Below are 144,179 nucleotides of genomic sequence, written 5' to 3'. Positions count from 1 at the left end.
GTGCTCACCTGTAGCGGAAGAGTCAATATAATTGAAGTAGGAGATGTAATGTTGATCTGCACAAGGCCCATGTCAGAACAGCAAATAACAGACCAGCGAGCGCAGTATGGAAGCAACTCGGCTACGAATACATGCCAAAGCCAATACAGCAGTTGTATATGGCCAGTGCTTGCTCTGAATACTTAATGAAACTCCAGAGAAGGACTTTGGTTGTCATCCTGGCTCAGAATTCTTTATGAACCACTCAAGTTTAAATTTCCCAGGAATCTTTGATTTTTCTACTGAAGTCATCTCAAAGAATGAAACTAAAGAGGCACGGAAGTTGGCTCAGTTGGTAAAATATTCAATACATAAGGAGAAAGACTTGAGCTAAAAGTCCAGAATCTACACTGAAAGGTGACTATACTTTCGGCTCTGGAAAGGAAGGGATGGGCAGGTGACTGGAACTTGAATTCCAACAGTCTAACTGAATCAGTGAGCCATAAGCCAATGAGAGCAATGAGAGACCCTGTCTCAAAAAACAATGTGGAGAGCAACTGAGGGAAACACTCAAGGTTTATCTCTGGCCTCCACATGCATGTATACACACACAAATTAAAATAACATAAAAATAATACAGGGCATGGGCTACCAATTTTCTGATTGTTAGATAGTTTTAGCTAGAATAGAAACTTCTCGAAATCTATCTACATTTTGTATATTATTACAAATTGCTTCCTGTGGGCATATATATCCCTCTCCGACCACTCTACATAGAATGATATCTCATATCCAAATAATCGTGTTTATGGGTTTGCTTAACTGATCTGAGAGTAATGCAGGCACAGAGCAAATTAACTTCTGCCCATGTAAGGACTGACTTGGAGCCCTGAATGTACCCAACCCCATGAGGATTCCTGCAGAGTCTATGATAGAAGACCTGCTGGAGAGATGGTCACCACTCAGCTCATTCCTGTGATGCGCACATGCCTTGGGAGGAAAGTCCAGAGTCGGTTTCAAATGCCCAGATTGGGGAACAAAATCACAAATGAAGTAGACAAAATCCTCGAATTCATTAGGAACACTAAAACATCAATGCCAACTTAATTAGGACGTTTTTGCATTCATCATTTTCTCATCTTGCTTTCTGAAGAGTGTACACATTTAGAGTAAGAAAGGAGAAATAGCTGAATGTGTTGTTAGCAGTTTCCTGGCTTCCTTAAAAGTCACTTTGTTATTGTAGCCTAGCAAATGACATTAATATAAGTATCATATGAACAAATAAGAGAAAGAAAAAGTGAATGAATGAATGAATGAATGAATGAATGAACAGATACATGGCAAAGAGGCATGGGGAGATCACATCTGTTCCACATGTGCTTTCCTGTGTTCTTGTCACTCCCACGGTGTTATTTATTTATCTTCCCCTTAGTTTGTTTTATTTTTAATATCTAATTACTCAAATCCAATTGTTCAAGTCAGGCTTAGTTCACTGTCCCTAATTTATAACTTATAATTCAATATCAGAAGCATGTGTTAATATCTGCATTCTGTTTTGTTGTCTGTGCCCCTGACCCTATCTCCTTAGCCTCAATTCTCCCATCGGACTATTGATTTATCCAACATGCATGCAGAAATATGGACTACACAGGCTACTCATTCCAGAAATGACAAATGAAAGCAGGGACTAAATACCAGTGAGCTCATTGCGAGAGGCTATGGCATGATAAAGCATGGGGCAATGAGAAAACAGCCTCCTTACCCATAATCCCCCTGGGATGTGTCAGATATTCATCTTCAAACCATCCAGTTCAAGTCAGCATCGGAATCATTCACCTGTTTCTTTAGTCTTCTATGTTCACCCATCCATAAGGGTGGCACTAGCAATAACCCTCATCAGGTCAGGACCCAGGAATCCTTCAATTTCCTCCAGCTTTTACCCCAAGAGAATGACGACTGCATGTCATCTTGGAGGTGTTTCTTCCCTTGCTGCTGATGGCAGTGGGAACTTAGGAAATTCATGATCTTGTCATCTGTGGTTGCTGCATATCTGTAATCTAAGCACTTAGGAAGCAGAGGTTATAGGGTCCCAAACTGAAAGCCAAATTGGGCAACATAGTGAGATGCTGTAGAAAAAAATGGGTCTGGGGGTTGGGGAGAGGAGGGAAGGAAGGAGAAAGAGGAGAAGAAGAGAGCCATGGCCTCTTTAAGCTTTGCTTTCCCTGAATGTAGAATAGGATCACTGGGGTTGACAGTGGTAAGATGGAGTTGTGGAGTGGCAAGGAAATGTTCCTTCACAGCTAGAAGGACACTCCAGCCCTCCAGGGGTACAACAAGGAAACTGTTAGTGGTGGACCCTGAAGACTGAAGTGCTCTGGAGAATTCAGGACCTACCTTCAGATGCAAACCTCAACTTTAATGCTTATAAGCAAAAGTGGGGGCTTCTGAAAAGGGTCACAACCAAACAGGAGCAAAGAGCATCAGCTGGGCACAGCCTCAACTTTTCTCCAGCCAGGTGCAGGTGAGAATGGAAATCCGGCCAGAACAGGTTTGTTTCGTTTTGTAATACATACTCTTATTTTTAATGATAAAAGATCAAGTAAGAGAGTGCCCTGAGACAATAGAGGCAATATATCAAAGCAAATGGGGACACACTGTCAACCCAACCCCTGCTCTAGCAGTAACATTTGGGGACCACCACCCTATCCCTCATAACTACTATTTCTTTACCTTTTGTCAGAGATGGTGCAAACAGTGTACAATATTCACCAAATCTATATGAGTTGCTCATTACATTGATTTCACAACTGCAGGCCCACATAGGTGCTCTCTGGGACATTTAATAGATGCCAGAGAATCTGGTGCTTAGTGGATTCGAAGCCAGGATACAGTAAATGCTTTCTTTCTGTTTTCATTGAAACAGAGACTTTCTATACGACACTCTCTGGCCTTGAATTTGTGGCAATCCTCTCACCTCCACCTACAGAATCCTGGGATTAAATGCATTTTAAACTCAGAATAGTTTCCATTTATGATATTTTTATTGGGATAGAAACCCATCAGAAGTTGAGTATTATCCATACTAACTTCACAAGACTCTTTAAAGGATGAAGTAGCTAATTCACTCTTGAATTGGATAAAATGATTTCTAACTAGCAGAGATTTGGGAAAAGCTCCTTGGTATTTTATGATTTTTTTTTTCTTTTTATGCTCTCTAAACAGAGATCCCATTAAAATGGGGACTAATGAGTGCTCTGGCTTATCAGAGAGAGGGAAGGCAAGAGGGAGGGAGGGAAGGGGAGGGAGGGGGAAAGGAGGGAGGGAAGAATGAAATGAGAGAGAAAGGAGGAGAGAGGAGATAACAGGGAGAATATCAATATCCAAGCAAATGGACCAATAGAACCACCACCCCCAATAAAAACAACCAGAGTTCCTGTCATACACACAATCACAGCTGCTTTCATGGCATTGGGGGTTTTGAAATAGAGTTTCATTCTATAGCTCAGGTTGACCTTGAACTCATGATCCTCCTGCATCAGCCTCAGGAGAGCTGGGATTGAAGGTCTATGCCACCACACCCAGCTCTTGGCTGCTCTCAGCTATACTTCAGCTCCCTCATCCACCTAAAACACGGTGCTTGCCGGGCGGTGGTGGCGCACGCCTTTAATCCCAGCACTTGGGAGGCAGAGGCAGGCGAATCTCTGTGAGTTTGAGGCCAGCCTGGGCTACCAAGTGAGTTCCAGGAAAGGCGGTGCAAAGCTACACAGAGAAACCCTGTCTCGAAAAACCAAAAAAAAAAAAAACACGGTGCTTGAGTGGTTGCTCACTGACCAACCCATCACCATGAGTTACCTGTACACCTACCACTGCCTAGAAGTCTCCAAACATTTGACTTCAGCCTAGCCCAGGAGGTGGCATGCAGAGGTGTGCATGGTCACAGAAGTCACAGAACTGCACCAGTGTGTCAGAGAACTTCCCAAGATGCCAAAAGGGAGCAGCCTCCTTCCCTGGGGACGACTAGCATGGCAACGTGCACTTCAAGAGTTAAAATAGAAGCTTTGCTATTGTAAACTACACAGGCCACAGTGAAGGACTGTGCTGTGACTTTTCATAAATTACTTTTCATGATTCGTTCTTATAAAAGAGGCATTCCTGCTGTTAGTATTGATGAATTTCAAGCTTTCCTCCCAACTGTTTTATTAACCTCCATTTACCTAAAGGGAAAGCCAGTGACATTTCATCTCCGTTTTAATTCTTCATTCCATTATCCTATCCTTCCTCCTTATTTCTCTCCATAATAATAAATATCACATAGACATAAAGGGTTATCAAGTAGTAAAATAAATCCATTGATGTGTTTGTATGAGATCCACATATCTGCACATAAACCTACACAGACAAATATTTAGATGACTTATACAGCTCTATGTTTAAATTCTGCTTCCTTGAGTCAACAGATAAACATTTATAGAGATAAAAAAATTAATATTAATCCTATTATTATTACAGTAGCACAAGGCAGTGCAAGAGCCAGGAAGGGATTACAAGGGACCTCCCTGCTTATCTTCCTAATCATTTCTCCAGAACATCCCCTTTGGAGCAAAGATAATGTCCAACCTTTCCTTGGGAGCCATGGATTTCTCTGGATACATTTATTTTGGAGTTATTCTGGAAGCAAAAGCTTCAGAGACACATGTCTATCTGGTTGCTATTAGTGTTTTGGAAACTCCAAATGAAATGCTTCAGGCTAGCAACTAGAGGTGTTGATCAAACAATAGTTTCCCAGCCAACATCCAAACTGGGTGTACCCGGATGACTTTGCACTTAAGCAGTGGCATTTGGACTATGTGGATAAAGCTCAACTAATTACAGTGTTGACCACAGTAAAACCATGGAGGATCCTGGCTTACTATGCAGAGAAACAGATAGAGAAATGCTTATGTTGAGTGTATGGCTTTTCTGAGACAGCCATTCCAAATGCTATTATCAACTTCATATTCCAAAAAACTCTAGACCAATACACTAAATCATTAGGGTTCGTGGTAGCCTGGTAGTCTGCCTCACAGCTTCTCTCACACTACTTTATACAAACTAAGAGCATATTCTAGGCATGAAGATGTAGGGGAAACATCCAGATATGAATTGTTGAAATAATTACAAGAAGATTTCACTGCACACATACAAGGTCTGTTGACATGGAGGAATATCTGCCCATCAGCCTGAGTAAACTATTACATAACAGCTAAGCTATAATAAAATCCTGATTCCAAATCAAATAAGTCTCCCAGACTTCTAAAATGAGTCACCAACAGCTCTATAAACATACAAAATACTTGACAAGGAAGTCTCTGATAATTTTTTAGTAATTATGTCTGCAAATTGTTCCTTGCTGACATCACCATCAGAAATGGTTTCCCATAAGCTTTCCTTCCCTGTTCACATCTGCTCATTAATCAGTGATGCTTTGAATACTTCTATCACTATTAGGTAATTTACAAAGTCCGTGTGATTATCCAGGACTCTCCTTAGTGGAGTATTTAATTAGTGGAATCAGTGTGATCAAAGCTAGGATAGTCATGGACTCATGTTCCTTGTGGTCCTTGTTTAATGCACACTCACAGAATTGTCATACCTTAATCCTAAAAACACATTTCACACACACACACACACACACACACACACACACACACACACACACGATGACACTTTGCAAACATCTTAAAATAAATGCAATGAAGAGAGATGGGGGCAGGGATGAAGGGTCACTGAGTTGACATATTTTGTGTTTAAAGACATTCCCAAGCACTGGCATCATCTTTCTTTGTGTTGGACGGGAGATTTCAAGTTCTGCTGACATGTGATCCATAAACCAGCTCTGAGCCAAGCACAAGTGTCAGCTGCTGGGTCCTGCACTCGGTGCTGTCTGGTGATGAGTGCAGGAGATGGAGAAGAGCTGTGAAGAACAGGTCTGCTGATCCAGAAGAAAGAAGGGCCCGACACACCAGGGCCCTCCAGTTCATCCCAGGAAAGTGTTGCCCAACTGGAAAATTTCGGCAAAGGCCTAGGGAAGTGGTTACAAGGGGACTACTTGGCTTAAGCGATGCCATTATAATGGATATGACCCAGAATTAACCAAGCCTTTGATCTCTCTGGGACTGTACTTATTTAGTGATAAACGCTGGCTCCCTGGAACCCTGAGAAAGTACAATATTTAAAGTCATTCAGAATGTGTCTAAATGGAATCTGGATTTCTCCCGGAATGACCTGTGTAGCTGGCATGCCAGAAGTTTTGCCACTGGAATGCCACTGGAATGAAGGTGGCTGAATAAGCAGAGGATAAGCACAGGACTTCCTATTGAAAATAAAAATCTCTGTCGTCACAGGGCTGAAGTCTTCGGCCGAATACTTAGAATAAACATACAGTGAAGAGAAGGTGCATTTCCACGGGAAAAGGAAGCTCTGGAGATATAGTCTGATTTAATGTGGAAGAAAAGCTTTGTACAGTTGAGCATCCAGCCGAGCAATGGGCTGACTCACAAAGCTGTACTATGCAGCAAGAAGCAGCCAAGCAGAGGCTGCACTGAGTGATTCACTTCACTCGTGCATGTATTTATGAGACTGTATTGTGGAGTACCTGCTAAGCAGGGAATACAGAGGATGCAAAGATGAATAGTATTTAGCCCCTTGTATCCAGGAGTTCATAAAACAGTGGATAAGGCACACCCCAAAGTGAAAATTCAAAACATAATGCAATGATCACATCACCCAGCTGTGGACAGACATCAGGCCTACCCTCGAAGGGAGCTGGAGAAATGGCTTCTCCCCCGGGGGTACCCAGTTTCCTTTCTGAGCTTCTGAAGGAACGGATTCAGGGATTCAGGGATTCAGTCAATGGGTCAGAACAGGGATTCAGTCAACGGGTCACTTCTGACCCGTTGACTGAATCCCTGGAAAAGAAGACAAGGTCTGCCCCTTTAACTTAAGAACAAGCAACCAGAAAAAGAGGTAGAGAACAAAAGAATGAGTGATTCTGTTAAAGAAAGTGAACCAGTAAGAGAGCAGAAGATAAAAGTGAAACCAAGTGACCCTCAGAAATGACACTTTCTGTAGAAGAAGGGGCGTGTTTTCTCTCTGCCTCCCCAGAAAGTAACTATTTTGGCATCATACTGATCACAAGAGGCTCTGCCCAGAAGCCTTCTGAAAATTATATTGGCAGCAAATCTCTCTCTCTCTCTCTCTCTCTCTCTCTCTCTCTCTCTCTCTCTCTCTCTCTCTCTCTCTCTCTCTCTCTGTGTGTGTGTGTCTCTCTGTGTCTCTCTCTCTCTCTCTGTCTCTCTCTCTCTTTCACACACACACACACACACACACACACACACACACACGTGCACACTTGCATGCTCAGGATTCTATTTCCATAAAGCTAATTTTTTAAACTAAAAGTTAAGCTATTTAATCTTTTCCAGAAGCTTTGTGGAGCAACTTCAGCTGCACTGCACAGAGTCCACACTGACAGACAAGATTAACATTGAAAGAGGAGGAAGGTAGGCCTACTCTTCGTACCCAAGGCCCCTTTGGGATGAGGAAGTCGGGTGATGAGAACCAGGAACCACTGTCAATTATTCTGAGGAACTATGAAGAGTATGCAAGGTGACAGAAACTTGAGAAGAAAAAATGTGGCTCTGAACCAGGTCCACTTTGGGCTCACTGAATTAAGCAAGAAATGTTAAACTTGCTTCCTGTTCTGACAGCTGAGAACTTGGTTGGATATGACAACTGACAAGGTGAGTCATGATGTCCTGCGGAGTAGGCGAGGAAATGTGATCTGCAGTGACCCCTTGGTTGGTGACTGAACTGTTGGAATGACTGTGACCTACATGGGATGACTCTGGAGGACCCAGAACCTTGAAGGAGGACTGTCCCAGCAAGCCGGGACATTAGATTGTCTCACATTAGATTGCCACATTGTTCCCAGAATGAAATGGAATATTGGTGCTATGCTAATTTCATGCACAGATAACAGCAAGCTTGTAGAGAGAATTCTATTCCAAGAGGGATTTTGTCCCTTAAGACATGGCCCAAGTAGCTGGGGGAAACACCATTGCTCAAAATAAGGCTATTCTGGAGCTAATTTTTAAAATACAGTCAAAAGTAAAGCATAGAGAAATATTTCAAGAAAAGAATTCTTTTAAAAAAATGAAAATATGAGGTAGGCTATGAGGGAAGGGGAAGAAGATTGAGGAAGGGCATCGAAGGTGAAGGCTAAGGATGACATTGGGGGAATGGATATGTTCTAATCATGATATTGCTATGTGGAAGCGTCACAGCAAAACACCTTAGTTTTGTATAATCGATATGTCTGGATAATCGTTTCTAAACTTTTACCAATAAAAGAATGCCCAATGGCCATTAAAACAGAGGCCCACAACTGGTCAGTATGCAGAGAATAAAAGACTGTCGAATCCATCATTCTAAACGTTACAGCCCTACTCACACTCCTTCCTCCCAAAGAAGGCAAATGTAGCAGCTTTTTCCTGGAACCTCTTTATGCCCATGCTGCTGCAGGAAGGAGACATCTACTCCAGGGGAAAGTCTTCCCCTGTCCATTCATCCTTTTTAGAATACCCTCATAGTACTGCTCTGAGGCATGTCTGTTAGTTGAATCCAGATCCAATGGAGCTGACAGCCAAGACCATCACAGAGGTTGGATAAAAGCACAGGAGCATAAACTGCAACTTTAGTGCAATACAAGGAAGCACTTCTGCTATCTATAACTGTCTAAACATGCTGTCTCTCTGGCAGGTCAGAGGATCTTGGGACGAACCCTATTTTTAAACCTATATAAAACTATGCTGGTCAGTCCAAGAGCCACTAACCATGTGTGGTAAACAAGTCCATGAAGTGTGGATGGCCGATCTCAAATTTCAACTCTCTCTTCTTTCTCTTTTCAGTTTTCATGTGTCTGTATATGTGGTGTGCACATGTGTGTGCATGTGTATAGGCACGTGTATTGTGTGAGTGTACACATATGTCCGTGCCTGTGCCTGTGGAGGCCCATGACTGATGTTAGGAATCCTCTTCCACCTTATTCAGTGAGGCAGTGTCTCTTGCCCAGACACAGAGCTCGACAGTGTGGCTAGTCTCCCGAGCCGGCTTGCTCTGGGGTTCCTTGTGGGACTAGAAGTACAGGTAGGGATGTCCCACTCTCCTGGCGTTTATGTGGGTTCCGGGAGTGGGAGCTCTCACCCTTGCATTTATGCAGCAAAAGCTTTAACTACTGAACCCTCTCCTCAACCCTTGTTTTACTTTCTTAATGTGGCCACTAGAAGTTTTGGCTGCATTTCCGGCTGACATTCTCTCTCTGGTGGTCAGCAGCATCATAGTCACAGAGGCTGACAATCACTGGCAGTCTGCAGCTGCTTAGCTGTGGGCTGAGGCCTGGGCTTCACCTCCTCAGACTCCAGCTTTCCTACTGTAGCTGAAAGAATTGCCAGGCTGAACTCCAAAATAATGTCTTCATTGTTAGATGCAAATGCCGGTTTAGGGACTACACCGCTGTTGTTTTAAGAGGTCTGCCGAGGTTAAGACCATTTATGGAAGGAGCTAAATGGCAGTGATTCATTTCACAAGTGTTCCTGGCATTTTCCGACAGTACCATCGTGTTGATCAACACTGACTAGCATGGAATCTTTGCTTTGGTTTGGGACTTTGGTTTTGTTTGCCTGTTTTGTTTTGTTTTTTGAGCCCAGGCTGGCCTCATACTTAAAATGTAGCTGAAGATAACTTTGAACTCATGATCTTCTGCCTCCTCCTCTAGAGTTCTGGGATTATAGGCATATGTTACCCCGCATAGCTTAGTATAGAATCTTAAATTAACTGATCATTTTCCTCTACTGTAATAACTATGCTCAAGAATATTTCAAATGAGGGGGCTAGCTCTTCAGCACCATTATCCCAGAAAAGAATGTCCTAATTCTTACTTCTTACAGCATTATAGATATAGATATATGCAGATAGATATGTATGGATACAGAGAGAGTGTGTGTTTAGAATTTAAATAAGAAAAAACAACGTTAATGTTTCAAACAAGAGCAAACCAACTCAACTCTGTATGTTGAGGAAAACCAAAGGGGTAAACACAATCTATGTTCATAAAAATCTCAGCAATGACAGATCAAATTATCTCCTTAACCGTATGACCACCTTTACCTGTGAAGTGTGGTCTTTGTAGGAAAGGAAAACTATTGGGCAACAGGTGTATGCAGCCTGCATGCTCGGGCTGCCATGTGGTGCATTATTTTCAGAGAGGAATGGCTTCGCAGCCAAGCCCTACAGATGACAAGCAAGTTGTCACTGCAGATTACAACCCTCTCTTCCTCCCTCCAGAAGTCGTGTGCCCTTCAAGGAGGGTATACGCTGGTAGCAGAGTTGGCCGTCTTTAGTCTTATGATATGATAGCTGCTGGCTAAGCCACCCCACAACCTTTCCTGACTCCAGTCCTGACCTCTCCCCTGTCCCTTACTATCTAGAAACTTTACATCACCACAAGAGTTCAGTCATCTCTTGGGGAAACAGAGTGCTTAGGGAGTGAAGGTGGCAATTACAGTTGACAATAATGAGTGGGCTGGAAATGAACTGCTGTGCAGTGATGTCGGTGACTCAGGATCTAGGAATTCTAATGAAATTCCAGGGTCCCAACATTCTACAGAGACCATCTATGTCCTTACTGATGCTACTGTTTCGACAGCTTGTGACTTGTTAGAACGCTGGTGATGGGCTTGTAAGAGTCAAAGGATACAAGTAATTAAGGCTAGTCAGGAAGGATGATGTAAGGGCATCTCCATTTCAGACAGAGAAGAACATAGCAAGGCTCTGCCTCGTGGATCATGGATAAAAATAGCTGCCATCTGCTGGTGCCAGGTACTTTTCATGATTCTCTCAGTGAGTGCTCACAGCCAATTTTATGAGACTGTGCTACATTATTCTGGCTTCATGCATGAGGAATCCAAGGCCACATGTGGTTTCACCACTTGTCAAAGGTTGGTGTTGCTGAGGATAGAACTCAGTCCCACCTTGATCTGATTCCAAAGCCTCATCTCTTTACTAGTGTGTGGTGCTGATTTCAAGGACACTGCTTCTCCCAGGAAGAGCTGCTACTGTCTCAGGTGAGGTTTGCTTAGACCTCATGAAACTGTTCAATTGTTGTGGCCTCCGCGGGGAAAGTGAGTGTTTCCCATAGAGCATAGGTGGGAGGAGGTGGGGGGCTGGGAGGGGCCAGTGGCCAGGACAAGGCTCCATGTGCTGCTAGAGCACAAAGTGGCCCTGGTGATAAAGGACCCTCACTTTAAAGAATTCTGTAGGTGTCACAGCTGTGTGCCCACACAGTATAGCATCTAAGGAAAAAGCCACCTAAAATCAGACCTGAGTATTATTAGCCATACAAATTCAGTAACAGCCCACTCTCTAATTCCTGCCAGAAATAGGTAAAGCCTCTTACTTCTGACTAAGACTTGGACTATTAGTCACCATGTCACCCCAGTGGAGCATGGTATGAGGTGACATCCCTTATGAACTTGCTGTCTTTGTTTTCCAATCTCAATTCAGTCACAAATCCAGGCTCATTTAGAGGGCAAGAGAAGAACTGAATACATGCCCCCAGTTACTAAATCTTAGCATCTCATCCCAATGGTGTTGGATGGCAAATAACAAAAACCAAGAAAGACCTTATGGTAGCAATTCTGTCTCAGAAATAATCAGGGAATGTGCTGGAAAAGTGAACTGATCTCAGCTTGCCTATGAAGGGAGAAGAAGGTAAAGACTGATCCATCTCAGAAGGAGGTGAGGAAAGGAGTGTGGTGTGACTAGAGAAGCCAAAGAAAAGCAAGAGCTGAGCTGAGGGAACATCAGAGCATTGGCCGTCGGCTCCAGGCCACCCTCACAGACATCACACACAGACACCAACCTCAGTGGGGATGGACGGGAAAGGGACCAAAGAAGAGACTCACTGTTGGGTTGCTACAAAATCTGAACAAGAATTGGCCATCCAAAAAAGTGACATTCTATGTCCATGAGAGGACAGATTGTTACCTTAGAAAATGACTGTAGACTGTTAAAAAGCCAAAGGGCACAGGCCATTCTGTGAAATGCATAGTTATATATGGTTATAGGCACTCTTATGGGAAAATACAGAGAGAAGGGGGCAGGAGGCAAGGAGGGAAGGTGGGAGCAGGCTGACGACTGGATGAAAAGAAAGCATGCTCTGTAATTTTGAAGAGTCTGTGCTGGTTATAACCTTCACTCCCTAGTTTATTGGCAACTGCCAAATAATTAAAGTTCTAATAAACATAAAACTGCTCTGCATGGCTAAATTATCCAGTGGTTGAAGAAAAGATGGGACAGTGCTGTGATAGTCAATCTGGATTTTCCACCAGGCCTTATAGACATTCATCAAGAGAGTAGGGACGGCACACGTCTGGGTGTGTCTATGGGGGCGTTTCCAGAGAAAACTGACAGGTGGCTCAGAGAACTGAGAGGATGAGACCTCCTTCGAGAGGAGTTTCGTCCAATAAGCTAGTGGCCCAGATAGATGACTTGAGCAAGTAGAAAAGGGAGACAAGGCCTAGCTTAACAGCGGCTTCCCCAGTGGGTGTGGTCTTATCCTGCTGATTCAGGTGGATGTCAGACTCCGGGGTTTTCAGCCTTTGAGCAGACTTGGAGCAGTGGGCTGCAAGAGCCTTTGTGGCCTTCATCTTCAGGCGACACCATTGGCTTCTCAATCTGTGTTTACAAAGCTTCTCCTTCTGAGTTCCCTAGCTGATTCGCCAGCTCCTCAGCCCACAGAGGACCATTGTGAAGCCACCGAGTACTCCAGGCTATTGAGTTCCTCTTGTAGTCATATAGATCCCTTTCCTTGAGTAGTCCCAATACAAGAATGGACTGTCACTCTCCTCAAATCCATCACCATCAGTCCAACAATGAATCACAGAGCCTGGTAGAGAACCATTTTCATAAGAATAGGCCACTCATCTCAAAGGTAGGATTGCTTAGTGAGATTGTGCAAATACCAATTTCTACTGAGTTAAACTCTGCGCCTGCCCTTGCCAATAGGGAGGCGTAATCTAACAAAGCAGACAGGTGTTAATAAGGAAGAAAATAATTCCACCCTTAAGATCGTGTAAAGGTAATGGCTTTATTACAAGAGCATTAATCAACACTCTTATTATTGTTTATTAATAGTGGCAGTGTGGAACCCAGGTCCACAGTGGCCGAGGTCAGCCTTAAAGGGGTGACTCACCCACAGGACTGATCTACATAAATAACATGTGCTAAGATTACCATCTGGTAGAACAATCTACATCACAAGACTCCACGTTTCCTGTTACCCAGGGTAAGTACATTTCAAGCATCAGGGAAAACTTTATCGAGTTTCTCCAAGTCCCTTCACTTGGAGACTAAAGTAGTTTACACAGGGAAGGGGCGAAGGAAAATTAGGAGGCGTGGGTCCCTCTCATCTCCCCAGATGTTCTCTTCACATGAGAAGAGAAAAGCCATCGTGGCTATCACACCTATTATTTGCACCATCAAATTTGCCTAATTGTGCTGGGCAGCAGTGGCGCACGCCTTTACTCCCAGCACTTGGGAGGCAGAGCCAGGCGGATCTCTGTGAGTTCAAGGCCAGCCTGGTCTACAGAGCAAGATCCAGGACAGGCACCAAAAACTACACAGAGAAACCCTGTTTTGTTTTTGTTTTGTTTTGTTTTGTTTTGTTGTTGTTGTTTTGGATTTTTTGTTGTTTTGTTTTTGCCTAATTGCTCTTTAACAAAGCTCTTTGGGCAAGAAAATAGGAACTTGAGATAACCTTAAAAATGAATGTATCCATTTGAAAGACTTTCTCCCGTCCCTGCTTCCTTCTGTCCCTCTCTTTCTCTTCTTTTCTTTTCCTTTTTCATATCTTCTGTGTCATGTGTGTCATGAAGTCTATACAAGGGATGCCCTGAGCATTACTCTCTGTTTTGGACAGCCACTAAGGACATGACATCTGAGTTAGTTCTAACATGAGACTGTTAGTTTCAGATGTTTGCCCCTGTCCTAAGTAGAACCTGCCCTAAATCCTATCACAGGCAGAAAAGGGGCCTGCTACTCCCACATCTGCCTGCAGGAGACAGCCTGGTGCACCATCTCAAATCTCAACTCTTTCTGTGTGTGGTGGGTTCCAGGTCCACCCATCATCAAGTCCTCCAAAGGGTTTTTCAGAGAACTGTATAAGCCAGCATTTCTACTCTTGGTCCAGAGTCCTCTTCCCACCCACCCCCCGCCCTGCCCCGCCCCCCCACCCCCTGCCCCGCCCCGCCCCCGCCCTGCCCCCCTGCCCCGCCCACCCTCCCCCCTGCCCCCCCACCCCGCCCTGCCCCGCCCCCTTTCTTTCTTTTAGTTTTTCAAGACAGAGTTTCTCTGTGTAGCCCTGGCTGCTGTCCTGGAACTAACTCACTTTGCAGATCAGGCTGGCCTCAAACTCACAAAGGTCCACCTGCCTCTTCCTCCTGAGTGCTGGGATTAAAGGCATGCACCACTACTGCCCAGCTCAGAGTCCTTTCTGATGTTTAATTTTCTTCAGATTTCTACAAATTTAGAATTTGGTAATTCAGATTTTTAAAAATTATTTTGGACTAGAAAATTCATTTTATAATTCATCCAAGTAACAGATATCACCAACCATTTCTTTCTATTTATAAGAGAGCATTGTATTGTACAAATTTAAAGTGTGAACCAAAATATAGTTATATTTTACCCTAACTGGGAAGAGCAAACTACCTACAGTAACTTTGCTAATTAACAATGACTACACTCTCTGTTAGAAAGGCAAATCTCTTAAAACAACACCAAGCTGGGACCCAGGGTTTGTCTGTGAAAAGTCAGGTGTGTTAAGCAAAGAGGCAAAGGGAAGAATATGACAAGGGAGTTTATATGTAAGAGGAAGGAGAAGACGGGTATGCTTAGGGGAGAGTTGCCTAGAATTCATAAGGATATGAGCTGGATCCTTAGCATCATCTTCCCTTAAAAGAAGCTAAAAAAAAAAAAAATGGTAAGGAAGAGGAATAAAAGAAAGAGGAAGAGGAGGAAGAGAAGGAGGCAGCAACCCAGGCTTAGACATGCTTGCTATGACCCATTTAAAGCTGAAGACATATAGCATCTTAGTAAGTTAGGGCTCAAATGGAGAAAACCACAAAGTATGGTATGTATTTGACATTATATGATTACAGGAGCTAGGTAATCTGTTGTTGCAACTGAGGCCAAGCCTGAGCTCAGAATGGCAGGCTGTCACCTTGGTGATATTGTGTTCCCCAAGATATTGTGCACTCTAATAAACTTATCTGGGGTCAGAGAACAGAACAGCCACTAGATATAGAGGCCAGAAAATGGTGGCACACACGCCTTTAATCCTAGCATTCCAGAGGCAGAGATTCACCTGGATCTCTGTGAGCTCAAGGCCACACTGGAAACAGCCAGGCATGGTAACAAGAGCCTTTAATCCCAGGAAGTGATGGCAGGAAGCAGAAAGGTATTTAAGGCGTGAGGATGAGGAACTAGAGCCCGGTTAAGCTTTTAGGCTGTTAGCAGCAGTTCAGCTGAGATCCATTTGGATGAGGACTCAGAAGCTTCCAGTCTGAGGAAACAAAATCAGCTGAGGAATTGGCAAGGTGAGGAAGCTGTGGCTTGTTCTGCTTCTCTGATCTTCCAGCATTCACCCCAATGCCTGGCTCCAGCTTTGTTTTTATTAATAAGGACTTCTAAGATTTGTGCTGCAGTCACCTCCAATGTAACATGTACTCTTCAAAGGGGGGGGGGGCACTACACTTTACCAAAGAGGTGCATTTAAATCTGTTCAGATGGTATTGTCGACTTCACTTGAATGAAATTATTATCATGCTCACTTCCATGGAAACTGAGACCTCTGGACCAACAAAGTAGAGGCAGGAAGGAGATTCCAGTAGCTTATTATTAGATTTGATATAAGAGAAGCTAATTGCATATGTATTTCTTTTTTTGTGTGTATGTGTGTGTGTGTGTGTGTGTATGTGTGTGTGTGTGTGTGTGTGCATGCATATGCTTGCATGTGCATATGCCTACGTATGCTTCTGTGGAGGCCAGAGATTGATGTTTAGGGTCTTTCTATGCTCTCCGCCTTCTTTTTCTGAGACACGTTCTCTCCCAGAGCCTGGAGCTCATCATTTAGCTAGAATGGCAGGCCAGAGAGCCCCAGGAATCCTCCTGACTCTGCCTCCTAGTGCATCAGCCCCCACCATACTTAATTTTCTGTACAATGGCTTGCTTTGTAACAAGTGGAGAGACTCTAGCATTCTGTAAGTCCAGAGATGGCAGTATTAGCAGCAGCAGGACAGGAAGTTAGGGGAGATCTGCAGCTAGAATTGATGTCCATTCCAATGATTGCAAGGTGTTGATGCCAACCCTGAGAATGGAGCGAACTGGCTCTAGTATAATCAGCCTGTCACCAAGTGACTATTTAATAGTACACGGGCAGTGGAGCCATAATGGGGGCTGGAGGTTGCTCAGTATTGTTGGCAGGCTGAGCCCTTAGAGTAGATAAACTCAAACGAGCCTTGATGAGTGGAAATCATAAATGAGCTTGATTACATTAATCTCCACTCACACCATCCCTACAGGCACTGATGGTATCACCCAACAATCTTGATCATTCACACCATCCCTACAGGCACTGATGGTATCACCCAACAATCTTGATCTCGAGAATAAGGCAGGTTTGATGAAAGAACCATGACCCATGCACTCCTGAGAAAATGACAATGGAGGGGATACCTGATATACACTTCTGAAGATAATAACCTGTGGCTGGTAGAAAGCTCTCCCAAATTGCATATAATTTACATTGTGTGTAATTTAAGTAAATAGGTACTTCTCAATTTTTTTTTCTGTTCATGGTGCATTCATATTGTAAAAACAAAGCTCATTCTCTTGTTGGTTCTTTGTTTTCTCAGAATTTAGAAAAAAATGTGAAATAAATGATGGTAGCTACTCAAAACTATATCACATTTATTCCACCATCAGCCTGGAGAGATTCTGCATCATGTTTTGAACAGTGTTATAAGCCATAGGTATACCTCATCTTAGCTGCTCCTTGATTTAGACAGACTTGATTCCTAAGTTTATAAAGAGAGAGACCGTGAAAGAAGCAAGCATTTCTTCCATAAACTGTAAGAAAATGAGCTACACCGCAGGAAACAGTGGAGTATAGCCTCACCCAAGCATTGTTGAGATGGGACTGTCACCATCTCACCCACTGTGGACTGAAGAAGGACTCCTCCTAAGGAGCCCTCCCTCCAGTACTGGATTGACAGATCCAGTGTTTTTTTTTTTTTTTTTTTTTTTTTTGTTTTTTTTTTTTTTTTTTTTTTGGTTTTTCGAGACAGGGTTTCTCTGTATAGCTTTGTGCCTTTCCTGGGACTCACTTGGTAGTCCAGGCTGGCCTCGAACTCACAGAGATCCGCCTGGCTCTGCCTCCCGAGTGCTGGGATTAAAGGCGTGCGCCACCACCGCCCGGCCGACAGATCCAGTTTTTAAAAGTAGAATCAGGTCCCTTTAGTGTAGAACTTCTCTTTCTCCCCTATTCCCTCTGTGTGTGTGTGTGTGTGTGTGTGTGTGTGTGTGTGTGTGTGTGTCTGCCTGCACGTGCATGTGCATGTGCACATGGGTATGTACATGCATGGAGCACAGAGGTAAACATCAAGTGTCTTCCTCAGTCAGTCTCCACCTTATTCTTTGAGACAGGGTCTCTCATTGAATATGGAGCTCACTAATTCTGCTAGAACCAGAACCTGGCTGGCCTGCGAAACCCCCAGACCCTCTGTGTTTGCCTCCCCAGCACTGAGATCACATATAAGTGCCATTTGGCTTTCCACATGGGTGCTAGAGACCCAAACTCAGGTCTTCTTGCTTGTGCAGCAGCTCTGAGAACCTTCTGCTGTGGGATGTATGGCAAATGTGTTGCTTATTAATCAATAAAACACTGATTGGCCGTTGGCTAGGCAGGAAGTATAGGCGGGGCAAGGAGAAGAATAAAGCTGGGAAGTGGAAGGCTGAGTCAGAGAGACACTGCCAGCCACCATGATGAGAAACAGCTTGTGAAGATGCCGGTAAGCCACGAGCTATGTGGCAAGGTATAGATTAATGGAAATGGATTAATTTAAGCTATAAGAACAGTTAGCAAGAAGCCCGCCATGGCCATACAGTTTGAAACCAATATAAGTCTCTGTGTTTACTTGGTCGGGTCTGAGTGGCTGTGGGACTGGCAGGTGATAGAGATTTGTTCTGACTGTGGGCCAGGCAGGAAAACTTTAGCTACAAATGGCGTCTAACGTGGTGCAAGAGTTTCCACCTAAAAACTGAGAAAAAAGATTCTAAAACGGAGCTAAAAACAGCTTCCTAATTGTCTCTCTCAAATGAGCGGCAGCTGCTGGTTTCAGCTACTGGTGGGTTCCTGGCGTGTGTGCTCAACCTGCAGTATGGCGGGAATCAGGCCTCTGCAAATGGCACATTAAGCTGTGTGGTGGATTTAGCCTTTGCTAGTACAAAATTAAAAAAGAGGTTTTTGGGCTACACGCTGCTTGGATAAAAACATAGACCCACGATAGCACCCAGAGCTGATGGTAAAGTACCATGGCCATGTGGGGAAGCTGAAGTGGGTGGAGCCAGCAGCCACAGCTGCTGCAGTTTAAAGCAATAAATTCACAATAAGACAGATTCAGATGTAATAGTTTACAATGTATGTAAAAATGTACGTAGGCTTGAAAGAGAGAAAAAGGAATATATACAGTTATATAAAGAAATAAACAGTTTTTAAAAATAAAGTCTTTAAAGAGACAGTAAAGGTAGTATAAAAAAAAAGCCACGTAAAAAATGGATATTACACAGAGAATCTGGATTGTGTTGTCTTTGGGATTTTTAACTGCAGAAAAACATTTGATTGTAAAAGCTGTTCAGTTATGCCAAAATGTATATTTTAAAGATACCTTGACTTCAAAATTTGGATGTAAGGATATGTTACTTTGGAAAGGAGACTCTGTTTTTGTTCCCACAGAAAGCCAAGGGCTATGGATTTGTTCCAGATTAAGATACATCAGGTTTGACCAGCCAAGACCCCCTGAAGGTCTCCAATGACACCATGGCCCAGATGATCCAACATCCAGAATGGTTTGAAGGCATCTGGCTCAGATGATACAGCCTCATGGACTATTCCATAATTCTAAAATTTTCTTTGTTTCCCCATAAGATACAGCGCCCCCTTCCAGCAGGAAGTAGTAAGAGAAGCTACGCCCAAATTCCCAAATGATATGTAATTTTACTTTGTTAAGGTTAAAACATTCCTTTTTGGGAAAAAAAAAAAGGGGGGGGGGAAGTGCTGTGGGATGTATGGCAAATGTGTTGCTTATTAATCAATAAAACACTGATTGGCCGTTGGCTAGGCAGGAAATATAGGCGGGGCAAGGAGGAGAATAAAGCTGGGAAGTGGAAAGCTGAGTCAGACACTGCCAGCCGCCATGATGAGAAACAGCTTGTGAAGATGCCGGTAAGCCACGAGCTATGTGGCAAGGTATAGATTAATGGAAATGGATTAATTTAAGCTATAAGAACAGTTAGCAAGAAGCCCGCCATGGCCATACAGTTTGAAACCAATATAAGTCTCTGTGTTTACTTGGTCGGGTCTGAGTGGCTGTGGGACTGGCAGGTGATAGAGATTTGTTCTGACTGTGGGCCAGGCAGGAAAACTTTAGCTACAACCTTCTTTGCAGTCTTTCAGGTGACTTTCCGTCTCTGTATTCTCAATGGCGACTGTGGCCTACAAATCCTTACCATTATTGCCTGAACCTCTAAAATCTTCTAGTTTTTCCTGTAGTAAATGTACAACTTAGACTCAACAAAATGATGAACAAAAATGAAAAAAATGCAGCCACTTTCATGGCAAAAGTAAAAGGAGGTGACGGTGACAATGCGGGGCTGTCATTAACACCAACTGCAAAGACAATCCCAGCATCACAGTTCAGGGGAAGGTTAGTTTGGCCTTGGGCTCTATTTCAAACCTCAAGAGTCCATCTAACACAGCCAGCACGACTCCCTGGAGACACCTACCACCATGGTTCTGGGAAGCCAGCCTGCATGTCACATTTCCCTACCGCTGACTACAAAGTGGAGAGTTCCACTGTTCAATGAAGAATCGATGGCGTATGTTGTAAGTGGAGAGATGACGGCAGGGGTAAGGGAGGTGAGGAATGATGCAACAAGGGGGAGGCTCATTTCACAAGTAACTAGGCTGCTGTGGCCCATGATCAGACTCGAAATTCTGTGGTCCACACTGTAGAGGATGCTTACAGTAGTCACAGGTCCACATGCAAAACCCTCCATTCCTGTGGCAAACTCAGTTTGAAAGAGAAGCTCTGTGCAATTAAGGCTTGTTGGGATTTTTATTTTCTTTTCACATATGGCAATATTTATCTTCAAAGTTCTCCTCTCTGGCTCCCAGGCTCCTTTGTGAAGCAGCTGGTCTTGGGTGGCCTCATTGTGACATGACTTGTGTGATTCGGTAGCTTATTTGTCCAGTGGTTGGGTGGAATTTATAAACTGCATATGATTGTTCTAGACTGTTTTCTTTTTTCATAAGAAGCCACGCTTTCTTTCTCCAGTGTCCATGACTGGGATTGGAATTAGGTGGAGCACTCGGGATATTTCTATTCCCACTTCCTCTGTTCGGCAATGACATTAAACAAAACAAATTCTTGCAATAAACAGAGATGGCAACAGGGTCTGGACAAGTGGGGTGGGAACGGAAGACATGATTGGCCTTCAGTCTACACAGGAGAGCGTGCTAACGAATGCTCAGATCTGACTACTGCAAGCCGCAAGCATCTTCTAATTAGTCCTGGGTGTTCACTGAAAAAAAAAAAAACCTGGAATAAAATATGGAGTCTCTTAAAAAAGGTCTCTTTGGCTAATTTTGGTCTGTCCCTGAACAGACATTAGTAAATGGTCTCAGTTAGTTGTGACACTTTCCTTTAATGATGAAATGTCTACAGTGCTGCCAGACCTATTAAAGAACAAAACAAAGCAGTTTATATCTCATTTTTCTTTTATTAAGAAGATGTTCCTTGTGTGTTTTGTTGGCATTGCCGTTGTTGTTGTTTTCCAATAATGAGATTTCTGAAGTGTGAATGGAGCTTTCAAAGTGCTTCAGAAGAAGGGAAAAAAAGAGAGTCCTGATAAACCCAGAATCTTGGGTGGGGCTTGCATTTTAGAACGTTAAGCAGTGTGGGTGCTGGAGAGAGGGCTTAGCAGTTAAGAGCAAGTACTGCTCTTACAGAAGGCTTGAGTTTAGACCCCACACATGTGCCACCTGTAACTCCTGTGCCAGGAAATCTGGCACCCTCTTCTGGCCTGTGTATGTGAACAAGTGCACCAACAGATACACACAGGAAGCAGGAGAGAAAGGCTGGGGGAGAAATAGGAATATGATAAGGAGTCAACACATTAGCTCTTTCCAAGCAGTTTCCATTTTAGTATTATGTAAATCAGTCAACTTGGCTAAACTTCATTCCCAGGGAAATTTTAAGCAACCACCTATGGTCCCAACAACAACAATAATAACTAAATGTTTTGATACTGCTCCAAATTTTGGCCTAAGCTTCTACAGTATTCACACAAGTCCCAATCAGTCACAGGCTCCACACTGCCACCAAGGCTCCAGACTAGTCTTCTAGTCCTTGTTCCAACCCGTTTCTTCCTTGGGCCCCAGCAAACACAGTCCCCAGGGCTTGTGGACTGGCCATCAAGGGCCACCTCCTGCATCCCCAGTTCTCTTAGCAGGACCTACTCTTCTTGTGGTGTTTTCTAGTTCCTAATATTCATGGAGACCTCCACTGAAGAGAACCACATGTCCCTAAAGGCTCATATGAGCCAATCCATCAGGGATTTGTATCTCCTTTGATTGTAAAGCTTTTGTCCCAAGAAGGGGAGGGTGGTTGTATTGTCATTTCTTAGCTTCTTCAGCACTCATCAGGCTGATCCCATCTCACACAGCCCAAAGCTTCACAAGCCAGGGCTCCCTCTGCTTATCTGAAAGTCTACCAGAGCTCCAACAGCTCTGGGGCTGCATATTCTCTGATTACCTGAGTCTCCAGCACCAGCCCATTGTTAAGACCTCCATCAGTGTGCTGGATCCTAGACCTTCCCTTTCTCTGCATTGAAGGTGGAACCTGAAGAGCATCTGCGGTCATTTCTAGGTCAGTCCCTTCCTCATCTCTACCTGACTCCTCCCATAGGATGCAGGTTTTGGAGTCCCAGGAGGAGCTTTGTATTACTGGTTTAATCTGGGCCTTCTTCCTCTATCAGGTCCCTGGCAATAAAAAAAGAGCAGGTCAACACCTCCATTTCTCCATATCTTTTATTCCATTTTCCCTGCTAAGTTGGAGGCCAATACGGAAAATGCCAGCCACAAGCCCCCCTCTTGCTGTAGTTCCCCATTTATACCTGGTCTTCCCCAGGATCTTCTGTCTCCTGTGGCAGTGGGCAAGCTGCTTCTGCAGGTGCTTGTGATAGCTCCTTCCTTCCTTCCTGATGTGCTACACTTCCTGTAGAGACAGACCACCACATCACAACACCCTCTGTGAACACCACCCTCGTGTGATTTTATCTTAGGTGTTCCTCTCGTTCCCCACACCCGGGAAACAACACCATTGTTCTTCCTGCACTCATCTCCACTTTCATTATATCCTGCAGACTATAGGTGTGCAAGTGTTGCCAAAATCACCTCCCTGAAGGAGTCGTAAAAAAACATTGACCCCCTCATTCTAAGGTCTCAACAACAAATCGATTCCACCAAAGTTCAGTCTGGGGGAATCAGTGAATTTATTAGGCTTCCTTACAGAGCACAGGAAAGGGGTGACTTAATGGAGTTGTGGGCCCTTTCCCCAAAAAGGCCACACTGAAAAGTCTTTACCTAGCGGGGATGATGGCTTTTTCTCATAGCTGCATAAATGGAGGCTCCCTTCCCCCAACCCCTTGCTGGCCTACATACTGCAGCCTCTCCCAGAGGCCATGTGCAATTAACAGAGAGGTGCATACAACCAGAAACATGGAGAGGCTGGATACTCAACTGAGGGCTGTGGCCCTCCCTGCCAGCGTGAGGTTGACATGCTAGTCCATGCAAACGGTCACCAGGTCCAGCTGGGACAACCTTTTGCTAGTGGACACAGCTGAACTCTGAAAGACGGTGGTGGTTTGGCTCGGAGAGAACAGCCCTTTTGCAGCAATCGCAAACCAAAGTTTGGCACTCAGAATTCGAAGTTGGGCAAGTGGAGCTTATCAATAACCCCACATGTGGTCTGAATCTTGAGGTGACACAGAGTAAGTTCATGGGAATTTGAGGGTGTAACCCAAAACATTGTCCAATGCCCTGAATCTCACCGCTCTGTCCAAGCCACTGCTCTCCAAGCACTGTTGGAACGGTTTCCATCTGCCCAGCTGAGCAGCTGAGTCATTCATGTGAATGTTGTCCATTGGCATAGAACTCAAACACGTAGATGGGAAATGTCTTCAGGATCATGTCATCTGAGTCACGACAGGATGCAATGACATTCCCAACCTCTCGCAGGGAACAACACTCCAGAGACACCTTTATTTTCCAGATCAGGCCATTTCAGTCCTTTAAGACTGAGCCTTAGTTGTAGTTCTGACATTCCTTTTTCTCTGTGCTACAAGATTTGCTTTAGAAAGATCTGGATTATTGTCAATAAACATCAAAGGAAAGACATGCTGTTCACTTCCAGCATTTGCCTATTAGATTTCTGTCTTTTAGAGAAGTCTTTTTACCTTCACTTCTCTCTAAGTCTATCAGGAAAGCTTGGCCATTACCCTAGTGCATCATCATCAAACTTGGGTGAACGATTAATCATTGACTGGAACGCACTGAGTGAGGACGGGCTAAGCACATAGCACTAGGTTGGCCACAATTAAAGACATAAAAAGGAAAGGCAAATATTGAAGGCTCAGATCCAGCTAAGGGAATGAGACACACACACAAATCCAAAAGAGCAATCCCCTACAGTGTGTGCTTTAATGACAAATACATTGAGGAGCTAACGAGAGGGTAAAGGGAATAAGTCATGGAAAGTTTAATAGAAGCAGTGACATTCAGAAGAAAACCCATGTTTTCTCCACCTTGGCAAAGGTAGAATTTCTCTTCTAGGCATTATGGATGGGATTGTCAGTCTGATCTCGAGAAGAGGCTTTCCCTGAGCATTGTGAGATGTCTAGTAGCACCCCACCACCAAGTTAGGAAGTCAAAAATCATCCTATATAGAACAACTGGGGAAAGATGATGTCACCTGGGTGAATTTTTCAGCTCAGCCTTAGAGCTGAATCCTCTGTGCTCAAGAGAGAAGCCAGACAGCCAAGGGTTGAGAGTGTTGAGCACACAATGGAAGCGATGAGCAGATAACAGTGAGGAGTTTTTTGTTTGTTTGTTTTGGTTTTGGTTTTGGTTTTGGTGTGTGTGTGTGTGTGTGTGTGTGTGTGTGTGTGTGTGTGTGTGTGTATGGGGGGATCTAAGAGAAGAGGTAGACCTGGGGCCAGATGTAACACAACACATAATTATATCTAGTTTTTGCTCTTGGGCTGATATCTTGAACGTGATTAAAGTGCTCCTGTCTTGAGAGTGGAGGGTTTACAAAAGTAGATTCTTTGAAATTCTTCCAAAGAAAGGGAGCAGATGGCTGCATAGAAGTGATTATCACAGGAGACATGTAAATATCTTTGAAGACATCCAAGGTCCTATAGGAGTGAATGTAATTACAGGCATGGAATCTGAGTTCCTTTGCTGTGGTAGGTTTTGCCTATGAACTGGAAAGCTAACGAGAGTGCCAGGAATATATTGCTAGATGATATATTTCAAAAGAGCAATGTTTTCACAATTCATCATAAAATCTCTTCCCAGAGGGCTTTTTTCCCAGCATGGCTTCATGTGGGTAAAATCCCAATCAGTGCCACACATAGCCTCTGGTTTCCCCTAAGTGCCTAGTGAAGCAGGTCAGCTTAGAGGGAGGAACTGTCATCTACAAACACTTTGTCACTCTGCTTATGACTCTGGAGGCAGGGACACAAAAAGGCACTGGCAAAGGCCAATGCGACAGCACCTCCTCTGTATCCAGGAAGGGACAACTTCAGCAGGCTCCTTGTCTCCCAGATTCGTTATGGAATGGTTCTGAGAGGCCATGGGCAGCTCAGTGAGTCACTCAGAAATACATCCTTTAGAAACAAAGAGAGGCAAAGAACCCTACTTGACCTCCGCAAGCTGTTCAGATGTAGGCCGCTTCCTGGTTTTGCTTGTTTTCAAGTCTCCAGGCAGACAGGTACTGAGAGGAAATATGAAGTGTCCGTCAAGGTCATCCATTTAGGAGGGCTTTCCAGGAGCTGAGAGAGGGGCAGTGGGCTGTCTCCAAAGCCTGGCCAGGCTTGTTGAATTTGTTTCCTGCAGTGCCGCAGAGCAGAAACAGTGCTGATTCAGAAAGTTAGAAGCCAGAAAGCCTGCAGAAAAGAGGAGAAAGGGGTTCTGACTGTGTTGGGTGGCTAGCAGGACATGACTCTGGCCTTCTATCTTTGCTTGTACAGGAAAAAAATATCAGAATCTTTCCAAGTTAAAAAAAAAAAGTAAATAAAATCAGAGTTTTAAAGCAGCTTTTAAAAAAGAGTATTCCTTTTCTTGTGATTTTCAGAGTGTTCTGTTAGGCTCCAATTTGAAATGGCACAAGAAAAAATCGTCTGAAGAGATTTCTCCTTTACTCTGTTGTGGGACAAGACCATTCTGATGGAGTCTGTGAAGCTATTGATCAATGTTAAGGATTTTGGTGCATGATATCTTTGAAGTTATTGATCAATATTAAGGATGATTTTTTTACTTTTCTTTCAAAGGCATTTGCTTTAAAAAAAAAAAAAGTGAAGCACTTCATCATGGCCTACACTTGACTCGGTCCAGGACTATTCTTAGATTGATATATAAGGAATTCACTCACCACTCCCTTCAGGATTAAGGAGCATTGACCTTTGGAACATGGTCTTTATATGCATGTCAGAGTATTTTTAAGAATGGGAAAACCCAGGATACAGATAAACAACAACCAGTTCCAAAGGAGAGTTATTTTTAGACCTGAGATTCCAAAGTATATAAAACCACAGACACCCGAATGGTTCTCACTCTAGTCACATGCTTTCCAGTCTCCTCTGTACCCTCTCCACCCTTTCAGCATGTGCTCACACTCATTGGGACACACACACACACACACACACACACACACACACACACTCACAATCTTTGGATCCTTTTTGAGATGCAGTTTAACTATGTAGCCCAGGATAGCCTGAAACTCACTGAGATGTTTTTGGTGTGTGTTGGAGAAGAGTGGTGATAACACACAAACTTATTCTTATGGAGGCTTGGATTTTGTGTAGGGTTCCCCAGGAGCTGTCTACTTTGATTGTTGAGACAGTCTCTCACTAAATCCGGAGTTCCTGATTAGACCAGGCTGGCTGGCCAGTGAGCCCCAGGGATCCTCCTGTGCTCACCTCCTCAGAGCTGGCATGACAAACACAAGCCAGTATTAGAAAAAAAAAAGGATGATCACAGTGGTAGGCAATAAACACACCACACAGCAAACATAACTCAGCAAGGCAATTCTTTATGTAAAAAGGCTGCACCAGAACCCAAACCAGGCCAGCAACACCCTGGGACCAAGACAGCTCCCATCTTTGACATCGTGCAACTTCATCTCATTGCATTGGTGAGAGGCTGACTTCACAATCCAATGTGATTTGCTAATCAGAGAAAAGAGAAGTATGAACAAGTACATGTGCGTGTGTGTGTGTGTGTGTGTGTGTGTTCAAGAAATATGAGTCCTTGCCAGGCCAACTACCTTTGATAAACAACTACAGCACAAAACCAGAAGTGTTTCTCACCCACTATGCCCAACTTGGAGCTGGGGATGAATCCAGGTTCTAGCATTTACATGTTAAGCACTGGTTACTTCTCCAGCCTGGATCCTCTTGCCTCAGCCTCCCAAGTGCTAGGATTACAGGCATGCACTAACACACCTGACTAATACCTAGTTTTGATAATAACTCAACCTACAATGAAGAGTAAAATGGTACATTTTCTTCTGATGAAAGAAAGCCCAGTCTTTACGAGGCTTTCCCACGAGCCCTCGGCAAACCTGTTGGGGTGGTTGCAAGCTCTCCTATACACACTCAAATCTGGCTCTTTCTCCTAGCAAGTCTTGCGCTCTCAAGGATATAATGGGAAAATTTGGCAAATGCTATCCCTTCCGCTGCCATTATGGATGTCCAGTCTCTGAAAATGTGTCAGATAGTCCATTGAGAAGATCAAAGATTCCTTACATGATATTGCATATGAAATCTATAATGGAAAAGAAAGTTTCCCTCACTTGAACTGACCCAGAGCACTCCACAGAGGCGTCCTCCTGCATTCTCACACCCTGAGTCCATCTAAGCATGGAGTACTGTCTAACAGGTCTCCCATGCTGCACTAAGATAGGACATCTGCTGCCCCTAAAGAGCTAATGGGCTCTAAAGATAGCATGGACTCTCAGCCCACTCTAGAGAGAACAGTGGGTAGATGGCTCTGGCTCTTGGAAGAAACCAGTTTCTCTAGATGCTTTTATCCAAGTCATCTGAGCATAGTTATGTTCCAGAAACTGCATCCTATTCATAAAAAAAAAAGCCTAGTCAATTAATAAAAATATCCAGTATTTCTTTCAAAATAATCCAGTGGAAAGAAACAGAATGTAAGTAGAGATATAGGCCAGTCATAGCTGGGTGGAGCAGGGAGAGGCTTCTGTACTGCTCTTATTACTTTGGTGTATGTTTGAAATTTTCCATAATAATAATACATTTCAAAACTCTTCATGGAGCTATTCATTATTTTCAGTACTAATTTTCGAGTATTCTCTTTCAAAGGGAACATTTTCTTTCTTTTTAAGATACTGCCTTTCTGTATGTTTATTTTAAGTTAGCAGACAAAGTAATGGATTTCATTATGGCATTTTTATGCATAAATGTCATTATACTTCGTCCTAATCCATCCCCTCCCCAACTGCTTTCCTTCAGCTCCCCCATATGTACTTTCTGCTGCCATGTCTCACATATTCCATGACTCTCTCTTTTAAAAATACGTTTTCTACACCAGACATGGTGGTGTACACCTGTAATTCTGCAGGCTCCATACTGAGGGGGTGGATGGAGGAAGCTGGAGTCTGAACTGGTCAGAGCTACACTGAGATACCCTGACTACAATAGCAATAAACAAATGTACGTGTTCCTAGTTTAATTCACACTGTGAGGACATTCTTACTGCAGTAACCACCAAGTTTGGGGAAACTGAAGGACAGCATAAACAATAAGACCCCCAGAGACCCAAATGTTAGCTTTACCAATTACCATCAGATTTTAGAGAACATCACTTAATGCCCCCTAGATTCAGCCATTCGCTATGTAACCAGGGATAGCAATGCCCACTGTATCATACAGCTTTTTAAGGAATCCAGACTGGCAACAAAGGACCTCAATACAGTAGGCGCCTAACAATAACCCTAGGCTTGTTTTTCATAAAAGCACCCACAGCATACAAAAAGTGAGTTCCAGGACACCCAGATTTACACAGAGAAACCCTGTGTCAAAAAAACAAAACAAGCAAACAAACAAAAAAGCTCAATTACATAAAGCACATCATATCCTATATCTCTTCCTACCAAAAAATAAAATAAAAAGTGACTAGATCTTCACTTAGACACGTATTCATCCTATATATACTGAGCACCATTTGTATGCATTTAATGGTGCTGGGTGCAATACAGACAAACATGTGATCATGGCTATAGGATTCTGTAGCCTAGTGGTAGACAGATAAATTGTGTGGCTGCTTGGCGAAGAGTTAAAATAAGGACACATGTCTAGAAGTCCTGGTGTTCTGGGAGGAAGCTGTGAGTTCAGCTGGGAAGGGGGTCAGTGAGTGGCTAGTCAAGCACCCAACTAGGGCATCCCACTGACAAGCGAGCCAGCCCTTCTCCATAGCCTCCCAGGGCTCTCAACCGGTCTTCTGCCTCCTTTGGCCATATCCTAGGTAACCAATGGAAAGCCACCAAAACATGTCATTCACAGTGGAAGAAAACCAGAATAGCTTCTGGCTTGCCCATTCGCTTCAAGACAGTGCATCTGAACCACTAATAAACAGAGAGAAAGCTGTGGTGAGATACAGAGCAGACTGGAGAGAGAGTCCAGCTGAGGGGCCGGGAGGCAGAGGGGTAGGGGAGCCCTGGCAAGCCCCCCTGGACATCAGGAGACTGTCTCTTGCAGTTTCTGCCTTCAGTCAGGGGACAAAGAAGGCTTGGAAAGGGACAGTGAGAACTAGCTGGCAGGAAAGCCAGGGTGCCCAGAAAGAGGCAAGGCTCCAACTCACCGGCCCCTCCTATTTTCTATTGGCACTATAAATACCATTCTAAAATGTTACGGTAACTTAAGGAGTCTCTTTTAGGAAGCATTTGGTAGTGAGTCACCAGATAGCTATGTGTGCACCCTGCTGTGACTCCGCAGAGCTCTGCCCCTGGCTCTCAGGGCTGTCTGTGTCAGAACCCCTACTCCAGTGACAAGGAAGAACTTTTACCTTTTTGCACAAAAGGTCACCTTTGCTGCTGTGGCTTCACAGACCGCTCTTCCTTCTGTCTTGCTCTAGGGACTTCTAGGAGAGGAAGAGGAGAGTTATAAACCTGGATGCCATGAATGGGATCCACTTCTAGGAAGAGAAGGCTGAAACTAAAAGCAGTGACTGAATTGTTTCCGGAGCAAGACTGTGCTGGCTGGTTTTGTGTGTCAACTTGATGCAAGCTAGAGTCATCAGAGAGGAAGGAGCCTCAGCTGAGGAAATGCCTCCAAGAGATCAGTTGTAAGGCATTTTCTCTTTTAGTGATCAATGAAGTAGGGCCCAGCCCATTGTGGGCAGAGCTATCCCTGGGCTGGTGGTCCTGGGTTTTATAAGAAAGCAGACGGAGCAAGCAACGGGAGCAAGCCTCCCTCCATGGCCTCTGCATCAGCGCCTGCTTTCAGGATCCTGCCCTGTTTGAGTTCCTGTCCTGACTTCCTTCAATGATGAACAGCAATGCTGAAGTGTAAGCCAAATAAACCCTTTCCTCCTCAACTTGCTGTTTGGTCATAGTGTTTTGTCGCAGCAATAGAAACCCTAAGACAAAGACCCCTTTCGGATCACAAAAAGGGAACTGGGCCTGGGCCTCAGTGCAAGGAAACTAGGAACCGCATCTTATTCCCAAATACACTAGGTGCACTTACATCTGGTATCATGCCTATAGCTGTGGCCAAGCCACCACGTTGGCCACATGACAAGTAAGTTCTACACATTCTCCCCTGGGAGACCTCCCTTAAGAAAGTCCTCGGGCCAGTAGCTGCCGGTAATCAAGGGTCTATACTGAAGATAAGTGCTAGCACCTGGATAAGAGAGGAAGGACCCTTGGGTTATATTTAATCCAGCCACGCCCTGTGCATTGTTTATTGGTCTTAGGTTGCTATCTTTTGAATAAAATGAACTATTGTATACTAGCAATGCATCTACTGCATGGACATTACATAGAAACGGTAATACATAATAAGTATGGCTGCTACTTCCCACAGACATGGAGGTGTAGCCTGTCACGTGTGGTATGTTTTTGTGCCAACAAACAGTACATAAAGACACATATTCAAGGGATCACTGCCTGCTTCTTTGTGTGTACTTAACTTCTCCTAAGACCTGTGTGACTTAAGCCAATTGACTCGTGGTTTTTCTTCATTTTGTTTAAGACAGAGTCTCTCTATGTAGATAGGACTAACCTGGAACATTCTATGTGATTCACACTGACCTTAAATTTACAGGGTTCTTCCTACCTCAGTGTCTTAGTTTGCTTCCTAGTTGTTGTGATAAACGCCATGACCCAAAACAACTTGGGAGGGGAGGACTCATTTCATCTTTCACTTCTGAGTCACAGTTCATCACTGAGGGAAGTCAGAGCAAGGAGCTCAAGGCAGGAACCTGGAGGCAGGAACTGAAACAAAAGCCCCAGAAGAGTGCTGCTAACTGGCTTGCTCCCTTTGGTTTGCTCAGCTTGCTTTTTTATACAACCCAGGACCATCTGCCCTGTGGTGGCACCACCCACAGTGGGCTTGGCCCGCTCATATCCATCATTAATAAAGAAAATGCTCCACACACTTGCCTGTGGACCAATATGATGGAAGCAATGATTGAATCATGGTTCCCTCTACTCAGACGACCCCAGTTTGTGTCAGGTTGTCAAAAACTACAACTAGCATAATCAGCTCAGAAACTTTACATTTCTCACCAATATTTCTATTTAACAGTTTCTCTTTGTTAGTAGTAGCAATGGAGTGCTGGCTGATCCGTTAGCCACCAGCCACATGTGGGACAGGCCACAAGCACATGTGAGTCTCAGTGTGTAGAGCACACAGCAGATCTTAAAGACAGGACTCTGAAAATGAATATAAGATTTCTCAACAATCAAGATTTATATTTATATATATATAATATATATATATAATATATATATATTCTATTTTAAAGTGATAATTGTTTTGATAGGCCATATCTAAAATTCTTTTTATTCATTTCACTGTACTTTTTTTTAAAGGCATCCTATAGAATTTGAGGGCGGAATCTGTGGAGCTCATGCATCTGTTGAAGCAGCTTAGCCAAAGCCAGGATCCAGGCAGCAGCATCTTCTGGTTTAGGGGCCAGAACCTTTCTGGCTACATCCCTAGAAAAGGGAAATCAAGGTCCCTGCACTGTCTTTCTGTGTAGGCTGCTGTTTACTGAGACTCTTTCCCATGGTGTCCAGGAACTGTGCTGCTTAGTAGACATCTGTATATAGTCCAGGCTGTGGTTTGGTTTTGGTTTTTCTTTTCTTGTTTTCTAGCTGGAAAAATCAAACTCAATATTACTCTTCTATATACAGAGATTGTCTTACATCTCACGACCCAAGAATCGCTAACTTTGTATCGGTGTTTGTGTGTATGCACATGAATGAGTGTACACGTTTGTATGTACCAGAGGGGCACATACATGTAGAGTCCAGAGGTTAGCTGTCTTCCCCAATCACTCTCTACATTATTATTATCATTGTTGTTTGGATTTTGTTTTCTTTTATATTTTGTGGGTTTTGTTTGATTTTCTTTGCTTTTTTGTTTTTGAGACAAGTTCTCTCACTGAGCCTGAGTGGTATTGATCCAAGTATGTGCAAGCCTTAGGGATCCTCCTATCTAGAACAGGTCCACAATGCTTCACTTAGATTTTTTTCTTCACATGAGTGCCAGGGATCTGAACCCAGATCCTCACACTTGTGCAACTGAGTGCTTTCCTGAGTGAGCCATCTGTTCAGCCCAGAGTTGTGCATTTTCATAACTGTATTACTCCCTAAAAGATGAGTCTGGGGAAGAAGAGGCATAGTCAAACTGTGAGACAGGCACATAAAAGGGATTATGAATAAGTCAAACCAAAGCCTGACTTTTTAATAAGAATCATCTAATTTGGAAATTGTGATTATTCATGTGAGGGACTGAGTTTTGTACTGCATTCCTTGACAACAGTTTTATTTTCCTTTCATTGGTTTATTACCTGTGCCTTCCCTACTCAGGAAGGCTGATTTGCAGTGAAATAGAGTAACAGAACAGGCCTTGAGTGATAGCAGAGGAGGAAGGAGAAGAAAATTCTGCTTGCTCATGGAGACTCAGGACATGCTCAGGGCAGACTTTAAAATTCAGCCCTGAAGAAGCCAAGATAATCTATGGGCCACATTCCCCTAGTCTCATTAAAGAAAGCCTCCTATTACAACAGGAAAAATGTACTTTATTTAGCAGTTGGCTGTAAGAGGAATTATTGCATGTTTTTTTGTATATGAGAGCACAGAGAACATACAGAGGTTATATATTTTACATTTTATCTGTGACACAGATGCTCTTCTCATAAACATTCCTCATCTCTTTCTTATGCTGTCCAAACAAAATATTATTTGCTTTTAAATTTTAATAATATCTTTAAAAGTTAACAAACTTAAGATCTTCCTGTCTCAATCTCCCAAGTTCTAGGATTACAGGTGTGTGCCATCTTTCCCGGCCATGATGTGAGTTTTTAACTGATTCTCTCTTTGGAAAGGGTCCCCACACTCTGCAGATGCAGCTTCAATGGGCCATGACCGTACTGCCCCACTACCATCAATCACGATGCAACCCATAGCACCTAGAAACTACCACCTCCCAGGCTTGTGGGGTGGGGGCTAGGCAAAGGGAACAGCTAAGACAGTAGAGGGTCCCAGCAAGACAAGTCACCGCAAACCTCTAGCCATGCCTCCCGGTGGATTCCTTTCTTTGGTAAAGTTTTCCTTTGTGGGTTTCTTTGAGCGCTTGACCCATAGCCCATGGAATGTGTCAGCTTTAATTGCCTGTGTGGATTGGCACAAGTCATGCCTCAAAATTGGAATGTTGTCACATATAACATAGTCTTTCAGATGGATAAATGTGGAAAATGTTTTACCCATGCATTCCTTAGAAGCAATTGTGCTCTGCCATGGGAAGGAGGACCTGGACCAAACCTAATGAGTATATTCCCAAGGTACCCAGGTTTCATTGGCTTTTGGGATGCTGCTGCCTTACCCTATTCCTAGAAAACCAGGTGCCCCTCCCCCAACCCTGTGGACATCAGACAATGGCAATTGCCTGCTGGAGTATTCTGACACTGTGGTAGCCAAGGCAGCTTTTCAAGAGAAGGGGGTAATTGAGAGTTGCAAGGACAGATGAGGGGTCTGAGGGCCTGGGATCCCTTCGTGTGAGGTTCTTCATTGAAGACCAACTTACATAAGTGCCGCCTTAGGACCAAGTAATAGCTGCTAAGAAGGTCCTTTTGTAACAGGGTGCAGAATACATGACTCGCCACTAAGAATGGTGCTGTGAGGCTAGCATCTAAGGAGAAGAAAAGACGCTGGTGTGGGTTGAGCACCTTCTCTGTGCCAGGCGTTGCGAACTTAATCTCGAGTCTAGTAGTCAAGCCCTCACTCTGTGTTCATCTAACGTCTGTTTTCTTTGGGATCGACTGTGGCCCTCTTGATAAATACAGGGCAGTTCGGATGGATCGATTCTTTGCTCCCTTACTCTATCGCTACCCTCACTGGACAGCTAGACACCAGCCAGACACTGATAGAAGGATGTGTTTGGACCAAACAGCAAAGTAGAGCAAAGATCATTTCATATGCCGTAAATCCAGAAAACATTCTTCTTTCTACAGAAACAATCCTCGTTCAAGGAACACAGTCAAACACCAACATGCTGTTACAAAAAAAACAAAAACAAAAACAAAAATCAATCAAAATATTATTTGGGGACCAGAAGCTAATAAATGTATCTGTTTAATTTTGGAGGTAAAATTAGTTTAAGTTGTTTTTACCATGAGATAGAGTTAACTAATCATAAAACCAGAACTTTCCATCAGCTGGGGAGGGGCAATTAATAACTGCCCCCAGGGAAGGAAGGTCTCTCTTCAAGAGAAGCCAGCATGAAAATTCCCATAGAAAATGAAGGCCCACAGGAAATGTCTAGTTGAGATGATGAATCACAGACGGCCCGGCACGTCAAACTTCCATTCCAATCTCTTTCAGGCGCCATCATGTGAAGAAATTGTTTTCATCCTAGGGCACATCTTTTTGGGAAAATAACAGTCTGTGAGCTTCTAAACATCTTGTGATTGATAGTTGACATTTTCCCAAGACATTGGGCCAGGCTCCCACCATGCAATGGGATGGAGGCAAAGGATGTCCTTCATGGATCAGCAACCTTGCAGTTGGAGAGCTAGACAGACATACAAGGATTTCCTACTTAAAACATGAAGCCAATGAGCCAGACCAATGATCCATTGCAAAGAACACTTATAAGTAAAGATGTATGGACTAAGGGGTATACTGTGTGACACACTGGGCCACACTACAGCTTCCATGCTAAGATGTTTGTTTTTATTGGCTATACTTTTAATTTTTTTTTTGCTTTAGGGGGAATCATAAGGACAGAGGGCAGAGGTGAGAGGACAAGGAGATGAGAGGGATCAGGATGCATGATGGGAATCTGCAAAGAATCGATAAAATGTTTGAAAAAATAAAACAAAAAAATGAAGCCAAGATACTGGGGTTCTTGGATATAAGAGCTTAAGACTGCTACCATGAGGCATTATGGGTATCCATCTTCTGCTTGAGAATTTTGAGAGAAAGTCTTTCGAAGACTAGTAGTCACAGAAAAACCATCTCCCACTGAAGTGGTCACATGTATGTGAACGTGTTTGTGGCACTGGACTACATCAGATTGTGTGTGTGTGTGTGTGTGTGTGTGTGTGTGTGTGTGTGTGTGAGTGGGTGTGTAAATTCTTCTTTCTGTTTTCCCAAATTATCTCAGCAGGACTAGCATAGACCCAAGAAGCTGTCATTCCCAAGCCATCCTGAGGAAGTCAGTGGCTTTGATGGAAGCTACGTAAAACTTTCCCCATCTACTGATTCAGGCTTTGATGTGACCATCAGCTTGGACCTTGGCTGGATGCTGGCTGGAGTCATGAAACATGGTTTCTTCACATGGCTTGGGTTTGCTATAGCACAGTGGCCAGTTCCTCGAATACAAGAGAAACAGGTAAAAACTGTATTCTTATCTTTCATGGCCTAACCCTAGGTACCAAGGAGTATTGCTTCCACTATTGTCTCAAGCAGGTTCCATATGTAGTGAGAGGAGTGTCAATGTCATGTAAGATGAGTAAGCAGGGTAGGATTGATGCAGAGGCTAACCCTGGAAATCATGGGTCTATGGGCTTTCCTGTAACTATGATAATTTGTCTTCCTCTTCTCCCAGATGCTATAAATACTTAAGCTGTCCTTTATGACCTCCCCTTTTTATACTATAGACTTCAGGACCAGATGGTGTCACCTGTACCAGATACAGGTATGAATGAGATGCAGGTGAAATCCCATGGTACATCTCCCCTGGGCAGTGTTTCTGACCTGGAGACCAGGAAAGCATCCCCGCTCCCCACTGCATGCCCAATCTAGCATAGGAAAAATATGTTTTCTTTCTCAAAATGAAGTGAAGCATTGCAAGTGAGTAGGGAAAGAGGGCTAGAGGAAATGGCATGCTCTTGGCTAAGGAGAAGGGCCAAGCCAGTTAGCTTCCTCATTGTGGTGGCCAAACACCCAAGAGGTGTTTACAGGATGGAACTACCCTGACTCATAGGAGGCTTCTGCACTGCAGGGAGGGGTGGACCAGAGCAGAGTAGTTCACACCTTATGGTGGCCAGAAAGGAGGGGCAGGGGCAGAGGGGAGGGAGAGGGAAAGTAGAGAAGAGGGAAAGTGGGGAGGGAAGGGAGGGAAAAGGGAGAGAAGGGGGACCAAGAGAGAGGGAGAGTAAGTGAGAACACTCATGTGCCTATTGTGGGGCTTTCTCCTCTCTTCTTTTTTTCACTCCAACTGGGTCATAATGTATGAGATGGTGCTGCCTGAATATCTCTAATTATACCAATGAAAAGGAAAAACATACATGTGGTGATATATTGTGTCCCCCAATATATTGTGTACCCTAATAAAACTTATCTGGGGTCAGAGAACAGAACAGCTACTAGATTAGACATAGAGGCCAGACGGTGGTGGCATACACTCCTTTAATCCTAGTATTCTGGAGGCAGAGATCCATCTGGATATTCAGATATCTTCTCCCAAGGGCAAACTTCCCTGAAACCCCCTCAGTGATACACCCAAGAGGTGTGCCTTACTAATTCCCTAGATGAGCCTGAACCCAATCACACTAATACTCAAATTAACTACGACAGGGAACAAGGTCTCTTACATAGGGTAGGTTTGAGGGAGTCCCCACTTCCTGGGCATCTCAAGCTATACTCAGCAATTCTATTTTTAACAAATGAACCAATGAATGTATGTGTAACACGAATTGCTAAACGGTCTTATTAATAAAAAAAAAAAACCTGGAGCTAGATATTGGGGTAAAAACCCAAGAGATCATAGGATAGGAAAAGCCACAGCCAATCTCACCTTACAGATGCCTCAGTCTCCAAAGAGACCTGCTTCCTGTATACCCATGCCTATATGCCTTTCTTTTCTGCATTTCACTTCCTCTCTCCGCCCAGCTATATCACTTCCTGTCTGTTTGTACAGACCTCCAGACCTCTATGGTTAGTACTGGGATTAAAGGTGTGTGCCACCATGCCTGGCTGTGTTTCCAGTGTGACCTTGAACTCACAGAGATCCAGATGGATCTCTGCCTCTGGAATGCTAGGATTAAAAGTGTGTGCCAACACTACCTGACTTCTATGTCTAATCTAGTAGCTGTTTTGTTCTCTGACCCCAAATAAGTTTTATTACAGTACACAATATATTGGGAGACACAATATATCACCACATGTATGTTTCCTTCTCATTGCTACAATGAGAAAAAGACACGTAAGGGCAATCTAAGAATCAGGAAAACCAAAGTGGCTATGAAGGGCTTCACTGGTGACCTCACCCAATGCTTTCCTTTACTGAAGAAGCCACTGAGAAGTCGGTCACAAGATGATGTCACAGCCCCATCTGTGCTTCTCCTCAATTTAACTAACATATTTAATTAATTAATTAACCCATGTATATGGATGTTCTGTCTGCATGTATATATGTGTACCACATGCTTGTAGTGCCCATGGGGGCTAGAAGGTGGTGTCAGATCCCCTGAACAGATGGTTGTGAGCCACTATGTAGGTGCTGGGAATCTTCCCTGGGTCCTCTGGAAGAGCAAGCAGCCAGTGCTCTTAACCACTGAAGCATCTCTCTAACCCCAACAAACACAGGACTGGGAACCTATGTTAAATAAGCAGGTGCCCAGAATCGGAAGCACGGAGCAGGCACGGCCACTGTTCTGAGACTCCTAGGAAGGAGGAGGTGGCATTCCCTAGACCCAGGACAGCAGGGCAGAGGCAGGACAGGAGCCACAGCGTTTCTTCAAGCAGTCATCTTCCAGAATCTCCTGAAGACAGTGGTACAGCAGGGCTCCTGGGTGAAGTTAAGCCTTACTGGCCCCTTTGTTCTGTTGGTCTTTTTATACTTTGTCCTGGTTTTGCCTGCTTGATGTTTGAGACAGTGTCTCACTTAGCAGTTGAGACTGGCTTGGCACTCACTATGTGCACCGTGCTGGTCTCGAACCTATAGTTATCTAGTTTGCACCACCCTACCGAGTGCTGAGGTTACCGGTATGTATCACCACATTCCACACAGGCACTGCAGTCTTCCTTAAAGATGCTGGTCACATAGTGGATGCTCAGTACCTCTCCTCCCTTTCTTGCCCACCTCCACTATCTCTTCTGCCCTTCTGCTCTCATCTGGCCTGGAGGTCTTCCTTTGTCTCATTGGTGTGGGGTCCCCAAGGGAAGTGAATAAGTTGGTATCAGTTTTTAAAACCTTGAGTTGTAATTATTTCTTATGCTGCACCCTTAAGGACATTAAACATACACACACACACACACACACACACACACACACACACACACACACACTCACACACACATATATATATATATGTGTGTGTGTGTGTGTCCATATATATGTACATATAATATATAGTATATGCTTATAATTATGCACATACATGCTTATATATATAAACATGTATCTGTATCTTCATACTTCATATAGTAATGATGATATCTTCACTACTTTATATTTTCATAGTAGACTGTCAGCTCTATAACAAGAAAATAAACTCCAGAGGTTGCTGGGCCTCCTGAAGACTCAATGCCCCTCCCACCCCAGCTTCTTTCTATGTGTCCTCCTTGTAGGAGTCTGAATGTAATGCAAGGTTCCTTCCAACAACAGGCCATGAGCAAGGGGAAGGCACACACATGGCAATAGGAAACTCGATCCAGCACTACCATTTGGTTGAAAGTTCTCTTCAGTTTTCTGTACTGTTTAACTTTGTTTCAAATGAAGAAATCTGTGTTCCACCCATGCTTGAGACCGAGCCAAGCTGCATGACTTCACACTGCCTTTAGGACAGCATTGGATTGCATAACTGCTGAGCTTGTTTGCTCCCAACATCCTGAGATGGAGGATCTGCTATATGATTCAGAACGTAGCACTGGGCCTGTGGAGAGGTCCAACCACGGCTGGCTGGAGTTGGGGAACGTTAACCAAGTGACACATCTGTGTTCTTCCAGTTGAGCTGGCATCTGCAGCAGGGAAAGCCCTTCCTGAGGGAGAAAGCCTGGGAGCTTATACTGTCCTTTTCTTTACAGCTAGTTTTTCTTTGTTTAATTATGTCTACTCTCTTTGGGTGGACCATTTCTCTAGTTCTGATCACACAACACAAAGCGTCCCTCAGTACATTCTGTTCCTTTTAGTAGGTCTCTACCCAATTACAGGAACATGCTCAACTCTCCTCCAAACAGCCATTACTTGCTGAAATTAAAAAAAGTAAAACAATTACAAAGCATTTCAGGGAAATAAAGGCTCACTCAGGGAGAAGCCTAAAACAATCTTTTAAAGATAAGGTTACTGGAAAACCTTTTCTTTGCAATCTCACATAAAGTTAGGTAGGTAAGCAGGTAGATAGATAGATAGATAGATAGATAGATAGATAGATAGGCAGACAGATAGAAAGATAGTTAAGTTTGGTGGATGATAAAGAGATGGTAGATAGTAGATGATAGATAAATAGAGATAATAGGTACATGATAGATGATACATAGAACAAGATGATAGCTATACGACAGATATAGGTGATATATATTTACAAAAATGATTGATAATAAATTTACATAGATATAGAGGATAGATACATAATAGATAGATGATAAACAGATACCATGATCTAATATTTGTATTAATTACTCCAATTTCACAGCATCTAGTAAGTACAGTTTCAAAGGAAGTATGAAAATAACATTTCCTCTGTTGCCTTTGACCTGAAATGTTAGTAAACTCAGGGTCTTATTTTCCTTCACTGTAGGATGGGACTGTGGAGCCAAGGGAAGCAATAGAGAATGGAGTGAGCAACTTTGGAGATGAGTAAAAAAAGAATGAGGTCTGAATTTTGCTAGAAGTACAGTCACAGTCTTTGAGAGAAACAAAGGAATTAGTTGCTAAAGATGAGTTTTCCAGGATCTTTCAGGATACATTTCCTGCCTTTTCATGTCTGTGGGCACCTTGTAAGTCTCTAGCTTTAATTTTGTGAGTGAAATACATTAATTTCAGGTTAAGTACCCCAGGGATAGAAAGTCTGACTCCACCCCTTGAAGGTCCAATAGCTAGAACTATGCTACATATCTTCCTTCCTGGAAAATCAACACTGATTCATGACCAGTGACTTAAACAAGTACAGTAAGTGTTTGGGTTTTTATTTTTCCTTTAAGCAAGGTAGGAAAGATTGCTACCAGAACATTGATGTAGCCTTATGGGTTGAAAGAATTTGGTTCAATAGTTCAATGTGCCTAGGAAGAGGTCAAGCTGCCCCTCTCCGTTGTTAGTAAGCAACCACCAATTCCACAGGGACTTGGGCACTGAGGTTTCTGAAAGGTCCATATTTTCCTTCTGACCTTTGTCATTGAAGACTTGGTATTAGGCTGACTCCTAAAGGTTGACTGACCAAAACCACACTTTTACAGGGTAGGTCCTAACATTGTTCAATCACGTATTAATTACAAAAAACAAAGGTTGATAATACAGTTCATGGGAATAATTTAGCCTTTGTTTCCAGACAGAGCTGCTTTCAAATTCTACAGTACTGCTAGAGGGGAGTGGTACACCTCACTGGAGGATGAGACAGTCTGGGATACAGAGTGAGATTCCATCTTACAGACAGGAAGAAACGGAAAAAAGAAAAACAAAATCTACACCAGAGCTGTCTCATAGAATAGAACTCAACTCAAAAGACAAAAAAATAATTTTTTTAGTAAATAATTTTAAAGAAAACCAGGTGACATTAATTTTAACCATGTGCTTTATTTAAACTCATGCATATCTAAGAATATTTAGATATATAATAGGTAAAAAAATGATTCAATTGAGAAAGTTTAAGTTTTGCACATGTTTGTACCTAAGTCTTTAAAATTTTAGTGAGTATTTTATACCTGTAGCCCATCTCAAGTCAGATTGGCTATGTTTTAATTTCCTAGGTACCGCATGTAACTTACGTATTGGATGAAACTATTCTAGACCCTCCCTTTGCAAACGGTATGGTTGTGGGGGAGTGATCAATCCATTGTGAGTCTCCACTTACTCTCCTATAATATGGTGCTATATAAAATAGAGTTGGGGCTAGAGAGGCTTTTCATTGGTTAAAAAAGCATACTACCCTTGTAGGGGACCCAAATACCCTTGGAACTTCAGTTCCGAGAGGCCCAACACCCTCTTTGGGCTTCTGCATGAGTTTTACTCATATGTATACACACACACACACACACACACACACACACGTAACTAAAAGTAAAACAAATCTTCAAAAAATACATCTACATGAAAGGTTAAATGTGAGAGCAAATTGGCTGAGAGCAGGGTCTAGTGCCAGTCCACAGTTACTATTGCCATGCAATGAAGTTCATTCAACAACCTACTTTTCAATAATTTGGGGCCGTGTCATCGAAAGGCTAGTCCACAGAACTATGAAACATCCTCAGGGATGACTGATGGCTTGACCCATTTGAGAGATATGGGTCTGGAGAATTTTATACATTTGAGTATAAATTGAGGTGGAGATGTGTGGTCCCAAACCACAGTCTAGAAATGAAGAGTTCATTACTAAAAGGACTGCCATGACCCAACACAGAACAGGCATAAGAATATCAAAATGGATGCTCAATGATGAGTCGAAACAGAGCTCAGGATTTCCCCTCATGGTTATTCACAACAAGTAGGCAGACATACAAGTCAGGTATTCTCCTCTTCACTAGAAAGTAAAGAAACATTTGGGAGTGTAGCACAACCATACTACATTTGGTCAGTGGACAGGTACCCTACTTTCAGTCCCCAGCACTACCACCAGAAAGGAAGAAAGGAGGAAAGGAGAAAATGAAGGGAGGGAGGAAGAGAAGGAGGGAGGGAGAGAGAGAAAGAGAGAGAGAAAGAAATAGAGGGAGGGAAGGAGGGAAGGAAAGGAAGGAAGGAAGGAAGGAAGGAAGGAAGGAAGGAAGGAAGGAAGGAAGGAAGGAAGGAAAGGAGTGATACAGTTAGTGAAGGAAGTGAATGGGAAAATTTCTAATGTTTTGGGAGCTGCTAGTGGATCTTTTCATTGTCTGGCCTGTATACTACCCTTTCATTCTCACCCATCAATTAATTGTGCTATGAACTGGGGTAGGTGACAGATTTTGGCTAGCTCACTCTACACAGAACCCTGGACTCAGGTCAGAGTAAAACGCTTCCTCCACTTAAGATCAAATAAGATGTGATGGCAGAAACAAGTGACAAGATGGCAGAGAAGGGACCCATTCTCTATTCTACTTCCATGTTCAAACTGATGGCTTGTTTCTGTGACATGTGGACAACACAGTGGGCACCCAACTAAGTTCTTGCATTAGATAAAGCAAGAAGAGCAGACTGAGTCTCATCTATTTTCTCATTAATTCTATTTATTGAGAGGCTGGCAACTCATTTGAGAAGTGGAGTCCCATAAGTAAGAACCAGGGAGATCTGAGAAAATGGTGTGTGTGTATGTGTGTGTGTGTGTGTGTGTGTGTGTGTGTGTGTGCACGTGCGTGTGCAGTGCTATGGGTAAAACTGAGACAGAAGTAACTGCTCTCAAGCAACGACCCCAGAGTGCACATGGCTTTTGTTATATCTGGCCGGCTCAGTAACTATCCAAGTTATGGGGCGACAGGGGATCCTGTCTAGACCAGTTCTTTTGGCCTTGGGTTTGGCAGAACATAGAACCAGAAAGCCTAATCATGGCCCAAATAGCTCTGCATTTTTTTTTCCTGGTAGACAGTCAAGCTGGGTGGAAACTAAATCCCAAACAATTACCAAATAGTAATAAATGAGAAAATAAAAAGACAGCAAAGCCTTTCTTCGGGTCTTGATAGCTATGTCCTGGCTCTGAAGTCGTAGCATGGTATTTCTGAAGTGAACAGCTGTGTGGTAAAAGCACAGGAGACAGCGTTAAGCACAGCTTTTCCAGTGTACACAGTCACCTCTAGGTCACATGTGGTTTCTAGTCTCAAACATGATTCTTTGACAGGAAGAACACAGCAACATATAACTGAAATAATTTATTTACCACTAGAGCACCACAAAAACCAGACATACATTGTGTTAAAATACAGTATAATTGGTCATCAAAACACATAACAGCTATTCTTATATTCCATTCTTTAAAAACCATGCCAACCATAAAATTGTACTGTTGCTTAACACATACAATCTGCTGCCCCGCCCATATGCTAACATACCCCCTGCCCCCCTCCTACAACCCCTCCCATGGCAATATTTACTAATAGGAAATAAAGACCTGTAGACCCCACAGACAGAGAGAGAGAGAGAGAGAGAGAGAGAGAGAGAGAGAGAGAGAGAGAGAGAGAGAGAGAGAGAGAGATTGAAGAAACTTAAAAAAGAGCAGTCAGTGCATTCAGAAGGAGAGACAAAATCATACAGAACAAAAATGTCATTTTATCTGAGAGAAAAGTATCTGCAGAAATAAGAGGGGGTATACAGAAATAACAGAGAAGTGTAAGGGGAAGGAAAATGAACACACAGGCACATCTGGGTTTGTGTTGTGCCTGACACAAGGGTCATTCACCAGCATTTGCTCTGTCTCTTTTTTGGCTTGCAAATCCTGTTCTTCGTCTTAATGAATTTTGAGGAAAGCTCCCCAAACAAGTATACCATATCAAAGACTTCTCTTTGTATTCACACCTCACTGTGTTCCCATTCAGGTGAGACCATAAATATTTCACTGTTTTGTGGACTAGTTTGTATCTTGAAGCTAAGGAAGTGACGAGGATACCCTGCGAAGCCCACCGTCAGGTCCTGCCTCTCAAAGATGGGACCACCTATTTCCTCAAGCCAAAGCCAACCTCCGCTGTAGAGCATTCTCATTCAGGTGAAAGGAAGAATATTTTGACAATGGAGAATTCGGCTTGTGCTTTTTCAGCCTTCAAAGAATTTCTTTGAAAACCTGAACTTCAGGGAAGTTAATGAAATGATGAATGCTGGTCAGGACTTTTTCCTCCTTTGAAAAACCCAAACAAAGTGTTTCAGTTCTCCCCATAAAACCAAAAGCCTGATTAAAGAAAAAGGCGCTTTTTCTTTTTAAATGTCTGCTTTTTAACAGCAATAAAATTCCACAAATATATGAATTAAAGAAAGCCAGAGAAACTTTTCTTAGCCCAGTCACCAAGATTCTGAGTTCAGATTATTAAACCCTCTCTAAAACTACATTTGTGCTCAGTTCTCTGTTTTCACACATCTCCGTCTTCCCAGGAGAAGCTTTGTCATCGGACCTGACTAGTTAGTCCTGACACAGAAAAGATTGAGGATGACTGTAGAACTCAAGCATATCTTTTTGTTTTTCTTTGTATGTTTGTTTTTGTTTTTTTTTTATCTTTTGGAAAAGAAAAGGGAGAAAAATGGACCCGGGTATCTTATGTCATTAAATGGACAATACATAAAAGACAAGCAGAGAAGATACTATTTAAAAAAAAAATGAATTTGTAGTGCAAGTCAAAATCTAGGGGTTTTATTCAAAGATACTGGCCAGCTAAAGGAAACAAACATACAATCTGAATGACCATTTAAAAAAAAGTCCAAATTTAAGTTCAATCTAAATCATAATCATTATTACAGAACATCAAAAATACGGTAAGGATCTACATATTACATATAAAGTAGTTAATGTTTTGATTTAATAGTTTGTAAAACAGATCTGCAGATGTGTTTTCAATTATGCTGGCTTCTAGACCCATCTATTTTAATAGTATCAGTGTGATTACATATCCCAAGACAAAGGAAAAAAACCTGTATCGGCGCTCTACGGCCACTTCACGGTCCAAAGTCTGACAAAACACGTCAAAACAGGTCAACATTTCACTGGCTTCCTTAAACTGGCAAAGAACCATTTACAATTAAAAGAAAGAAAAAAACAAAGCAATCTCCCAGATTCCCACTGACTCCAGGCTTTCTTCCTTAACAGGCCTTCTCAGTGCATGGCCGCCCGTGAAGCTTCTGCAGGCAGTTGGTGCACAGCTCGTCTTCTTGGGGCTTCTACACTTTTGCAGACTTAAGTCCTCTCTATATAAGGACTCATAGGGATTTCATCCTGGTATGACCGCCTGTTTTTCCAGCTCGTTTGAGTTCAAATTCCTTAAGCCATCCATGAGTTTGTGGCAAAGCATTTGGTCTCCATTTTATACACCTGTTTTGTTTTCCAAGGGCAATGAAAGGTTCATTATATAGTAACACACAATAAATAACCCACTGTTAGCTCAGAGGAAGGGACAGGGAAGGTGCCCACTGCAGAGCAATACAGAGGAACCAGGAGAAGCACGGCGAAGTGTGGGTGCAAACGATACGTACAACTCCACTGAACGGATTTCCTGTTTTGTTTTTCTTTCACATAATTAACACTAACAAATTCTTCCAGTGTTTATTTTTTCTTTAAAAAAAAAAAAAAGATGTTTTCTTTTTGTGTCTCTCATGAAGTAGGCGAAATGCAGACTAAAGCCTTCCGTGGCATTTTGTCACTGTAATCTCAGGTGCCAGTTTTAACAAACAGAACACAAGCTTGCAAAATGTTTGAACTAGTACCGCTTTTCCTCCATTTTTTCCTTTAAACACTGATGAATCAAAACTCCCTCATGTCATAAACATCATCATCATCATCATCATCATCATCATCATCGCTGTCATTGTCATGCGTCATTGTCACCGTGATTTTCGTGTCGTGGCTTTTCTGAGGACCTTAGCTGCATTTACAAGACTTGACGATCATGTTGGAAAGTTGTTCGATCTTGGGTGTGTTACCAATGTAGTAGAGGATGGTCAGTGGCTCCAGATCTTGGGACACACAGCAAGGGGAAGCAGAGGCTTCAGGATTTATGGTATTGTACAAACTGAGGACCTGAGTGACACAACACAGGGACACACACACAAGCAAGTGATTAGTTTCATTTGTGTTTAAATTTTGTACTTACGTGCATGTGTGTGTACCTACAAGCAGGGGCCAGAGGTTGATGGTGGATGTCTTCCTCAGTCTCTCTCCACTTCATTATCTATCTATCTATCTATCTATCTATCTATCTATCTATCTATCTATCTATCATCTATCTACCATCTACTTATCAATCATCAATCTATCTATCATCTATCTATGTATCTATCTATCAATCTATCTACCATCTACCTATCAATCATCTATCTATGTATCTATGTATCTATCATTTATCTATGTATCTATGTATGTATGTATGTATGTATCTATCTATATCTATTTTAGGCTGGGTCTCTTGCTGAATCTGGAGCTTGTTGATTTGGCTTAGGTTGGCTTGGTCAATGAGCTCCAGGGATGCTCCTGTCTCTATCTCTCACAGCCTGAGGTTATAAGAGTACATCACCACATCTGGCTTTTATGTGATTGATGGGGATATGAACTCAGGTCCTCATGCTTACTGCATTTTACACACTGAGTCACTTCCCCAGCTCAGGGCCACTGAGTAGGCAATCTCAATTATTTGTTTTCTTACCTCTAAGTTATTGTCAGACTGGCTTGTGTCCTTAGCAATGACAGATTTAGACTTTTCCCACAGGCTGCCTTTTGTTCTTTTTGTACATATTAAACAAATGATCCCATAAAAAGTCTGATTACACCAAACTGTTCGGTTAGCAGATTTTCCTATTTTTTCCCAATAAATCTACTGGCCTTTGCTATACAAAGGCCTCAGTCCTCCTGCTATATCATCTTGTTTGTATATAAATTCCATATAAACCAAGGTTTCATGAATATCCATTTTATATTCCCACACAGGTTAAGAGCTCCTTGAGTTCAAGGACTCTGCTCACTTTGTTTATGCCTTGTAACTCTAGGAAGTCTTGTCTGGACAGTATACGATTCATATGCTCAGGGACAAAATGACAAATAGAGGAATAATAATTCTTACAAGAGCCATAATCGACCCTCAGGTATAGACAGGATGCCCGCCTGCAGCAGGATATCTTCCTGTCAAACGACTTCACAAGCCAATGAAATGTCACATTTTCTTTTTTAAAAAATCCTTTTCCTTACAATGACATAATTACAGTGATGTTAAGAAGGGAGGAAAAATCAACATGAAAGCCACATGGATTCTTTGTTTTGTTTCACTTTGATACAAAGTCTTCCTTTGTAGCCCACACTATATAATAGACCAGGCTGGCCTTGAACTTACTATATAGCTCAGGTTGGCCTTAAACTCACAATCCTCCTGCCTTAGCCACTTGAGTTCTAGAATTACAGGTGTGCACTACCCTACCCAACTAGTTAATCTACAGTTCCAATTGTTCACTTTCTTCTATTTTGCTTAAATCAATAATAGTAACTGACCCTCCATTAACATTTGTCACGCTAAATGGGGATGACCAAGTTCAAGAACTAAACACCTCGTCCTACAATAGAAGAGAAAGTGCTGTACATAGGTCTGTAGTTTTATTCCATTCTCCATCACAGGAGTGTGTGGCTCTTATTGATGGAAGTGTGTAGGTTACCCAGTGATGACAGAGATATTTCCAAGGATGCCATTAATGTGTTAGTCAAACAAGTGACCTTTTCCTCGAGATTCCCTGGGATGTTTTCAACTGAGGACAAGAGACCTGTTGAGCGAAGCAACACTGAATACTTTATTAGGCTACCCCTGGCTTCTTGGGGAACTGTCCAAACCACATATTTGTGACCATGACAGTTATTCTTCCTTCTCCTTGAAAAACAAGCTTGGCCTCAGCCTTCACACACTCCCTCTGTGTATCAGGGAGGAGAATTACGTTTCGACTTGGCAACTGGGCCCTGCCCGCGTTACAGCTACTGCCGCTGCAGTCCAGATGAAGCAGGCTGGCCAGAGAACTCAGACAAAGGGACGGCATGAGCCAGCTTCCCTCACATGGCCAAGCACGTGGTCAGCCCTGAGTGCCAAGCCTACAGGGCCACTGGGAAGATGACTGGAGGAGGGGAAGCCATGTTTGCTCATTTCAATTCCAGTCCAGGCAGGCATTTAGAAGTAAATAGACCTCATATTCCACTAATACATAATTTTTCATAAGCAGGAAAGAGCCATTTTTTAATAACACAGAATTGTCTAAAATAATTGATAACCCCCCAACTCTTGAATTCAGCCAAATGCGATCTCTCTGGCAGCAGATTCGTTTTCCTACCCTGCAGTGAAGGCAATGTTTCTAATGCCTCTTTAATAAGGAGATTTACAGAGCATAAAGAGCAGAATAGAAACCTCTCCTTGCTGCACATTTTAGGAATTAAGCTCAGAAAGATGGAGCAATGGGGACCGGGTTATAAAACAAGCGGGGCTGCGATCCAAGCTCCGGGCTGCCACTTTTTTTGCTTTCATCTTGGGCAAGGCACCCACACAATCTAAATCTAATTTCTTTGTTTTTAGAAAAATCCTGTTTGAACAAGACCATGTCTGAAGTCTTCCCATCTCTAAAACCCTACATCATAAGCCACAAAGAGGAAGCCCATGGATGAATACATCAGTACGTAGAAAACGTTGTGCTCATCTGGGCTGGGGACTCATGGCATCCAGTCTTGGATCTTCTTGCTGAGATAGTCCTCTGTCCTCACTGAAGAAGCTTGATAAAATATTTAGCTATGTGTTCGCTTTGGGTCCTACTCATAAAGATTTATAGAGACAGAAGTGGTAGTGCATATGTAATCCCAACACTTGGAAGACAGAAGAGACAGGAGGATTGCCATAAGTTCAAGGCCAGCCTGATCTACATAGTGAATTTCAGGACAGCCAATGCTACACAATGAGATCCTGTAACAAAAAAAGCAACCACCAACAAAAGAAGTTATAGAGATATCCATCTTAAATATATACATTGTATTTTACAATAACTATTGAGTTTGGCATTGTTGTTATTGTTATTATTATTATTATCATTACTGACTTAGGCAAGAGTAGGAGAGACAAACAATTCAGATACGTACCTTGGTGTGCTGAGTGTCTGAACTCCATAGATATGGGCACGCCCCAGCACAGAAGTTGGCATTGTACCCTTTGGGTTCATGGATCCATTTCCACCCAAGATCCCTCTTGAAATCAATGTAAAGAGGGCGAAGGCAGCAATTATCCTGCACATTTCTGTTAAAAGAAGAAGCAGTGGGGAATTGGGGGTTGATTTCACATGTATCTCACCCTGAGTCAAAAAAATGACCCATTAACTCATTCCACTCATAGCAAACACCATGAAACTGGCTAGGAGGGCTCTCTTGTCACCTTACACGATGTCAACAGTGAGATACCATAATGAGTCCCTGGACTACTGTCCCGGATGTATTCTATACCCTGGCCTTTTTGTCTATGACCTGGAAAAATCAATATTCATCTTCAATGAATTAAGAGTAAGCGAGAAGACAGTTGAAAGGGGCAGAATCCTTCCTGCTGAACAGCTACCATCCAGTCTCTACTGCTGTTTTGTGCACACAATGGACAAAATACAACAGATATTTTCAGAGAGCCCCTGGAGGCATTTCCCTTTGAGAATATATCCTATGCTTTACCACTTATTAGCTAGATCTAGGAATGAATCAGAGTTCAGGAAATATGGAGTCTTGTTGCCATAGTCACTGTCTCTGTCAACCGAAATGTCCTCCTCTACCTGTGACCTATGACACAGTGAGCACCTCATGAAGAGGCCCCTGCCCCTGATCCACAACTTCTAAAACAAGGAGTCCTCCCCCTACAGGAAGCACAGAAGGTCATGTATTCATCTTCCCCTTCAGGAATTCATGCAAAAGTGGCAAACAAATTCTTGCAGCTCAAGGTATGGCCATCAGCCTTCTTGTACCATCTTATTTCTATAACTCAGAAAGAGATCAGACCCCAGGTGAAGACTTTACATAAGTGATGGGTCTTACTGATGTAGCCAAAATCTCAAGGAAACTTACATTTGTTTTGTGGGCAAAGAGTCATCAGAACTTACCAGAACCCAAGCACTTCAGAGAGACTTGAAGAAAACACCCCCGGGGTTAGTTTTCTCCCTTCCCACCTGGTTCATTGCCAGAGAGCTAAGGACCATAGTACAGAAAGAACTGTTGAAAGTCCTCAGGAAACCTCAATGATATGGCTGCCTAAATAAGACCTGAGCAAGTACAACACCAATTGACATGCCAGCATGGATGGGGTAAATGTCTCAGGGCCCTGCTCCCAGATGAAGGTCTATAGATCATCAATGATGGCTAAGAGATGAAGAATTAGTCTTCCCCAGACATGTAACCCTTATTGGTTATCTAACCCAAAGTGATCAGCCTAAAACATATATAAATAAGTAACACTAAGTAGAGTAAGCAGGTTGCATTTATGTGTTTATTTGTGTGTGTGTGTGTGTGTGTGTGTGTGTGTGTGTGTGTGTGTGTGTAAAACAATAACAATCAAAGAAAAGGAGGCCATGAATTTGGGAGGGAGCATAGGATAAAAGGAAGGGGTTGGAGGGTACTATAATTATATTTTAACAAAAAATAAAATATTTTTAGTTAGTCCTTGGGGAGAATGCTGTTATGAGATTCAAAAGCTTTACTGTCTCTACAAACTGGCCTTGAGCAATGACTTCAGTTCAGGTCCATATATGGAGGAAAAGCAAAGACAATGCAGGGGTTAACAGAAGCGATCATTTGTTTTTAGTTTCATTTCTTTACCTAAAGCAATAGGCGGCATCCAAAGCACGCTTCTTCCGCCGGTTGGACTGTTGTGACTCCAGTCTGTAGGAGGGCAACAACATTAGCAGGAGATGTGGGGTCTTCCCACTGTTTTTTTTCCTAGTGGACTTTATAGTTTTCTGATCACCACTGGTATATGTGGAGGTGCCATCAATACCTTGAAAAAACGCATTTGGGTAATAAATATTTAGCTTTACCTTTGTCAAATATAAGCAGCAATATTTATATCATACAGTTTCCCCATGTATGCGGTCACAAACAACAGTGATGACTACTGCAGCTGCACCGACTGGCTATCATCATTCCCCACAGAAACAGATAGGGCACAATGGGCCTCCCACAAGCAACAAAGAACACATCTAAATGGGCCTCTTGTCCAAAGGCAGTTCTGTGTTGAAGGCCAGGCTATTACTGGGAGAAGTCACTACAGAAGAAGTCTTTGACCTATGGTCCAAGGGCAATCTAGGCGGTTTATTTTAGTCCATCCTCAGTGTGGGCTGTGTTCAAGCTCTCAGCAACAGAACACACAGCCATAGAGCATGCCTTGTCGCCTGGTTCCCTCTTTTCCTGAGACCGTCAACCCAGAAGACTTTCCTAATGAGCATAACCCGAGGTACAGCTAAACAGCCGTGAACTAGGTTCAAGTGAAACAGAACTCACCCTTACCTAATGCTATTTTGGGAAGCTGCGCAGAAAGAGCTTTTTCATTTATTTTTATGGCATCCTCAACACTTTTCTGATTCCATCTGAGATTTAGAAACTTGAGCTCCCCAAAGCATGCTCGAGAGACTGCCAGTTTAAGCATTTAATCTCCACTCAAGAGAATCGTGGCTAGGTTAGAGACCAAAATAAATCTCTACACCTTCAGGGAGTATTTTTCCATGAGCAAGGGCCACCGAGGATTTCTAAAAGTGGATTGAGGTCCCAGGTGAGGTTATGAGGGAAGGCTGGCAGATGCCACATGTGTGGCATGGACTTCCCTTTCACCTCCTCACCCAACAATTCTGTCTCATAAGTCAAGTGGCATCTTCATTTACTCCGTATGCTGATGAATTCAACTCAAAGGTGAGCAGGAGAAATGAAAGCCTCATTCTGTGTTTATTAGCTGCTACAGAAACCTGGTAAAGAAGCCACTTGCAGTAGTGGGTGCAGGCTAGAAAAAAGGTGCCTCCCAACACCGGGAAGGTGAGTTACAGAAACTGACATGTGAGACAATTCTCTTCTTTAGTGAAATGTATTTGTTGATGCTTGAAATTTTGCTTGGGGGTGGGCAGGGTAAGAAATGGATTTCTTTGAATCCTTGTTATCTACTTCAATATCTCAGCAGATGGGAAGCTGGTTTGCTTAAGTGAAAAATTAAGGGCTTAATAACTGAGCAGTAGTTCACAGGGTTACTTAGCCAGTTTTGTCACTAGGCATGAAGCAGTGAAAATCTGGAGTCTATTTCTTTCTTCCAATCCTTCCCACGTAAAAGAAAATATTTTCATTTTATCTTTTCATTGTGTGTGTGTGTGTGTGTGTGTGTGTGTGTGTGTGTGTGTGTGTGTGCCCTTGAGTGCAGGTACCCTTGGAGGCCAGAAGAGGTCGCCAGATTCCCCTGGAACAGGAGTTATAAGCAGTTGTGAGCTCCCTGGTGTGGGTTCCGGGTACTGAACTCAGATCTTTTGCAAGAGCAGTACCTGCTCTTAACCACTGAGTCCTCTCTCCAGGCACACTTCGTACTTTCTTCTCTCTCCCACTGAGCAGATCATCGCCCAGATAAATGAAAGTTTCCACCCTTCACCAAACAATGCCATTTTCACACACAAACTGGCTTCGCCCCTCAGAAGAGACTCTCAGAGTGAGGAGAAAGCCTCGGTTACCTGCAAATCTCGCTTCGAGCTCTTCACTTTTATTGGGGATGATGTAATTATTCGATGGCACGAAGGTACAGCAGGGGCAGTGCAAACTTATCTTGAATCCCAGGTTCCTGTCTGGAAAACAGAAAGTTAAGGAAGTCATTTGTACATGTGCCGTCTGCGTCTGCAGTCCAGTCACGCGCTGTTGGGCCCATATCTAGGGAGAGAAGAAGAAGGTGCCGTGTAACCTTTGTGGTGAAGCCACTCATGCACAGCGTCAGTCACGTCGAAGGAGAGCCATTCGCCCTCCGCTCTCGTTTTCACAACCTTGCTATCGATGTAGCGCTGGGTTGGGGATGTTAAGTCTTTGGATTTGAGGATCTAGAGAGGGAAAAGAACAAGAGAAACCACTCAGCTGGATGCTGACAGGATTACCAAACCCAAACCAATCACACTATTCCAAGTCATTATTGACGTTTAGCTCCAAGCCTGTCTTCACACATCGCCATCCCGACAGTGTGGTTCCGTGAATGAGAACATAATACCAGCCATTTGTTCTGGAAAGTACAACTACGAAATCCGCTGTGTGTTTTGATAAAGATGGCCGCAACCATAAAGTCTGGTGTCAAAGAAAAGTGACAGTCGTTATTTTACTTCACTGACAAAAGTTCTGTAACAATCCGCTGTATTTTTTTTTAATGCTATGAAGTTTGTGGCTTTGTTGTTCTGTCTCCTTACTTCTTTAATTTGGGGATCTGGGAGATGAGGGTGCAGTTCAGAAGACCCACACCCTCCCTCCCAGGTCCCTGGATTATACATCTTCTCATAGAGAGAGAAAGGGCTTGCCCCTGTTTCCTAAATCTGCTGGCGTTAAAATATGTGCCCTGCTTTTGAGGTAAACCTCTGGCTGGGATTTTGACTCTCAGTGTGATGTGTGATTTATGATGAAATCCTGCATCCTGCCATCTCAGAAGGACTTTGGGCAGGAACGGTCTGGCACAGTGTGCCAATCAGAGTCTGAAAACAGATCCGCCTGAGCACCAAGACTTCAGGAAGATAGAGAAGGAGCTGTGACAGGAAGCTCTGGGATTTCAACGGGGAGTGTACATCTGAGGCAGTTTCTACAAGTCTGTTTTAAAATGATCATGTTTTATGAACTAAACTGTGACCCTAAGTTTCCCGGAGCTCTAGTGAATCCTATGTGCAGCCCATGGCTTGCCCTTCAGCAGTACTGAGGGGCTCCAGTCTTAGTGTTGTATACAGATCTTCCTGATTCTCAGTCTACTTTTGAGGGTATTTCCTACTTAGGGATTTGGTCCCTCTGGTAAATCATAAGCTTCTGCAGACCATGGGGTCATGCTATCAACTTGCAGCATTTCAAAGAGTAACACTCCACTGATTCAACAGCTACTAAAATGATCTAGTAGATAGATTTGTTCCCTAGTAAGCTGCAAAACCAAAACACGTTACCTTCCAACTAGTTGTTAATGCATTCTTCCCCCTACCCACCCACCTGTACACACACACACACACACACACACACACACACACACACACACACACATTTTTTTTTAATGCTATGAAGTTTGTGGCTTTGTTGTTCTGTCTCCTTACTTCTTTAATTTGGGGATCTGGGAGATGAGGGTGCAGTTCAGAAGACCCACACCCTCCCTCCCAGGTCCCTGGATTATACATCTTCTCATAGAGAGAGAAAGGGCTTGCCCCTGTTTCCTAAATCTGCTGGCGTTAAAATATGTGCCCTGCTTTTGAGGTAAACCTCTGGCTGGGATTTTGACTCTCACCTTCACAGTTTGCTTCAGATAATATGGCAACAAATGCTTCCTGGGATCTTTGGAGTTAGAGTACATTCACCCCAGGATTGACAAAGTACTGTGAGAAGAAAGAAGCCAGAGTTGGGGCTGCAGTTCAGTGAGAGAGTGCTTGCCTGGCATCCCCAGAGTAGAGAAGGAAGGGAGGGAGGGAGGGAGGGGGGGGAGGGAGGGAGGGAGGAAGGAGGAAGGGAGGAAAAAGGAGGAGGCGGGAAGGACAAAGAGAGAGGGAGGAAGGAAGGAAGGAAGAAAGGGAGGGAGGGATAGGGAAAAAAGGGTGGTACAAAAGGAAATAAAAACAGTAAAGGAGGGGGGAGGGAAAGACAAAGAGGAGGAAGGATGGAGAGAAGAAGGGAAGAAAAGAAAGAAAACAGACTCGTGCATCTACATGCTCAGGTGTCCTCATGACCTTTGGACAAATTTACTCCACAGGCCTGTCCCAGTGGACAAACCCCACTAAACAGAAGAATGTAGGGCTAATCATGATCCTGTAAGAGGCAAGAAGTTCTTTTTACCAGTTAAAGAAAAGCAGTGAATATGACTTGAGGGCTGGGTACAATGGACTCCAGGCTTAACGCATGCTATTTGGTTTAATTTAATCCTCCAAAGATTCCTATAAAGTAGTTTAAGCAAATGGAAAATCAGGGAGGATTCAAAGCCCGCCCCACCCCCAAGCCATTTTCCCACTTTGTTATGACAATCAGAGTGGGGCTATGGGGTCACGACCCTTTTTCACAGGATAGAAAGAATTCAATAATCAAAGCAAAAATCTTTGAAGAAGATTATACTAAATCTCGATGCAGGCGGAATGCATACCTAGTTGACTGAGGATGACATAAAACGTTAAAGACGCAGCCCTGCATCCATGAGTCCTCTATGGAGAAGAGCTGTCTTGGGCGAATAAGACACAACTTATCCAACTGAGAAGAAGTGGCACAATGACAAAAACAAGAGTGGAAGTGGAATTTCATCCATTTCCCCGACTGGCCAATGGTTCGGAGCATGCCCAGACTCATCCTTCTTTTAGGACTTTTCTCCTAGTAGGTCTTCTATGAGGTGCTGCATTGTTAGGAGGTAATCTGGATACTTTCTGTGCTCTTAATAGCTTATTCATCTGCATATAATTAACACTTAGGGCTACTACCCAGAACAAAAACTCAGTTTCATTGTTGAAGTAATTATATCTAAATTACATATTATATAATTATTTGATACTATGATAGAACAATTTTTATGATTATAAATTTTGAATATAAAATTAAATGTATATCCAATGTCTATGATATATATGACACATTTACATGATTCCATCTACACACACATATGCATATACACAATATCTAGTCTCACTGAGGACAAGAATATCATGACCATATTAACCAAATGGATGAAAAAGGCATACTGGCAAATTGATAGAAAAATTTTTATTCTCTTTACATTTCTGTACATGTGTGAGAGTGTCTGGAAGCACTACTGTCGTGGTAGGTGTGGTGGGCAGAGCACAGGATACAGGTGTCGGTTCTCACCACCACTGTGTGGGTCTCAGGGATGGAACTCGGGTCAGCAGGTTGGTGGCAGGCATCTTTGTCCACTGAGCCACCTCACCAGCCTATTGATGGGGATTCTGTTCCTTACAGGGGAGTAAATCTACATTATCCCGATTTCAAGAGGGGGAATAAAGGATAGCAAAGGGACTCTGGCTTTTTCTGTTGTGAATCCCCTGAAGAGTTAGGGATTGCGGCTTCCTCAACCACAGCGCACTGCAAGGCTCGGGCAATGGACAACTCACTTTTTTACATCAGAGAAGGGCATGCTGGATTGTTTTTATCCAGGTTTGAGAGTCATGAAAAGGCCACAAGTCAATAACCCCAAGAAAGACAGGAGGCCACGTAATTCTGGGACAGAGAAGTGCTGGTTTTTCTTTCTGCTCAGTCAGTGTCTTGAACTCTCCGGACAATGACTTCTTAAATTCACTCACAGTCCTGACTCCACTCTTCTCCTGTCCTGAGCAGAAACAGGAAACAGTTGTTTCTCATCACTCAGAGAATAGTCCTCCTGCTCCTGAAGACTGTTATTAAGTCCCCTCAGCACGCATGTTTTCTCTCTAAGCTAAATAAATGGAGTTCCTTTAGACCGTGTTTAGAGGGGCAGACTCCCAAACCTTCAATCATCTGAGAGGCTAACAAGGACTGATGATGCTTTTTAAAAGTGTACCTCCACAGGCTTCATGGTTTCCTCCTCAGAACTGTCTAGAAAAAGCTTCTACTCACACCTTACCGTGGAATCTTCACTTCAAAGCTATCTTTAAAAGCTATACATGCCACTCCTCCATTCCCTGTTTATTCCCATTTACCAGCATGTTAAATTAAGTCTAAAGAGAAGATGTATCCCAGGGAGTAAACCTGATGTCTCTCTTCACTGGGCCTTTCCTACATTCGAGAAGTCATAAAAAGTGTTGGGGAGGTAATTCTAGCAATAAAGTGCCTGTCCTGCCAGCAAGAGGATCTGAGTTCAGATTCCCAGTACTCACATGAAAAGTCAGGCATGGTGGCATGCATCTGTAACTACAGTACAGGAGCAGAGGCAGGAGGATTTCAGAAGGTCACCAGCCAGTCAGCCTTGCTGAATGGATAAGCTCCAGGTTCACTGAGAAGCCACTTAAACAGTGAAAGGCTATCAAAGAGCACATCCAATATTGATCTCTGGCTTCCACATGAATGTACACACACACACACACACACACACACACACACACACACACACACAGAAGTCACAGCAAAAAAGGACTAGACCTTCTTTAGCCTTTGCTACCTGAGCTGTTCTCTTGGCTCTAAACCAGGGCATCAAATGTGACCAGCTGCTGGGTCCTTCTGGATCCAAAGTCACTTGTTGCTGTGTTTCTTTCTACAACTTAGGGCAGAGGTAATTTGGTCGATGAGCAGCTATCTTTCTTGGCCCAGTTACCCAATGCTGCCCATCCATTCCAGATTCTATCCTCAGCTGACCAGAACCTGCGAAATTCTGGGGCTTTTCTAGAACATACTTTCTAACCACTTCTGGCCCTTGCCGGGTGAATTGTGCTTAGCAAACATCCATTGTGCATGTTTCCCAACTAGCTGATGACAGGTGCACTTGGTATTGAAATGATGCAAGTTAATTAATTGCCTAGAAGCTGACGATGTATAAGACCAAAAGAAAAGGGAGCTAGTACTTCTGTGAAAAACCAGAGCATTCTAGAAGGTCTTCAGAAGGATGACTTGCTGTAAGGGAAAAGTGCGTTTTTGAAAAAAGTTCCTCCAAAGAGTAATGAGAGTTACCACATGACCCAGAAAAGCCACTCCCACCTATAACCCAAAAGAATTGAGAACCCAGATACAAACAGATAATGTATATACCAATTATCTCAGACACTGTTCTTTTGCTATGAAGAAACACCATCACCAAAGCAGCTTATAAAAGAGCGCATTTCATTGAGGGCTTGCTTAGAGTTTCAAGAGGTTTGTCCATGACCATCATAGTGGTTAGCCTATCAGCCATCAAGTGGACACGATACGATACTGTAGCTGTAGCTGAGTTCATATCCTGATGCACAGGCAGGAGGCAGAGAAGATGAGAGACTGGGTCTGGCATAGGCTTTAAAAACCTCAAAGCCCACCCCAAGTGACACACCTCCTCCAACAAGGCCACACCTCCTAATCCTTCCTAAACATTCTACCAACTGGGAACCAAACACTCAAATATATGAGCCTATGGGGACCATCCTCATTCAAACCATCACACCAGTGTCCACAGCAACATGGTACACAGAGCCAAAAGGTGGAGAAAGACCAAGTGCCCATCAAAAGACTTGTGGATGGGCACAATGTAATATATGCACACAGTAGACTACTATATATACAGCCAGAGAGACAAGGGGAGTTCTGGCATCTGCTGCAACGTGGACAAATCTAGAGGACATCAAACTCAGTGAAGGGCGTCAACACAAAACCAGAAGCATCTCACTCACACGAGAAGTTAGACTAGGAGAATTTAAACAGAAAGAAAGTAGGATAGTGGTTGCAGGGTTTGGGGGAACAGGGTAATTAGTCATTATGGATAAATGGATGAAGTCTCTGCTTTGAATGATTAACACCAACACCACCAACAAATCCGGGGCTGGTGAGATGATCAGTGGATAAAGGCCCTTTCTGCCATGGCTGATGAGCCAAGTTTGATCCTCAGGACCTACATGGAGGGAGTACTGACTCCCCCAAGTTGTCCTCTGATTTCAATTTGAGCATCATTGCAAACACACATTCACATACGCATACACTGGCAATAACTTCAGTTAACTTCAGTTTAAAAAAAAGGGAGGAGTTGAAACTCCTGCCAGTGCGCAGTGGTGGCTGACCTCACAGCACTGACAGCGTGATGCCCACGGCAGTGAACAGAGACAGCCAAAAGGTGAGTTTTAGTCTTTGTACATATTTGTTTTTTTTTTTTTTTTTTTTGGTTTTTCGAGACAGGGTTTCTCTGTGTAGCTTTGCGCCTTTCCTGGGACTCACTTGGTAGCCCAGGCTGGCCTCGAACTCACAGAGATCCGCCTGGCTCTGCCTCCTGAGTGCTGGGATTAAAGGCGTGTGCCACCACCGCCCGGCGTCTTTGTACATATTTTATCATGATAATTTTTTCCTAATTTTAGGTGTGAGAGAGACAGCTATAAAATAAATAACAAAACAAACACTATACTAAAAATCTAGAAGGTTTTCTGCTCTTTGGTTTTCAATTATTTTCTTGAAACTCCTCTATTTCAAAGAAAAGAAGAGTTAAGGATTAAAGATGACAAAGGTTGATATGCTTTATGAAAAAAAAAACATAACATAGATTAGCAATTAGCATAGCTATGTAAAAAACACCCTTCAACAGCATGCTAATGTGTGAGAACATATATGCACGCACTCACATATATTCATTTCAAGTTAAGGTAATTTAAAGTTTATCTCATTTTTATAATCCTGTGGGGGGTGTGTGTGTGTGCTCACTCATGAGTGATAGATACAGTGAACACGTAGAGGTCAGAGGACAACCCTGACAAATCTGACTCTCCTTTCACCGTGTGAGTCTTAGGGATCAAACTCAAGTCTTCAACTTTGGCAGCAAGCACCTTTACACACCAAGCCATCTCCCAGGCTCTATTCTTTTTTTTTCTTTTCCAATAAAGAATTGAGCCGGGCGGTGGTGGTGCACGCCTTTAATCCCAGCACTCGGGAGGCAGAGCCAGGCGGATCTCTGTGAGTTTGAGGCCAGCCTGGGCTACCAAGTGAGTTCCAGGAAAGGCGCAAAGCTACACAGAGAAACCCTGTCTCAAAAAACCAAAAAAAAAAAAAAAAAAAGAATTGATCTGCCGGGTGGTGGTGGTGGTGCACGGCTTTAATTCCAGCACTCGGGAGGCAGAGCCAGACAGATCTCTGTGAGTTCGAAGCCAGCCTGGTCTACAGAGCGAGATCCAGGACAGGCACCAAAACTGCACAGAGAAACCCTGCCTCGATAAAACCAAAAAAGAAAAAAAAAAAAAAAAAAAGAGTTGACCAACCATAGTTCCTCACTGACTTAGAAGCAGGGGCTCCTAAGAGCTTGAAAATGAGATTCCTCTGTCTCAGGCTCAGCTACCACCCACGGGGCTGCCTTCATGGTATTACTGATATGGACAAGTTATATACAACATGTGTAAAGTACTCACGTCTCACCTTTGGCAAGACTTTAAGTTCTTCAGTGAGTTACAAAACCCCTACACAAAAGGATTCATTCATCCCTCCACTCCTGGAAAGTAGCCAGCTTGGGGGGGGTGGTTAGAGGTGAAAGTCACTGCGTTACCGAATAGTTTAGGGGTTTTAAAAAAAAGTAAAAGTATAGTTGGAAATTGCAGCCAGAGAAAAATCTTCACTGTAAAAGAGTAATACTGTAAATCAACTTGGGATTTGGCTCGGGGCCAAGGTGACATCTCTCCATGACATACCACAGCATTGCAAGAAGGTTGTGGGAACTGGACATCACTATCCGTATCCGGACATTAATGACCCTGCAGGAGAACGGAGGAGTCAATTCAACCAGCCTTCTAATGGAAAGGAGATTTCACAACAGGGCTGTAGAGAAAACCTGCGCTGGCCTCCCTGGTACCAGGCCATCTTGCTGTGACAATCTTAATGTTTCCAGTGTTCCAACTGTCATCAATGTCGACGTGTGTTTAAATATGACTAGAGTTTCCAATAATATTTATTAATGAATACTGATTTAAGTGTACACTCTGTTGGCTGTGACCGTGAACCTCTTGGATGTGCTTGACACCAAGTTATGAACTTCTGAATCACAAAGCTCAAGACTGGAGAGGCACTTCAGAGGCCAGCTGCTCCAGCCCGACCCAGCTTACTCCCATCTTTCTTTTTGTAAAGGCCTCTCTTCACGACTTTACAAGAAAGGCCACCTGTCACCTCTAGATATTTCAAATTCTTCAGATTCTGCCTTCTCTGAACATTTCCACCAAGCAGGCTGTTAATCATAGTCCCACTTCTTGCTGCTCTGCTGTCAGTGGAGCTCTTCAAATATTTCCAAGTTTGTTTTTAGTCCAATAAAACCCCTGTGCAGTAGACATTACGGTTCTGAGTCTCACATCCTCTAGCTAAAGGGGGAACCCTGAAGGACTCATGTGCATTGGCAAAGCTTGGGAGCAAGGGCCCGGATGCGTAGGGAAGAGGGTTTTCCAATATTGTGTTTTGCTTGTCTAGTAAAATGTGAAATTCTCTCTCTTTTCTATGACAGCCCCAGTCATGAGGGGCAGCTTCCTTCAGGTCAAGTTCAAAGTGCTTCACTGTTCTGGTAATGCCCCTCCCCCACCCCCAGTTCTGGGTACTGAACCAAGGCCCTGTGATTGTTAGGCAAGCGCTCCATCACTGAGCTTTATCTCTAGTTCTCTTTTTATTTTTAAGTTTAGCACAGGGTCTCATTTAGTTGCTCATGCTGGCACTGAATTTACTATGGAGTCTAGGCTGACTTTCAACCTACAATCCTTTTACCTCTGCCTCCCCTTCTGGGTGGTTGTTATGTAGGTCTGTGATACCAGGCAAAGCTGTCTTTTCCATGTCTCTCTAAAGGTGAGTTCTTCAATAAAGTCCATGTGTGATCTAGAGTGTGGAAAGGATACAGAGGATGGTGAACATGGTCTGAGGGGCACCTACGTTCCTTGTTTGGGGCATACTCTTAATGAAAATGACTTCATTTGGTCAGTAGCCACATCCATCATCCATTGAGTCAGGCATTTCTGTCTCTGTCTCTCTATCTCTGTCTGTCTATTGCTCCCTCTCTCTAGCCCAGTCTCAGCATTTCCAGTTTCATAGGATGAGAACCTAAGAGCCTGTATTTTGTATCACATTCCCATATGATACAGAAGCATGGAGGAGGGAACACTCTGGACCTCACTGTTGTAGTCTACATTTATGGAATTTATATTTGGATCACAAACACAAATGTCTCCCTTTCAACTTTGAAGCTGATTATTCTATCCAGGTTTTTAGCTTGCTGGATTCTCTCTGAATGCTGTTTGCCACTCAGTATATAATTTGTAGATGTATTATATAATATGTATAGCTTCCTTTGGACATTGTGTCTGTTACTGCTTACTCAATGTCTTCATCATGTTGGTGTCAAAGCTAACCGCCATGGCACCCAAACCAGAACCTGTTGCTAGATGCAGTTCCTTCCTGGCTGCTTGTCTCTGAAATCACACTTTATGGTGCACTATCTACAGCCAAGAAAGTGGAATTCCAACAATTGAGAGCTGCAAGGCCCATTTAGGTGAGCAGTCCCACTCACCTCCGTGAAAGGACCGCTTATTTCCCCACTCTGTGGCCCTTGATGTTCCCTCTGCAAAGTGTCCTTGAAGATCATCAGTGCTGTGATGGTCTCAGGGACTTTGGGAGTTAGGCACACCCAAGCTCTCACTCTCTAGACCTGTGAGGTTTTAAAACCAACTTATATATTAGCTAAAAATGTCACAAGCTGTAATTCTTCTGGTGCCTCTCTGATTTCATATGGCCATCTTGTCGTGGACACCAGTCAGATAGGGGCCTGTCCTCTTCCATATGGTCCTATCTTAACTAATTATCCCACAGTGAATTTGCTTGAAAACCAGATCACAGTTTAGGAATAAGGGTTTGAGTATATCTGTGGGGAAGTGGGAAGAAAGCCAACTGCAACGGTGAGTATCACACACCATCCTGTGTAGACAACTTTGACACGTGTGACCAGACTGTGAAATCCTTCAGTGGAAGATCGTTCTTTCTGACACTCCGTTATTGGCCTACCAGCCTTCCACTGGCACCTTATACAGCCCGGTCCTGTATAAATTCCCATCACTAACAAACCTAGAAACACTTGGTCAAGTGATAAGTAAGTCCCAGTCAAAGAATGAATAATCAGTCTTTGAAAGTGGCAAGTGAACCTTGGGGTTTTTTACACACCTGCAGACCAACCACAGCAGTTACACATATCTCAGAGAACAGAATCATGAAGGTCTGTGATAGGATGCTCCACGAGACCCTTTCTGCTGGGTTACATGTTACTAGGAGAATGCGAATGGAGGAAAAAGTAGAAAAGAGAATTGCCAAGTGATGGAAAGTGGAACTTTCTAGAGAATCAGAGCTAGGCAAAATTATTTTTTCTTTTCCAAAGGCAGAAATGTAACTCTCTTCCCAGTCACACTGGGCCACCTTAGGGGTGCCTGACAAACCACGGCTGGCATCAGTAACCTTCTGAGGTGGCTCAGCACACCCAGAACTTACTACTTCTGCTAACACCATGTCCCATAATTGTCATGGCTCCTTTGTAATTGTACCCTTCCACGAAGTCCTGAGTAATGTATGCCTGGCAAGGACTACTCTGTAGCCTGCAGAGCCCGCCTGAAACAGGCATCAGCTTTGGAAGACAGAAGAGAGTGGAAACAGACTCTCTGGAGCTCAAATCACCCCTGTGCTTTCTCTTTATAGTATACAGCTCGGCACTTGATAGACACCTACGGGATGCATAACCAAGTGTACCTGCAACCAAGGATAAGAACACATGGGATCTTTTTTACACTAATGTCCCCAGATATGTGTTGAAACATCCTCCCCCCACACACACACACACACTCCTCCTCTGTGATGGAAATACCTTACAATTCTCTATTGTTCTCCTTCCTTTCGTTCATTCTACAGATGGGCCTTTGTGCTGTGACTGCACATAGGCATAAACAAGTAAATTCCCTTCTCCAGGTCTAAGGGATGAAAGAGACCTTTGTCACTTGAAAGAGCCAATGCTGCAGCTCAGAGGGACATGCGAGGCCATCGCAGACATCACACAGCTTGGAAGGGATTTGTCAGACTAAATAACATCAGTGCAGGAGATCATGCAGCATAGCATTGATGGTTCAAGCCCACGAATCCTTTTGTTAGCTGAACTTTCTCACTCCCTGAGGCTATACAGCCTAGTGCTGTCAGCAGATGTGGATGAGTCTGAAATAGACCCATGACTCCCTGGAGCTGCCTTCTGATTTTCTTATCTGACTTTTTACTCCGATTCTCTGGTCTGACACTAACACAGATGGGTTTGGAGAACACATTTCTAACACTTCATCCTACTTCCTGGTACCTACAATACACATTGCCTGTACTATAATTTATGCACATATTTACATTCAGCTGAGCATTTCCATTAGTGGTTGGGGCTATTCAGTACCAAGTTTAAATAAGTCAAGAATCAGCTCTCTTTTTTTTGCTTTAAAAAGTATAGAGAGCTCAGGAATTATCTTCTTAGTTTGATATCTGTTGCAATGACAAAATACCCAAAGCTGTGTACTTTGTAAAGCAAAGAGGTTTATCTGGCTCATAGTTTGGGGGGCTGAAAGTGAAAACTTGGGCAGTCAAATCTGTCTGGGTTCTGGTGAGGGCATGTGAGTTATATCACAGCATGGTGAGAGTATGTGCCAAAGTGGTATTAATGAAGAGAGAAAGGCCAGCATAGGGTAGCCTTACTTTACAATGTATGCAAGGGACACAGGAACGACACCACGGAAATGGCTGTTCCATGACTGGAGGGGGGTGTTGTGGATAAGAGAGAGAGAACATCCAGAGGCATCTGGAAGAGTCCAGAGCCTAGAAAAAGAGAAACAGACTGAGCACAGCTAGGGCTAGGGAAGTGGGGAGAATGGCAAGAGAGAAGATATCAAGAAAGAGAAAGTAGAGAAAGCTAGAATAGTAGGGGGGGCTTGCCCTTATAAAAAAGGGGTGAGTCTGGAACAGCCTGGGGGTCATTATAGTGGAGGGGGTGGGGGAGGTGAGAAGGGCCAGGAGTGTGGGTGCTTTGCAAAGTATAACAAGTAAATATGAGTAGGGACCGAGGGGGCCTGGAGGCCAGCATGGGCTTTGATATGCAAATAGGTGCCACAGGTATATGTCAACGGAGAGCCATATGCCCCTTCTGCCAGAGGAAAGGGAAATAACTCCCTTTCTTAGATGGGTATCCCTTTCTCACATTCCTGAGAAATGCTGATTTTTATCTGACCACCAGAAATCCTTCTATAGTCCAGCTTGAATCGAGCTTAGACTCAATTTTGGACCAAGTCAGTGGGCCTGCCCTTTTGGGGGGGAAATTGGGGTACCCTTTTGACCTGACATATAACAAGCCACTTGTGGGGAAAGAGTAACTCAGTCTCACTAGACCTAATCCTTACTACAACATGGAAATTAACCACTGTCAAGGATCTTCCTTCAAGGCACTAATTTCCCACTATGCCTCACTCCTCTATTGCTCTATCACTTGTCAACACCCTTCCACTGGAGATGATGCCTTAAATGCATGAGCCATTAAGGGAAAAACCATTCCTAAACCCAAGAGTATCAGTTCCATTAACTTGTTACGGAATCTTATTTTTTTTTAACCTACATTGTTATTATCTACTTTGCCAGTCGCTAAATAAATAACAGAAAATGGGTAGGCAAGTACATTTCTTTCTCCATAAATATTTGGAGAGAGATCTTTAAAACCCAGGCGGGACATTTTCCAAAGCTAAAGAAGCAAGTAATGGTTCTTAAAGGTCCTGTTATGATGTCACACATTTATTTTAACAATGATCTCGTTATGAAACCTTTCTTGACTTCACTCAGAAGCGGCTACAGAGTACTCACTATGCCGGGAAGAGGAGCGGGGTGAGGGAAAAACCAGATGAAGACCAGCGACCACAAGATCAAGTACCGTGGTGATGGAGAGCATCACAGAGTACAGCTGCCAGCAGGGGTGGATCTGTTGGAAAGGGGACCCTGAGGTGACAGGCAGGGTGGGGCCCAAAGTCACCAGCGACTCACAGGAGGGGCGAAGACCTAAGGGACTGAAGGAGCCAGACGCACGGACAGCTCTAGAAGTGCGTTGTGGGTAGAGAGAAGAGTAGACACGAGCCTTAGCAGGGAGTGAGTCGAGCGTGGATAACAAGGTCTAGGGACCAGCATATGGGAGCTTCACAGTAGCTGAAATCAGAAAGCAGCACTTTTCAGACAAGCATGGCCAAAGGCGAGGCTGGAGGGACCTGATTTCATATCTAATGGAAAGCCAGGGCCATTACCATCTGCCTTATTGTCTAAACTCTCCAATAGAACTGTGGCAGTTTTCAAAAGTAAACCAATAGCACCTCTCCAATGTCCAGATCTGTCCCTGAAGAGGTGTCCTCAAAAGCTGTGAGTTGAGCCTACTTCTAGAACAGAAGTTCCACCCAAAAAACTATTTTGAACTTTATCAAAACGTCAGTCACAAAGTAAGTGTGTGTTCTCCCTTGGGAGAGACTTTGGGCTTGAGGAGGTTATAGAACAGTTGAGATAGCAAACATCTGTAGCAGGATAAAAAGAACTTTATTGAAAATCAGTTCATAGGGGGCTGGAGAGATGCCTCAGTGGTTAGGATTTCTTCCAGGGGACCCATGTTCTGTTTGCAACATCCACATTGGGAGGTTCACAAACTTTCTGAACTCTGTTCCCAGAAATCGGATGTCCTCCTCTGGCCTCTGCAGGTACCAGGCACATGAGGTGACATACACACATGTAGGCACCCACTCATACACGCAAATTAAAAAATTAGAAATCAATCCGAAATAGAAAATCTCTTTGTCTGATGATGAGCCAGGAAGTAGAAGCAGAGGGTAGGGGATGAGGTAAACGATTGTCCCCATTGATTTGATTGCTTTCTAGTAGTTCTTCAAAGAGACAAACGAGACACGTCACAGTTCCCAGCTCACTCACTGTCCTTAGCGATTTAATCCAGCAAACGCACAAGCCATAAAATGACATAAACAATGGCCAACCCTAACACTCTACTCTGCTCTACTCATAACAGGAAACAGATCAGATCAAGGCCAACCAGAGATAATGGACAACATCATAGTGATTTTCTAGTCACATGCTAGTTGTAGAAGAAATACTGCCCACCCACCCCCCAGGTGGCCAGTAAAATCCAGATAATGGTCCACCTCTGCTTCAGATTTGCCACACTTGGAAGGCACATTACCTCAGAGACTCATTCAAGAAAACCTTTCCCTCCAGTTCACAATGTAGAGGCTCAGAGAGAAGAGGCATTTGTTGGACCCAAAAGCTAAAATGGAAATAGGTAGGAAGCAAAAACAAGCCCAGGGCTGACTGGCTACGAAGCTCCTCTTCTCTCTAAATGGCTCATGAGCAGATGGTATGGGGAAACATTCTTTAATGCCCTCAGGCAAACTTGTTGGGGAGCAACCAAAAACCAGACTGTGCCATAGGGACTAGAGTGCTCAAGCTTTGGTTTATACCATACGGGAAACGACTGTAAAGACATTGTTCTACAAGCATTCAAAAGAATGCTTGGGAATCTACGATGGTAATTGCTCGGGAGACAGAGCCTGTGTGAGGTTTTCATGCGTGAACCTGATAAATTTCTGACAAATGGGTGGTTGTATTTGTATTGTACCAACTTGCAAATATTTCTAGCCACAGGACTTCCCTGGGATCCCAAAAGGGCAAAGCTCTGCCCTCAGCACACATGATCCTAACCTCACAGCCTTGTGCTTTCTGCTGCTAAGGTGAAGAGGTCAAGAATATGGCTCCTGGAGGCAGACAGCTTGGGTGGGAATCCAGGCACGGCCTTCCTCTAACCCAATGGCAACAAAGTCACTGAAGTTCACCAGGCACCAGTGTCCTTGTTTATAACAGGAGATGGCATTACCTACCCCTTCTAGGGTTTTTATAAAGAGTGAATGGCTTTTTTACACACACACACATACACACACACACACACACACACACACACACACACATGAAAGAGAGAGAGAGAGAGAGAGAAGAGAGAGAGAAGAAAGAGAGCACTCACAACATTGTGTAACACACGGTGAATAGGTGAATACTGGATGTATTAACAATAATATCAATACTGGTCTATTGTTCCTGGGCTATAATATGGAAAAAAGAGTAATAGCACTATTAGTTACTATTGCATGATCAGGGACTTTTTTTTAACTCAATCAAGAAGGAGTGGTGTCCGTGTGACTTTCTGAGTCCCAGCTACTCACACAGCTAGCTGACTCCAAGTAGCATCATGACCTAATGGAAATGATAACTATTCAACTTCCTTCTGAGGCAGGCATGCCATTTGATTACTTTGTAAAACCCTGAGATACTGATGGCCTTGTGTAAGGAGTATTTTTTCATACATCATGGCTGTTTTGTTTGTTTATTTGTTTTGGAGGGGGGTTGAAATGGTTCCTATGCTGTGTATGTCTCCAACGTGGCGCCAGAGGTGAGGTCAGTCTTAAGGGTATTGTATGTTGTAAAATTCCATACAACAGGAGCACAGTATAACTTTTTTTTTTCAGTAGCATATTTTGCAAGTCTAATTTAACAGACAGTCAGGGTTTTCTGGCTGACCTCTTTTTTATTTTATATCCCTTTGGGCAATATGAGAAATGAAAGCCAAGAGTTTCTCTCTCTCTCTCTCTCTCTCTCTCTCTCTCTCTCTCTCTCTCTCTTCCACATACATATACACGAGTGGGGGTGGGGGAGGAAGAGGTAGTTTTCATTAACTCCATTAGCCTCCTTTCACATCTTAAGAACCCAGATCTCTCCAAATGCAGGTCTAAGCCATCCATCATCCACCCTAACTTCCAAACTAAAGCCTCAGAAATGCACATTTCAGAATCTTGCATAGATGAACTATGTAGACTGTCTACTTAGGTAGGGGATGACTTGCTTTCACTACTAAAATAATTCGATTATTTATACACAGGTGTGCATTAGTGGGTTATGAACACGTGAGGACACACACACACACACACCCCTTTCTGCACAGTGCCCTGAAGAATCTCAATGTATCTTAATGTGTCTTGCAGGAAGCAATCTCCACTGCCTCAGAGTCACACACAGTCCTCTAGGGAGCAGAATATCAGAAGACAAGGTAGTCAAAGGACAGCCAGAAACTTTAGAGCTTGATCTCAGAACAACCACATTTTTCAAATAGTTTAAGATCTTCCCATTTAAGCACAAAACCATTTTTTTTTATTTTTTTTATTTTTCAAAGTGATATTTCAATGAGTTTGGATATAAAACTCAAAAGTCTATTACAAATGTGTTCAATTCTATTCTTGTAACTTAGCCTCACTGCTGCCGTTCAAGGCCATTATCATAAACATCAGTTGTACACTAGGCTGAAAATGACATGACCAAAGGCTGCAAAGACACTGCCACCCTCCCTACCCCAGTGACAACTAAAGTGGAAAGATGATGAACAATAAGGAAAAACGGGGCTTCTGATAAAGGGTCCAGAAGCAGAAGTCAGAGGACAGCTGGAGTGTCAAGGGGACAAACGTGGGGTGGGCTTTATACAGGGTAGGTTTTAAGTAAATGGTCCTCTGCAGACCTTGCTGGGTTTTCTGACCAGCATCACTGTTATCCTGGTAAAAATCTCAAGAGCAAAGGGTCATCATAGCTGTTGCGGCATCGTCCACGTTCCTCCTTGTCTAATTCCATGTTTCTCATTCACGTTCTTAACTAGCAGTTCATAATCCAAACGAATAAAGGCCAAGGCGGCCTTCTGATGATCTAGCCATGGAGGGATTTATCTTCCTATTGAGGTTCTGAGTCTCTTTATTTTCTGGGCCTTGGCAGTTTTGAAAGGCAAGAGTGTTACACAGTTGAGTTCCTGACAGTTTAGGGGTTGCTACTGTCTCTGACTATTTTGCTAGAAATGTCCTCTTTGGGATTCCCGTGTGCGGTGACACTATGGTAACCGTAGACCCTACTCACAGCCGTCTCAACTGGAAGCTTAAACTCTCCTCTTGAGCTTTTCTAGTCTCTTTTCTACTCAAGAGACTCCAGTCTATTTGTATCTGTCGTTCACATCATGAGCAGCCAACACTGTGGGGATCTCTGAGAAGGGACACACCCATCAAGAGCTTACTAAGGTCTTCCACATGACCAGCCTCATGGGACCTGTCCCTTCATAGAGGTGAGATGGCCCCTGGGAGAAAAAGAAGTCCTCAGCAAGCCAACTGTCAGAGGTCATTCTCAAAGCATGAGTGAGGCCAGGGGGCCAGGGAATAGGTCAGCAGGGTGCCCTGCAGGCAACAAGATCTTAAAGAGCTCACCTTCCACTGGCTGACGCTACATCCCAAAACAGCCCTGAAGAGAAGGGTCAGAATTCTATCCTCAGCACAGCAGAACATTAGTGCTCTAATTGAAAACTAAATTCCAGAAGAAAGGAGATGCTCAGATATAGACGTATTTGTTTCTTTGGGCCACATTGAAATTTATTGGACGCCTTTAACTGCCCTGTTGCTTTTCACAGACGCCAGTGTTTGCTGACCTTCCCATTCTCACTCGACTCCCTGGACCAGTTTTCCTCGTTTTTCTTCTCTTCTGGCTCTTACCGAAGTGTATTAGTTTGATTTCTTTCACTGTGATAAAGACCATGACCAAAAGGAACTTGGAGGAGGAAAGGGTTAATTTCATCTGACACTTCCAGGTCACACTCCACTGAGGGAAACCTAGGCAGGAACTGGGGACAAGAACCCGGAGGCAGGAACTCAAGCAAAGGCCACAGGGAACATACTGGCTTGCTTTTATACCGGCTTGCTTTCCATGACTCGCTCTGTCTGCTTTCTTGTCTCATCCAGGACTGTCTGGTCAGGGGGTGGCACCACCCACAGTGAGCTGGGCCCTCCCACATCCATCACTAAGTAAGAAAACACCACACAGGCTTCCAACAGGCCAATCTTAGGGAGGCATTTTCTCAGTTGTGGTCCCCTCTTCTCAGATAATTCGAACTTGAGTCAAGTTGACAAAATCAAGACAAACAAACAAACAAAACACCCAACCAGGACACAGGGGACAGAGGAAAGGATCTTTAAAGTTTGCTGTGAACAGGAGAGAAATGGCCAGGAGTCTTGAAAGTCAGAAACAGATTCCTGTCTCACGCCTGCCACTTAGTACCCTTGCGACTCTGACCTGTCACTTAATCTCTCTGAGACTCAATTTAGCATCTTTCTGTATAAGGTGGAGAAAGGAGGTAGACAGGGCAAGGGTCGCAGTCAACAGTGGTCACGTGACACCTCTGCTGAAGTGGCCACAGCACAGTCAGGAGCACAGACACAGACATGCACTGTCCTGATGTCGGGCTAAATCAGCACTGTCTATGAGGCATGCGCTGCCCACCGTGTGCTCTGGGAACACATGTGAAGACGCAAACACCCACTCTAACAAAGGGTCTATTCTAGCAAAGAAGAAAAAGCTCTACATGCCCCCTCCACCACTAGTTCCTCATCCCTACTTAAGAGCTATTCAGCCGGGCGGTGGGTGGTGGCGCGCGCCTTTAATCCCAACACTCTGGAGGCAGAGCCAGGCGAATCTCTGTGAGTTCAAGGCCACCCTGGTCTACAGAGTGAGATACAGGACAGGCACCAAAACAACACAGAGAAACCCTGTCTCGAAAAAACAAACAAACAAAAAGAGCTATTCATATATTCTCATGAATTCACACATAGCATGTCCATGTACAGTAATATCCCATTTTCATAATGAATATGAGAAAAAAATCCTCATCTTGATTATCCAATTTTCCAAATAATTAAAACCCAGAACAACGAAGTTTCTGCATCCAGATATCAATTGTTTCTTTTCTTCAAGTAAGCCCCCCTGTGACACACACTGCTAACAAGGTGACCTGGTCTAATTAACCTCCTTCCATCTCTCTGTTACATTATGTCGCTACTCTGCCTGGAGGACACCTTCTGCTCTTTACAACTGGAACACCTTATCATAGGTACACACAATAAGGCTACCAAAGAGTCTGTTGTTGGGAGCTAATGGTTTAGCTTAGTGGTTGAGTGCTTGCCGACATACACAAGGCCTGATTCCGATACACATACATTGAGTCTGATTCCCAACACGGCAAAAGTAAATAAATACATACAAAATAAATTGGAATGCCTATCACTACACAGCTGCTTCTGCTCAGAATGACCCCTTACCTTGTTTTAATGTGCTCTAAGGTGTTTTCGGAAGCCTTTTTTGAGCACCGGCTCCTTGCTGAGAGTTCCCAGGCTCTGCCCTCTACACCTGCACATGTTGTTCACGTGACATGATGACTTTATAGCTGTGTGTTTGCACATCTGCCTTCCTCACCAGATGCAAGGCTTTACAGAATAGCTTCATAGTGCGTGTATAGTGCAATCATATTGAGGACCCCCTTAAAATGGAGTGGGTAGGGAATGAGTGTCTGCATTTCTCGTAGCTCCTAGGTCACTCAAGCCTCAGCGCACAGCCTTCACCTGAGTCACCTGATTCAGAGTCGGTGTCTGAAATCTCAGGAGCCCCGTTCTTCATCTGTGTTTCACACAGCTGCCCAGCAGCTCTACTGACAAGATGAGAGGAGAGACGTCGGGGCGACTAGCACCATGTGGAACAGCACATGCGCATGAGGGCTAGATGGCAGTACATTGAGGGATGGGCTAGTCAGAGACCGGGAGGAGGCAGTGAGCTGAGAACCAGACAGGTTAGAGTAAACAGGAGATGAGGAGGAGTGGCAGAGGCGAGGAGGAAGGAGGTGAGAAAAGGTGAGAGGGAAGAAAAGGAGGAGATCCTGCTCAGCTGCCCTGCTTGGGGTGGTCTGGCCTGTGCATTCTGGCTTTCCAGACCACAGGCCTGACCTGCGGACTAAAGTCTCCCAAGGTGAGTACTCCAGTCCTTCACACAACTGAGGGAGAGTGTGCAGCATTGGTATCTCTTCTATGCCTCTTCCTCGCTGAGCGATGAGGGACCAGCCGTTTTGGTAAGACTAAGGACAAAGCAGGACTCACATCACACAGGTAGAGAAGAAAATCCTAACAACAGAAAGTATTTCACCCACTATGCAACGCAAACAAAGGTTACCTGATACAGTTCGATCCGTTGTTCAGCCACTCTGGCTTTGGGGTTCTGCAAACGAAAGACTCTGAACTCTGCCTTCACCAGATTAGAAGCATTCTTCTCCATTGTTGAGACATCAAAGCGGACGATTCTGAAGTAGGGTCTGTAGAAAGTGGGCGGGATGGCATCTGTAAAGAGTTAGGGCAACGGTTGAGAAAGATTAAACCTACCATGCTCTCAAGAAAGACCACAGTGTGCGATAGTCCCAAGGAGCCATATGGGAAGTGTCTACAGAATTTCATTTCCAATGGCCAATTTAATACCATTAACAATTTAACCAGGAACAAAATGAAAATCAACATGTGTGTTTAGTTCCAGGAGAAGCAGATTAAGAACGATTAACAAACCATTTCCAACCACGTCTGAAAGCAAGCAGTTAACCCTGTCTTTTGAAGGCTGACAGACCAGTGGAAAACCCTAGATGGTTACGAATTGGAACAAGTTCGTGACAGTTGATGGCTGGAGAGAGCTGCTGGGCTTGCATACACTTTAATCAGATATGCCAAGAAAATAGCTCCTAAATGGCAAGACTTCTGCCCGTGTGTTTTTTTCCTTGAAAGTTTGGCTCCAAATACTCCACTCCTATTCAGCCTCACGGACTGAGTCGTTTTTTTACTTTTAAAGTGTGGGTTTTCAACACATATGACCAAGTTATGATAAGGAAACCTGAAAAATAAAAATAGACCCACAAACTACCCACACCTGGTCCAGCCCTCAAACTCTTGGGTAACGTAATCTGCAGGTAGGTGGAAGGTGATCCTAGCTATGAAAGAAGAAAGCACCAATCCCTTTATTTTGGAGCCTTGTGGGAGACAGCATTTGTGATCATACACAACAATTTCAAGACCATGCGTTGCTTAGAATTTTGCTATTATTTTCTAGCAATTATCATTGCCTTTGAATATGAAAGTGAGGTTACCCTAAGACCCAAGCAGGTTGTCTTGACTTTCTGATTTCACCCCCAACATTCACTGAGCACCAACACTGGGCCAAGAGACCACTGGTTTTTTTGAGTGTGTTTCTATAATCTTCCAAATTTTTCCTGTAAATTTACCTTCCCCATTCCAGAATATTCCATCTAGTCTAGAAGCTGTACTTCTTTCTGCCCTTTGTACATTCACAAGGCCTCATTACAACATCATCATTCACAGTTATGTTTCTCTTTAAATATGTTGTTTCTGTATTGTGTTTGTTTATTTTGCTTTCCCTGTGAAAGTGTAAAAATCTGGAAAGTAGAGACTATTTGCAAGGAATTTCTTCCCCCTCCCACCCCCTACATATTCAGGGCAGGATTCATGAAGGCATGGAATTCCCCAAAAATCTGTTTGCGTAGTTGATCATCAATGGGAGTCTTGAATGAGTCAGGTATCTGGCTATTATCAACACTAACTTACTAAACTAGCCATTTTGCTGATCTTAAATCAGATGTAAATGCCTCTCATGAACCTGTGACAATTCTACTGGAGTGTGAGGGCAGCTAGAAACAAGTGGCGTTCCTCATTTAGGAGCGCTGCGGTTTTAACCTCACGGGTGCCTTTTCTTATCTCTCCCCACAGCCTTGAGACTGCAAATTCAGGCCATGAATTCCAAGTCAACTGCTATGAATTCAGGCTTTGTATCTGGCAAACCAGAACTCTGAGAAACAAACAAACAAACAGCCCCACAAATCCAAAATAAGCAGATTTTGGAGAAATGAAAGTATTCACAGACACTGTGATGGCCCTCTGTGGACGAGATGGTGGGAAGACCTCAGACCAACAGGGCGTCTTTGGAGTTCCCTGGCACAGCATTTCTATAAGGTAGCTGCTGAGACAACATCGACCTTTTCTTTGTTTGGAATATACCCATCCCAGCAATTAAGATTCCTAGTCCTGTGCTAAGCAGCACAGCTGAAAACAGCTTAGTCGCCCTGTCAGAGCAGGCCAGGCTCCTGGCTTTCCACACTCTCTTGGCCAGAACCTTCCACAGGAGGTATGGCCACATTCATCTTCGCTTATCCTCTGTGTTAGACAGCAGAGGCTTCAAACATCCTTTGAAAGCACATCCTGGAAGCGCAGGACCAGTTTTGTGTGTGTCCTGTCATCAGCCAGTGTAAACATCTTCTTCCCCCCTTTGCTTTCACGTGGGGCCCCGCCCCCGGACCCATTCTCCATCCACAAACAGCCATCTTTCACACCCCTCCGCCACGATCTTCTCCTCCATCAAGTTTGTAAATAAGTACTTTCCGGATTTATTTTTATTCTCTTTTGTGTTTATTAAACTTTGAACCATTTTCCCCCATTCTGGTCTTCTGCCCATACACACGCGTTTCCTCTTTATGGCTGCCTCAGACCATGAGGTCAATTTTGTTTCTACTTCTTCTAAGCAAATCTCCAAATGATCCTGTCCCAGGCTTTTGAGCTCTGAAGGAGCGTCGGCAAATATTTACAAGAGCAGCTTGATGGCTAAGTGCGGCCCCTCAGCTATGTCCCTTCCCTCCATCCCAGGAAACAGTCCTTTCTGCTGGCTCGTAGAACCATTTAGACAGCTTATATTTCAACTGGCTGCTAATACCCACCTGCATTTAGGTTCCAGGTTCGTAAGTAAAAGTAGTTAATGCGCAAGGGGGAAGACAGCTGAGCGGTCCCGCCCAGTGTCTCTGGTCAGGTTTTGGAACCAGGTGAAGCACCCAGGCCTGGAGGAGGATGTGACAAAGGAGCTCAATAAAAGCTTCTGACCCCCGAACCACCCCTTCTAAGGGAGCGTCCCAGCTGTCCCCTACTGTCCTTTGCTTACTGATCACAAGCCCTCTGACCTGGATGAGGGACTTGAGCAACTTGACAAATGTCCTCTCATTTGGGGGAAATATCGCTGTCAATTGCTCTGACCGTCATGGGTTAGTTTTTACCAGCAACCAGAACCAGAACAAGGCAAGCTCACTCCTCCAGCTCGGGGTGCCAGAGCAGCAGGGTAGGGGTTTAATGGTTTGTGCAGCCCAGATCCACCCACTTAGCCTTGGAGGAATGAGCTGTTTCCTCTGCCTCCTCCAAGAACTCACTTCCCCCTCTGGGATGGGTCCTTGCTATAATCCCCTGTAATTCCAATCCCAGTTTCCACTCTCGCCAGGTGGCCAGGTATTCTTGCTTGACTGGCGCCAGCTTACCCACACTGACAGCCTGGTCCACTCCTCCCTTTCCATTTCTGACCCACTTTTTCTACTCAAGCACACTGACTTTCCTTCAGCCCTCTGGCTTTCATACCAGCCACTGGCTCTGTTGGTTTCCCACATGCCTTGCACTCAGAGAAAATTGTGTGTATCGAAGATTTCGTGTGTCATGGATTGAACAGTCTCCCCCTCACCTTGCTCTGGCTGTATATCTTTGCTAAATCAAATCTGGAGAATTGGAGAGCTAGGGAATGGGGCTTTAAGTGCTCAATAATTTGCAAAGTAACTGTATACAGAAAGCTAAATGTAGCATTTAATCACATACTATTTCATAAACATTACATACTGACTAAAGTCTGTTCCGAATAACTAATTTATTATATAGATTGTATTCTCTCTATATGAGCATGTTGGGCTCAGGTGTCTTTTATTGACAGTTACTTCCTCATATCCCAAAACTGACTTCTTGGGCTAGTGATCAGAGCAGACATACAGGGTCTCCATACTCCAGCTGAATGAAAGGCACCACACTCCAGCTGAATGCTCTACAGTGGCATCTTGAAATCTTTAATCATTTTAAATTTTAAATGTTTTGTGAGTAAAGTCCCACATGACAATGGGGTATGAGACTTGGAACCTCAGCTCCTGCACTGATTATCTCCCAGGATTCTCTGCCTCTACCGTTGGCTCTCTGGTGGCCCCATCCTCATTCAGTGTTCTTAGACTGCCTAGTGACCACTGTTAGCTTCTACACCTAGAAGAACTGGGGTCAGGCACACAATCCAAGTCATTTCATGGTGGCAACTGCCACATCTTTTGGTGGCAGTGCCACAGTGCAATCAGAGGAACATTCAGTGGGAACACACCTCCAGCCCACTCTAGGTACCAAGCACAGGCCACTGTGGAGTTTACCACATCTTGGGATAGAGCAAGAGATTTATGGGACAAATACACTGGCTTGATAAGGCATCACAGTCAGCTAGGGTCAGAGGGACCCTAGCTTGCTGAACATGTGAGATAAAGGGCAGGACCTTAGGTGCCTGTGAGGTTCTCTCAGTGTAGAAATAACACAGTTCCAGAGAAGCACAGTGTCCAATAGTCCACACAGGCAGATGTCAGAAATAAAAGGAGAGAGACAAAGAGATAGAGACAGACAGAGAGACAGAGACAGAGAAAGAAATTATGAAGCAAAGCAAAAAGTTCTACATGCTATGACCTTCCTTCCTCCTTTCCTTCCCTCCTTCTTTCCTTCCCTCTTTCTTTCCTTCTTCCTTCTGTCCTCCTTCCTTCCTCCCTCCTTCCTTCCTTCTTCCCTTCCTTCCCTCTTTTCTTCCTTCTTCCTTCTGTCCTCCTTCCTTCCTTCCTCCTTCCTTCCTTCTTTCCTTCCTTCCTTCCTGTCTGTTTCCTTCCTTCCTTCTTTCCTTCCTGGTGATACTAGGGATCTAATCCAGGGTCTCGTGCATATTATGCAATTGCTCCACAACTGAGCTATATTCCCAGCTGTTCTAGAATTTTCTACAACCCCTCTTTTTCTGTTTGCACAAGAGACCCCATGGTTTTCTTTTGAAAGAAGACCCTCTACATTGCATACCTATCCCTGCTACAGCCACACAGAACAAGAAGATCTCTGGGCAGGAAAGATCTCAATGAGGATGTCAGTTCTAATACCAAATCAAGCAGAGCTTGGCTGAATGCAGCAAGGACATGATTCTGCTTTTCTGAGCCTGTCTCTTCATCTACATACCCAGTCAGATAGATAGCAAATGGTGCTGTCAGGGTTACATGAGCAAACAGAAGGGAAGTTGGAGCCCTGGATCTTGCACAAAGCTACCAAGTGGCCATTGGGCCTTTGTGAGTGTGCCCGGGAGGAAAGCTCTTGCTGCCTGACAGAATTCATTAGAGGCAAAGAGAAGGAACAAAAGCAGCAGCATGCCCCAGGGCACTGTATAAAGGGCTCTGTGTGTTCTAATTCCTGTCCCCTTTTTGGGGAGGGGCTAGTCACCAGAGTCGTCACAGTTCCCACCATCTTCCACTTGTTTTACTGAAAGTTCTGGCCACTCTAAAGGGTGACAATTCCATCTTCCCACCCTGCCCCATAATGCTCAAATGAGGTCTCAAAAAACCAGGTCAGGTATTCAGTACACGCTCGTAGTCTCAGCAGTTTTAGAGGCTAAGATGGGAAGACTCATGGATGCGAAGCCAGCCTAGAGTATACATGAACATTCTAAGCTAGCCAGGGAGACACAGGAAGAGAAAACAAAACACAAACACAAAGAAACAAGAGTGAAGAAAGGTCTTACACATGTGTTCTGATGAAGAACAAAGAAACAGAATCAGTAAGAAACCCCTGGCTATCCAGAGCTCAGCCCTTAAGCCAGGTAAGGCTTTAGTCATAGTCTAGTGCATTGGTTCTCACCCTGTGGGTAGCAACCCCTTTGGGGATTGAATGACCCTTTTACAGGGGTCGCCTAAGACCATCAGAAAACACAGATACTTACATTACAATTCATAACAGTAGTAAAATTATGGTTATAAAGCAGCAACAAAAATAATTTTATGGTTGGAGGTCACCACAATATGAAGAACTGTATTAAAGAGCGGCACGCGTTAGAAAGGTTGACAACCACTGGTCTAGAGTTTATTCCCCCATTTAGTTTGTTACACCGCAAAATTGACAAGGAAAAAACAGATGACCTGTCAAACTCTCGGCCAGGGATCTACAGGCGTTTACGGTATTTGTTAAAACACTGGTTCTCAAAGTGCGGTTCTGGGCCCACAGCATTGAGCTCACTTGGGACCTGAGATAAGTGGCAGTCATTGGAGTGGGGGTTGTATTACACACCAGATCTGAGAAACCCTCCACTCCCCCACCCCAATAAAACCTCCCGCCACACTGACTGGTTCCTAGGTGGTCAAGCCTAGTGCTGCTAAAACAAGATGGTCATTAAGCACCAGGAGAAACTCTTGGTGTCCAACAGCCACAGTTACCTAAAGGGAACCCAGCAGTGTCTTTGTCCTTGGGGAATTTCTAAGATAAACAAAAAAGGTCAGTGGGTCAAAGTGAAACGTAGATGGTGTGGGTTTGCAAGGGATTGCTAGCGGTCTGGGGAGGTTTTGTGTCTTCTCCTCCCTGACGTAGTCATACGCTATCTGCACTTCAAATCCAAAATGGACTCCCTCCTAAAAGCCAGAAGAGGCTTCCAAGTCAATGTACTCTGACAAGAGTGAAGACAAGACTCCTGGGGCAGGGAAAATTAGGAAAACACAGGACGGGAAAGAAATCTCTCACCCTCGGATCTAGTTTGTGTTTCCTGTTCGCTGAGAGTGGAAACACGTGTGCACAACTGAAAAAATTGAGATTGCCCACAAAGGCATCTCTAACAAAGACGTTAATAACCATCTCTTACTTAGGCCAGAATGTTTGTGGCCTCAAGCTTAACTGTCAAACATTCCCCTCTCGTTAAATCTAAACAACACACCTCATAAAACTAGTTTACAGTTTCATCTGCCAAAGGAAATTCTTTAAGATAAGATAAATACATAAACCGGCTCGTATATTTTTAGTTAATTTTTAAACCACGTAGCCTTTAAGTTTTGGTGAAAATTACACTCTTTGAGAGATGTGACTTAAAATTATACAGTCATCGTAGTGGCAGCTAAAAGTGAGTCTCTCGAGAAGCCAGCATGCATATCTTGGCCTTAAGTCTGCCTCTCGCTAACTCTCCTCCTTTAATCTGAGGTGTGTAGTGTCCCTTATCTTGTTTTTGTAAGCTTGCTTACTTTGCTGCATTTTGACTCATCCTGAAATCCTTTTCTGCAGTGTGAGTGAGGAACTGCTCTGTCTGAATAGAGGTCCCTTAAGTGGGAAGCACTGTGCGGTTGGATCACAGTGATGGGCTGTCATCCCACTACCTTAGTCCTCGAAGACTAAGGACAATGGATGATGACATTTGGAACGTTTCTTGGGTGAGTCTTGTACCTTACATTTGGAGAACTACTGACATAAAGGACAGATGGGGGGAAAAGATCACAAATAAAAACAGATGCACAAAGGAACAGCTGAGCTTTTGACTTTAAAATTACGAAGGACATATGAGATTATAGCAACACAAGATCTCTAAAAGTCTTCAAAGGAAGACAACACAATCCTCCTGTGCGTTGTCCACCATTTATCTTGAGGAACTTTGAAGGCTCCCATGCCTTGGTATCTGAGGCCCTCAAAGTCTTTTGAACTAGATCAGGATGGGCTTTTCTGGAGTCCTTAAGTGGTTCTGACACACAACCAGGACTGAGAACTACTGAGGGAAGCTGGTAATGCTTATCCTAGAGAAGAGAGGAGTTAGGGGCATCAAATCCCTTAGGGGTTCCAACACTCCATGAACTTGGACCTTTCTGTAGATCAAGGGAGTCATAGTTAGGCTCAATATATAAGACTTCAGTTTGCTGTGTGAGTATGAGTGAGAGCGTGTGTATATGTGTGTGTGTGTGTGTGTGTGTGTGTGTGTGCGTGTGCGTGCGTGCGTGCGTGCATGTGTGTGTGTGTGTGGGGGGGGTGTATGTGTGGGGTGTATGTGTGGATGCATGTATGGATGTTTACATATGTCTGCACATGTGTGTACATACATGTGGATGCCAGAAGTTGACCTGGTGTGTCTTCCTCTATAATTCTCCATTTTATACACTGAGGCAGGGTTTCTCACTGAACCCAGAGCTTTTAGATTCAGCTAGTCTACCCAGCATGTGCCAGGGATCTCCTGACTTTGCCTTCTAGGTGATGAGGTCACAAGTGTGCCTATTAGGCATTTACATGATTGCTGGGGACCTGAACTCCAGTCCTTGTTCTCAACCCCCACTAATGTGTAAAGAATTTTCTAGTGGTCCAGAAGAGCTGGAGAAGTAAGTAGAAGGACCCATCTGTCTTCCAGGATATTAAATTCCAATGCTGCCACAAGAATCCATGTCCTTGCAGAAATATGGTATACCAAATCTGGTGGCCCTTCACACCATTCTCATTTTAATGGTGTCCACATTGTTTTTGTCCTCTGAATCCCACTATGAATGAATGTTCTCTCAATCTGAGGGTTTTTATCAGTATCTTAGACCTACTGGTTGAATGGCAGGTAATTCTTTTCACAGCCACCCTTGAGAACTTCTGCCATAGACAATCCTGGTCCAGTCACATTGAGTTTGACCAATCCTCCCTTCCAGCTCCTCCATTCATGAACTAGGTAGGGATGAATAAAGTATTCCCATCCCACCACCTCCTCCCCATAAAAAGAAGGGACTGATCAGATTGCATTCTCTGCAGAGAAGACCATCCCACTTCAGAGATAAAGAAATGAAGTGTAAGGCAAGTGAAATAACTTTTAGCCAACATCAAGGTGAGGTGGTACTTTCAATCAAAAGCCCTTTGATTCTACACTCTCTGCCTTTTGTGAGAAGAGCCTCCCGTCCCCAGAGTGGACGGCATGAACACCACCCAGTACGAATGCTGGCATTTCATGGGCTCTTGCAAGAAGAGCACACAGAAACTGGTCCACCTTCACAAAGGTCAGTCTGAGAAAGTTTGATGCCAGGATCTACATCTTCACTCCCTAATAGGATCCCCGATCCCCTGCGCTGGTTGGGGGAGCTGGAGTTGAACACTGTGACTATCCCCAGTAAGAGGGACGTCACTAACTTCAGTATTGCCCACTCTTGTTCAGACTTGTTGCCTACTGCCCCAACCCTAGGAGCATCCACGTACTGCACTGCTGGAACCTTCCAATGAGCAGAAGAGAATTCTCGTTTCCTTTCCCATGACAGACTCCACTGCCCTGCAGCTTGGCTGTGATTGGTACGGACTTGTGACATGCTTAGTGAGTATAATGGTCCCTCATTCCTGGCATCCTCTGTGTGCGGGGAAGTAGTTTGGGGGTTTATTAGACAGCCCCCAAAATGCAACAAGACAATCAACCCACCCAACGGTGGGAGGGCAATAAATCAGCTCCTATTTGTGTGTGCACAGGCGCAGCCAGCAAGAAACCAAGACAATTGTGTTTTGGGGTTTTCTGAAATTTGTCTTGGCACACTGGATATAGATTCAGTTTCACCACCACATCCCAACACTGCTGACATTCAAGTCACAGCAATTTAACATAAAATGACTGAGAAATAAACAGCACCTCGGCCGTGGTTTCTGATTTTCTCTCCGGCCATCCCACCTATTAAATGTAACAGAGCACCACAGCATCTGCAATTTACAGTGGAGGGGGACGGTGTCAGACTTGACGTGCTGCTGGCAGTGGAGAGCCCAATTGTGCCAGCATCAGCTTGTGTGACTTGGCCTTCATCAAGCTGCTATTTGAGAGCATGCACACTGTCAGCAGGAGTGTTTGGGCCCCTTCTTACATGTGAAAAAGAAATGTAAAAGCAAAATAACAGTAACGCTGGCCCATGGTATTTGGTTTTCTTGAACTGTGACAGACATGGAGTTTCTACTTTCTATCCCAAAGTTTCCATTACCCCCATAAAACCCCACCTCTTTAGAGACACCCATTTCGCTTACAGTTTCAGGTTTCTCAGGCACCTCTAGGCTGGCTGGGAATTTCTGGGCTTCACAGTAAAAGTTGTGGGTACTGCAAAAGGCTACCGGTTAACTTGGAAGCAATCTAGAGAAGATAATCATGAAAAGAGCATGGCTGGATCCACACTGCACAGCTAGATGGCGGAGGTTTCATATCCTTCCATCACGGCCTTCCAGGAGGAGGCTGCCCTGGCTCTTGGGATAGGTTACTTCTTGTCTGTTTGCTTGTTTTTAAGATAGGATCTAGCTATGTAGCCCAGGCTGGCTTTGAACTTGTGATCCTTTTGCCTCAGCCTCCCAAGTGCTAAGACTGCATGCATAGGCTACCACTACTCAGCTCAATACTGAGACCAGATGTTTGGAATCAGTTTTACATGGCACGATCTCATTCTTTATAACATGTCAATATTTTTCCTTCCTTCTTCCTTTCTTCCTTCATCCACATCTGCCTTCCTTTCTTCTTCCCTCCTTTCCTTCCCCATCTCTTTCCCTTCCTCCCTCCCTTCCCCATTCTCTCCCTCTCACGTTCTCCTCTCTCTTCTGCTTCATTCTCTTTCTCTCCTCTCTTTCTTCCCTTTAAACTATGCTTTTGGGAGCTGAAGAGATGCCTCAAGGGTGAAAAGCACTAGCTGCTCTTACATAGATCTGAGTTCATTCCCAGCACCCACGTGGTGGCCCACAACTGAGTGCAACTCCAGTTTCCAGGGATCTGACACCCTATTCTGGCTTTCAAGGGCACTGCGTGAACATGGTGTGGGTGAGCACGCACCCCCGACACACACACGCAAAACACCCATAGATAGATAGATAGATAGATAGATAGATAGATAGATAGATGATAGATAGCTGGATAGATAGATAGATAGATAGATAGATAGATAGATAGATAGATAGATGATAGATAGATAGATAGATAGATAGATAGATAGATAGATACGTACATACATACATACATATGTACATACATACATACATACATACATACATAGGTAGGTAGATAGGCAGGCAGACAGACAGACAGATAACAAAACATCTGTGCATTTTGTTCTCTGATGTCCAGGAGACAATCCATACCAGTCACCCTTTTGAACCACCAATGGCATCTAAAAGGCTGAGACCCCACAATATCAACGTCTGTACCCTGAGCAATTTAACAAGTCATCTTGAACCCCTTACTAAGAACCATATTTTATTTTCCTTTCTCTTGACAGACTGAGAACCTGAAAGATTAGGATCTTTCTACAATTACACCAAACACTGGCAAAGCATGAGTTAAAAAACACAGCCCTTGACACTATGGGACAATCTCACTTTTCCTTCCTAAGCTCTGTATGCTCACTGTGAGCTTCACATCACAGGCAGAGCCTCTTCTTACTAGCCTGAAAATAGCGCCCAAATCTTAAAAACAAGCAAACAAACACACAAAAACACCTCACAGCCAGGATCCTAGTTTGCTTCCTACTGCTGTGATAAAACACATGATCAAAACAACTTAAGGAAAAAGTGGTTTCTTTCAGCTTCCAGCTCCCAGGTCACAGCCCATCATGAAGGGAAGTCAGGGCAGGAACTCAAGGCAGGAACCGAAGCAGAAACATGGAGGAGTGCTGCTTACAGGCTTGCTCCTCAGGCTCATCTTCAGCTACCTTTCTAATATTCTCCAAGACTACCTGCTCAGGCATGATACTGCCCATAGTGGGCTGTTCCTGCCCACATAATCACTAATCAAGAAAAATGTCCCCCAGACTTGCCTACAGGCCAATCAGATGGCATTTTGTCATTTGAGGTGCCCTCTTTCCTGATGACCCCAGTTTGTATCAAATGGACAAAAAACTAACCAGTACAGCCAGTCTGAGTTCTCCATGTTTCTTTTATGCTTTTGCTTATGACCTTTTCTTTCTTTCTTTTTTTTTTCCTTTTTGAAGGGCAGTCACTTAACTACTTTGAGATGCTATGCTGATGCACTGCTCTGCCTTAAAGCTGGAATTAGTAAGTGGCAGGGCACACCCTGCTAGAATGGCAAAGTTATTCACCAACTGAGCCAAGTGGCATGGACTGTTGTTAGGAACATCTTAAAGCCATGACTTGGCAGAGAACAAATAGGAAAAGGAATAGACGATCCTGATGACCCAGTCTGATGGAAGTAAAGCAAGTACTGTGACACTCAGTCTCTGCGACTCTTTGGAGTGATGTGAGTGTGTGTGGAGGGACTGATGGCCTATGTTCCTCAGGTGTGCTCAGTGTTAGCGGTGTCCAACCCCTCTGACTGACTGTCCAAGACAAAACCCTCAGAACGCAGACTCAGCTGTCTCTGAAAACTCCCACTGTACAAACGTTCTTTCCAGACAAAGGCCAAGCACAGGGCTCCAGGGGAGGCCCAGGTCTGTCCCCAAAGACAACAGCTTCTGATTTCCCCTCAGCCCTGCTTAAAAATTCTGAGGCCAGTTTTTAATGTTTTCTCCTCATCATATCTTTTCTATACAAAAGCCCCTATGTCCTTTCACTGTTTTTCATGTTCACTTTTTCTGGTTGTTCTTTTTGCTTCAATCTTAAACTCACTCCCTTCAGCCTGAACATAATTATAGAGGCACATGGAGGACTGTTACCTGCTCTGAACTTACACTTAAAAAAAAAAAACAACAAGAAACACCCTCTCTCATATTGTGATTATTTTATTTTTACTTTTCATCCACACTACAATTCTATGCATTTCAAGTGCATAATAAAATACGACTTGACTCATCCATGGGAACTAATCTATAGACTTTTGTGTGTTTGTGTGTGTGAGAGAGAGAGACACTAAATAGCCCTCACTAGAGTGGAACCTGCTATGTAGATCATGCTGGCTTGGAACACACAGAGATCTGCCAGCTTCACAAGGGCAGGAATTAAAGGTGTGGCCACTACACCTGGCCAAGACACCATCACCCTACACAGATATGCTGAGGCATCGCTTATCACTATTCTGTGTGGATTTAAATTTGGTGAAGCTGATTTTTCAGTAGAACACACTGAGAGGAATTTGAAGGTGGACACAGTGGACTGGGCATCGATCATCTTGTTACATGATGCTTCAGGGGACAGGGTATCAAGTCAGAACAATAGTCTTGCTTATTTCTCTAGATGACCTAAATTCACAGCTAAGGAACAAAGGGTTGAAGTGGATAGAGTCCTCAATCCACACTAAACTCCATCCTTCTCCAGGCCCTGTGCACTGTGCTGCTCGACTCCAGCTGGGGCAGCCAAGTCTGAAACTACGCTGTCACCTGTCACCACGAAGGGGCTTCTGATTTACCTAGTCGCACACTTCAAAATAGGTCAGCAGGCCAGCTGTACGCCTACTGAAAACAGCCGATAGGACAAGGCTGAGCAAAGTTCTGGAATCCACTTTGTCCCAGCACACCCAACCTGTACTAACCAGCACTGAGACTAGCTTCCAAACGCATGTCCTCCAAAAGCTGAGTGACCAGTTCGGAGTTTTCTTTATGTTAAACAGCAGCTCTCCATCTGAACTGTAAAGACGGTGAGGTGGGTGGGTGAACTGCTCGGAAGGATGGCTGAGTTCCTCACTACCTACACTGGCATTTCAACAGCCAGCCACTTGGTGCCTTACAGAAAACACTCCAGGTTTCCAGGATGGAGCTTTCTGGGGGCTCACGGGTATGTGCACAGGGTGTACGCTCTTCCCTCATCCTGTTTGTATTGGCGACACAGCTATGGGCAATTAAGATAGGGGAGCATATAGGAATTACAAGAATCCAGATGAACTGGACCATGAAGGAACTCTGGAGCACAGCCAGGGGTGCGATGCTTATTTTAAGAATCTGTTCACTTGGGCACCGAGTAGCTCTCTGGGCTTCAAGGCCAGGCCGCCATTTATAAGAGGAGCAAAGAGTCTTCAAATCTAGAGTCTTCGCTGCAGAAGCAGTCCATGGCAAAGCCCTTCCAAATGTTTAATGTGCTACTTTCATAACTGAACTAGGTGTGAGCAAGCTCTACAGCTGAGCTGCACTCATTATTTTTGTGTGGGGAGGCCACAGAATGTCCATGTTTTGATCCACTCTGAGGGATACTGGGAAAGAATACTGGACAGAAACAATACCCGGAGGCTTGGAGAAAACTTTGTGACCGGGGTCAAAACTCAGTGGGCTCCAGAAGCCCCCACAGCCATGGTTCACATAGGCAGCTGGGCAGATGAAATAGTGTAAATGACTATTTAATCTTGTCAGTGGCTTTCCTATGTATCTTGACAGTATTTATTAAATCATCTTTAAAAAGGAGTTTTGCAGAAGATAGGCCATTACTTTGCCAACGTGTTAGGGTGAAAGCGAATAGAGAATTTCCCAAAAGCCACAGTGGAGTGCACACACATACCAACATAACTTGAGTAAAGGTAACAGTAAACAAAGGTATGGAGGTGGGAGATTTTCACAAAGGAGAGTTCGTCTGCTTGTTCACCTATACCCTGAAGTTAGTGGGATCTCTCATTGTGGCAGGAGATGTGTGTTGTATCATAGAAGACACCTACTTCTTGTCACATTGCAATGGTCTCATTAGATCCCTTTTAAAGATTAAACATGTCAGAAAGATTCCTGTTTGTGTTAAAAACGAAGAACTGGGCAGCTCCACAGCTGCCTCCAGATCAATTAATTTAGCATTTGTGTGTAGAAGAACACGAAAGTATAGATCTAGAATCTATATTTCTTACATGATTGATTTGTACACTACATACTGTACTACAGAATGCTCATGTGACTCTGCCCTGAGTGTGTTGGTCTACACTGGCCAGAGGAGCTTGGACCAGAATCACTTGTTAACTCTCCTGATTTTCTGCAGTGCCCTTCACACCTGGGAATTCTCTCTGACATTGTGGCCAAAAGGAGGGACTCACACACCTCCTCTGCAAACTCCCCTTCACTCTCCCAACCAAGATGCTCCTGGACAAAGTCTCGGGAGCTCAGGCTGGCTGACCCTACCATATTTCCCATCCTATGAGCTAGTTCCAGGTCTAGGCGAACATCTCTTAGAATATAAAATATGTGTTAAACAAAAACACAAAATAAAAGCAAATTCATCCTTTCTCTCAAACACTTAAAAGCCATAGGATGCTGATGAATGCTATCCACAGTCCCTGGGGTCTTCCTGGGTCATCCCATCACATCAAGAGCCTCCATCTTTTTTATTTCACATGAGCCTGGTACTTTTGCAAAATGAGTAGTAGTACCTCCCTTTTCTCCTAAGGAAGCCATAGTCCAGAGAGCCCAAATGGTTTGATTGAAGTGACTCCCTGTACCTCTTAGTGCTGACTCAATGCTGCACTCTTGATCCCTGAGGTGGTCTAAATAAGAATGGACCCATAGACTCACACATTTGAAAGCTTAGTCACCAGGGAATGGAACTCTTTGATAGGATTAGAAGGATTAGGAGGTGTGGCCTTGTTGGAGGAAGAGTGTCACTAGGGGTGAGCGTTGAGGTTTCAAAAGCCCATGCCAGGCCCAATCTCTCTGTCTCTGTCTCTGCCCACCACCCCTGGCTTGTGGACCAGGATGTAGCTCTCAGCTACATCTGCCTTACCACAGCTGCTGCCATGCTCCCCACCACGATGATAATGAACTAAGCCTCTGAAACTGTAAGCAAGCCCCTAATTAAAGGCTTTCTTTTCTAAGAGTTGCCTTGGTCATGGTGTCTCTTCTCAGCAATAGAACAGTGACTGCAACAATTTCTGAGTTCCAGTCTAGCTTCCCCTGTGAAATATAAAGCAGCCAGTGGAGCCACACATTCCCCGTGGCATGCACTCTAAGGGAAGCAGACTACGAAGGTCAATTATGAAACCTTCATTATATTCCAGCCTGAAGAGATAGAATAACATTCAAACACATAAGCTGCCTTTCAACCAGCTCTGAAAGGATTCCTTCTCTTGGTTGTTACTGTGAAGAGCTCTTTTCAGTGCCAAGTGCAGAAGCCTCCTCCTCTAAGTGCACAGTAGCCTGAGGGTGACAGTACCTGGAAGGGACCATGATGGAGGATGATTTATGCTCAGGGATCAGCTGCCAGCCGCTCACAGTATACAATGCCCTTCCCTGTACAGTATGATGGGAACGGTCTGGAGGTGAGAATCGGGCAGAAAGAAGGAGGAAGAAGGAAGAGGAGAAGGAGAAAGAGGAAAAGAAGAGGGAGAGAAAGAGAGAGCATACGGCAGCGTCCCTGTGATTCACTGGGGGATGAAGATGTCTTTCGATGGGCCTGCTCTTTTGTTCATGATGAGCAAGGAGAACCTGGGCCAGAGGCAATTATAGCAATGGACAAAATAGCACAGGTAATAAAATGATTGTCACACTCAGGGACAAAAATCACTTTTGGGTGCTCAAAACAATCCGTAATTGTCCTGATGTTTAATGTACTTCCTAAATTTTCCTCTGGATAGAGGACAGCTGTGAATTCCTTTCCATCAAGAGCTCAGTTGACATGCGGCAGGCATTTGGAGCAGCCCAACACAGACTTTTGAAACTCTAGTTGGGGCTCTGTAGATAGCTCAGTAGATAAAGTATTCACCACACAAACACGAGGACTGGAGTTTGGATCCTCAGAACTCACATAAAAGCCACCAACTGAACTTGTGACATGGACAGGCAATGCCTGAGGCAAACTGGACTGGTAGGCTAGCCCAATTAGCAACCTCCAGGTTCAGTGAGAGACCCTTCGTCAGTGAGTAGGGCAGAGAGCAATTGAGAAGACAGCAAACATCAACTTCTGACTTCCACACACACTTGGCAGTCATGTACACATGCACACACACACATGTGCATCCACACACATACATGCACATACCCACACCTATGTGCACTCACACACATGCATGCATACGCACCAAACACATATTTGCATATTCAAGCAGCAGAAACAACAGCAACCCCCACTTGATCTCTGACTGTCTATGACCTTATTTTAGGAGGGAAGTTGGGAGCTCTTAGAACTAAATGTGCCTTTTCCATAGTCCTGCTCTAATTACACACAGGGTCTGATTCTACATCCGTTTCTCTGAGGTGCCTGGGGCCTCTGCTTCCAGCACCCAGTCCTGCAAAGGACATGGATAGACTGTCTCAGTATTTATGTTGTATGTATGTCCATGCAGCCTAATGCCAGGAGGAGTTGGACACGGAGAGGCAAAGAGGAGAGGCAGCATCTTGAACTTCAAGGGTGTGCTCAGCATTCTAAAATATCTGTCTTGTCCAGACAGAATCCTAAAAGCATTTTGAGTCCAGTATAATAAAGAAGGTCAACATAGAGGTGATTGTGTCTCCAGGCTTCAATCACAGTATCTTGTCTTGTGAGTCTGGTGAGGGTAAAAGGGAGTGAGAAAGTCATGCATGAACAGCTCCTGTACAGTGACCCCCGGGGCTCTGGAGGAATCTGAAATGTGCCATGTGGGAGGGGCTAGCAGAAGTGAGTATTAAGAGGAAGGTTGGGGTCCACTATAGATCTGACGGTGGACACCAGTTCCCCCATGTCTACTAAAGATCTTAGACAATACTTTACCGTGTGTTGCTGGGAGAGCCCTGGCGACATTTGACATTCAAAGTAGGCATGCATGAGAATGGCTCCTGCTGTAGCCAGGCTTGTTTGGAATGAAGTTCCTTGAGCAGGCTCTCACTGGTCGAGACCATTGTTGTTCTGTACCCTTGACCCAAGGCTGTCTGATGCAGCTCAGTAAAGAGCCTTTGATTTTAGTTTTGACATGTGTTAAGCCCTTCAATTAAAATCTTCCAAGTCTCATGGCCAGGGGAATGAAAGGTTTCTACGCAGGGCTGCTGCTTCTCAGGAGGAATTCCTACTCGCCTCTGAAGTCATGTTACCTTGCGGGGAAACCCACAGCCTCATTGTACCTATGAACTGGGGATCCCCTTATGGGACTCTAGCCAGACCCCAATAGGACCGTGCATGCTGAAAGTGTTTTGTTTTGCTAAATGCAAAATGATAAAGGCAAGGTGTTATCACTGTACTAAAACTTACTTTTATTGAACAAAACACACGGCACACACATCTTCAATGAGAATACAGTAACATGAAGCAAGCCTACCTCCATTTTTAATCATCCTTTCCTCCAACAGGTGAAGTCTCAATACACCTAAAATACTCAAACAGACAGTTGCATCACCCTGTGGCCCCAAACTCACTTTCCAGATGCAGGAGTGTTCTGTCACCGCCTTGCCACTCTCTGCCACCTCCACACGGTGCTCTCTCCACTGCTCTAAGCACACCATACCATTTCCAATCTTCAGACATGCCAAGAGCTTCTGGCACACCAACATACCTACATCATGCTTCACCTAGAAACCCTTGACATGAGAGAAATTCTGTTCACCCTGGAAGGTCCAGCCTCGGCTCATCATCAGAGGGCGTATTTCTAGCTCTTGGCAAGCACACTCAGCTTCTCCCTTGTGCTTCTTTCTTTCTTTCTTTCTTTCTTTCTTTCTTTCTTTCTTTCTTTCTTTCTTTCTTTTTATTTTTCGAGACAGGGTTTCTCTGCGTAGCCTTGGCTGTCTTGGATTTAACATTTGTCATATGGAGTATTATAGAGTTCTTCTTAGGTGTTTACAGTGGCATGAAAAGGTGACATGCAGTAATAACACCTCACTCTTATTTTTCATTTTGAATTTACCAAGTCTACTTACTTTCACAAGCACAGCCATTAGCTATTTGGATCTAACTAAAGTTTTGTAAAATATCCCCTCAGTTCGTAGACAAAGGAGGACATACGTCTTCCTCGAAGAAACATGAGTTCAAAGGCAAGTGGGAATTTCCATTGAGAAACAGCTGTCCTGAGTAGAAATCCTGGGTCCTCTGGGCCATGGAACTTTTTAATATGACCACAGTAAAATCAAAGTCTCTTCCCTGAGCTGTAGCAGACAGCCTTGAGTCAGGGATAAAAAATGATGCTGTATCTAAATCATATCCTCACTGCGCTCACTGCTCAGAACAACTGTAAGAATGACAAAAGGCAAGAAATGTGAACATAGCAAATACTCAAGGTAGAGTCATATTATTAACACCATTCTGGGAGTGGGAGCGAAAGAGAAGAGTTGTGTGTACTCTGAGCTGAAGTCAATGTCTTTCCCATAAAGGACTACGGAAAATGTCACAAATCTCAAGGCAGTGGCAATATGGGAAACCTTGTAGACAGGAGCTATCCTTTTCTCTGCCTCAAGGACCCATCAAACAGCATGACTCTTGGGGCCGCTCCTGCTGCATCACTTGTAACTATTGGTATCAGGAACCTGTGGCAGAGCTGATCCTGACTCAGTAGGACAAGTCTTAGGAAACCACCTGCTCTTATGTGTAGCTGGAGTTTTCCTGCCTGGCCCACGGTCAGGGCAAATCTCTCTCACCTGCCAGTCCCACAGCCGCTCAGACCCAACCAAGTAAACACAGAGACTTATATTGCTTATAAACTGTATACCGTGGCAGGTTTCTTGCTAACTGATCTTACAGCTTAAATTAATCCATTTCTATAAATCTATACCTTGCCATGTGGCTCGTGGCTTACCGGCATCTTCACATGCTGTTTGTCATCGTGGTGGCTGGCAGTGTCTCTGACTCAGCCTTCCACTTCCAAGCTTTATTCTCCTCCTTGTCCCGCCTATACTTCCTCCTGCCTGACTACTGGCCAATCAGTGTTTTATTTACCAACCAATCATAGCAACACATTTGCCATACAGAACATCCCACAGCACTTATGGTTACAAGAGTTGTTGGTATGGGTAGGTGATACGGCTCAGTCTGTGAAGCTACCTGCTAGGCCTGATGACCTACTTGTCTGATCCCCAGGCCCCACAAGGTAGGAGAAAAGCAACTCTTCCAAGTTGTCCTCTGCCTTCCATGTGTGCACTGTGGCATGTCAGCACATGTGTGTGCTCGTGTACACACACACACACACACACACACACACACACACACACAGAGTAAATGTAATAAAAGTTTTTGTTTGTTTTTATAAAAGACTGATGATTGCCAGGCGGTGGTGGCACACGCCTTTAATCCCCAGCACTCGGGAGGCAGAGGCAGGTGGATCTCTGTGAGTTCGTGGCTAGCCTGAGCTACAGAGTGAGTTCCAGGAAAGGTGCAAAGCTACACAGAGCAACCTTGTCTCGAAAAGCAAAACAAACAAACAAAAAGACTGATGACTGATTAGATTCCCGAAAGCCAGATATATAAGGAAACTTGCAGCAAATGGAATTGCCATTAGCACTCTCCACAGGTGAACACAATTGACAGAGTGCTTTCCTGGGCATAACCATCTTTTTTGTAACCTCAGTGTCTTCTGGCTATCTCACTCACATAACTGCCAGGGCATGGGTAGTACACACTGTGGACTGAACAATTTCTCATCCCCACCCGTCTGCTGAGTGAAGAACTGGGTTTACCAGCAGACAAGCCACTGTGCAACTGCATGAGGCTAAAACCGAAAATTGGCTGAAAATGGTGACCCAAGTCTGCCTGATTCCCGGCCCACAGTCTTTCTACTGTTCCCTGCCTCTGCCTCATAAAGATTTGCTCTGTAGTCCTTCAAGGGATGAGAATGAGAAAAGAAAAATCCAAGAACAACTCAAGCTTGGTACAGGGAAGAACGCTCTAGAAGAGTTAGGCACAGAAGGGACCAGAGCCACCCCTGGGAGCAGCCAGAGTCTCCTGTGATGAGGTCCAAGGGGAGAACTGGATGACAGGTCATACTGTACTGTGACACAGTAGTATAGACTAGTTTTAATTGCTCCAACAGTCAATTTTCCAGAGAGAAAAGATGGAAAAGGAGCCAGGCAGCATCACAGTAGAACTGCGCTTATAAAAAGGGAATTTATGTTTTGAAAGAGATGACATGGGACCCACATCACTTGTTGCTTTCAGCAAGCCTTCTCTGGCCAAGACTTTTGTCACTTCCTACTCAAAGCTGTCTGCTGAGGCTCACAGAAGAAACTTCGGTCTTGTTCTGACATGTGGACGTTAAACCCTGTTAAACCCTTCATGGAAAATCTTCCAAGTCTCATGGCCAAGGGATCAAGGGTTTTGACCAAGGACTGCTGCCTCTTAGGAATTCCCACTGGCCTCTGAAGTCATACAACTTTGAAGAAGACTCAACCTTGGGCTTGTGAAGTAGAGGTCACTTCATCCAGCTCTAGCCAGACCCAAATACGTCCATTCTCATGGAAAGAAGTAGTCTTGCTAATTTGTATTGAGTAACAGTGTGCAGTGCATGTAGCCCTAGAAGCTATCCTCAGAAAATGAGCATCTGATGACATGTTCTTAGCTGATCCTCTGGCCTCTAAGTATCTTTTGAGCTTCATCTTCCAGTCTGCAGATAAGGCCACCACAAAGTCCCAGTGAGTGGACAAAAGAGCGAAATCCAGGTCATGAACTTGTAGGGAATCCCCTTGCCACTCACTCAAACTCGGAAAGGCTCACTAGGGCTTCAGTGTGTAAAGCCCAGTCCCTCTTGGGAGACAGATAAGGTCACTGTCACTGGTTCTGTGGGTGACAGTGGTATAGGGGGTGCAGAGTGTTCACTGGAGATCTCTCAAGTGTCTGCAGTCCATTGTAAACATCCTAGTTTTATGGATCCTCCCTACAGGTCATCCTCAAGTTCACGCTCCCAATAGTTCTTCAGATATCTGAGTTTCACGTCCTGCCCTTTTTTGGTCAGAGTCTATGGTATGTATGAACTGTCCTTGAACTTGAAAATCAGATGACTCAAGTAAGTGTTGAGTCAGTACCTGGGAGGTCAGACTCAGTAGGTCACAGGCCAATCACAGTAGCTCAGTCTGACCTCATGATGTCAGTGCTGCCTATAAGGATGCCTCCAGGGCAATTCCCTTTTCCTCCCCATTTTGCAGTGAGTGGACTTAGGAGAGTGAGGCAGTTCTGTTAGCCTGCACTGAGAGAGCCACATGGCAAGCCACAGGACTCCATGTTAACAACTGTCAAAGGCCTGGAAGCCGGCCTTTTGCTCTGTCCGGCTGCTTCTTAGCCTCTAGATGATAAGCTTTGATGGGATCCCCTTTTACTTGCCCTCCCTCCTTTCCTTCATGGGTTTTATTGGGTTCAAAGTCCTTGTTTCCAGTGTAGCTCCACCCTGCCTGAACTGAACGTATTAGAGACCCCACAGCTAATTGGTGAAGCCAGAGAAGAATTGGTTTATAGCACACCTTCAAGCCTTCATTTCAAGATTCAGGTAGAATTTGTTATCCAAGTTTGTTTCTATCAACAGAATAGAAAGGGGCTTGGTGGTTAAAAGTCCTTGCTGTTCTTCCAAAAGATCTGAGTTCCTAGCACCCATATCTGGCAGTGCACAACCACCTGTAATTCTAGCTCCATGGGCTCTAACTCCCTCTTCTGGCCTCCATGGGCACTGTACTCCAGCACACATAGCCACACATACACACATAATTAAGTATTTAAAAAAAATGTTTAAAGAGAGAGAGAATAGAGTGCATTTAGCATGCTTTCATTTCTACAACTTTCAAATACCCCATGAACCTGCTAATGCTTTTCTACCACATTGTTTTCATTGTTCTAAATCTATTTCAATACACACAGCTACTTGGGTTAATTACTTATGAAAGAAAAGAACTTCTAGTCCTATAAAACAATGAACTGTGAAAAATGTTCATTGAAAATAAGGTACATTCCCAATGTGTAAAGTATTCACAACACTTATGATGTTTAATGCCATTCTCCCCTCCCTCCTCTCCGTCTTCGCCTGGTGCTAGGGATGGATCTCATCAGGGCTTTGTCTATGCTGGGCAAGGGCTCTACCATGGAGCCACACCCCCAACCCTCCCTTTTCTTCTTTATAATGATCCAGATGTTCTGGAGGGCAAAGAGTAAATTGCTTTATGTGTTCTAAATAACCTGTGAATAAACTTTCTGTACACCTCATTTCTATAGAACTGTTAAAATAACCACAAAAATTTTACCAATGGTGAACTCGGTGGTGTGGAGAGGAGTACAGGGCAGAGGGCAAGCATGCCTGGGTCACTGCACAATGACTCTGAGATTCAGAATGTGGTGCTTTTCCACCAGTACATGTTCACACTCCACCTTTCCTGATGGGGAAACCCAAAGGCCACAGCCCCTACTTGCAATACCATCCACGGAAAGTTCTTCAGAAGTCACTGACTGAATCCACTGCAACTTCTAACTTCTAAGTCCTTGACTCATGCCCTGTGTCCCACATCTTGTGAGTCCCCTACACAACAGCTGTGGTTAAATCCTTTGATTAAAAAAGAAAAAGAAAAAAACAAAACACGCCACATATTCATGATTGGTGAGTGGATAAAGTTCTCCTACAAGGAGTGCCAGTTCCTGGGAATTCTTACCAAGATGCCCAATGCCAAAAGAGGCCCACATGACATTGCCTGTCACTCATACACACACACACACAGAGAGAGAGAGAGAGAGGCAGTTCAAAAAGTCTTTGTTTCTTGATGCAGATTGTTCTTTGCAATGGGAGAGGAATTTTGAGAGATCCATGCTTTTCTGTCTTTCCTCTTGGGCCATTCCCAGGATCACTTGAAGACACCTGATCTGGTGCATGCTGACCAGCAGAGATGTCAGAATCTGCTGAAATGTGAATGTGGGCCCATGCATGCAGTAGGAGTTGGGTGGGTGACAAACTCCCCTGTCTCACAGACGCTTGGTTTCTAACGTTGAGATGAGTAGGTGAAAGAGAAAGAGCGGGCCCTGGGTCATACACTCCCAGGGTTTGCAAAGGAACGTTCTCAGGAGAATAACAAACACATGTGGTGCCCACGGGTGCCTTAGCCTTGGGCTGGGAATGGGGAGTAATGGTTTCAAGAATTCACCTTCCACAGCCAGACTTCTCTACCCAAAGGGTAGCCAGTTCAGTTCAAGCCAGCCACTTCACCTCTCCTCTCCCTGATCATTTGCAATATGTAAAGTCATCCTTTGGGTGTGGTCTCCGTATCCCAGACAGTGCTCATAGGACACAGCGGTACCGTGAGGCCCGAAGAGGAAAAACCTGACTGTCCACAAAGAAGAAGCCTGATTCCTCACTTTACTAAAGAAGTGCAAGCCACTTAGAAACAGCCACCAAGTCGGGGGAGTCAGGGGTGAGCCATCAAGTACCTTTGTGAATACAGCCCTGCTGAGCCTAAATGTGTGTCTTGGAGCACGTCGCGGCCATGCTAAGGATGACTGCTCTTCCATGGACAACACTCACCAAAAAGCTTCACTTCACACCTTTGCTTCTAGAATTTTCCGCCTCTAGCAAAAAATATTGCTTTTGGGGTGAGATTCAACCTAAGCAGAATCTTCCAAGGCAAAAGGACCAGTAGCTGAATAAGGGCTCCTGCGAGGGGCCTAGGGGAGGGAGGTCCTTCTGTTTATATTTCCACTCTCCTTGGAAGACAGCCTTGGCCCTGCAGGGGTGGAGGAGCTCACAGGACCTTGTCCAACACTAAGGCTGCATTTTCACGAAAGCACTTCAAAGTGAATTCAGGGTTTATTTTGTGGATAAATTAAGGATAATAATGGCAATCCAACCCGCAGGAGTCTCCTTAACCTTGACTCATCAGGTTAAGGGATGAGAGTTAACAAGGTACAAGGCATGTGCTCTTCTCTGGCACGTAGTGATTTCTTCAGTTTGAAAATAGTTCTTCCTTGCCCTCATCCCAAATGCCCCTCTGCATGTGTATATACCTATGTTCACACATTCATGCACACGCATATACACACATACACAGACACACACGCATGTACACATACATACACACACACACACACACACACACACACACACAAGATCTCATTTGGCTGCTCTTACAGACACAGTGATCAATGCAAACTTTTGAAGTCCTGCCTCAATCCCATAATCCCTTTAAAATAAAAGACTTAATTTGTGTGTGTGTGTGTGTGTGTGTGCATCGTGTATAAGTGTGTGTGTGTGTGAGTGAGAGTGTGTGCGTGTGCATGTCCATGTGTGCCACACAGTGCATGTGTAGGTTGGAGGACAACAGATAGGAGTGGCTGTCACTTTTCATCCCCTGTGTGGGGCCTGGGATGGAACTCGGTTGGACAGGCTTCGCAGCAGCAAGTGCTTTTACCCACGGAGCCATCCTGCAGCTCCAACACTTCTTCTGACATAGAGAGCCAGGCTGGCTCAGACTTCCAGGGTTTTGCCTGTGAGCTTGTCATTGGTGCTAATGAAGATGTTGTATATGAAGGTAAAGAGATTTAAGGCTTGAGATTCAGCATACATGGTTCTATCCCCAGTTCTACCACACACCACTGTGGCCCTTAGCAAACAGCTTGACCTTTTACTCAGTATCCAGGAATCTAAGACTTTAACAACACCTGACTCCTAGGGCAGTTGGGAAGGTTTGAGAAAGGAAAACAATGCCCCATCGGCTCTGCTTCATGCATTAGTTATTGGCACTGCTGGCCCTAAACCAGCTGTACTAACATATAACTCAGACCAGCACAGGGTTAACAATGGGTCATACACGTGACTCGCCTGCACGTTCTCCATGTATCAAGGAGGGTTCAGCAGAGTCGACCTGACAGACAGTGAGGATAAAGTAGAGCCACCAAAGCAAAATATTGAGCACTGTGTCCGGAGCATGGCGAGCACCCCAAGTGGTTTACTCTGTCATCTCCTTGTAGGTCCTGAATTGTCAGCAAAGGGATTGTTTGTGGCATATCTTTGTTTATCTTCCCAGGGAATTCCCACTCAAACATCCCTCTGATCACAGAAGCCCCGTAGCCGCAGTCCAACCAGCCCCTATCCTACTTAGCTCTGCTCTTCATCTCAGAAAAGGAAAAAAATCTGTTCAATATTCCACTCACAAGGTAACAGGCCTGGAATGCGCGGCATCTCAGGCGGAGCTCAGTTGTGTCTTGGCACCAGATACACACACTCTGCAGCCTGGGGCCAAACTACATTTGGCCACTTCATACAATTCAAATAAAGATACTGAAAATCTTCCAGCTTATAAACATCTGTACTGTTTGCTAATCAGAGGACTTCATGTTTTTAAAAAAAAGTCATCTAACGAGAACTGTACATACGGCTTACTCCTTTTAGCTGCAGACCTTAGCATATTCATAGTTAATGTTATCTATTTCCAGAGAGGAATCTCTTTCTTCAAATATTTAGACCTGGGCCATTTTCTTCCCAGCGTCTATGCTCTGATTCATAAATGACACTAAAGTTTGGGTGACACGATTGGTCATGGACTTGACCTTCTGCTTAATGGGAGTGAATGACAACAGCATCTTTGGTGGATGGGTGTTATGGTTCTGCCACTTAATCATCTGAAAAAAGTAGTTTAGCCTCTCTCTGCCTTGGTTTCTCCAAAAGAGAAATGAAGAAAATACAAATCTTATGAATGCTAGCATCAAACAAATCAAAGTCTCCAAAATGCTGGCCACAGGAAGTACTCCATAAGCATTTCCGTTACTGCTGAGCAAATACCAAGTGTGGATAAAAGGAACACAGGAAGTTCTCAGCCAAGGGTAACTGGTTCCTCAAGTCAAAGATTTTAGATGCAGTAGGATGTTACCAAATGAATTCAATGCACATAAAGGAAGGTGTAAACCACATTGTAGTATGGTCTGTGAACATTTATCCTGGTCTTCCCCAGCTTAGATCACACACACACACACACACACTTGGAAAAATGAGACCTTTCCATAGATCTCCACTTGCCTTCTGGATATTAACCCCAGAAGCTTAAAATAAAAGCCTTTGAGGAAGAGTTAGGAACACTGACAACGGGCATTAGGGAGGAAGGAAGGAATGAATGAACAAATGAAGGAATGAAGGAAAGAAAGAAAGAAGGGAGGAAAGAAGGAAGGGAGGAAGGAAAGAAGAAAAGAAGGAAGGAAGGAAAGAAAGAAAGAAGGGAGGAAAGAAGGCAGGCAGGAAGGAAGGCAGGAAGGCAGGAAGGAAGGAAGGCAGGAAGGACTCATCTCACAAGGCTGCAGAAAAAGCTGCATCCCTTCTCTGCCTTCACAGTGCTAGGTACCAGTGCAGCCAGCTGTCCCCTGTGGGTGGCAGGTCACACTTCAGTGACTGCTGGGTGACAAGTGGACTGCCAGCAGACATCCTTCTGGAGGGGCTGGGACTTCCCAGGAGGGTAGCCACAACACGCACACCATAGAAACAGGTGAAGGCTTTCCCACAGCTCTCCTTTCCTTGACTTCTCCTCGGCCTCGCCCATTCAGCTCAGGTAATCACAATTTATTCCCTAACACGTAAGGAAACACTAACAAAACCAAATGCATTCCTAATGAATGAAAATGGAGGAGGTGGTGACCAGCAGATGCCTTAGTCAGCACTTATTTTAAGGACGATGTGGGAGAGAGCAGAGCAGCATCAGTCAGAGAGAAGATACTTTTAATTCAGTGACACCTTCAGGGACTGCAGACTAAATCTTTCCACCCTGTTATCCGAGGGTCTGGCGAGAGCTTTCCCCAGCCACAGACACACATGTACTGGGCAGGTCTCAGCTTCCCAGGGGTCCTAGGCAGAGAAGCATGGGCCAGAAAAGAGTAGGACTTTTGTTCGTTCCTTGAAGAAGGGTAAGTACCTCCCAGTGTGGAGTATATTAGAGTGAAGAGCACAGGACTGAATGAATCACAGGCTGCCACGGGGTGGGGGTGGGGAGGGATGTCCTTGTGGTTAACCACATTTTACTGGGGATTTTTATTGATTGCTGTTGTATTGAAAGAGACATGACTCAAAGGTACCCTAGCCACAGCCTTGCAAAGCACTGGGTTCTACTGGAATTCAGCGGCTGTGGATGTCATGAGCCACAGTGTGGGGTGGGAAAAGGGTTGCTGACGTCACAGATAGCTGCTTCTCTCCTCTGACTGCTGATGAACAGGCAGGCTTTTCCCTTTCTTTCTGGTTTTGAGGCCGTGACTGATCTCTGTGCAAGCAGACACTAGGCTCTCTGAATGTTAGCAGTGCTTTCTCTTACAAGCTGGGTTTATCTGCCAGCCTCCTGTATGTTCACACTGTGCTGTGCCTATAAATCTACTTTTTTTTTTTTAAATCTAGCCGGGCAGTGGTGGTGCATGCTTTTAATCCCAGCACTCAGGAGGCAGAGGCAGGCAGATCTCTGTGAGTTCGAGGCCAGCCTGGTCTACAAAGTGAGTTCCAGGAAAAGCACAAAACTACACAGAAAAACTCTGTCTTGAAAAAAAAAAATCTGTATTGTGTATAATAGTTCTTTTCAAGTCTATCTCCACAAAAAGGAGATAAGCTACTTGGTGGCGGGGGTAATAAGTCTGTGATATCAGAAAGAATAAAAATTCTGCAGTCAGTTAAGCCAATCAAGTCTCTTTCCTCCCAGGGGCCTGGTGTGTGGTGGACACTAACAGCAGCCTCCTCAGGAATGTATGCAGCCTGTTGCCTATGTGGATGGCTCTAAGCGACCTTGGAGACATTTTTTCTGGTGGCTATTGATGTCTCTGATCTCAGTGGCAGGCATGTAAAGTATGCAGGGTGTCTTAGGGAAGCCCCAGGGTTCACAGGATTCACATTGGCCAGGTCATCCTGTCCATCTGCAGCACCAAGCTGTAGACTAAGGAGCATGCAATTGAGGGCCTGCGTAAAGCCAAGTTCAAGTTCCCTGGCTGCTGGAAGATCCATACCTCAAAGAAATGAGGTTTCCCCAAGTGTAATGCAGCTGAATCTGAAGACACATAGTAGCTAAGAAGAAGGCTCATCCCTGATGGCTGTGGGGTCAAACAATTCCCCAGTGGAACCGTGGACCCTTGGATGAGTGGTGGGTCTTGCACCCCTTGAGAAAATCATATTCAGTAATAAATCCCACATCCTAAGAAGACAGCAGCAGCAGCAGCACTGAGAACACCAGTGATGTGAAGCATAGCATCTGGGAGGGGCTTTGCCCACGGTCTGCTCAAGAGGAGTGCAGACACTTGTGCTTTAGCCCAGGAGGTGGGGCCTTTGTACCTTCCTCCTTGAGGCCCGTGCTCTTCTTCCAAGCAAGTGGTCTTCCCACAACACAGCGCATGGACGGTGAGAATGGACTGAATAAATGAGATAAAACTTCCCAGGTTGAGACTTTCAGGGACAGTCCATACAGAACTTAAGATGAGAAGTTAAAGGAGCGAGACAGTTAAGTGTGCCATCCACTTGGGGCAGGAAGGAGGAGGCTCCGGAAGTGAGAGCCATTGTTTACAAGCTTCTGGACCTGAGTTCAGTCCCTGGTACCCATGTGAAAAGCTGCGTGTGACTAAGCAGACCTGTAACCCCAGTGCCCCAGGGAAGTGGAGACAGGAGTCTAGGCTTCAGGCTCAGTGAAAGATACTATCTCAAGGGGAAAAGGTATGAGTGATAGAACAAAACACCCAGTCCTCCTCTGGCCTCTACACACATCTACAGAGCATATACATGGAATTCAATCTACAGAGCATATACATGGAATTCACACACACACACACACACACAAAGTTTAAAAACATGGGCCATCTACTTTGAGAAACTTGGCTTTGACCAAGTTTTCTGAGGAAGCTGGGAGATGGGAAGACTGCCTCATTTGACGTCCTCTCAAGACTGGCACACTTTTAACTGGACACGGTCCTGTTGGACTAGCTACAACACTGTTGTATGGAGGAGTTCAGGAGCTCACTCTTCCGGCTTAACTGAAAGTCTAAAAATGCCACGCTTAGATGCTCTCCACCCACCATCCCAGGACCCGGCAGCCACCGGGTCTCTTGGAATCTACGAATTTGACTGTCGTTGGATACCTCGTATTTATAAATGATATCTGCACCATTTTCCCCCTCACAGAAACTTGGACCTCTTCAGCTTTTCTACCCTTTGAGACGACATCGGCCGCTCCTTTCACTGTCTATCAACTTGATGCTAAAAACATGGGCTGTGATGCCTACTTTTTCAATTGAATTCTCACAATAGAAAAGCAAGAGAGTTAAGCGCTTCAACGGCGACCAGGAAATGAATAAAAGAAGGGCAATTTCTTCAGCCCTTAAGAGGCTTGGAGCATTTCTGTGTGTTAGATCATTTTCTTCTTTAAAGGGCATTAAAAAGTGAGGTTTTAAAAGGCAAATCCGCACTTTAGAGAAAAGCAAAGTGGGGTTCTGAAAGGGTAGCAGCTTGCTGGACTCCAACCTGGTCTCCTCTGTGCAAAACCTACATCATCTTGTTACCAGTTTGTGACTTAATTGTTGGTCCGTGGGTGGGTGGCTCCCTTCCTTGGCTTATTGACCGCAGGTTGGTGGTCAACAAACGAAAATGTTAGCATCTTCGAAGTTGGAATGGAAGGACCACCTTCTGTTCCACAAAGCAAAAGAAACAGAGTCCCATTACCGACACTCATCTGTCTAGACAATGACTAAACAGGGTCCCTCCAGGGTTAGACTTGAGTTTCCTCTGTTCAGCCTGTTGGATATTTAGCAATTAAAAAAACAAGATTCAGAAAGAAAGAAAGGAAAAAAAATGGTTTAAAGGCTGCAGTTCTGATCTAACCCCTCCCCCACTACCCAGAGAATAGTTTATAAGTCATTTCAACACAGGCTACATGTGGTAACAGTCTCAAGCAGAAATCAGATTGAGACAAAGGGGGCCCTAAAAATACCCGTGAAGTCTGGCTACAGATACAAGAACACAGGCCCAAGAGTCCCTTTATAGCCCTTGTGACAGCAACTTGAACTCGCTGAGGGAGCAGGGTCTCACCCAGGTATTCCTGCAGCTGGAGATGAGAAGCCACCAAAGTGTAGCTTCCCACTTTTCCTGTGGGCTGGGAAGTCGCTTCTCCCTGCTCCTTCTATGCCTTGGGGATGCTGAACTTTCCCTAACTTATAATAAGGAAAATACTACTTTTCTTTTTCTTTGAAGAATGGCATGGGGATTTTGATTGAGATTACACTCAATCTATAAACTGCTTTTGCGGGGATGGTCATTTGACAATATTAACCAATCCATGAGCATGGGAGGCCTTTCCATCCTCTAGCGTATCCTTAATTTCTTTCTTGGGAGTTTTAAAGTTTTCATTGTAGAGGTCCTTTGCCTCCTTAGTTAGGTTTCCTGGAGGGTAATTTTTTTAAAGCTATCATGTATAGGAGTGTTTCCCTGATTTCTTTCTCAGTATGTTTATCATTGGTGTATAGAAAGTCTACTTACATGTTAAGTTTGTATCCTGCCTTTTGCTGAAATCATTAACTCTGACACAATGTCAAACTGCCTTCTAAATATTTACGTTTATACCTATAGACAATCTTATTCTCAGCCTTAAACTAAGAAGTCTTTCTGTCCATCCAGCAGGATGAACACAGAGACTCGAGGCTGTACAAGGTGCTAAGAATAAATAAAACAAATCAGGTGATTGTTGAGAGCTCAGCCCCAAACAAGACATTTCTACCATCCCCTCTAAGGCTCAGGGACACTTCAGGAGAGGGGTGGAACTAATGTAAGAACTGAAAGATAGGGAGAAGCTAAGATGTCTTCTGGGCGAGACACTGCCATTCCAATCATGTGATCACCACAGCTGTGGATGGATCTACCCCCAAACAGGCCTATCATCAAGAGTCAGGCATGGACAAGGGAAGCAGGCAGGGGGAGAAGAGGAAAAAGGAGACGGGGAAGGGGCCTAACTCCTACTGCTGACTTATTTGCTACTGATGAATTCAGAGAGGGGAAGTCATGGCCTTCAGTTGTCCATCTACTGCCCACTGCGCTGGGCTCTACCAGACAGTTCCAATTCAATGGTCACACAGATGGCCTTGGTTAAACTAAATGGGTTATAAAACACAATCAAAAGTATGAATGTGGAAGAGGGACTGGTATGGATGAGAGAGGAGCATGGATAGAAATGGGAGGGAGATTCTAGGGCAGAGAATTAGAATTAGAATACATCGCATACATGTATAAAACTGCAAATAACAAAATTAGTAAGAGAAAGGAAAATCCTACATGGAGGGAAAAGGAAGTCAGTGTTCCTGCATCAAGGTGGAGATAGAGAATAACAGCCTCATGGTGATAAGATTTTTTTTAAGCCTATTAATACTACTACATTTGGTGGACACAGCATTCCTCCGGGTAGGCAATTAGCTGGCCAGCCTGCCATGCCCGGAGAAATGAAAGCATCCTGTGACTAAAACCAGACCTCTCTCTCTTTTCCCCAGAAGTCCTCAGCACGATGCACAGTACCTTTTCTATTACAGCGCATATTTGCAAAATCCAGCCCCTGTCTCATTTAACAAATATGTATTGGATGCCCGTATCTGCCACATTCCTTCCTGGGGTTGTGGGGTTGACATGCTCGGCAGGGACTGTTATGGAAATTTTGAGTCCTGCTGGTTGATGGGTGCTGGTAGGAGACCCCAATCTTTTAGCAGGTGTTAGAAAAATCAATGTGCTTTAAGCAAGTATGATTGCTGAAATTCACCTGGCTGAAAACAAAACAAGAAGAAAAAACAAAACACAGTTGTCTAGATAAAGGTAAGGATTTTATACCTCATACCGTAATTATGAACCAGGTAGGAGAGTAATAAGGACTCATGCGTCCTGCATCTAATGTGTAGGAAATAAAAATAGTTTTGCTCTTCAAAGAACATGTATGAGTCCCTGCTTCACTCTGACACCAGTGTTTGAACCCATGGGTTTCATAAGCTTCTAAGAGAGATACACAGTATTTAAAAGAATGAAAAAGAACAGAAAAAAAAACCCCACATCTTTCTCTTTGTTGGAAAAGAAGGACTTCCTGTACATGAGACACAGATGGTTCCCAGCCCCTGGGGTCTCTTTCTGTCATCTCACTCCTACAAATAAAATCTCACTTAAATTTGAAGTTTATCCCTTAAGGGAAGGCAGGTAATGGGATGACTCTGGAGTCAGGCAGCCCAAGTTTATGCTCTGGCTCTGCCATCTGTCATCTGTGTGACTATGAGAAAAGGACACGTGATGTCTGTAAGCCTCTCCTTCCTGTCTATAAAGCACAATAATAATGGTCATATATAGACAGAGCCAATACAGATATTAGCCCAGAGCCCAACTATTCAGCCACTGACTGTTAGTAGTATTGTTCATATTTTTGTTTGTTGTATGTATTGGTGGGTACATGAGTGTTTACATTCATGCATCTATGGGTGCACATGTATGTGTGTGCATGCAGAGACCAGAGGAAACTCGGGTGTCTTTCTTCAAGTGCTGCCCACACTTTTTATCTGACACAAACATGTTCTCTCATTGGCCTGGAGCTTATCTAGTAGGCTAGGTTGGTTATCGGAAGACTAGGGATCTGCTTGCCTCCCACCCCCTCCAGTACTAAGTCGCCTCCCATTCCCCAACCACCCCCCATCTCCAGAGCTAGGATTACAAGCACATACCACAGGCCTGGCTTTTTTATGTGGGTTCTGGAGATCAAACTCAAGTGATCTTACAAGCCCTTTACAGCCTGTGCCCTCTCTCCTGCCCTTATATTAGTAGTAAAGACACAGTCCGCTCTTCTTATCCATCAGCATTCCCACCCTAGATGCCCTTTCTTCATGAAAATATTCCCTCAAAATAAAATACGGACAGCCGTGCAGAACCACACAGTTTTATTAGAAGCAATAGGTATTCATCCAAAACAGAGGCTCCCAGTCCTCCTGGGCAGCCTTTTGAAAGCTAAAGATGCTGGGTCCCTCCACAGACAACTAGCTGGGTCAGAACTTATCCAGATTGTCACTAGCACGGGTAATGTAGGCTTCCCAGTGGATTTGGATGCACTGTGGAGGCGGGAACTCCTGAACTAGGGTTACCATGCCAGGGCAAGTGGTTTTTACGTGTAAAGCTCAGTCACTGCATACCTGCTGGCCAGCCATGCTGCTGATTCACCTTGTTCGGTTTCTGAAAAACAAACTTCCCTCTCCCCAACAACACTGCTAGAGTTGATGACCCTTGAAGTCACAGTCGTCTCAGGTCCACTGGGAGCTACCTTCCCAGTTTCCCGAACACGGACAGTGGATGAAGAAAGTAGCTTCATTGGAAAAACAAGCAACGTGGACCAGGAAAAGCCCCCTGCTGCCGATGTGAGCACATAGGGAGTCAGCTCCACTTCAGAGCAAAGACACAATCCAACTGAATATTAGAAAAATATGCTCTGACCATTTAGAGTTCAGAAGGATCCAAAACTAATTTAGACTCCAGTTGGTGGACAAAGTTCACATTCAGCAAACCAGCTCCGGCAGTTGCATCATACACACAACAGGGCAATTCAGAAATGCAGATGTCCAGCCGTGTGCAAAACAATGCTTTCTTTTTTTCTTCCCCTTCCCACCACTGACCCCAAGAGCAGGCTGGAGAAGCTTAGCATCTGCTGCTACTAAGAATAGGCTGTGCCGATGATTATCTATGAACTTGTAAGCAGTACGCCACCTTGCACATTCAGGGGTCCTCACAGCAGAGAGCTGTCACTGCAGCAGGGGTCACACGGTAGAGGCCCTTGCCCACCAGAGCAACTTTGCAGCTTGTTCATTGGGTACGCAGCTAAGAGTCTGACTCTAGGATCTGAAGTGTCACTATCAGGAGACCAAAGTTCTAGACTCTAGAATCAAGAGGATAACATGATACAAAAGCTTAAGTCAGCAAGAAGTTCATAGGAGACTACGAGGAGAAGAAGAGCTGGCTCTCTCTAGCAAACTGCTGCCGCCTGAGGACTCAGAGCTTCAAGGATAACTAGTCAGATCCTTGCTGTGGACAACCGCCACAGACACCTCCAGACATGTCAGGACCAGGAAGGGAATCTAGGACCCTAAGGCAAGGGCAGTCAGCCTACTTCAGCATTTTTCTGACAAACACAAACTTTATACACCACATCAAGACATGCCTCAGAAACCTGGTACTTCCAGCCATATTTCTGCTACCAGCAAAACTCGTCTCCACTGGAGGAACATGTCATTGTGAAAATGAAAGGAAGTGACATGTCTATCTTTCTAACATCAACCCACTCAGCATTCAGTCAGTCTCCCCTAAAAAGCTCTTCAAAACTATACAGACAAGGCCACAATGTGGACTTTGTGCATATCCACAATATAGAAAAGCCTTCAACACTGGTGAAAACTTTCTCTTTTTCCCAACTCCTCCACCAACCCTGTGATGGCCAGTATCATTTGTTTAAAATGCTGGCTGTCCTCTTCTGCAGGCCAATCCTAATGCATCCTCATTTTCTCCCTGTGCCCTCTTCTGACCCTTCTAAAATCAGACTTGGCCATGCGACTTGTGGAATATGGGTGGGGACTGTCACCATGCTTAAGTTAGGGTCACTGAATGGAGATCTCCCAGAGCATAATATAGTCAACTCAGAAGGCGTACTATAACAATATGAATAGGAGATACATCTTAGCTGTGGGCCATTGGGATTGACAGCAGGGCTTTTAAGGTTAACTTCAAGCTTATAGAATAATACTGTATTTCAGATTCCAAACAACCATAGCATACCATTACATGCATGTCTACAATAAATAGGCTAAATGCATCTTCTCAATGAACCAACTTTGAAAAATAAGCACTTCATATAATTCTTCTCCAGCCTCAGTCTTAAAAAAGAGATCTCTTGTAAACACACCTCAGTTTTTCAAAGACTACAGGAAGCCTTCCTGGCTGCTTCATGACTCGTCAAGACGGCGGTCACGCAAGCTCATGTGAAAGGACAAGTCTGCTTCCAGAGAACGTAAAACACTTCCTGCTGCTGCCAGGTGGCCAAACTACAATCTCAAAGGTCATCTTTCAGGTTGCAAATATCCTCTCCCTTCAGGAGCTATCCTTTCCCTAAGCCATGTTAGGCAATTCTTCTGGCCTCTGGATGCCTTGCTTGAAACCGATTACATAGAACCGGTTGACTTTTGTTTGGGTTGTTTGGTTTGGTCTGCCTGACTTCCTCACTAGGTTCTAGATTCCCTGAAAGTGGGGTCTGTGCTAGTTAGCTGTAATTGTCAACTTGGTACAGCCTGGAGTCACTTGGGAGGAGAAGCTCGGTTGAAGAATTACCTAGACCGGACAGGAACGTCTGGGAGATATTGCCTTGCCTGTCGACTGCTGGAGGAGGGCCAGCCCACCATGGGTGGCATTTATCTATAGGTGAGATCCTGCACTGTACAAGACTAGCCAAACATGAGCCTGGGAGGGACCTGCGAAGCAGCATTCCTCTGTAGTTTCTGCTTCGAGTTCCTGCCTTGGGTTCTTGCCCTGACTACCCTCACTAATGGACTGTGACCTGGAAGCCAAATAAATCCTTTCCTCCCCTAAGTTGCTTTTGACCATGGTACTTGTTACAGGAACAGAAGAGAAACTGGGAGAGCCTGTGCTATACTCCTACACACTACACATGCCATCTGCACACTCAATTGATAATTCTTGTTCAGAAAAAGGGATGAAATCAGCCTCCCAGTGTGAAGGCTCGCTGTTCAGAACTTAAGAATTAGAAAGCAAAATCCTGCCCAACAGAAATCTTTTTGAGCACTAAGAGGCACGGCTTTACACATTGCTTAACTCAAATACTGACTTTGATATTTAAACCAAGGCATTTCCATTTCAATTTCTTATATTGAGCTCAGCTGGACAGATCCAAAAATTTGAGAGACTATCTTTCTACTGTGCACAGGGAAAGGTAGACTGCCATCCTTGGAGGTTAAGGCATGGTCACCTATGAGTTCAGTGCTCTGTGTCCCTGGCCCAGTCAAAGGGGACTGTTACTAAACATTACAGCAAGCGCATACTCGAATAGCTGCCACTTCCTGTTTGTCACTACAGGATGGGAGAGCCAGGGGATGGATATTTTCACACATACAGGGCTGCCAAAATGGTTTCTTGTCAGAAGGGAAGAAGGTGAGTTACTAATTACTCATATTACTAATTAAAAGCAATCAGGGGTAGTGAGATAGCTGAATAGGTAAAGGCACTCACAGCCAAGCCTGACAACCTGAGTTCAATACCCGATTCCATATAGTAAAGAGAAGAGAATTGACTTCCACACTGACCATACGCACACTTGTGGCAGCTGCACGCCCCTCCCCCTACCATATATCAAAATAAAGATGGCTTCCATGCACACATGCACAAATGTTCACGGCCCTTGAGCTTACGCACACAATGTCATCATGGCATAGATTTACATGGAAGAATTCTTGGAAGATCTCACTCCCGTGCCTTACAAAGATCTTGCTGGCCAGGTGGTGGTGGTGCATGCCTTTAATCCCAGCACTTGGGAGGCAGAGGCAGGCGGATCTCTGTGAGTTCCAGGCCAGCCTGGGCTACAGAGTGAGTTCCAGGACAGACTCCAAAGCTACACAGAGAAACCCTGTCTCAAAAAAAAACCAAAAAAAAAAAAAAGATCTTGCTGGACTTCCTGCTTCTGCTGGGATACTCTGTACTCCATTCTCAACTGAATAGCTGTAGTAAACCTTTAGTAAAACTACCCTGTCTTCAGAGGAAAAGCCACAGCTCTTCACTGGCCAACGGGATCCTGCATGAACTTTCCCCCCTTATCTTCCTATTCTTATCCCCTAGGATACTTTGATAATCCTAAAACATGCCTGGGACAGTCAGGCTGCTTCCTGTGCAGTGACGCTCTTCCCACACAGCCACTCTGATCTCCTTCCAGTCTCTGCTTAAATATGTCTTCTTAAACAACTTCCATGCCCCGACTATGTGAGAACGTTACTCATCCCTGCATCTCCCCAGACTTGCCCTACTCATTTTCTCTGGAACATTTGTCAGATTGTGTCCTCTCCTTCACTCTGTAGTATTGATTGTCTTCCATCACCAGAATCAAGATCTCGAAAGGCAAGAGTTTGCTTCTGTGGTATCCACTTGGTGGCAATATCATGGCTCCATTGGTGGCAAGAGCAGAGACTCAGTAAGTGCTGGTGAGTAGATTAGTGTCTCATAAGTATCTCATTGGTTTCCCCCAGACTGCTGCCAGCATTAGATATTTACTTGAGGATTCTATTGATGCCTGTAGTTACTGTAGAGATCTTTCCATTAAAGCCTTGTTGGGGAGTAAAATTGACCCTCTCGGCTCTTCTTCTCACACCTCAGTAGTGAGGTAAGTCCTGAGAGGAGAACTGGGCAGTTCTCGAAACAGTATGAGGACCAAAAATAGAAGTAAAACCAGGACTGAAATTGTCCTATTAGAGGATAAGACTCAGAGAACTGGGTGGTTCAAAACTCACACTAGAATCCTGGGGGGCACAAGCTGCACAAGTCAAATCATGACCATACTTTCTGAGCTTGGTCAGATTCTCACCTACTTTAAGACAAATAGCATTTGGAAAGTGAAAACCTCAGTACCAGAAGAAGCTTAGCTTGGTCCAGACAGTGGAGTTCACATCCATTGTTGGCTAAAGAGGTAGTTCAGTGGTTAGAGTGCTTGCTGCTCTTGCAGAGGATTCGTGTTTGGTTCCCAGCACTCATATAGCGGCTCGTAACTGTCATAAATCCAGCTCCAACATTCAAGAGCCTCTTCTGTTCTCCTTGGCCACTGCATGCACATTGTGCGCGCTCGTGTGCACGCATATACTCCCCCCGCCCCCTCCCACACACGCGCAGGAAAAAAAAGACAAAAAATAAAAAAACTCATACACATAAAATACAAAAGAATCTCCTTCAGAGCCCACAGTTGCCTAGTTGAAGGCTCTGGAATGAAGGAATTACTCCCTTGTCTGATGCCAAGATGCTACTTACCCCATGTGCCCAATTCACTTCCCTGTACACTCAAGGAAGGCCCTTCCCTATGGCAGACAAGGAGCAAGGACTCTGCATGATACTACCAGTAACAGGTCTACCTTGTTGTTTGTAGGTACTTTGGAAAATGGGAGGCACATAGTGAGAACTCTGAATGGGCTCCGGATTCAGGGGCCCTCCCTTGCTGCTGCAGCTGATCAAACAGAGGCCCTGCTGGATCTGAAGCCTTCCACATGGGCGTCTGTGAGTAAACAGACGTGCATCATCAGAGCATGCACTGGCTCTCACAGCTGCAAACTTCAGTGACATCAGGAGCACCTGCAGTCTGTTTAGAGCATGCAACCTCCCAGCTAACCCCACCAGTGCTTCTGACTCCGCTGGTCAGGGACAGGCCCAAGGAAGCTGCTTTGTAAGATGCCTTGGGACATACACAGACAGGCTATGCTTTGAATGTCACCTTTCAATCTTGGTTTTTTAAAGATTTGTTGATTTGATTTTATGTGTGTGAGTGTTTTGCCTACATGTGTGTTTCTGTACTATGTTTGTGCTCAGTACCTTGGAGGCCAGAAGAAGTACCAGATCCCCTGGAACTGGAGTTACTGATGGTTGTGAGCCACTGGGTGGTTACTGGGAACCCAAACTGAGGCCTCTGAAAGAGCAGCAAGGGCTCTTAACCCCTAACCATCTCTTCAGCCCCCATCTTTAAATCTTAACGGAGTCACTAAAAACCTTGTACTAAATCCTTAAATAATGAGTTCATCTTGTGACTGTTAATCCAGGCATTCATAGAAAGACTATCAGCTATCTCTACTGCTCATCTAAGTTTGGAATTCTAGCTCCTTCCTTCCTCCCTCCCTCCCCCTCTCTTTCTTCCTCCCTTCCTTCTTTCCTCTCTTTCCTCTTGCCTCCTTGTTTTAGACAGAGTCTAGCCCAGGCTAGCCTCAAACTCGTGATTCTCCTGCTTCTGCTTCCCTAGTGCCAGGATGATAGACATGGTTCCATACCTAGCCACCTCTATAATTAGGCACATCCAACCTTTTGACATTGCAAAAAGAAGTCATCTACAAAGTTCACGCTTGGGAAACACACAATTGGATTTTTAAACATTGCAAAAAAAAATCGCATAAAGTTTTAAGTATGTTTGCGTTTAGCTGCATCCATAGCCATCCTCAGCCATGTACAGCCTGAGTGACGGACAGATTTGTGGGTGACCAGCTTTTACGCTTAGGCAGGTTAACCTCGCCTTTATGTATTATTGGGGATGATGAACTCAACACAAGAAAATGGTTCTTCAAGATCACAGTCTGTGACAGCATGGGAATAACACAGACTGCTTGATGAAGCATCAGGTAGGTCAGCCTGTCACCAGTGTCAGACCCCTACATGTCACCAGCACCCATATTACCTGGTAAAGAAAGGAAGAGGCACCCCACCCCGCTGCTGCTATCTGCTCCCCACATCTCCTTGGAATGGAGGGATAGTTCAAACAAAGTGACAGGGACAGCTGGTGAGCTGCTCGACACAGGCTGACTTCACTGAATGAGTGTTTGAATCATGGGCATGGAGAGAAATTCACTCAGATCCTGGATGCTTGCACCTGGCAGACACTCATGTTTTTACTCAGTTACTATTTCTAAGACAAAATAAAAGTAGAGTGCACTGCACAGAAATTTGCCCTCCCCCTAACCCCCTACCCTGCCGTGTGTGTGTGTGTGTGTGTGTGTGTGTGTGTGTGTGTGTGTGTGAGAGAGAGAGAGAGAGAGAGAGAGAGAGAGAGAGAGAGAGAGAGAGAGAGATCCCCATGAGCAGCTTTTTGAGATAGGGTCTCTCATTGGTCTGGAGCTCACCAATTAGATTAGAAGGGTTGGCCAGTGAGGCCCAAGGATCCCTTGTCTCCAACTTCCTGGATTACAAGTGTGCCATTATACCTGGCACTTCCACGTGGGTTCTGGGGATAGAACTCAGGTCCTCCTGAGTAGGAGGCAAGTGCTTTATTGACTGAGCCATTTCCTGGCACCCTGTTAAGGGGTCTGGCCTGGAAGACCTCACAGGGGTCTGCCACATGGGGTGGGAAAGCCTCCCAGTATATGGGAACCTAGCCAAGTCTGTTCCTCATGCCCTCCTTTACCCTCAGAGATGTTCAGGACCAAACCAGATTCCCCAAGGAGTGCTGGAGTTTCATGTGTCATATTCACTAAAAGAAGAGGAAAGCTCTAGGCAACTGCTAACTGAAAATAACTTCAACAAAACAGGAGAATCTAGGGAGAAAAACTACTCCAGGAACCAGGAAAGGGCTTGGCCTGCTTGCTGGGCAGAAGGAGGAAAGTCACCTAAGGTAGGAGGGAAAGGAGTTACAAAATGAATGAGAGGAAAGCAGGAAGGAGTGAGTTTGGAGCCTGTGGCTAGGGTGGAGCAAAGCCAGGTCACACCTGGATTCCAATGTCAGTGCCACTATCAGCCAGTTCTGGGACAAGGACAAGGAACTCACTCCTCCAAACCACAGTTTCCTGAAGAAAGGAAGAAAGAAAGAAAAAAAAAAAAGGAGACTGTCCCCGGTCTCCTGTCATTAACCCTTCCGAGAATGGGTGGTGTGACCTGGGTGACAGGGATGTAGAGGGGATTTGACAAAGGTCTGCCTTTACTCACTTGTTTCCATTTTCCCTTCCAAAACACTGCTCAGTGAGTGGCAGGAAATAGCACGTTTAACTCTTTGCATTAGAGAGTGGAAGAAAATACAAATTCAGAACTTAGAAACCAAATGGAATCTTGTCTCACACAGAGCTACCCCAGCACAGACTGAACGTTTTACTGTGTTTATTCCCATTGTTCCCTCTAGCCACCGTGAGGCCTTCAACACCGAAATAAAGTGATAAACACAAACTCTTAACAGAACTGGGGCTATTGTTTTGTTTTGTACTAGAAAACCTGAGTTCCGGCCACTCTAAGTCACAGTAGTTCCTAAGAAGCGAGGCCAGGCATGTCAAGTTGCAAAGAATCAGGCTTCGGCCAGGGCAGTAAAACCATCCCCTCTGGGTCAATGCAGGACCTCCACGTACATTTCAAGAGTCCTAACTCACTTGGTCTGTTTCTTTCTTCCTGTGCATGGCTCAGGGACAAGTCAGCCACTGAATTCCTTGAGTGTTGGCTCTCTGAAATCTTTTCTGTGGACTCACTGCCCAGAACACAGTAGGCATTCAATCAATGCTAAGGGAACAGGTGATGCTCTGAATCAGAAAGTAGCAGACACCTGTGGGTTTGGTGACCCTCATTCTAACATGTGGAGCTGAGGGGCTTACACTTGGTCTCCAGGTTCAGGTAATTAAGGGACTGACCTACGACAAGTCATTTTCTCATGTAACAATGAAGGTTATAGGTGACAGCATCAACATGGCTCTCCCAGGAGCCTCCCTCTATCACTTTAAGGGGAGGAAGAATCTCTCTTCATTTTGGTTTAGTACAAGGAACATTAATTAAACTACACTGTGTCAAAAATAGGAACACAGACACAAATAAACTCTGCAAAAGGAACCTCCCATTAACATCCAGGCCTTTACTTAGTAGATCTTGGGCCCTTCAGAAAATAGCCTCTGTGGGGATCAAAGGATCAATACTTTAAATCCCTCTGTGATCCCTTGCACACACAACTCACACCTGGTAGTCATTCTTGCACATGGGGCAGTGTGTCACTTCCAAGCTAGCCATCAGTTCTTCTCATGAAACCGACTAGAAAATTCCAGGCACTTTTGGTGACGGCTCACCTACAAGCTGTTTCTCAAAATCCTGTCTCCCCTCTGACCAGTTCCCCACTGGAGACAGACACAAAAGACTTGGTACCGCCATGTCAAAGGAGGAATAAAGTGGACAAGTATACTCACCAAGGTACCCACAGAGCACCTGGGACTGTCTGGAGCAAAAGCTGCCCACTGAGCCAGAGGGTGTTGTAACAACTGGGCAGACAGCTAGGGGTTTTAAAAAGCAGTCATTAGCTATTTTACTGAAGACATGCCCAGCCCAGAACTACACTAAGATTCCAAGTAGAAAAGGGACTTGCTGGCTAGTCTTACCATCCCCCCACACCACCCCTCAAAATAGCAGGCATCTGATAACCAGGGCAGGACATTAAACACTCAAACTCTTTGCTCCCACCCCTGATTTCTAGTCCCTGATCTCGTGTTATGCCATACCCAGCAGCCTACATTGTTCTTTTGACATGCTCTAGTAATAAAACAACAATTTACAATTTATATACTGAACTGGGGAAAAGTAATACCTTGAATTATACTAAGGATGAATAAGAAAGGTCTTGACCCCCTTGGACAAAAGAGTCTATTGTTCAGAACAGAGCTTGAGTCTTTGGCTAGCCTAGGTTTCACAGTTCTTAAAAACCACCTGTCCTCATTTTTCACCCACATATGAAACCCCTTTCACGTTTGGGTCAGAAATCCCAGGGCCTGTTGATTTAGAGCTGTGGGCCTACAATTTCAAAAGTTAGCACGTTTTGAAAGAGAATAAACATGTCTTCCTTAGAGCTGGACTACTGGGACACCATGAGGCTTTTGTGTTTAACAGAATGGCAACTAGGTCGACATGTTGCTGCCTTATTCTTAGGGGAAGAAAATGCACTGGAAAAACTAAAACAAACAAACAAAAAACCATGTGGATGGACTTGTGTATATCAAAAGGAAGAGGACTTGTGTATATCAAAGGGAAGAGAAAACATTGCTGAGTGTTCACAGTAACAGCTTTCTTCTCTCCAACAGGACTTTTGCAGGAGAAGATGGGGATTAAAATCCATTGATTTCCCCTGAATTTACCCATGTTTCTGTATATATAAGACAAACATGTTGCCCCTACCTCCCCAAAAAAGGTGCTAGATTTAAAGACTAGCAAATAAAAGGCAATTGAGCAACGCAGACCTTTCCATTATCTGGTTTGTGTGGTGATAGAAGCCTTGCCTACATCCAAGTCTGGCATGAATACAGTTCTTTCTAGTGCTTCGCATGGCTTTGGAATCTGTGTGCCTTCTGTTGGTGTGCTTGTATGGGTGTAACTTCGAGAGGTAACCAATGCCCTTCAGAACAGACTCAAACCTTCTTTTAACAAGACAAAGGCTTCATGGACTCCTCCACACAGATGCCTTACCCCTGTACTTTAAATAGACAGTAACAGCCCTTCCCACACCCCATAACTGACCATCTCCAACATTCAGCCCTCTAACAAGCCCCCAGCGACACATGTTCACACATGTGTAGATTTCACTTTCAAGCCAGAACACTCTGGTTCTGAAATGGGGCTCCGCACGGCCGGTGTGGCAGGGAAGGTGAAGGCTAGTGATGACCCTTTCGCCGAACATGCCGCTGTCATCTTGCTACCATATGCTGCTTCCAGCCGACATCTGCGCCCATATGTTCCCCCCAGTAAGCAACTGTGCTGTTTACTTTTAGAGTTTCTCCACAGTCTGATAGGGAGAGGGTATCCCTCACCCAGAGTATAAACTGTTTGTCACAAGATTAACAAGTTTTCTCTTTCATATCTGACCTTTACAAAGTCGTGCTGAAAGTTATCCTAAATAAAAATCTTAAGGAACATAATCAGAGACGGGCAGCGACGTGGAGGGAGCGGCTTGCTCAACACTTGTTCCTCTGTGTGATGGCCCTATGCCTTTCTTGGGGGGAACCTAAGGCCTTTCCCTGGGAAACAGCACCTTCTTCAGGCCAGTACATGCCCTGATACACAAGAGATACCATTCTGCCCATTGAGTTCAGATGGCCGACACTGCCCAAAGTCACCTAGACCTCAGGGACACAGTGAGGACAGAGAGAGGGAAGTGCTGCCCTTGAATCCTTAAGTATGCACCTTTGGTTTGCTTCTGTTCCACTATGAAGTTGAAATATTACTATCCTTCCTTGTTCCTGTTCTTTCTGCCCTGTTCTGTTGCCTTTTGTTTGTGTTTTTGTTTTTAAGCAGGTTCACAGGAAAGGCATCTCTCGTGGAAGTCAATACCCTAGACAGTAAGATCACAGACTGTGTGGGGGCTATGCAGAGGACAACAGTGACTTCTCAGGCCACGGAAAGAAGTCCTTGCTATTTGAGCAGCCAACATTCAACTTATACACAATTGTATAAGCGGCAATCCGGATGCACTTCTATTTTTTCAGGTGACTGAGGTTCTAGTTATCTGTGATGCTTTGTGAGATAAGAAAGACAATGAAAACCCAGACATAATCATAGTCTTAGAGATGAAACTGTTCAGAAGAATCTGGATACTCATAAATTGAGAAAGAGGAATGTGAATTATACAGATTATAAAATGGAGTAGTGTGTTTTGCATGGATACTTTACAAAGTAACTAAAGACTATGATGTAAATGATAAGTTCTGGGGGCTGTTTTAGCCTAGAATGGTAGGACAGGAAGCAATGAGATGAATCCCCCCCTTACATAGAAAGGGATACCTTTTCTTTTACCAGCTGGTTGCATAATCCTGAGGGACCCTGAGGTCTGGCCAAAGGTCTTTCCAGGGTGTAAGTGGCAAAGAGTCGGAGTAGTAGTTTTCAAATTTGACTGTGCCCAAGTGTCCCCTCTGGCATTTGCTATGAATGCACATTTCCAAGCCTCTGTCTCTCCCCTCCTGGTTATCGCTCACGGCTGTAGAAAGGGTTCCAAAAACCTGTATCTGGGCAAAGAGGTCAAGAGTTCCTAAAGCACATAGCTTACAAACCATCTGGGAATACTGTGTGGAATCGGCTGAGTGTAATTAAATGGCATCTAAAACTCTCAGTCAGAACCAAAGAGATGGCTTGGGACTTAAGAGCACTGGCTCTGGCAGAGGATCCAGCCTCAGTTTCCAGCACCTAGGTAATGGCTCAAAACTGTCTGTAACCTCAGTTGCAGGGGATCCTACATGTACTTCCGGCCTTCAAGGGCACTGCATGCACATGGTACCCACAGTTACATGCTGGCAGGCTCATACACATAAAATAAACTTATCTTTTTAAAAGTTTCAATAAACTTCATGTCAAATCAGCTCCTGAAAAATCCTCCCAAGCTCTCCGTACAGACACCCACAGTATCTCTCCTTCAATAAGAACAAATGCACAAGTGGGCGCTACCTTTTCCGGACAGTACTAAACTACAACAGCTTTTGACTGTTCTTAGAATGTGCCTACAACTGTCACTGGGAAAGAGAATACTCGGGGCTGGACTCAAGGCCTTCTTTCCATAATGGGGACACCTGCGAAATGAGAGCTGGCCCTATACCCACCATTTCATTACTGATCGTGGTATTTCTGACAGTGGGGTTCTTCTGGACTATGTCCCCCTCCAAGACAGAGCAGTGCCCACCACTCCAGCCCGCAGAAACAGAAAGGTTGGGTGTCACAGGAAGAACAGCGGCAGGTCAGGGCGCAGTTCCCTTAGGCCTGCCTAGAGACTTCAGCTGACACATTTAACAACCTAACCAGCCGATGGAGAGGTCTAAGAACGGACACTGTTCAAATCAGCGAGGGTTGCTGATGTCTGTTTTGTTTTAGTGTTTCACGGTGTCTCAGATACAAACAAGACGGCGAAAGACAGGCAGCCCTGGGGTCTCACAGAAGACAGTTCTACAGCGGTCCCTGCCACGTGACTGCCGAGTGAAGGCTGTAATTCAGCGTTCGTGCTGCCCCTCCACTTCCAGACCAGGCAGGAGTTCGGAAGCATGCCTTCCTCTGTCCCTGTTCTCAACGTCCAGAGCTTCAGATGCCAAGGGATGAACCTGGATGTAGAAAGATACACTAACAGAGAGCTAACCCAGGGGACAGTTTCTTCAATAAATGCTCTTCCTCTGCAGAGAAATGGCCTTTATCTGGGATTGCTCTTTTCTTCTTCTGGCCTAGGGTCAGAGAATACCGTCTACACTTTTCAGGACTTTCTGAGCTAGCTGCTCAATTACAGAACTTCGTTATAAATCAAGTAGGAGCAATTTCAGTGTGATCATGAAGATGTCAAAACAGAATGAAAATGAGATTGAACTGGTGGATGAACTATGAATGGCCCTCTAAAAAAAGAATTTCCCCAAATGGAAAAATGACAAAGTCCTACCACATCTGGTGCAGACAGAATAATCGGTGATAAATTTGGTCTAAGAAGCACTGAAATTACCAACAATGAAACCAGTCCAAAGCTTGGAAATTAAATTGCATTTCCCAGAATATTCCCACTTACACTTTGGCAACAATAAATAGCCCTGTGCTGTTAAAATCCACCAAGAAAAACTACCCGATCGTTCTGATGGCGTTGCTTTCAGGTGGGATGATTGGAGAGCTCACCAGCCCTGTAGTCATGTCAGCCTGTTTCTTGGAGCCAAATGGAGCATTCTTGTTCACAAGAAGGAAGGAATGAGGGTTCCTATGGCAGCCTGAGGTTATGAATGGACGGTGATCTGGGAACTAGCTTGTTGGGACATAGGTGGTGTTTGTCAGTGTGCTGTGGGCAAGATCAGGAAAGTCACATGAACAGAGCCAAGATCCAAGCCAGGGCATTTTTCTTTTTCTTTCATGAGACTGGAAAGATCCTGCAGAACTTCCTGAAACAAATATCATAAGAGAACAGTTCTCACATAGTTACTCCATGACTGTGCCTTCAGATATGTGGAGTCTCCTCTTCAGGAACAACCTGCCTCCTAATTACCAGCGTGGAAAGAGCCAGGAAGGCCTGAGGCCACAGAGACACTCTCCCCGGGAATGGAGATGCACCAAGCCGGCCAGTGTGAAGGAAAACAGCCGCCTGCCGAGGGTTGGAAACGCATTCAAACTATTTTCAGACGGTTTGGGCTTCACGACATCCACAGAGTATTTTCCATCTGCATTTGGTTTCTCAAGTCATTGTGGCTGAAGAAAAATCTAAGCCAAACGTTTCTCACTTATCAGGCCTAACGAGTCCAAGTGCTGTTTGAGAGAATGCAGGGATGGTAGCAGTCCACAGGACAGGGTTTGCTCAGCTCCCCGAAGCTGCCCCTCTTTCCAAACGACCTAAACCCAGTCAATTTCCTCTTGAATAGCAGTTTTCTGGCACCAGTGAAGTGGTGTTCCTAAGCTGCCCTAAGAAATCCAGGGTACAAATTCACAGAGGAAACATCATACAGTATACTATTACCCAAGACCAGAGGTCTCAGAATAGGTGCTCCTTGTATCATTGGTTTGGGTTCATTTCTCCTCAGATCATTTGGGATGGCTCCTGAGAAGTCCCTTCTAGCCCTGTCTTCTAGCCTCCTCTTTGAGACTCCCATTCTCTAAGCTCCTTCACTGGCTGCAGCCTTTGTACATGATAATTCAGGGCTAGGTCAGAGGTGCACCTACCCTGCTTAACCATGCCTGTCTGATCCGCCTCAAAGCTCTCTCCAAATGTCTTGCTCCCTTCTCAATAGAGTTTCTCACTAGGGGAGCTGGGACAGGTCACCACTATGAGGATGTGAGACCTGGCCCTAAGGGCCAGAAGCAGTTGTGGTTGGTGTCCTGATCACACTTACTATACCCATGCTTTGTAACACTAGGACCAGCTGTTACTTTCTTCATTCTTGCAAACTGAGAAACTGAGGCCCAGGCAGGTGAAGAAGCATGAACCCACACTACAAGGCCAGTAACAGCAAAGCCACACTTTGATGTCAATGTCACAGTTCTGAAAGCCTATACTGAGAAGGCCATGTTATAAGTCAAGACAGGACCCCACTCTTACAGCCCCCACTCCCTTCTTTTTGGAGCAATCTTCTGTGTATCCTCTTGTTTCTACTTATTGGATCTGGCTAGCTCTAAAACTCAGACTCATGTTGCCTTCCCAAATCAATTAATTCTCTGGAAGCATCATAAAATGTTTGGGAGGGGTTACAGTACAGGTCAAAAGCAAGGACTTGATAAATCATAATTTTACTATCAACCAAGCACACAGATAAAAGTTAAACATGTTGAAGGAAAAAAACCCTCCAATTTTGTGCAATCTTCAGAGATATATTTGCTTTTTTAGGAAAATATTCTGAACTTTCAAATGCATTTCTCCACAGAACAGAGTCATTCTCAAATGGATTGACCAGTGATGTCAGGTCAAGAAAAGCCATGCTAAGCTACTCAGAGTGGCACATGCCTGTGACTCTAGCAGTCAGGAGGCTGAAGCAGTAAGATAAAGAGTTCAAGGTTAGCCTGGATTGCATATCCCAAGGTCTGGCTTGCATATTAAGACTCCATATTTACCAAACAAACAAGAAAAGTAACGGTGTCTGTTTCCTGGACTCTGGATTAAGGCTACTGTTATCATCAGGGAGCAAACCCTTTATGTATAGAATGTATCACTGATACACCAATATATGTATCCTCAGATGCCAAAATGGAAATGCTAGCATCAACTTCAGGGGATGACTTATGAAGATGAAAGGAGGCCTGTGTAAATATTTCAAGTCCGCCTGGCCCATAGAAGTGCCCAGTAAAGGTTCACTTTCTTCTTGTCCATATCAATATAATTCTCTAAAAATGCAGAACCAGGAAAGGAACCTGTGCAGCTTCAGCCCAGAGACACTGAGTCCTCCCTCCCCTGATGTTTAAAAACAGCCTTTATCTCCAGGTTTCCTGGTGCAGGTCATTTTGGAAGTTCAGTCTTGCTCAAGAGGCAATGCTCACTCATTGAACATTTACTGAGCAAAGACAATGTGCTAGGTTTTGTAAGAACAGAGGGGAATCAGGGCAACTACAGAACCAACCAAGAAAAACAGTGAAAGGAGGTAGAAATAAGGAATAAACAGTGGGGTCAAGATCTTGGGGTACAGAAGAAGAGCCAAGTACATGTATTCAGAAAAACCAAAGATGGTCTCTTATGGAGGAGCCATCTTCTTAAGTCTACAAGAATCTTCAAAAATAGTAAAAGACAGTTCACCCCGTTGAAGAGACAACATTCAGGGCCCAGAGACATGAAAATGTTTGGATAAAGGACAGAAGTAAAAGGTCCCCAGAATGTAATGTTCAGGCAGAGACTTGGAAAGGGGAAGGACTGAACAGGAAGAAAGCAGAGCTGACCTCTGGTCTAGAATCCTAATTACTTAAGAGAGCTGAGGCCTAAAGGCCACCTGAGAAACAACCAGAGTGAACAAGAGAACTGGATCCACTGGGTGAAACTTCTACGGAATGATTCAGGGATGCCAAGACACCCCAAGACAGTGGAAGTGGTCCGTGGGGCATCACATTTAAATACCTCTAAAATCCAGACCATCTCCTAACCACTCAAGCTCTAGAATTAACCGGAGTAATCTTCCCTTTCTAGTGGTGTATAAAGCAGTGGTGCATCTTAAAGTCGATGGCATTTGCAGCTCAATGAACAATGACTGGCATGCAAAGGCCTACTCAAGGCCAGAAGCTGCCCAGGGCCTCTTCACACATCCACCCTCTGCCGTCCGCTGAAGCAGGTGGCTCAGAGTAGAAACGTGAAGGTCTGCCAAAGCTCACAAACACAGCGGGGCGCTAGGTAGGTATGGGCACAACAACGGTTTGACCACCCTACAGAGGGATACCCATCACCTTGAAGGGCAAGGGGCAATTTGGATTGGGAGCCAGGGGTCAAAGAGGGCTGGATGTGGAGTCAAGGTCATCCAGCCAGCACCGGAAGGAAGCGTGGTGGTGAGAGACTACAGCCAGACACCCACCTCTGGCTGTCAGAGGTTAGAAAAGGAACAACCGCCTACCCAAGAAGGCAGCTTGGGGTTAGAACAAGACACAAATTCCTTCTAAACAAAAGGTGGAAGTAAACCTTTTGGCCTAAACAAGCCTGTCCCAGAATCCCTAACAGGTTATTAAATTTAAAATAAAATACCTAGAGAACCATGAATTCCTAGGTTCAATATTATCTCTGTTTAAAATATATTAAAAGAGCAGGACACAAGCACACCAGATGCTTTTAAAAATGACAACAGAAACATCTGTTTATCTCAGCCAAAGCCACATTTCGTCAGGCTGCTGGGAATCTGCAAAGTGGATTCCTTGCTGAGGCTGAAGGACAGACCGGAAATGCGAGGAGACAGCGGAAAGGGCTGCTCCGGGCAGGCACCTGCTTGCCGCCCACCTCACTTGGGAACTTAAGAAGGAGATGGCAGGAGCAATGGGAACAACGACGTGAGCCAGAAACCCACCCTTGCACACTTCTCCCGGGCTCCTCCACCCTGCCTTCCCGGACCTTCTGAAACTGCAGCCTTAGGGGTGTTGTAATCTCCGGGCAAAGGCCCCGGAGTCACTGACCTCCTCGATTCTAACCCAGATTTGATGTGGGTTCAGCAGTGAGTCATTAGCCCTTTTTTCACATCTCCATTTCCTCCATTGTCATTCTTTCATATCTTTACACGGAAGGTGCCTGAGGAGGTTACATCAGCATCTCTGCACCAAGGAGAAGAAAACTTTCAAAACCTCCGTCTCCTCGCCTTGACCACGGGAGGCGCTGTGGAGACGCAGAGGTGTGGTTAAGTGGCCCACACCTGCTCTTTAATCTTGGGGAACCCCCAGCCTTTAAAACATGGAAGTCTACTCAGAGGAGGCAGCAGCCTCACTTGGCAACAAAAACTACCTACCTGTTTCAGCTATAAACCGTGTTTTAATTTGAGGCTTCTCTCGCCTAGTCTGCAAAGTGAAAATGAAGGAAATCTTGCAGTTGGGCAATGTAGAGGAACTCAAGTGTAACCACAGTTAGGCATTAGAAGTAGTGCTGGCCACAATGCCATAAAAAGAGGGAATTAACGACTGGTCTGTTGTGCACTTATAACAGTCATTCTGGAAGTCAAGAGGTCCAGGCCAGTCTTTATTCTCCAGCCCCTCACCCCACCCCCGCCACATATTCATACACAAACATACAGAGACTCTCTCAGGAGAGAAGGTAAAAATACATCTTACAGTAAAGCTACTACTGTGTTCTGCTAATATTCTCCTTCATTGGGCAGTTGGCCCAATAGACCAGCAGTCTGTATACAGAGAGACAGATTCATGAATTGAATGCTAAGTCACATTCCTCAAAACCATCATGTCGTTGCTATTCAGTCTACATCCCACAATTTCACTTGGAAAATTACAGGGGTACCAGAAAAGGAGAATTGCTTAGTATTAAATGTTTAGCCTTCATGTGAAAGAATTACAAAGGAAACCTAGCTGTGGTTTTCCAGGCCATATACTTCAGTCCACCTAATTCTAAGAGATGGAATAAGCCAACATGGCTATCGACTTCCTTTGCTTGCCCAGGTTACAGATTCCACTCAAACTGGAAAATCCAAGATCATTCTTCTATTCTTTTTTTTTTTTCTATGTGCTGCCTGGCATCTGAATGATACTGACCAGTATTCCTAGTAAATGAGGGACCAACCCCATTACTGAAGGTCAATGAATGGGAAGCTTGATTGTCTCTAATGTAGGAGCTCCAATATCACAATCATAAAGTATATGCCATACAAAATAGCCTAACCCATATTCTATTATGATTATTCTCTATTTGATTATTTTATTTTAATATCTTTAGATCATAAAGATACTTTATTGTTGCTATTACTTTTAAAACAGTATTAGAAGCAGGATTCAGCAGCCCAAGCTAAACACCAGGGAACTGTGGCTTCCTACTATGGGCCACGTTGAAACTGGAGGCTGGATAATTCTCTGGTATATGGAGAAGGTGGGTAGGCTGCCCTCTTCATTATGAGAGGCTAGGAATATCCCTGGCTTCTATCTAATGAAGACCAGCAGCAGCACCCCACCTCAAGACTATGAAAACTATCCGGACATTATCAGTTGTCACAGCAGAGGCAGTGTGGAGCAGGGAGAGGGAGGGGCGGGATACAACAGAGTCAGACCTACAACATGTGCCTGCTCTGCTGTGGAGAGAGGAGAGAGGAGAGCCAAGCATGTGGTCAACTCCTACAGTCCCAGCACTAGGGAAGATGAGACCTGAGGGTCATGAGTTTGAGGATGGCCTCAACTATATGACAAGTTTAAGGCTAGCTTGAGCCATATCATGAGGCCCTTCTTAACAAAACAGGGTTTGGGATACAGCTCAGTGGTAGGGATTGCTTCCTTGCAAATGGAAAGCCTCAGACTTAAAACAAACAAACAAAAATAGACAAAAAAGAAAATTACTTCCTCTTACCCATCATGTCTCTACAGGTTTTAATATCAGTTTAGATTCTTCTTAGATGTAACAGAGTCACTTTTTTCAGAATTTCTAAAGCCTTGTATGGTGTCTTTTGAATATCTGCACCTTGAACTTCAAAGGGATAGTCAAAGTGTTCGACATCCACTAATTCCTGCTGGGCAAGCTATCAGTAAACTCCAGCCCAACTCCGCTTTGCGTCTTAAACTAACAGTATGCGAAAAGATCAATATGAAGAAATTCAAAACTAATCAGATCCCTTCTTTAAATGTTGACATAGTATTATTTATACCCCCATAAATACATTCTTGGCTAAAATTCATACTAGGAGCTTGGCACCTGGCCAGTTCTATTAATATCTACTTTATTTATACAGCACACTTGGCCAAGGATAATATTTAAGACAAAGTATGCCTGAGGGCATATACAATATCTCTTATATTTTCACTTTTAAATCTCCACATTGCTAAAAATATTGAGTTTGAACTTCATAAAATGTCCCACCAAGGGCTATCAACCATCTGCAGTGATATACAGTCACCGAGTATAATTAGGGCGTATTTGTAATACTTGAGCTGAAGTCACTCCCCGAACACTAATAAGTTGGTGGGGAGAAAAAGAAAAGAAAAAAGAAGCGGTGATCTTTCCCATGCCTTCCTCTATGCACTTATGGCCCTCTTCAGATTCACAGCAAGACATAACAGGCACACACCCTCCTTTCAGGCACCACAGCAGCAACAGCCCAGTCCCAAGTCAGGCAGAAAGTGCTGAAGAGGGGAAGCTGGCACGTAAGCCAGCCCTGGTCACACTTCCAGTTTTCTTTGCTTTAAAAATACAATGGAATGGTTTTCTTTCTTTTCTTTTTTCTTTCCCTTTCTTTTTTTCTCTTTTCTTTTCTGGAAGCTCTCACTATATTCCAGGACTTCCTAGTCCTGGAAAATCAGTTAACCTACTTTCTATAAAATTATCCACAGTCCCTGCACAGTTGTGTTGAATCTACTATTAATATGACATTCTACTTCTAAGTGTCTACACTGAACACAGGTTTTTTAAAATCTATTTTTCATGTGAAAATATGATAGCATATGTGTGTATATATACATATATGTATATATATGTATATAGTGGGGGGGCGTGCATAAGTATGTAGTTTTTAGGTTTTCATTTATTTGAAGGCTCAGGGGTGGGATAGAGATGAGAAGCCACACATTAATCTTAGATGATACTCTCAAGTCCTCCTGATATCCCGGGGAATGTCTCTAATTTGTTCATGACCATGGTCCTGGGTTGTCCTGTCTCTGCTCACCTTCATCCATCAGACTGAAGTGCTCGCTTGGCTAGCTCCTTCCACACCTACACAGCGTGAGACTGGATCTTCTGTCTCTGCTCACCTTCATCCATCAGACTGAAGTGCTCCCTTGGCTAGCTCCCTCCACACCTACACAACGTGTCTCTGCAAACATCCTGGCAGCTAATCTGAGCTTTTGCAACTGAACACCGAAGGAGGACTTATTCGGCCCCCTATAACATACTTGTCTGTCAGCCCAAATATCGGTAGAATCAACACACACACACACACACACACACACACACACACACACACACACGCAAGAGAAAGCTAACTGACTCAACCCTTCGCTCAGCCTCAATGGTTCTGGGCTAATTACAATGAACTCTCTTCATTAGCCTCGCTATGGCTCCACCCCAGATAGAAAGCCTTACTTCCCAGGGGGAATAAACAGGGCAGAGTGTAAGTGTCGCCACTGTGGTGGTTAGGACCATAATTATAATAATAAAATCATCCTGCTGGGCAGGGTTCCCTGCATCTGTTACGCCATGAAACAAGAGACACTACAAGGTAAGAAAAGTGACCAGAAAGAGTGTGGGTAGACACTCTGAGGACACCAAGTGCAAGACAAGGCAAGCTGACTAGCTACGGCTCGTCAAACTAAAAATAAATATTAGAAGAGAAAGCACCACCCTGCAATTCTAACTTCTGGGATAAAATTACCAAGATGGCTGCATTATCTATTTAGGCAAGACACGGGGACTTCACAAAGGCAGCCAGCAAGGATATAGGGCATGAAAGGGGAGGAGAGAAAAGCCCAGCCAATGAAAAGTTTACGACGGGGACTTGGAACACAGGGATGCTGAAGTTTTTATTTTTTCTTTTAGTGTTTCTTCTGGTGGTTAACCCTCTCAGGTAATCACTCAGCGCTGTTGCTGCTGCAGTCTCAATCGCGCTCTCTCCCCTCCTCTTCTCCCTGTTTTAAAGAACCCTGAAATAAAACTACACTAACTGTACTTCTTCCCTTCCCCGCAAAGAGCTCCACAATAAACCCCCGCTACTGTACGCCAGCTGTTTTGAGGATACTGTTCATAGTGAAACAGGGTAAAAATATTTTTTAGAAAAATCAGCTGTCTTTTCTAGATTCTATTTCAGAACGCACAGGAGTCCCCACTGCTTAAGAAAGTGCTGGAGCAGTTCAAGGTTGAAAAAGATATCGGAGAATCCCCTAAGAAAAATGACCTGTTCTCAGCCTAGTGAGGGCTAGCTAGAAAAACAGAACGGGAAGTGAAACCTACTTCAGCCCAGTTAGAACTGTATTTATCCCTTCTACTCTCCAAGTGAGGTCAGAAGGGGACTCGGGACATGGTTTTGCGAGGGGAGGAGTGTGAAAACACCTACAGAGAGCACTAGAAGATCGAGGATTTAAGGGGTTTTCAGTGTTGTCACTCCCCCCCCCCAAACACCCTGCGCGTTTTTGGTGTTGGTGATGCTGACATTCTAAGGGCAGTGAGAAACAATAGCAAAGGCTTGGGGAGCCCCCAAATAGGTCAGTACGGAAGGGGGTGCTTTTGGGAAGGCTAGTTTGAAGGCACTTTTTTTTAACTCTTTGTGTACTGATTGGAGGACACCCCCACCCCCACCCTGCGCCAACCCAGCAAAGAAAACAAGTCTATCAAGGTCCCCCTAGCCTAAAACCATCCGGAAAAGCGCTTTCCTTTTGACAGAAGGGAGCTGACTCCCTAGTTAGTGGATCAGGGAAGAGGGAGAAATCCAAACGTCTTTTTAAAAGACTGAGGCATTTGGGGGAAGGGAATTATAGAAAAAAAAATAAAACCTGCAGATCTCCATCCCACGACTGGAAAGGAGGTGGAAGGAGCGAAGGACAGAATATAAAGGGGGCGATCGGCACCTGGGGACCTGGAGAGGAAAGGGCGAACGCCTAGGGCTGCTGTGGGTCTAAGGAGCTCCGGGCCAACCTTAGACTTGGGGATGGAAAAGGCGAAAACCATGGAAACCGTACTTACTTTCGGAGGGGAAGTGGGACGGCATGTCGATTTTATAAACCTCCTTGGCGTAGTACTCTTCGTCGCTCCGCTCGCGCTCGCAGGCGGCTGCCCTCCGGCTTGCCTTTTCCTGCAGTAAGTCCCTGGTACTGTTGTATATGGAAATCACCTCCGGAGGGACCTCGTCCGGCTCAGGATAGTCTTCCGGGGGGCTGGTGAGCTTCAGCTTGCTCAGGATCTGCCCGCGGATGGCCTCGATCCTCTTGCGCATAAACTGGTCCATGTCGAGGGTGCTGCAGGTAGACAGGCTGAGCGCCACCGGGACCAGATGCAGGAGCAAAAAGGTTCTCAGCACACAGTAGTGCATGTTTTTAAAAGGTGGGAACGTTGCTGTTGTTGTTGTTTAAAGTAAGAAAAAAAAATATAAAAAGAAACCAATAATTCTCAGAGCAAGTCAGGTAAAGTTTTTTTTTTTTTAATGCGAAACTTTTGCAAAGCAATCGAAAGTCAATGCCCGATAGAAAAACGTCCCTGCTGTGATTCCTTTAAAAAAAGAAAGTGCAACGCGTTCCCAACGTGGAGACAGTAATATGCGATGCTCAAGCTTGGGGAGGGGATTCTCACTTTAAGGAGTAAGAAAGGTTTGTTTTCCCCCCAAGAAGGGAGGGAGTGAGTGGCTCTGAAGTAGAAATAAACTTAAAAGGAAGAAAGGGAGTTCAGTGTGTCAGGCTCGGGTGCGGAGTGGCGGATCTGAACTCGGATCCTTCGCCCAAAAGGGAAGAGACGAGAAGGTCCGGGGACTGGCAGGAGGCGCGCAGGGCCGCGGGGAGCGCAGAGCAGCGGCCGGGACTGCGCCGGGCTCTAACTGAGATGTTCAAAGACCGAGCGGCTCGGGCCTGCCTTCCACACGTGTGTGGATGAGTGTGCGTGTGGATGTGTGCGCGCGTGCGTGTGTGTGCGCGCGCCGAGGGCGAGCCTGGCGAGCCGCGGGGAGGCAGATGCGCCCCGGCGCGGCTCACTCGGGGACTCGGTGGGGTACTGTCCGGCCCAGAGATCCGCCAAGACCGGAGCAGGCAGCGACGATCCTGCTCCTGCGGCCGCGCTGTGGCCTACACCCGGCTGGGTCGCTCCACGTTGCAGCCGCCGCTGATGCCTGCAAAGGGGGTTAGGTTCCAGCTCCGTCCTGCAGATCCTTCTCCTCTTGCTTCAGGCGGCCACCGGGCGACAGAGATCGGCCACCTCCTTCACCCTCTGCGGAACAACACCGCCTCCTGGGCGGGTTGGCTGCGGGGCGCCTCGGAGACCCGCACCCTTCCCCAGCCCCTCCTGGCTTCCAGCAAGCTTGCACTTTCTCGGATAGGGTAAGAAGGGACTTGCGACCCTAAAATAGACCTCTGCTGATACCTACTCCTCTCTGCAGCCCGGTGGCTTCAGGAAGGCTCCTTAAACCCTAATGCTTCTACTCTTCATCCCTGTCGCCTGCCCTAGGGCTCAGCTCTCTGCTTGTTCTCTCACTCTCTCGCCCCGGCTCTCTGGCCCACAGCGTCGGCAGCTCAGCTCCGAGCAAACCTTCTGCTGCCAGCAGATAACATCACGATCCTGCCCGGAGCAGAGATTTATAAATGCTCCCCAAACCACGTGTTTGCCTTCAACAAAGTGACGCGCTAGGATTACAGTCAGAAGTCCTCTGTTACTAAGACCACGAGCTCTCGACCGTTGAGGGGGTGTGGAAAAGGGGACGGCCCGTGGGGGAGGGCCACCGGCGAGAGCCATTTACAGCCGGCCGTCACTGTCTGATCGGAGGGCTGTCCGTGGAGGGGCAGGGCAGCTAAGCATCTCGTTTCTACATGGAGGGGCTCATTCATTCGCAGCCTTCCTGGTTTTTATTAGTCTGTTTACAACCAAGCCTTCTGTTTGTCTGTGAACTAGCAGAAAACCGGTCCACCTTTCCTCCCCATAAAGGAAGCATTGCCTTCTTCTTTCTATGGCTTTCTCCTTTCTTCCTAGACAGGGACTATCCACCATCTCCATTCTGCCCACAGCATACATCTAGGAAACCTGGATTTTAAACGTTTGATGTCTACTGTTACACAGTACTCATAGCCTGACATTTTCTACACCGACCTGTCCAACTTAGATGGATACCAGAATCATTCTTGCCACTGTCCCTTTTCCTTTTCGCCTTTAGTCAAAGTCAACATTTCAATTTTAGCAATGACTCTGTGGCCACACTGACTAGACAGATAATTTAAACTGGAAACTGTTGAGTATTCCCCCAAAGTCAAGATCTCTATATTATTTCCTGGTTCAGTCATTTCCTAGTTCAAACAGAACCGAGCCTTTGGGGATACATGCAGTAGATGTGTGTGGGAGGGACTTATATTATTAATAGAGGGAGCTGGGTAAATAGCAATGAGAGCTGGCATACATTCCATACAGCAAGGAAGAATATTATTTATATTTCACAGACAAGGAGGCAGAGGCCATAGGAAGTGAAGTCTGTTGTTCTAGAGAACAGGAAGTGGTGGGCCTGGACTTTGCAGGGAAGGCCCGCTGCCTGAGTTCTCTCTCACTCTGCCATTCTAAGAAACACCAGTTCCAGAACATCTGACAAACAGGGATTCTGAGGTCAAGTCAGCATGAGTGATGCAGAATAGTCTACTGCCCTCCTATAGAACTAAGATTCCCACTGTCACGGTCTGTGGTCTAAGAATCCTGCAGCAAACTTCCTCCTTTATCACCTCCCCACCCACCTTGAACACAAAATTCCTCTACTCCACCGACCCTGTAAAACCCTGGAGAGAGTGAATTGTTCCAACATGCACCTAGATGATTCTGAAAAGTATATGAAACCGCCATCATTGGCAGACTTCTGGTCAGCTTCAGATGGAAACAGCTCTCCCAAGTAGAATCGACCAAGAGCTATCTCAATCCAGCCATCTCAATCCAGCTGCACATAGAAGTGGGAGCTAGAGCTACCGAGGGCCAATGTCACTTGGAACACTGCTGCCTGTTGGGGGGTGCTGCCATGATAATCTGCTCAGCACCTAGGTAGGGCTTCCCTTGAGGCCAGTGAGCAGCTCACCTGGTACTTACTGAGACTGACCTAAGGAACAGGCACAGGTGCATCTTAGGATGAGTGGATGCAGAGAAGGACATGGGCAGAGCAGCAACAAGCCCCGTATTAACATGTACTCCATTCATGCAGACATGCACCCCTCTAACATCAGTACCCACACTCTTGTCCAAGATATACAGCTCTATATCCCTTGGGCCTGAGACTGGACCTCTTCCTAAGAGGCCCCTTTAGTTTCCCCAAAGCCCAGGAGGTGACAGACACCTTCTGGGATGGACAAGCATAATGACTCAAGTCAGCAGGAGGAAAGGAACCCTTTCTGCCTCACAGGAGAGCAGTTCTCAAGAGCTGTGCTCGTTACCACAAATGAATTGTCTTTAGCAGCTAAGGCCTTTGCACCCCATAGTCAGGAAACAAAGCCACCACACCTATTAAGGCTGGTATGTACTCGGGGCTCCACGGGCTGTCTGGTAAAAGAGCACATTGTGTATAGCATCTTGACCTCAGTGCTCAGAAGGACCACTCCAAGAGTTCAAATTCCTGTCACTGTGGCCTGTGAACCCATCAGAACTATTCAGAGGCTCCGTTCATTTCATGACCTGTGGGACTGGGAATATACGCAGAAGACCGTAAGGAGGAGTCATTATACAAGGCATAGGAAGTGTTTATAACAAAGTTGGAGCCTAGTGTCTGCTCATTAAGCCTTAACTGCCATTATCTTATCCTTCTCTGTTGCAGTTAGGGGTCACTGTCAGGCATGTCTATGTCTCCTGTCAGGCATGTCTATGTCTCCTGTCAGGCATGTCTATGTCTCCTGTCAGGCATGTCTATGTCTCCTGTCTGTCAGGCATGTCTATGTCTCCTGTCAGGCATGTCTATGTCTCCTGTCAGGCATGTCTATGTCTCATCTCTTTCTTCATCAGGAAGAACCAAAATGGGTCAGGGATGGAGCTACATGAATCTGCTTCATGGACACACATGCCTTGTTTAAAACTTAGGGTATTTTGCCCCTCTGTAATTGCAGAATGAACAGCTAAAAGCACACTTATGATGAAATACAATATGAACTTGCTACCAAAGTTCAGTGAGGCATTCAGCATCATTAAGGTCTCTTAACACCCTGAAGTGAAAGGTTTGGTTTCTAGGCCAGCGAGGTTGAGGGTGAGGAAGCAGCTGTGTCCAATCGAAGCCCTGAGTGCTCATTAACAGGTCTGTTATTCACTTCAGTGATGTGGAGTGCATGCAAAACAAAACTGCGTGTGCCTGTGCTGGGGTCTGCCCCTCATGTCACAGCCACCGTCTGGCCTGGCATCTCCAGCCTCTCATCAAAAAAAAAAAAAAAAATTTATAACAATTCTGAAAGCTTTCTCAATACCTCCTAGCATTAGAATACAAAAACAGGAAGTGGGGGAAATATACGAAGCTGCAAAACATTTTTTTCAATCATCAAATTGTGACAATAAGTGCAAGAATAATCCTTTTCCATTCTTATTGTAACTTACATCTCTACAGTTATTTGTGTGTGTACACCTGCCATGGCACACCTGTGGTCAACGGATAACTCTCCCACCGTGTTCTCTTCCTTCCACCACGTGGGTTCTGGGAATGGAACTCAGGTCACCATGCCTTTACCCTTGGAGCCATTTTTCCGCTCTGTGAGTTCATCTTTGATTCCATGATTGAAAAACAATGCTTGGACCACATCTTTTTTTTCCTTGGGTTCCGTGTACATTTTAATAAACAAGTTTAACTGTGGACTAAGAAGTTTGCTGTAGAATAATAAAATAATAAAAGGGGCCAAGGAGGCTCCCTCAGTAAAGTCCTTGTGAGCATGAGAACCTTGGGGTGATCCCCAATATCTACAGAAAAGCTGGATGTACACGTGCAGCCCCAGGGCTGGGGAGACAAGACAGGAGGCTTCCTGGGGTGTGTTGGCCAGCTGATGGCACCAGTGACCTTCGGGCTCAGCGAGAGGACCCAGCTTACAAAATAAGACGGAGGGTGAGGGGGGTGATAGAGGAAGACACCTGACACCAACCTCTGGCCTACACACACACACACACACACACACACACACACACACACACACACAGAGAGAGAGAGAGAGAGAGAATAACAATAACCTGTCACTATTTTATCTGGCAACTGTAGATTGATCTCAGTAAGAAGTGATGAGACAATGTCAGGGAACACGAAGAGAAGGCCTCAAAGAGACCTGTGGTCGAAGGGGAACTGGTTAAGTTGAAGAGGTGAAAACAAGGAAAGGCAGAGCCCAGGTAGTCTTCAGGAACTCATCAGTATGTGCTGACAATGCTCGCGCCCAGCCACTCACATCTACCAGCTTGGAGACAGTACCGTCAAGAGTACAGGTACCTAGCAGCTCGGGCTGCCAACCCTCCCCGGGTTCCTTAGTGACGCCTCTGCTTTCTTGGCTCTGGTGAAATCCATCCACTAACATGGCACTTAACCAGTGGCATAAGCACCCAATGCCAGTGCTGAGGGGCAGAGCCAGTAGCAGAATCCCCTGTCCTGCTTCTGTCCTCTACCGCCTGTGTGGTCCATAGAGATGCCACACGGAGCCAGGGCACTGGGGAAGACAAGCGAAGTATTTGGACCAAACAGAAATTCAAATGAAAGAAGAGAAGGCACCTGACAGAGGGAATCGGGTTAGGGTTCTCCTCAGTGAGTCTGAAAGAACACAAATGGAAATGTTCTTGCGTGCGCGCGTGTGTTCATCTGCATACTGGGTGCTTGTGTGTGGAGGTCAGAGGACAATCTCTGATGTCATCCCTTAGGCTCCATCCACCCTTCTGTGAGACTGGGTATGTGACTAGCCTTGAATTCACTGAGGAGGCTTGGCTGACTGGCCAGTGAGCCCCAGGGTCCCGCCTGCCTCTATATCCCCAGCAATGAAATGATAAGCACATCTACCATGAAGGATTTTTTTTTTTTTTTAATGTGGGCTTGGGGGATCAAACTCAGGGAAGGATGTGACTGACTGGGCCATCTCCACAGAGCCAAATGGAAGTACTTTTAAGATGTATAAGTTGTAGGTGAATTTATCATCATTCACCTCAGGGGGCTTCAGCCTGTGTGAAATTCCAAATATGTACAATTCTACTAGCAACATCAAAACAATATTTCATCAACTTGGTCTTTCTACTGCCTCACTCTGCAATTTAAAAACACAAAAATAAAGCAGAAAACATAGGACAGCAGTAATTGCATAAAAAGAAAACCTCTTTGTGGTTTTTATGACTGATGGAAAAACTGGTAAATAAGTGTTTTAAGAAGTAAAAGTATATGTTAATAAGTATTTGTGAAAGCCCAGCTAGATAGATGGCCTTGAAAGTCTTGACCACAACTCTCTGCTTCAACTCTCTGAAAAGAAAGTTCGAGAACTTGCAGACTTAATGAAAGTTCCTTCCTATTAATGAAATTAACCACATATTTATCACACAGAAGGCCTGTGAGGACGAAGCCATTCAACTGTAAGAAAGGCTCTGTCTTTCCCCTTTTCTGGTTACAGGGGCCACGTGACACTCCACGACCCAGGCCTTTCCTTTGAATAAGCAGTGGATTCTCAACATCATCTCACCATTCCATTTTGAAAATACTCACTCTACAATTTTAGCAATTCATATAAAATGACACCATCACTAAAGTAGAGTCTCCAAGAAGTGTGGGGTTGCAGGCAAGCCAATCTCCTCCATGGGAAAAAAACGGGTAATTAATACAGATGAGGAGGCTGGCAAAATGCTTCCGTGGACAAAGCTCTAGAAGCTCTAGAAGCCGGAACTCATGCAAAGGTGGGAAGAATAGACTACGAAGTTGTCCAAGTTGTCCCCAGACCTTCAGGCATGATGGCATACACAGCCCCCCGCCACTAATAAGAGGAGAAAGATGGGGATTAACAGGCATTTGATGTATTCGGTGTACTCATAAAAACACTTTAGAACATGAACAACAGAGAACCTTAGAAGTAGAAACCAGTGCTGCCCCTTCCCATTCAGTGCCACTGCCAGAAACAAGAAGTACAGTAGGGGGGCTGCTAGGTTGACTCAATCGGTAACACGTGTGTGCCACCACATCTAGCAACCTGAGTTCAATCCCCAGGACCCACGCAGTGCAAGGAAAGAACCAGCTCCCACGAGCCGTCTCTGCCCTCCACATGCTCAATAATAAACTATAACTTAAAAATATTTTAAGTTCCATGGTTTGCATAATACTAATTTTTCATGCTGACCTTTCCTGTTTAATAAAAGCGGTTGCTCCCCCAAACCAGGGACTCTTGGAAAGTTAACGTCATGTACCGGAAAGAGTTGTATCTGAAATGTTTTGTGATCAATCTTTCTACAACTTATGGTTTCTGAGTCTGGTCTATATGTCTTTTTAAAAACAAAGACATCTTTACAGTTCCTAAAAAAAATGGCAAGCTATCCATCAACTAAAGAAAGAAATCAAAAACAGTGTGTCATGGTGACCCAAGTCTCAGTGACTCGGAAAGGACCTTACAGATGACCAGGTTTATTTGCTCCTTGGAGACGTCCGTCTTAGGACTTCATGTTGAGCAGGACCATTAGTGAACACACTGTTCTAGGGTCAGTATGGCTATCTGACCAGCTGTAACAATTTAATCAATGCCAGTTACTCTCATGTAGAAAGCAAGTACTCAATTTGTGGGGGAGAGAAATTCCATCAAAGGATTCAATGGCAGCAGAAACTCTGCCACCTGGCGGACAGTAGTGGTATTTCACAATTTTCAGAAACCCAGCAGGTTCTCAATCTACTGAATTATTTTCCTCAATTACTACATCGCCTGATATGAAATCATATTACTTGTCTAGTACGAATCCCTTTTAAAAACTAGCACACTTAACACTTTCAATTCAAGGATATTTTTCTATTACTGCACATAAAATAAAATTTACAGTTTTTAAAGTGTAACATTTTAGAAAACATCCTTGGGTCAGGAGCTGGGGATGTGGCTCAATTGGTAGAAAGCTTGCTTAGCATTTGGAAAACTCTAGGTTTGATGTCTAGTGAGGGATAAAAAGGTTGTGCTGGTACACATGGGTCATCCCAGCACTCAGGAGACAGAAGCAGGAGGACCAAAAGTTCAAGACCATCCTCATGTTGAGGCTAGCCTGAGCTACATGAAACCCTGCTTCAAATAAACAAAAAATCCTTGGTCAACAACAATGGGACATCTGCAACTATGCTTGAGTCAGCTGTTATGTCCGAGATGCTAACATTCTCAGCTAAAATCTTTATAAGGCATAACAAAAACTCCAGCCACTGTGTTAAGCAAAGGCCAACAGTCCAAGGCAATCCACTGCACCTCAGTTCTAAGACCATGGGTATCAGACAGCATCCAGATAACCAAAATAAAAACTTTTAATTATCAGACATGCTCAGGAAGACCTGTAATGGCTTCTCCAGCAACACACTGTGCAATAAACTGACCTCAATGATCAAAACACACCCTGTGGGGGATAGAACTCAAAGATGCCATTGCCAGAAGAATGGCATCTCTTGTTACTTAGTGTCTGAGTCTGTCTCACACTGTCTCACATGCTCATGTGACACTTGAGACCACTAAACATGCTCTGTTCTCTAGAATCAAATTTGCTCTAAGACATTAGTAGCTACTAACACAGTAGGCATCCTTTATCCACAGGGGACAGTTAAGGACGCCTGAAGGGCTGTCTTGGAACTGGAAAGTACCAAGCCCTGTTTATACTATCTTTATTCCTCTATATACTTACCTATGGTTACTGTGTATAATTAGGTTCGGCATATAATTAAAAATAATTACTAAAATATACTGCAATAAAATAAATGCACACTCTAAAAGTAGCCCACCATACTACACATCTTTTTGCAACCTCCATCATTTTCCTAAGTCAACAACTTCACCTTTTCATTTAAAGGAAGCCTTTTTACAGCTGCCCTTTGGCACGAACTGCCAGCACCCACTGCGGTATTTGCCATTGTTAGGGTTATTTAAAGACAAGTACTGCAATATAATGGCCAACATGGCTACTCCTGGGTTGGTAGTATATACCAAGTAGACACAGTGGACAAAAGGCTAATTCATTCTCAGGCAGGATAACATTCTCTCACGCTGCTCAGAATAGCACACAGCTTAAAGCACACAGATTACTCCTGAAATTTTCCTTTTAGTATTTTTGAAACATGGTTGTCCACGGGTAACTGAAATTGCAGAGGGCTTAATCACGCTGACGAGGACTACAATAAACCAAGAACACAGGTACCACTTAAAAATCAGCTTTTACTCATCATGAGGCACAGGGAAGCAGGAAGAGAGAAGAGAGAGTCAGGCTTCCGTGGTGCATGCTCCCCTGGGAACTGGTCAACCTGCTAAGGTGAACTCTCCTTCCCTTTTCTCACTAAGGAAGAGAAGTCTTTACTTTTTGGTATTTCATCAAATATTAGTATTTCTCAACGTAAGGCTTGTTTTCTCAGACTCTAAAAAATCAGTATTACAAAAGATCTTACTATATTTATATACCTCTACTACATTTGACATTTAAATTTTCACCTATACTATTCATGACCACATTTTCCGTGACATCATTGGCATGTTTTCATGTCTTCAGTGATCATTCTGAACGGGAGACGTATAGAATTTCCAGGTAACGTTAACATCCTCAAATCACCGAACTTGTATGTGGTTTTTGATCTATTAAAAACAATTCTAAAACAGAGCATTTCCTGTAAATGGGACCTTGACCTGAACAGGATTTCCCAGGAGAATCAGCAGAGTGCTGAGTAACTGCTGCCGACGCTGGCGTCTCTGAAAAGGTCCTCTGCCCATATGTCACATCCTGTGAAGTCAGGCACTTGCGGTCACAGTGTGCTGTGCAGTCTGGCTCTCCTCGCACTGCTGCCCTCGAGGAGGATAACAACACATTGACCCTGGACCTGAGCCTTGGTTACACACTCAGAGAACCCAGTGCTATTGAACAAAGACAAATATTATTGTGTGGATGTTATGCTTCCACTACCCAGTATTTGGGGATAACTGCTGTGTCTGGCGGCCGACCTGCTGTTTTCAGAGCTGATGTCAACTCACTGTTTATGTCCTTTCCATGGCGGGGCATGCTTTTTTGCCTAAGACTGGTCTGGTTCTACAAAGGCAAAGAGGCAACTGTCTAGTAGCCTGGTCAACAGCTGCAAGGCCACCCACGCACACACAGGGACACAGCTCTCAGCTGTCTCTCTCCTACGAGCCCAGTCAGTGCTGACCCCATACAAATTTGGTGTTCCCACTTTGATGTTTCTGAACCGATTGCATTAAAAACGCAGTATAATGATTCCAGGGTTAGAAAAACTGTTATTATACAAAATGTGGTTAACACCTCATCATTTAAAGCGGCTGGGCTAATAACACCCACTGTGTTGTTTTCTATTTCCCCTCACGTCTTAACGTTTGCTCTGGCGGCAGGTCCACAGGTCCAGTGTGCACTGGGATAGGAAGGAACCCTCAGATGGCTAAAGGCATTTCCGGAGGAAGCGCCTAAGGAGGGACCCGGACCCAGATGGAACTCTGCAACAGGGAAGCGCGTTACTTAAATAGTGGCCAACAACGTTAGGGCTGGGCCATTCCCCAGTGGTGTACCATAACCTACTCATGCAGTACATAATGACAAGACATGAAGTGCATTGTATTTATTCTAAAACCTCACTCATGCTAAAACCCCAAACTCTTTGTTATTAACAGTGACCTAACACTTAAGGACAACAGCGTTCCATACCCTTTAATTATATAAGTGTGTATAACATACATACATTTCAAAATATGTCCCCCAAACTGGACAGCTCAATTACTACTAAAATAGTACGTGTGTGTGTGTGTGTGTGTGTGTGTGTGTGTGTGTGTGTGTAAAATGAAAAATATATTTCCTCTGTTATTTCTCCCACAGTTAAAATGGTCACCAGCCATCTATCTGTGCCAGTGGCTACCGGAGTGCAGAGGGCAGGCATACACCATCACCAGAGGGCAAGGAGGGCAGTGGCTTAGGAAAACCAGGTGCTATGCTCATTCTGCTCAGATATAGCTGCTGAAATCAGTCTTTCAGTATGTATTCCTGCTATGATTAGAAGGTGAGAGAGGGTATCTCAGGTAATAACACCCAAGAGGTCCACCCCACACCTACATAAAAAGCCATCAATGCTAACTCCCCAAGTTATGCTCAGTAAACTAGATGAAAAATTCTGAGGCCCTCCCTCTAAGCTAGAATATACATACTGGCTAACAGGATCAAGGATTATTTACGTAACAGCTAGAATTTATTTTGCATCTATGGAATTGTGACTCAGCCTTGCATTCAAACATGTCACCATTCTAAATGCCTCACTGCTCACTGATGGTGCCGCCCCAGGAGGATATGATTAACAGGGCTTCAGAAAGGCCACCAGTCCAGCTCCGCTGCAGCCATCAGTGAGATCCATCTGCCCTGTTGGCTAAACTTCAGACTCCTGTTTGCTTCACAAAGGAATGAGAGAGCTGTCTGTAGGCATAGAGTAGTTCTCTCTTGTTTCCAAAATTAGTTTTTTTCTGCCAGCTCACCTCAAATAGTCTTTGTGCTCATAATATGAGTAGGGCTGAAAATCCTCTGCATCCAGGACACCCAAGAAGTGACAATGAGAATCGATCATCTTCATCACAATGATGACTGTGGGGAACGGACGGGGTCATCCTCTGTCAGATGGAAACCAAAGCTAACACAGCACCAAGAAACCATAACCACAGCTTTGCACAAGCTTCTTCCTCTAAGGCCCTTAGTAATATAAAACCTCAATTCCACTACAGGAGCTTTCTAAAAAAAGTTGTTGGGGTAGTGCTGTCCAATCAATGCTATCAAGATGTGTGAATTCACTTTCAAATTCTATTAGCTATAAGGCATTGTAAATGTCAGTAGCTAAAGTGTCTAAGTTAAACCCTGGGGGCTGGAGCAACGGCCCAGCAGTTAAGGCACTTGTTGTCCTTGCAGAGGACCTGGGTTTGGTTACCAGTACCCACATCTTGGTTCACAACTAATGGGATCCAACACTTTCTTCTAGCCTCTGAAGACATCAGGCACACACATGATACATGAACATACATGCAGGCAAAATACCCAAAGGCAAAAAATAAGTAATTAAAAAAAACAACTGTATCACTGTTTACTTGTTGGCATGCTTCCTAAGAAACATCAATGTTGCCTGGTATGGTGGGATGCATCTGGAGTCCTAGCTACTGAAGACGCTGAGGCAAGAGAACCCCGAGCCCAGGAGGTTAAGGCCAGCCTAGGCAATGCAGCATGCTGATCTCTTAAATTTTATTCAAAAATAAAAAGAATTATGTCATGGGGGGGGAGGGAAGGAGGGAGTCTTTAAGTCCTTGTTTAAAAGTGAAATTCACACGGCACACACACACCGAAACACCAAACACATTTCATGGCACTCGAGTCATGAAAAGGTCCTTCCCATCTCGCTCGCTCGTGACTTTTTTTTTTTTAACACTTTATATAATGCAAATAACCAAAAACTATATAAGGAAAAAACGGCTGCCCAAAGCCTGCAACGGGCCAACTTATTTATCCGCTCTCCTATTTTTTTTTATAGAAATGTTCACATTCCTTCAAGATTCCACTTGAGGCATTTTCTCAGACCTTACAATTCCTCAGCTCTCTGCAGCCTAGCACATTTTCTGCATGTTTGCTGTATCCATCCACACTTCAGGCTCGAGCTACGCAGCGATTACATTTCCTTTTGCCTTTGTTAGGTATCCGTAAATTGCTTTGTATTCATGTAGCCTAAAGCCCCCCCCCCCCCATAGACAGCAGGATTAGTCTGGTTGATGGTCACGAGATAGTCTTGCGTACAAAACACATTTATCAAAAAGCCCTTACAGCATTCCAAATATCGAAACACCCTTTCTCTGCTCATCTTTTTTACTGAATCGATCTTTACAGGAATCAATGTTTTGATCATTCATTTTGATGTGAATTGGTGTTTTGCCTGCATGTGTGACTGTGTGGTGGTGGGAGCTGCCATGTGGGTGCTGGGAACTGAACTGAGTCCTGTGGAAGAGCATCCAGAACTCTTACCCACTGAGCCATGTCTCTAGCCCACTCATGTGTTTGCTTTTCAGTAACTCTAATGACTCATTCTTGGCTCGTCTGAGGTACCAAAGGTAGCTTAGAGCTATTCTATCCAAGGGGTGTTGAAGGTATGTTTTAAAATCTGTTAACTAGCTCTTGAGTAAAGAGAACCCTGTGTATGCTGAAAATGAGTCAGGACTCCAATTCCATGCTAAAACACTAACCTATCACAATGACTCCACGTGACTTTCACTCCGAAATAGGTATTGCGTCTGACTTTTAAACAACAATCAACGAGAAAACTGTGCTTTACACTGACAACAGTCGTTACAATGTTCAGACTAAGACACCACCACACTGTTGGCTATTGGGCTCCATAATTCTTCCCAGATAAAGAAAACTAACTTCTTGCACTGGGAAGATAGTTGAGTCAATAGTGTTTACCACACAAGTAGGGGCACTTGAATTCAATGTCCACAATTGTGTAAAAGCAAGGCATGCCAATGTTCAATGGTGATTCCAGCTGGCCAGTCTAGCCAAATCTGCAATCTCCAGGTCTAATGCAAGGCCCCACCTAAATAAATAAATAAGGTGAAGAGCAACTGAGGAAGACATCCATATTCTCCCCTGGCCTACACACAGACACATAAAACACTCTCTCATGCATGCACACACAAGCCTCCCATGCATGTATGTGTAGTATATGTGTATATGTTTATGTATGTATGTGAGTGTCTGTGTGTGAGTATGTATTTGATCAGGATGCATGAGGTTGTAGGTTCAACCATTGGTATTTTAAATAAATACCTCCACCAAAGACTTGCTTAAGTACTTATTAATCTAGTTACAAAACAAACAAACAAACAAACAAACAAACCTCCCTCCAAGGCTGGAGTGATGACTTCAGATGGCTCAGAGCACTAGCTGCTCTCCCAGAAGTTCCCAGCACCCACACCAACTGTCTCACAATCACCTGGAAGCCCAGCTCTAAGGGATCTGACTCCCTCTTTGGCCTTCAAGAGCAATACATCCATGTGCACATATCTAAATACAGACATACACATATAAACAAAAATAAATAAATCTTTAAAAACAACAGTCATGGGGCTGGAGAGATGGCTCAGCAGTTAAGAGCACTGGCTGCTCTTCCAGGACTCAGGTCCAATTCCCAGTACCCACTCGGTGGTTCACAACTATCTGAAACTTCAGTTCCTGGGTATCTGATGCCCTCTTCTGGCCTCCACGGAACTGAATGCCCACAGTACAGACACAGACGGAGGCAAAAAATACATCATAAAATACATCAAAAAACAAACCAACAAACAAAAATAACGTAACACATGCTGTTATCTTAAGATAATGACACAGGACAGTGAAAGTCGTCTTTATAGAATTTAATGTAGAACCAGAAGAGACTTAAGAATCCACAAGGCAACGGCGAGAGAAAGAGGCTATTTCCAACACCTACTCCAGAACACACTCAGCAGCTGGGTGTGGTAGTGCACACCTGTAGTTCCCAAATTTGGGAAGCTGAAGCAAGAGAATGGAGATTTCCATGACGACCCTGGTACCTCAGAAGTCCGACTCCAGAATTCCAGATAGCCATGCTCGCCTTGGACTCCTCATACACACTGCCTCTGCTTAAGTACTTTGAAGCAAGACACAAAGACACTAAAACCTAGAAGACATGACCACGCGACAAAATTGTGTCATGGCTCTCTCAAAAGTGACACTTTGTTTCAGTGGTGACTCGATTTTATTATGGAATAAAATTTCCTCTGAAAGAAGAAATGTGTGAACACTTTCTTCCTTACTTGCATTTTGAAAGCTGGGTTCAACTAGCACAAATCTATGCCCCAGGACAACCTGATCCTCATAAGCAGCCAGTCACTCATTTTCATCATCCAAATGTGAGCTTCAGAAAAAAAAAAACTGCAAACACTTAGAACAGCCCCA

General features: G+C 44.5%; 1 protein-coding gene and 1 non-coding gene across 3 annotated transcripts; one reads left to right on the top strand and one right to left on the bottom strand.

Moving 5' to 3' along the window:
- Positions 1–44,728: 44,728 nt before the first annotated feature.
- Tgfb2 (transforming growth factor beta 2) lies at positions 44,729–130,740 on the bottom strand. Of its 2 annotated transcripts, XM_059280450.1 has the most exons (8): positions 129,057–130,740; positions 115,483–115,566; positions 73,145–73,308; positions 53,118–53,250; positions 52,894–53,004; positions 51,011–51,188; positions 49,304–49,457; positions 44,729–46,231 (listed from the first exon to the last, which is right to left on the bottom strand). In XM_059280450.1, the coding sequence occupies exons 1-8, from the start codon at positions 129,400–129,402 to the stop codon at positions 46,073–46,075; spliced, it is 1,329 nt and encodes a 442-aa protein (XP_059136433.1). In that variant the 5' UTR covers positions 129,403–130,740; the 3' UTR covers positions 44,729–46,072. The 2 variants fall into 2 exon arrangements, with proteins under 2 accessions (XP_059136433.1, XP_059136432.1); XM_059280449.1 differs by lacking the exon at positions 115,483–115,566 and having other exon boundaries at positions 129,057–130,738.
- Positions 101,217–101,351, top strand: LOC131925936 (small nucleolar RNA SNORA70). The gene has a single exon (XR_009383425.1). It is a non-coding gene; the product is annotated as a small nucleolar RNA SNORA70 (small nucleolar RNA).
- Positions 130,741–144,179: the final 13,439 nt, after the last annotated feature.

The sequence above is a fragment of the Peromyscus eremicus genome, chromosome 15, assembly GCF_949786415.1.
Source record: "Peromyscus eremicus chromosome 15, PerEre_H2_v1, whole genome shotgun sequence".
In the NCBI taxonomy this organism is placed as follows: domain Eukaryota; kingdom Metazoa; phylum Chordata; class Mammalia; order Rodentia; family Cricetidae; genus Peromyscus; species Peromyscus eremicus.
This window is presented reverse-complemented; position numbering and strand designations above follow the sequence as displayed.

Coding starts and splice junctions, on each gene's coding strand:
- Tgfb2 (XM_059280450.1), bottom strand. CDS start 129,402: ATGCACTACTGTGTGCTGAGAACCTTTTTGCTCCTGCATCTGGTCCCG. Junction 73,309..115,482: donor GGTGCTCTGTGGGTACCTTG/GTGAGTATACTT, acceptor AACTCTTTACAG/ATGCCATCCCGCCCACTTTC. Junction 53,005..53,117: donor TGAGTGGCTTCACCACAAAG/GTTACACGGCAC, acceptor TCTGTTTTCCAG/ACAGGAACCTGGGATTCAAG.